The sequence below is a fragment of the Hemiscyllium ocellatum genome, chromosome 32 (genome assembly GCF_020745735.1).
Source record: "Hemiscyllium ocellatum isolate sHemOce1 chromosome 32, sHemOce1.pat.X.cur, whole genome shotgun sequence".
Taxonomy (NCBI): Eukaryota; Metazoa; Chordata; class Chondrichthyes; order Orectolobiformes; family Hemiscylliidae; genus Hemiscyllium; species Hemiscyllium ocellatum.
Genome location: NC_083432.1, coordinates 33566389 through 33710567, shown reverse-complemented (window position 1 = coordinate 33710567; position 144179 = coordinate 33566389). Strand labels below are relative to the sequence as shown.

The following is a 144179-nucleotide window of genomic DNA, read 5'->3' as shown; positions in this document are numbered from 1 at the left end:
TGGCATTAATCTGTTTGCAATGCGATCCACTAGCAGAATGCAGGTGTAAGACAGATGTATCTAGCATGTTCATGTTTTGATTGAAACTTTGCCACTTTTATGCTTCCAAAACAGCCAACAGAGTCAAAAGGTATAAATATGTGCGTATTAGTAAAGATCTAACAACTTTTGGAGAGAGACTTCACAAACAGGTTGTGCCATTACCAACCTTAACAATAATTTCCATAGTCTGCACAGCAATCCTGATATTTAGAACAGCTTGCAGTACAACTGCAAGGAAAATTAGGTGAATATGCACCACACCGTCCATCGCAGGATGTGAAATCTACACCTTTGCAGCTACATGGACCACCACTGATTCCACCATTGATACCAATACTTGTCCCAGTCTTGTATTTAGCATCAGCAGTGCTAGCTATGCAAAAAGAGAAAATGAGATAACTCAAAAGAAATCTTCAATGTATGCATGACAATTGCAAGAACCAGTAGACAAATAGGCAAAGTCTTTTCAAACAATATTCTTTAAAAATGAATCTAAATTTATAATGATATTGATACATAAATTAATTGGATATGCCATTGCTGTCTTTCTAATATTTGCTTTCTAATTTACTGCTCATATTCCCTCCAATGACTGTATTGCACATCACATTGCAAATTACGATTAAAATTATGAATCAGTTGTTTTAATTCAGCTGTATACCATACACGTACCTGAATATTATACACCCCACAGTCAAAAATTGAGTAAATGTTCTGGTTTTTGGAGGTCAGGGCTGGTGATAGAGGAACAGCAGAGATTGGGTGCTGGGTGAGCCTTGACTGGAGGAGATGTTAGTGGTGGGGATCAGCGGTGGGAGTCAGTGATCAAAGGTGGTGTCAGGTGAGACTGTGGAGTTGGGGGTGGGGTCAGATAAGTTTGTGATGTCCTGAGTAAACACTTCTCCTCCTAGCCCACAAGCAGTGCTATAAAACTGCTCACTGATAGATATAGCCATTTTAAACTGCTGGTTGCTTTAGACCTGTGAAACCTGGTTGACATTGGTTAAAAATAGAAGTATGCAGCCTCTTTAAAAGACTTTAACAACTAACCCACCTCCTGAGAGCAGATTGGCTGCCTCCTTCATTCTTTGCCCCTAATAAAAGTAGGAGCGCTCAGGTTTGTGGCTGGTTGGGGTCCCATTTCAGATTTTTATCTATTTCATTTCTCACTGAACCCTAACTTTTCCATTTTTGGCCTCCTAAAATCTCAGCAGTTTAAAAAGTCTTATTATGTTGTTAGAAAATATCAGGCTGGATCTGAGTACTTCTGCCAATGGTTCCAATTGCCTGAAATATGTCTGCTTTTGCCTTAAGGTACTTAACTGGTTGGAAGTAATGATGTCTTGCTGCCCACTTCCTGCTGCCAGAATGTCTGCAAATGGACTCTGGCCCTAATCATAGCAAAGCAACAACAAATTTGACTCATCTGAATAACACAGAAGTTCATTTCTCCAAGACTTCGCCTGATGAAGGAGCAGCGCTCTGAAATCTTGTGATTTCAAATAAACCTGTTGGACTATAACATGGTGTTGTTTGACTTCTGATTTTGTCCACCCCAGTGCAACGCAGTGTCTCCACATCTCAAGTCATTCAGCTATTCTACTAAAAATGTGGAAAAATGACAATACCATTGAAAATGAGAAAAATAGTAGTTTCATATTGGTAACCTAGTTACTGGATTAGTAGTCCAAAGATCCTGGGCCAATAACACAGCACATCAATTTAAATCCCACTGCAGCAGTTTGAGAATTTAAATTCAGTTAACCAAGTAAATCTAGAATTAAAAGATTGCATCAGCAATGATAGCCAAAAAAACCCCCACCAAACTGTTGTAAAATTCCATTTCATCTCCTGATGTCATTTAGAGAAGAAAATCTGCTGTCCTTACCCAACATGGCCTGTTTATGATTCCTGATGTGTGCCAATGTGTATGACTCTTAATTTCCCTGTGAACCGGTCTGAAATGTGATCTGTGAAGGGTAATGCTGACATTGCCAGCATTCCATGTATTGCCATAAAAATGTTGACTGTCCCTTTTTTTTACAATTTTAACATCACCATCATAGTGGTTAAACAACAAGGAAAACAGCCTGTATTTTGATTTCTGTATGTGGGCTATTGACAAAGCTGATAGCAAAATGCTGGCCTTCTTTCTTTATACCATTCATTAAACTTGACAATTCAGACATTTTAAAGATAAAAATGAAATATGAAATTAAACACCAGCTGAGCATATTAAATTTCATGGAATGTGTTTCTCTGGTATTAGAACTTGAGGGAATTATGCAACTATTTTGCACTTGTCATAAAGAGTGACAAATCTCCATTATGAATAAAAAAAATTTTAAAACGTTGTTCAAAAAGTACCTTCAATATTTGAAATCTTGACTGGCAATATTTTTTTAAAGCTGGTTATTATGTATTTTTAATCTGAAGTTAATCTAACTGAAGTTATCAAAGTTTAAGCTCCATTATGTTATTTTGCTTCACAATTGCATATTCTAACCATTTTAGTAAAGGGCAATGCTTATATACTTACGATCATCCTCCAGTTCAAGCTCAATAGGATAATGATCTGAGACTTCTTTCACCTGTAGTATAAAAACAAATCAAAAATGTACAATGTCAACAATTTATTTTTCATATATTTAAACAAAGAAGAAAAAAAGACACATACAATTTGACCTTCAAGGGTTCTATTAGTAAATGTTTTCTAACCTATTGTGAGAATTTTTTTACAGTTTAACAGTTGCGTACAAATGTTATGTTCTTACTGTATAATATGGGAGATGAAAAGCTTTTTGGAAATTGAAGGCCTTGACTGAGCCAGGAACTATTGTCTTAAGCAATCCTTCTGTGGTCACAACAAACCTAAGCATAAAAAGAGAGATTTGCATTTATATAGTACCTTTCATGATGTCCCAAATCGCTTTACAAGCAATTAAGTATTTTTGAAATGTAGTAACTGTGAGAATGTAGGACAGGAAGTGGCCAATTGGTACTCCGCACAGTCCCATCAACAGCAATGTGATAATGACCAAATAATAGTTTTTGTGACATGACTTGAGGGTGAAAAATTGGCAAAACGACTGGGGGTAACTCTCCTGCTGTTCTTCCAGAAATCACCTCAGGATCTTGTATGCTATCCAAGAGGGTAGACAATGCTTCACTAAAAGACAGCACATCTGACAGGGTGATACTGGAGCATGATTTGAACCAGCAACCTAACTCAGGCAAGAGAGCAACAGTTGAGCTATAACTGCTACCATGCAAAATGTTGTCAAAATTGGAAATATGGCTGGGTTGGAATAGTCAACATATATTTGAAGCATAAAATACATGCATTATAACTATTTACATCAATGTGCAGCAAGCATTACCTGTCATATGCACAATGTGTGTATTTACTGACAGTTGTGTCTACCTCATCACCAATCAGCCAATGAAATTTTTTATGTTGACGCAGTCGTATATGAGGCCAATCACTATCTGTGACATAGTTACAAGCTGCGTTGTAATCTCCAAGTATCAAGATGTTCTGTGTTGGAAACCAAGAGACAACAAATTGAATTAGTTTTGAAAGTGTCTATTTCTTTTAACAGTTGAGCCATATTAGCTAAAGCAACAATTTGGTAAGAGGTCTGGAAGAGAAATCCCCTCAGAGCAGAGAAGTAAATATGGACAGCAAACTAGGAGTTAATGTCACAAAAAAAATCACAAAAATGCATGCAATAATTGAATTGAACAGTTAGATGATCTTCACTGCTGATAAAACTGCTGAATACTCAAAAGAGATTTATTCAAACCACACCAGAACTGAGGTGTTACGCCTATCGGCAAAGTTAAACAGGATTAGTGTTTTCTTTCTCTAGGAGAGAGGAGACTGACCTTTTAAGAAATTCTGAGGTTTGAAAGAAATGTCAAAAATATTTGATAGAAACAGGGAATGTTATTTACACTTGAGACTCAAATGAGAGTCTCTAAGGATCTATATAGACTTCATAGAATCCTTACACTGTAGAAGCAGGCCAATCACACACTGACCCTCCGAAGAGTACCCCACACAGACCAACCCTCTAACCTATCCCTGTAACCCTGCATTTCTCATGGTTAATCCATCTAGCCTGCACATCCCTAGACACTATGGGCAATTTAGCATGGCCAATCCACCAAACCTGCACATCTTTGGACTGTAGGAGGAAACCAGAGCACCCGGAGGAAACCCACGCAGACACGGGGAGAATGTGCAAACTGCAAACAGGCAGTTGTCCAAGCGTGGAATCAAACCTGGGTCCCTGCCACTGTGAGTCAGCAGTGCTAACCACTGGGCCACCATAGCACATACAAAATTCATAAAGTGAGAGTGGTATAAATTTGTTTAAGGAGATGCTAGTCATGACGGAGAAAGGAAATGAAGGATATATTGAAAAGGAGATAAGTAAGGATTGGAGGAGGCTTGAGTAAACCATAAGCACCAGCTTATATCTATTATATCTTATATCCATCTTTTGGACCGAATGACCTGTCTCAGTGCTATACCTCAGTATTGAAGTGGTCCTTTGCATCAGCCCAAACATCATACAATCCATCAACCTCTCTGACTGCATAGCTTGGACTAGTGTGGATGGCTGCGAGTACAAAATCCTTGACAGCTGTTAAAACACATTGTAACAGATGTTAATATCAAAGAGTTTGTGATGGGTATTATTTCTTAGAACTCGCCCATTGAAGATTATTTTGAAGGCAAAAAAAGCAAGCACAATATTTCAATTTCCATTTAGGAAATATAAGATTCCATTTTACAGCATTGCCTTTGAGTCCTAGAAACAAGGGTGTGATTTTCCCTTCCAGGCGAAATAATGTCTTAACATAGTCGTGCAGAGAAACTTTCTTCTTTCTCGCCCTCTTACTAATTAAATCACAGGCAAGAAAGTCAAAGGGTGATTTTCTTGGCCTACCATCAATTAAGGCCCTGAAGTGGCCAACTAATGGCCATTCAAGGACCTCAACTTGCCATTTCTCTGATTACTCACCTATCTGGTGAATGAGTTGTGGTTAGTTACCTGAATGTGAAATAAATGCAGCATTCCTGTTGATTTGGCGGGGCCACTAATTGCCCTGGGGTCAATTTGAGGCACAGATTGGAAGAAAGAGATGGACTCTGCCCTCACTTCTGAACCCCCCGACCTCTGCTTCCCTGTGACCCACCCACTGCATGGCAAGAGCATAAAAGGTATTTATCTTCCCGATTATATAAACTATCAACCACTCAATGGTTGATAGTTTGAAGGCCTTGAGCAATGGACTTCTGAATGGTTGATAGTTTATGGTGAACCAGGATGTTAGTGTCAAAGAAACTCACTCACACTGCCTGTCAGCTCTTAATGAGCTGATGGATGGGCGATAGATTTAATTTTCTCAGTGGTAGGGGTAGCATGATTGTCACACAACTTTCACACCCCCATACTTTTAAAACAGAAGGGAAAATTCCACAAGTTACATCAAGAGACACAATCACCAAGAATTTTTACTTTGGGCACAACTGACCCAGACTTGTAAAAACCAAAACAACTGCAAATGCTGGAAATCAGAAAAGGAAACAGACGCTGCTGAAAAATGTCAGCAGGTCTGGCAGCATCGGGAGAGAGAAATCAGAGTTAACAATTCATATCCAGTGACTCTTCCTCAGAACTGACTCAAACTTGTGCTGCTTTTCAGATTTCCAGATTTACATAGTCTAAAATAGGCATTTTATTTTAAAATAAAAATGAGCCCATCTTTAGTCCCTCACCAAGAGAGAAAAATCATCAGAATTATTGAATGACTTGTGTGTCATTTTAAATAGAATACAGTAATGGGAAAAAAACTAGAAATGGCAGCTTGAGTTAGGAAAATAAAATAATAATGATTAAAAGAACTCTTATCATAAAATAATAGGTTTCCACAGTTTCAACCACAATAAATTGTTCTCTGCTACATGTCATTTGGCTTATGATGTAAAGGCATGTGGGGCTTGGACACTTTAGCTACTTAAACCTGTTCAATGTTTTTATGTTATTGAGTTTGTATAAGGCAAGATGTTGCTGACAGAATCCGGATGGTAGTTAATGTTATTAAAAATCTGCAGTTCAAATCAATTTTTCTAAGCAACATAATTCTTGGTCACAGCACAAGCCAGTGAAATGTGGCAATATATTATTTGTATTTCCAGCTGAGGTGCTAGTTACTAACAGCATTTTCCATCAGGATTAAAGCAGATCATCTTCCCACTCAGGTTTTCAACCTTGGTTTTTCATTTGTCAGCAGGCTCGCCAGAATAACTTATTCGTTTTAGTGGATCCCAGATTTTCTCAACAAAACAAAATAACTGTTTGAGATGACTGAAGGCATACTTGTAGTGAGGGAGTGGAAGTGCACTATAAAAGGTTCCCGGATGAAGGTGTCAGTTCCACACTGTTCACAGCCATCATCGAAGTGGTACCATTCCATGGGTTTGAGAATATTCTCGCTGTCAGAAACAAAACAACATGTAACAAAATCAGTCGCTCTGTTTGATTGTAAGGCAAGTTGTATATGAACAGGGAACTGTGAATCCTGGAAATCTGAAACAAAAACAGAAACTCAGCAGGTCTGACAGTATCTGTGGAGAGAAAGCAGAGTTAACACTTTGAATCCAGTGACCCTTCTTCAGCATCTGCAGTTCTTTATTTGAAGCTGTATTTTAATGCTATGAAAGGTATATCCAACAATTTTCCAAGTACATTATATATTGTATATATCTTTGTAGCTTTGGGAGGTGCTGTAAGCAGGCCAGTTCCAGGTTTTAAGTCCCCAGATTGGAACATAACAGTTCAATTGAAGTGATGTTGTAAATTGCACGTTTTGCAAAGTTTTAGTCAAAAACGAACAGCTGTTGAGCTCTGAGTATACTATGAATCAATTCTCCATGGATACCATTCACCTTGTGGCGCCACATCCTAGTGCCTGTCTTTTACTTGTGAGAATGAGAAGCAAACTGTTTTTTTTGTGGGATCATCCTGATTACCTGACAAGCACAGTTTATAGTGTCAAAAAGTGGTGCTGGAAAAGCACAGCTGGTCAGGCAGCATCCAAGGAGCAGGAGGGTCGACGTTTCGAGCATAAGCTCTTCATCAGGAATGCTCAAAACATTGACTCTCCTGCTCCTTGGATGCTGCTGGACCTGCTGTGCTTTTCCAGCACCACACTTTTTGACTCTGATCTCCAGCATCTGCAGTTCTCACTTTCTCCTGATGCATTTTACAGCCTATTGTTCAGGAGCAGTAAAGCTGCTGTGCTGTTGTTGCTCTTTCTTCACTCTATACAGGGACTAACTGTTTTGTTGTTCAGCTGTACATTTGTAAAAGACTTGTTACTTTGAGTCAACAAATTAGAAGTTGGAATAGAATACTGCTCCAAGTGGCACTGCTTGGAAAATAATTGGTCATCAGCCTGTGGCTTTGTGTGAAACGTTATAAGCAGATAGTTAGATATTTCAGATACAAAATCCTTTAATTTCAATCGCAAACAAAACCAGAAATTGCTGGAGAAACTCAGGTCTGACAGCATCTAAGGAGAGAAAACAGCATTAACACCAACATGGTTTTCTCTCCACAGATGCTGCCAGACCTGCTGTGTACACCCAGCAATTTCTATTTTTGTTTCAGATTTCCAGAATCCACAGTTCTTTGTTTCACAGTTTGTTTCATTTCAATGGTTGCCTGGATCATCCAAAAAATTCATAAAATTATTGGATTGCAGATCAGATACTAATTTCATGAAAACATCTTGCATTTTGTATCATTAAATGATATCAAAAAGAAATTAGAATATTACTAAGTTTAAGGTCTATGTTTATTAAATCAACAGGATGTTGAATCTATCAGATTGTCATTAGAGTCTAAAACCAGAGGCTTAAGATGAGAGGGAATGATTTATAAAGGGATCTGAGGGGTAACCTTTTCATGCGAAGGGGGTGAGTGTATGGAACAAGTTGCCAAAGGTGGAGGTGGGTACAATTACAAAATTTAAGAGGCATCTGGATGGGTACATGAATAGGGAGTGTTTAGAGGGATATAGTTCAAATGCTGGCAAATGGAGCTGGATACGTTAGGACATCTGGTCGACCTGGATGAGTTGGACTGAACGGTCTCTTACCACATTGTATACTTCTATATATTGGCTACATAAATTAAATATTGAAGTCACATACAACTTTGTTCAAAAATGATCAGATTTGGAAAAGCAATGGCGAAGTATGACAATCAGATCTTAGCTGATAAAATAGATTTTAGATTGAAAATGCCCTTTTAATTAATTTCTCACATCTGGATTTGTTAATTCAAAAATAAAATGTTCATCACAATAAATGCAAGTCTGTATGAAATGTTAGAAAGATAAGAAAGAGAAAGAAAGGTTAACATTTTCAACTAATTTCATTGGCCTTTTTATTTCCAAGATCCCAACAATTGTCATATTTCCTTCAGCAATAACATAGAAAATCGATGCAGGAGTAAGCCATTCAGTCCTTAGGTTCTGACAATTAGCCTTTAATTTAGAAAATAATTCATAGGCTACAGGCTTCATGGACTGGACCAATATTTATTGCTCATTACTAGTTGCCCTCGGCAAAGTGGTGGTGAGCTATCTTCTTGAACCACTGTGGCCCATTTGATGTGGGTACACCCACAATACTGACAGAGAGGGAGTTCTGGGATTATGGCCTAGTGACACTGAAGGATCCACAATATATTTTCAAGTTTGGATGTTTAGTGACTTGGATAGAAACCTGCAGCTGGTGGTTTGCCCATGTATATGCTTCATTTGTTCTTCTTGATGGTAGTGGTCTTAGGAATTATGGTGATTTTTTGCTGTGCATCTTATAGATTATGCATACTGCTGCTACTGTACATCAATGGTGGAAGGAATGAATGTTTGTGAATTTGGTGTCAATCAAATGGGCTACTTTGTCCTGAATGGTGTCAACCATCTCGAGCATTGTCGTGAGCTGTTTTCATCCAGGTAAGTGAGAGTATTCCATCACACCCTGGCTTGTGTCTTGTCAATGGTGGTCAGGATTTGGGGAGTCAGGAGGTGAATTACTCACTGTAGGATGTCTAGCATCTATCTTGTTCTTGGATCCATAGTATCTATATGGCTAGTCCAGTTCAGTTTCTGGTCAATTGTCCCCCCCACCGATGTTAGTTATGGAGCAATTCAGCAACGATAATATGATTGAATGTTAAGGTGCAGTGGTTAGGGTCTCTCTTATTGGACAAAGTCATTGCCTGGCATTTGTGGGACATGATTTACTTTCCATCTGTCTGTCCAATGCCATATATTGTGCAAGTCTAGCTGCACTTGGACATGGACAACTTCAGTTTCTGAGTTATTGTGAATGATGTTGAACATTGTGTAATCATCAGTGAATATCCTCATGATCATGATTGAGGGAAGGTACTTGATGAAACAACTGCAGATGGTTGTCATTGGACACTAACCTGACAAACCCCTACACAGCTGTCTTGGAGCTGAGATTGCTAACCTCTAAAAAATACAATCACCTTCCTTGTGCTAGGTAGGACTCAAACCAGTTTTCCCCTGATTCCTGTTGACTTACTTTTACAAAGGGTGCTTGATGTCACGCTTATTCAATTGCAGCCATGATGTCAGGATAGATATCAGGATGTTTCTTTTACAGTTGGATAATGTGGCCCTACAGGCACAATCTAGATTAAACGCACTTGCACCTCCATGGCAAAATATGTTGCAGTTCTTTCTTTTATATTTGTTTTACTTAAATATGTCTTTATCTGGGCTGGCAAATAGAGTCATACAACATGGAAACAGACCCTTTGATCCAGCCAGTCCATGCCAAACATAATCCCAAACTGAACTAGTCCCACCTGCTTGCTCCTGGCTGCTTCCTACAACAGGATGACCAGAACTGGACACAGTATTCCAGAAGAGGCCCCACCAATGTAATATGCAGCCTCAACATGACTTCCTAACTCCTATAATCAAAGGACCGAGCAATGAAGGCAAGCATGCTAAATGTTTTTTTAACCACCCTGTTTGTATGTGACACAAAAAGTATTATGATTTGTGTAAAATCCTCAGAATCCAGAAGATCAGGTCATTATGAGATGGGGAAACAAACATGTTAAGTAAATAGGGAAAATCTTTACAGAGAAGCAAAATGAATCAAGCTAACTTAACCCAAATCTCCATTTCTGCAAAGATGGGAGATTAATTGATGGACAACTTGTGTCAAAGTAGGAGACTTACTTATACACAAATGCATATTTTTCTTTGTATGAACTGCGACCAAGATGATCAGAGATGATGTAATTATAATGCAGTTTGGTCAATCTGAAAAATAATAAAAAAAATAATGTTGTCTATTTTAAACAATTCAAATCGGATGTATAAAATCATCAAATTATGATTCAATTTGAAAAAGATAAGCTGCCTTTAACATGCTGTAAGTTATGGAATGATTCCAAATTCCTGCCTCAGTAAGCAAGAAAGGGTGAGCTTTTTTTGTATCTTCAGTTAGTATATCGAATTCTATGGTCATTACTCAGAAAACTATACTGAACAGTAATTTAAATGCTTCAGATTTTACATCAGAGAGGAAAATCTATTGTTAACATGAATACAAGTTGTTCAAAATAGTATGTTTGGAACAGCACACTGTTGGTGTGATGTACAGATTCATGGATTAATAGGATTTCCCCACCTTCTTGTGATGATATTGACTCTTCCTAAAACCATCTGACAATTTAAGCTTTCAGAACTGTTCTTTTCAGAACTCCCTCCCAACATTCCTTTTCCAAGCACTAATCAGCTAATTATTCCTCTGGCTTTGGAGAGGGAAATGATGGAATTTGTGTGGATAATGCCTTGGAATTCATATCTCCCAGATCTCACTGAGACTAGGATATTTTAACATCTACCTTAGTCCTGACCCGAATAACTCCATCCCTAAGTTAAGGATAAGGCTAATGTGTCTAATTACTTACTGATTCAGTTTCATCACTAGTTCTGTTATTGCTGAATTGTCAGCGTCCATAACTTCTTCAATGGTGATAAGGTCATACCTTTGTAAAATCTAAGGGAAAATGAAAATAAGTCTATGCTCAATCTATAGGTGTTGCAGAATATTTGCTTTGATTGTGCTTACCTGGATGAGAATGTTAAGAGTTCTGTGATCACTGACTTTTGACTGATCAAATCTCTGGATGTTAAATGCTGCAATTTTAAGCCCTTGACTTCCCTGTATAAAGCAGCTAATCAGAACTATCATCACAATAAATGCCATTGTTGTGGACCTAGGATTAAAAGAGAAATGAACAGTTAAATGAGGTAATGGCTTTAAGACCCAAGTTGAAAATTAATTAGATATGTACCCTTGCACAACTCTACAAAGTACTGAACTGATCAATTTGACAGCATTTGTGACCTAGAACTAAAGCTATCAGATTTATTGGACTTTTGGGATAAGCAGTTTGCCCACATTCAATGGATGGCGCATGCACTGATACTTCAAATGACTCTTTTATGCTGGCAAGCTCTATAGGCGAATGCCCTATTCATGCCAACTTGAGAAAACAACATCCTCCTATCATATACTCTTACATGGCATGATGTGAACCAAAAATGCATAAGTTATAGTTTCTTCCCCCTTGCTGAGTTATCTTCTGATTATGAGTCATAGAATTATTATTTACTCATATTTATTCTTTTCAAGACTTTTGTTGAAATAGTCACCTCCCCTTTCTTCCTCCTGCAAGCATTATTAACCCTATGCTACACCAGTTAATCGCCAACTCCTTCATTTGCTTTATAGTTTCTCCTACTTTTTTCAATGTGTGCACATACTGCATCATGAGCCTTGGAATAACCTCTTGGAATAAAAAGATTGACTCAATCTGCATTTGGTTTTCTCCTCATGTTTCACTTCTTTCACAGAGACAATAAATTTTACTGGAATGCAAGTGACCTAAGTGGTCATTCTTTTGGAGTGAGTTTGGATAGTGAGTGCTGACAGACTATTTTGTTATGGTGGAGCTTCATGTGATGTCCATTCCAGGAAAGGTCAATTATTATTGGGCAAAAGGAAGTTCTTTGTCTATCTAGGAATGTAAATGCTACATTGATTGAAATGTGCCAGAACAAGATATTTAATCTAAGGTCTCCTTGAGGAGTAGAAATCCCTGAGGAGTACCTTAATTTCCAAAACCATCAAGATGTTCTTATTCTACTTCTAAGGTTGTCTTAAATTCAGTAATGTGCACCAATTTTCCTTCAAAACAGCACAAAGGAAGTTCACACTATTTTTGTCAACGTATTTCCATTTTGGAAACACAATTTCAAATAAATTTGATCAGTGACAGTGATCTCCTAGTTATATAATTCCACAGTAATTCTACAATCTATGCCTGAGCAAGTGTAGATATTTTCAAGCATAAAATATTTTACAATAAAAAAAATCACAGAATTGATCATCACAGATTATCCAAATGTAACGTTTCCTTGCAGTAAAATTCTTAAATTTATAACTGATCATTATTGAAGTTCTTTGGAAAATGCATTAAATTTCAGAGTTTACAAATATGTATCAACAATATCACACCTTTTATATTTTAAGAAAATTCACAGAATAATATTGAATTTCAATTTACAGTACCTGAAAACAAAACAATCTTCAGTCAAATGAATCTCAAGAAAATGAGACTACACTCGGTTTGTTTTTCCAGTTATTAATATATGGTGTGACTTGATAAGCATTATTAATATACATTATTAACTTTCAGACATGGGAAAATCTGTTTAGTGACATCTGCTCTCAGAATTCCAGATGTGTGAATGAACATTTATGTGTATCTAATAAAAGGGTAGGAGACATTTCCTGGGAAGGTACATATCTTCCAATGATTTGCTGATAAAGTAAGAGTACTTTACACTACACCACAGCTGTTACCTTCACATAAAAATCTACCATGTTCAGTTTCCTTTTCAGGGATTTAAATAGACTTGATTGTGCTCCTGCCTGGGGATATTTTGCTTTCCAGAATCTGAACAAAAAGCCCTTCTTCGTGTGCTAATTCAAGTACGCTCAGAGATCTGTTAACCACAAGAAAGCATCACGATCATGTCCAATTCTACCTTCATCTGGAAACAAACTCCCAATGAAATCAAAATACTCATGCAGAGGTAGATCACCCATATATCTGAGACTTTCATGGATTAATGGAGACTCGGATTAAGGGACATAGTTGATGACTAAGTGATCTCTCTTTTTAAGATGGAAGTGAGGAGAATTTATTTTCTCTTTGAAAACAGTTAACTCTGTTGAACTCTCTTCCAGAGAGCAGTGAATGCTGTCACTGAATGTATTCAAGGCTGACTTGTGTAGAGTTTGATGGGAGAAAGTGAGGACTGCAGATGCTGGAGATCAGAGTCAGGAGTGTTGTGCTGGAAAAGCACAGCAGGTCAGGCAGCATCCGAGGGGCAGGTGAATCAACGTTTCAGGCATAAACCCTTCACCAGTCGAGTTTGATGGACAAATTTCAAGACAAGGGTTATGGGGACAGACAGGAAGGTTCAGTTAAGAGCAGCCATGATCTTGTTGAATGGCACAGGAGGCTTGAAGTGCTGAGTGGCCTCCTCTTCGAAACATATTCTTAAGTATCATTGAAAAGTACTGCAGTCAAAACACATATCATTTGACTCAGTAAGGAAAGCAGATTATAGAACATAGAACAACACAGCACAGAATAGGCCCTTCAGCCCACAATGTTGTGCTGACCACTGATCCTCATGTATGCACCCTCAAATTTCTGTGACCATATGCATGTCCAGTAGTCTCTTAAATGTCCCCAATGACCTTGCTTCCACAACTGCTGCTGGCAATGCATTCCATGCTCTCACAACTCTCTGTGTAAAGAACCTGCCTCTGACATCCACTCTATACTTTCCTCCAACCAGCTTAAAACTATGACCCCTCGTGTTAGCCATTTCTGCCCTGGGAAATAGTCTCTGGCTATCGGCTCTATCTATGCCTCTCATTATCTTGTATACTTCAATTAGGTCCCCTTTCCTCCTCCTTTTCTCCAATGAAAAAAGTCTGAGCTCAGTCAACCTCTCTTCATAAGATAAGTCCTCCAGTCCAGGCAGCATCCTGGTAAACCTCCTTTGAACCCTCTCCCAAGCATCCACATCTTTCCTATTATAGGGCGACCAGAACTGGACGCAGTATTCCAAGTGCGGTCTAACCAAAGTTTTATAGAGCTGCAACAAGATCTCACGACTCTTAAACTCAATCTCTCTGTTAATGAAAGCCAAAACACCATATGCTTTCTTAACAACCCTGTCCACTTGGGTGGCCATTTTAAGGGATCTATGTACCTGCACACCAAGATCCTGCTGTTCCTCCACACTGCCAAGAATCCTATCCTTAATCCTGTACTCAGCTTTCAAATTCGACCTTCCAAAATGCATCACCTCACATTTATCCAGGTTGAACTCCATCTGCCACCTCTCAGCCCATCTCTGCATCCTGTCAATGTCCCGCTGCAGCCTACAACAGCCCCCTATACTGTCAACGACACCTCCAACCTTTGTGTCATCTGCAGACTTGCTGACCCGTCCTTCAATCCCCTCATCCAAGTCATTAATAAAAATTACAAACAGTAGACGCCCAAGGACAGAGCCTTGTGGAACACCACTCACCACAGACTTCTAGGCAGAATATTTTCCTTCTACTACTACTCACTGTCTTCTGTTGGCCAGCCAATTCTGTATCCAGACAGCTAAGTTCCCCTGAATCCCATTCCTCCTGAACTTCTGAATGAGCCTACCATGGGGAACCTTATCAAATGCCTTGCTGAAGTCCATATACCCCACATCCACAGCTTGACCCTCATCAACTTTTCTAGTCACATCCTCAAAGAACTCGATAAGGTTTGTGAGACATGACCTAACCCTCACAAAGCCGTGCTGACTGCACTTAATCAAGCCATGTTTTTTCTAACACCTTGCAGACAACAGACGTGAGACTTACTGGTCCGTAATTGCCAGGAATTTCCTTATTTCGTTGTGGTTCTGTTCGCCGAGCTGGGAATTTGTGTTGCAGACGTTTCGTCCCCTCAGTGCTTGGGAGCCTCCTGTGAAGCGCTTCTGTGATCTTTCCTCCTGCACAAAACACTACATAGGACAAACAGGAAGACAGCTAACGATCCGCATCCATGAACACAAACTAGCCACGGAACGACATGACCAGCTATCCTTAGTAGCCACACACGCAGATGACAAGCAACATGAGTTCGACTGGGACAACACTACTATTATAGGACAAGCCAAACAGAGAACAGCCAGGGAATTCCTAGAGGCATGGCACTCATCCACAGATTCAATCAATAAGTACATCGACCTGAACCCAATATACTGGCCACTGCAGCGGACAGCTGAAACTGACAACTGGAAGTGGCAGATTCAAACCACTACAAATGCTAGAGGAAAGATCACAGAAGTGCTTCAGAGGAGGCTCCCAATCACTGAGGATGTCACCTAGACAGGGGACGAAATGTCTGCAACACAAATTCCCAGCTCAGCGAACAGAAACACAACAACGAGCACCTGAGCTACAAATCTTCTCCCAAACTTTGAATTTCCCTATTTCCTTTCTTGAAGAGAGGAATTACATTTGCCTCTCTCCAGTCCTCAGGTATGATTCCAGTGGAGAGTGAGGATGCAAAGATCTTCGCAAGTGGCGAAGCAATTGCATTTCTCATTTCCCAAAGCAGCTGAGGACAAATCTGGTCCGGGCCTGGCGACTTGTCAATCTTAATGTTTGACAAAATTTTCAGCACATCAGCTTCCTCTATCTCTATCTATTCCAGCATGCACACCTGCTCTTCAAAGGTTTCATTCACTACAAACTTCGTTTCTTTCATAAAGACAGAAGCAGAAAACTCATTTAGGGCTTCCCCTACCTCCTCAGACTCCACACACAAATTCCCTATGCTATTCCCGATCTGCCCTACCCTTTCTTTGACCATTTTCTTATTCTTCACATAAGTGTAAAATGCCTTTGTGTTCTCCCTAATCCGTTCTGCCAAGCCTTTCTCGTGCCCCCTCCTGGCTCTCAGACCATTTTTGAGCTCCTTCCTCACCTGCCTGTAATCCTCTAGGGCTGAGCTTGACCCTAGATTTCTCCACCTTATGTAAGCTACCTTTTTCCTTTTGATGAGAAGCTCTTGTTATCCAAGGTTCCTTTATCTTACCCCTTCTTGCCTGTCTCAGTGGGACATATTTATTCATCACTTGCAACAAGGTATTCAAGAGCAAACCGAGAAGTTGTTTTCTCATAGGTTTATCTTGTTAAATATTTAAAGGCACTTATGTAACTGTGGTCAAGGAAGGCAGAGGAACAGATGAAATGCAAACATTGACCTTGTGATTTCCTCGTGTCTTCTCCCACTCTGCTACTGCAAATTTGAAGGAAGTATAACTGAAACCCATAGATTTTCAATACAGTTCCAGCAACATTTTGACATAGGAGCAAGATGAGTTTGTGAAAATTACAGGCCTACATTTGCAATAAAAATTTGAAGTAAACTAAGCCACCCACACAGAGGTTCACAAGAGAGTTAACGGCCAAACAAGGAAAGAGGATCTTTCAGCAGAAAATCAGGCTGTATAAAAGAAACAGTGTCTGAAAATCCTGAACAAACAGAATATTGATAGAAACATCACAAAAATGCAAAAGGGAGGGAAAATAAAACTTGAAAGAAATTTAAAGGTGGATAGACAAGGAAAAAGCATTCGTGAATGTGTTGAATCTGATTCAGAGAAAATGCTAGAAAACTCAGATATAACTTCAACTTACCTGAATTATCAACCGAACTAAGTCGAAAGTTGAAGTGCAGCCATGTTTTGAATATGAAGTCAATCCTACCTCACTCATAACAAATTTCCTGTTCTTTGAGGCTTGTAGCCAGTTGTTAAATACAGCGTGTGACACCATTGTACCACAACAGCTGCTCCTCACCCATATCAAAATGAAAAATGTAAGGCATGCTTTATTCACATTGCCAACAACATCTATTTAACAAAACTTCACTTAGTGTTTAAACTTCAAACCATGTAGAATTGGGCGTAATGTTTAGATCTTTTGAATAGTCACTATGGCAGCTTGTTAGAACTATAAGAAAACTGTACTTTGAACTAATAGCGCTTAATGTACAGAATAGGCATGATGTTACTACAACCATGTCATATAGAAATAAGTGGGTTAGAAACTTTTTTTGTGATTGATTAAGATAGAACAGAAAATGCAAGGAATACTGAACGGGTAAGCAGTACAGAGATGTTTATGTCTCCATCCACAGATGGTGCCTGATTTGCAGATTATTCTTACGCATTTTCCCTTATAGTTCTGGTAAATTTGCACCATTGAGCCATTATTTAAAAAAAAAGTTGACAATTTATTTGAGAAGAATGAGACAGAATCTTCAGCTTCTGATGATGGTGAGCTTGGAATTAAGAAAGGCATTTAATTAGGCAAATCCCACCAATTTCATACTTTTGCCAAAGGGGAATCTCTAATTAATCTCATTGTGGAGCTCATTGAGTAGGAGTTCCCTTGATCACAAGCAATGGCTGGAACTCATCACCTGAGCCCATTATAAAGCAGATCCAGGGATGGGCCTGCAGACTGTCTGTCCTGTGTTAGGATTGCCTATGTACGCCAGGAGTAGTGGCTCTATTTTGGTGTTTAACAATGAATGATGCTCCTTTTAATTGGGTTTCCTGAGTTGTAAATCTAAATTAATGTAAAGCTAAGTTACATTAGCTATGGGAGTCAAGAAAGGCTTTGCACAGCCTTGCCTTTCAATGCACTCTGTAACGGTTTGAGAGGAAGTATTAAAAATACTGTTTTTTGGCAAACTGGAACCTTATGATGCAGTTGTGGAGATTGCCCCCAGAACATCAAAAGAATTAGCTACTTTTTTAAGGAAAATGGGTTTGAAGGGGAACATCAACAAAAGGTTATTCTCCTGACTGCTTGTAGAGGTCCATCTTTCAGCGTCATAAAATTTTAACCTTCCCAGCAGTCCTGGAGTCAAAACCTTTTGAAGAACTGATCAAACCACCATGACCCCAAATCATCTGTTATATTGCAACATTACAGGTTTAACATAGCAAATAGACTTCCTGGGATCTAGTTACCGAATTCTTGATGAGATTGCAGAAATTTATGGAACACCGTGAGTCCAGGTCAGCACTTTGGGAAAAGTTAAGGGATTGCTTAGTTTGTGGAATTAATAATATTGCAACCCAAAGGAAGCTCCTGACTGAACTAGATCTGGACCTTGGGAAAGCCCTAGAAATGACTCTTTCTCATAATAAAGGGGCTTGTGCTTTTCAGAGGTGTATAGAAGGTTCAGTCCTGAACCTTGGGCAAAACCCATACTACACAACCAAGTCCCCAGCAAATAATACTCACAACTCCCAGTTGTTTCCAAGTAAGGGTAATTGGAGTCAGAGGTTGCAAGGTTCTAGAACTGGACAGGAGGTTTCTCCACAATACAATGAGGAACAAGAGCATCCATATTACACTTGTGGTCATAGAGTTCACTGCAGGCAAGGCTATCGCAATGGGCAAAACGCGTATCACCCCGGCTGAAGAGTGAAGCCACGTCAAATCAGGACTTCACAAATAAATCAGCCCAAGGATCAGGAATTCATAAATTGATAAAGTTAAATTATGTCACTGCTCCTAAAGTGGCCCCAATTAAAACAAAACTCCAGTTAAATGTTCACCCCCAGATATAGAGATAGACACAGGTGCTATTGTATCTATTGTTGGGAATAAAACTGTAAGGAAACCGATGGGCCATCTTGTCTGGGAAACACCATGGCTAGATTGGCCGGTGCACTGGGATCGATATTATTGAGACCACTATAACCCCAGTTACAGGGGGGCAGCAGGCAGTCAGACTCCCCTTACTGATGGTACAAAGGTCAGATCCCAATCTTTTGAGAAGGGCCTAAAATGCGATTGGATTGGCAACAAATCTTTAAAATAATTATTGGTGATCAATGCGAAGTCATTAAGTAGTATCCTGAAGTGTTCCAGGAGGACCTTGGGAGGGTAAAAGGCACCAGGGCCAAGATCTATGTGCACCCAGAAGCTTGACTTAAATATTTCAAGGCACAGCTAGTCTCCTTTACCCTACTTCCAAAATAGAGGCTGAATTGTAATATCTCAAAGATTTAGGCATCATATGCATAGTGAATGAGCTGTGCCAGTAGTCCCAGTTTTAGAATCTGACAATGTGGTCCTTCTAAATGGAAATTATAAGCTGATGGTCAGTAGAGCTTCCAAGCTTAGACAGATAGGCTATGCCAAGCATAGAGAGTGTATGAAAAGCTGGCTGGAGGTCACACATTTTCTGAAATGAATATGATACATCTACACATTTGGAGGATGTTTTAATCTAAGGAGTTACTGCAAAGCAACATTTGGAGAGTTTGGAGGAGGTTTCTGTTGCTGGTTTCATACAAAGAAAAAGAAAAATCTGTGTTCCACTTAAATAAGGTAACATACCTTGGGTAAAGGGTTGACAAGGATGGATTATACCCTGTTGAAGAGAAGGGGAAGGACATTAAAAGGGCTCTGACTCCAAAGAGGAGTCTTTTCTGGGTCTCATAAATTACTATGGGAAACCCTTTCCCAACCTGGTGACCCTGCTGGCACTCTCCATTTCCTGCTAAAACAAAGTTCAGGAATAGTGGATGGCAAATGCTGCAAAAGAAAGCCTTTGCAAATGTCACACAACAACTACTGTCGACAAATATATTAGCTTACTATGACCCCCGAGACCACTCACTTTAACCTGTGACATTATCCCAAGGGATAGGGGTGTTATTATCACAGTGTTAGGAGAACATCCAATCATATATGTAACTCGAACCCTGGCAGAGGCAGATAGGAAGTATGCCTAGATTAAGAAAGAAGATTGGGCATGATGATTGTGGTGTAAAAGTTCCACCTGTATGTCTGTGGTCAGCATTTCACCATAGTAACCGATCAAGAACTTCTGCTGGGCCTCTTCAAGGTAGACAAGGCAATTCTGTCCATCATGTCAGCTTGGATCCAAAACAGCACTGCTATTAGGTGTCTATGAAAATACCTTGGAACATCATCTAGGGAGACATATAGCCAATGTAAGTGTCTTGAGGTGGCTGTGGCAACCCACCAGCCTATCTTCATTTCTGAAGATGGCTGAAGTCATCATGACTGAACTTTATGGACACTCTATCAATTTCTGCCAAAGGCTTTGACCCAAAAGGACTCTATTGGCAAAACTACACCATATCATCCTAAATGGTGAACCACAAGGACATCTTATAGAAAAGCTAAAATCCTATATCTCAAAGTTTCAGAAGTTGAGCAAAGGAGATACCATTTTCCTGTTTGGAGCCTGACAAGCGACCAATATTCCAAGGATTGCACAATGGCCACTTAAGAATGACGAAAATGAAAATGGTCACAAGGAGCCAGTCCTGAGGACTATGAGGACTCAGGCTTGGAGATGGAGACAGCGGCAGTGGAAATTCAGTAGGAGGTCGCCACTGAGGATGAGCCCTCTAAAGTGGCTCTTCAATGGTCTTCATGGAAAAGATGTTTGCCTCCTTATTATATGCCCCCTCTGACCAGAACGGAAATGCAACAGGAATCAGGCAATGGGCAAAGCAATGCAAGAAGTCCCATTGTGACAGGAGTGAGGGGAAACATTCAGACTCGGTGGCACACAACGCCAGAGACCCAGGTTCAATTTCCGCCTCAGGCGACTGACTGTGTGGAGTTTGCACATTCTCCTCGTGTCTGTGTGGGTTTCCTCCGGATGCTCCGGTTTCCTCCCACAGTCCAAAAATGTGCAGGTTAGGTGAATTGGCCATGCTAAAATGCCCATAGTGTTGGGTGAAGGGGTAAATGTAGGGGAATGGGTCTGGGTGGGTTGCGCTTCGGCAGGTTGCTGTGGACTTGTTGGGTCGAAGGGCCTGTTTCCACACTGTAAGTAATCTAATGAGAGGAATGTGATAGCCCCTACAAGGCCAATGGGGATCACTAATTAGTTTCCCTGTGGAACTTGTTGAGTATGAATGTTCTTGGTAGCAAGCATGCTCACCTAGAACTCAGCACCTGAGCCCTTTGTAATGCAGATCCAGAGATGGGTCTGCAGAACTATCTGTCTGGGCCGGGTCTAGCCTACGTATGTAATGAGTAGTCACTCTATTCAATAATACAAGATACAACTTTCCAGTTGGAATCTCTGTGTTATTAGAACAGGAAAGCCAAGGATGCTCCTCTTTCCACCCTTCTCACTCCTCTTTTCACCAATTCAGAGTGGCAAATTAAGAACTACTTGAGGTTTTCAGCCCACCAAGTGGAGGAATATATTCAGCTACAATGTAGGCATGTACTATATGGCGTTCATGATAGTTGCTACCCAGTAGGCAGCTTGTCACCTTCCTCTGTTTGGTGGGGCCCACAATCAAAGCTAATCATTGCCTGGTCGAGAGACTAGACATTTATCTCTATTTATTTCTTATAAAACCTCCTCTGAACAAAGTTAAAAATTACACAACATCAGGTTATCGTCCAACAGGTTTATTTGGAAGCTTACGGAGCACTGTTCCTTCATCAGATGATTGTGGAGAATTGATGAAGGAGCAGCGTTCCAAAAGCTATTGCTTCCAAATAAACCTATTGGATTATAACCAGGTATTGTATGATTTTTAACTTTGTATACCCCAGTCCAACACTGACACCTCCAAATCATGATTTAACTTGAGGATTGATGGCACTACCATTCATAAAGTATCACGACAATTGTTTTAGTGGAGATGAATGATGTAGGTGACGCAGGAGGAATAGGAAATTGTACTTTATTTACTGATGTATATATATTGCATAAAATCAACATGCCACTGAAATATAAACAGAAAATGCTGGAAAATCTCAGCAGTCTGAATGTACTGGTGGAGAGAAAAACAGAATTAATGTTTGAATCAAAAGGCTGTTCTTCTGAACCACAGAATTTCTTCATACATTTATATAAATAACAAAGTACGTAGTAGAATAGTGCTGTGTCCCAAAAAATTCCTCTCAAAGCCTTTATCTTAGTTTGAATTTTCAAGGCCCTGGATTTACTTATTAAGCCAAAGTAAATATTGAATAAGCCTCAATGCTATGTTGAACACCTCTGATCATTTTGCAAACATGACTCTAAGCTTCTGGTGGACTGAATTTTAATTTTTCACCTTACTCTTATGTCAACTCTGTCTTTGGCCTGCTGCACAGTTTCAATGAAGCTGAATGTAAGCTTCAGGACCAGCACCTCATTGTAGCCTTCCATTCCGGTCTCAACACTAGTTCACAATTTCAGACCATGTACTTTGTTCCTTTTTTTACTTTGCTTTGCATGTTTCAGATACTTTCGCATATTCAATTTCAGATGTCAGCACACCTGCTTCAGGCACTAAATTTTTTTTTCTTGCCTCATCAGCGTTCCCTTTGAGGGCCCTGTAAGACTGACTCCTCTGACATTCTATCTCTCCCGTCTTCCATTGTATTTCAGACATTATTTTTGTTCTTGTTCTACCCACTCGTTGCTCAAAATGTACTGCATTTTTAATAATTCCTATTCTTGCTGAAAGGTTTATCACCCTAAACATTAGGCAGAAAATTACGAGGAGTGTGGATAGCTTGCCTTGTCCTCTTTAACGTAGAAGAGAAGTCAAAGGTAAGCCAACAGGTCATGAACACGTCTGCCCCACAACTATGATATATTACAGAAAGTGTTGGACTTCCATTCCTAGCTGCTTTTATTTTAGATTTTGTAGCTAGCATTTTATTTTCACTGCTTTTTTGTATACTTGTTCAAAACATAATTTTTGCAAATAGGAAAATGGATCGTTGCATGTCACCTGATGTAATCATTGGGAATGTATTACATGGAAAAAGAAGCCATATCTGTCTTTATATTATTCAATGGTAATATTTTCTGTTTGTAAATGTCATTCCACACACCAAAATGTCAAATTATTTCACCTTCACAGATCCAACTTTTTCTATTTTCAGTTTATAGTTCACCATCTGCAAAATTGTGTTTTTTCCCCACGTAATTAACTGGGGTAGCAATACATTTGGCAGCGCCCATGGGTTTCCTGTGAGAGGGGGCATCCACTGTCCATTGCTGTGCCTAAGAACTGTCATGACTGGCTGGCAACATTGTCTCAACATATTCCTGTGAGTTTTATCATCTCCGCCTCCTATAGCTCCATCCAGTAAACAATCTTCTTTTTTGCCTATCTCCAATGGACGTGTTCAAATAAAGTGAGAAACAAATTGTGTATAGGAATTGAGATGTCATGTTGTGGCTTTACAGGACATTGGTCAGGCCACGTTTAGAATACTGCATTCAATTCTGGTCTTGTTGTTACAGGAAATACGTTGTTGAACTTGAAAAGATTCAGAAAAAATGGACAAGGATGTTGCCTGGATTGGAGACCTAGAGGGAGTAGCTGAATTGGATGGGTCTTTTTCCTGTGGAGAATCAGAAGTTGTGCGGTGACCTCATAGAAGTTTATAAAATCGTGAGGGACATGGATAGGATGCAGAGCCAAGGTCATTTTCCTAGGGTAGGGGAGTCCAAAACCAGAAGGCATAGGCTTAAGGTGAGATGGGAAAGATATAAAAAGGGCAACTTTTTCATGCATGTATGGAATGAGTTGCCAAAAGAAGTGGTGGAGGCTGGTACAATTACACAATTTAAAAGGCATCTGGATGCTATGGGCCAAATGTTGGCAAGTGGAACTAGATCAGTTTAGGATACCTGGTCAGCAAGGATGATTTGCACCAAAGGGTCTGTTTCCTGGCTGTATAACTCTATGACTCTATAACATAATTAATTTATTCTTGCTTTGATTTTTGTCTCAGGTTGTTAGTAGCAGTTTCCTGGGGATTACTTTTTAAAATTTCCTGTGGAATTCAGGAGATCCTGGAGAGCTGGTAATCATAAGGGCAATCACAGGGAGACCTGAAACATTAACATGTCTTGTTTCTCTCTGCAGGTGCTGCCTGAACGGCTGAGTTTTCCCATCTTAATTTGTTTCTTTTTGATAAAGTATTGGGTAATAAAAGTCAGTGTTCATCATAATATTCTTTAAATTTATTTTGTCTCTGTAATGAAGTGTCCCTTTAAGACGCCTTGGTTTTTCCAGCCCGGGAGATAGCGACGCTAAAGCGCACGCGCACGTCATAGGGCGAGCCCGCCCACTGAAAGGGCGGGGAGAGGTAATGGGCAACTACTTTACCCAATCAACGTACAGATTGTATGACTGACAGAATACCGAGCCAATGGACGCGAAAGACTCCCCTGGCTGGCCGGTCCGGGCGGCTCGTACGGGGGCGGTCGTTTAAAATGGCGGAGAGTTTGAGTGAAGCGCAACTTGGAGCTCGAGTGACGCAAAAGTTGTTGGTAAGAAAACAAAAAGATAGGCGTTTGCATTGATGGCAAATATTGAATAGAAGCCGTTTCACTATATGGAAAGTGTTTTCCCTTCTACAGACACACACAAACAAAATTAAATCTGGTCTCCCTCCTTTGTGAAAGATGTTGTGAAACTTGAAAGGGTTCAGGAAAGATTGACAAGGATGTTGCCAGGGTTGGAGGATCTGAGCTACAGGGAGAGGCTGAACAGGCTGGGGCTGTTTTCCCTGGAGCGTCGGAGGCTGAGGGGTGACCTTATCGAGGTTTACAAAATCATGAGGGGCATGGATAGGATAAATAGACAAAGTCTTTTCCCTGGGGTCGGGGAGTCCAGAACTAGAGGGTGAGAGGGGAAAGATATAAAAGTGACCTAAGGGCACTGTTTGCACGCAAAGGATGGTGTATGTATGGAATGAGCTGCCAGTGCCAGTGGTGGAGACTCGTACAATTACAACATACGTAGGGCAGCTGAAAGTGTGCCGAACCTGCAGAAGGTCAGGTCACGTGGTGGCGGATTGTAAGGTGACCGTCTGTCGAAACTGAGGCCAAGAACTCTAATCTGTGTGGAGAGGCGGGCCACGTGTACAAGGCCTGCCCAAGATGAGGGGCTGCCGCCTATGCACAGATAGCCGGAGGTGGCAACACGAGCCGTGGAATGCTCAAGACCAGCAAGGTACCACAAAACAGCATGGGAATGGTGTCTGGTGGCACCCAGAAGAAAGGGCAGGCTGGAGCAGAGCAGATGGCAGACAGCGTGGAGGTGCAGCAGCTGATCCAAGCTCCTTCAAGACAGAAGAAGAGGAGGGAACAAAGGAGGCACAGGATTGGATTACTGTCAAAAACAGGAAGAGGAAACCTTGCCAGGCCCCCAAAGCCACCCTGGGGTACAGGCAACTGTTTGGGTGGTGAGGATGGGTGCAAGGAGGGTCGTCACCGGAGGAAGAGACAGAGCGCTACGGGGAAAAAGGAGGGCAGCACCGCCCAAGCAGGAAAAGACGATCCCTCTAAGGGGACGGTAAAACCACCCTCCCACCCGGTGAGAGCCAAGAGGTACCCATCGCCCCACAGCTCCAGGTAACTGGGAGCAGTGGTCCTGTGACAGCCCCGCTGTCAGACAGAGAACTGGACTGTGCAGACCCTGGGCCCAACCCAAAGACACCAGAGCGGGGAAATGGCCCCAGCGTGGAGCCAGACAGCTTCCTCAGCCCTGGGAGGGTCCAGCTGTTTGTCGTCACCACGGGGATGCACACAGCTACCCCAGAGAGGCAGGACCAGCAGCAAATGGACACTGGTAACCTGGTAAACTGTTAAAATGGAGATTAAAATTGCCAGTATCAATGTGCGTAACATAAATCGGCTACGTGATGTGTTTCTACGATGGCCTTCCTGGCCAACGTTAAAGCCGACATCCTGTTTCTGCAGGAGTGTGGGATACTGCACCTCAGCAGCTACAGGAGATGGTCAAGCTTGTGGGCCCATGGGCCGACAGTTTGGTTGAGGGGACAACGATAGCCGTGCCACCGGCCTGGGTATCCTGTTGCGAGGAGGCAACCTCACTATTTCCGAGGTTAAGGAGGTGGTGGGCGGGCGCCTCCTTGTCACCAACTTCCTGTACAGGAATGCTCCCTGAGACTGATTAATGTGTACGCCCCAGTGGGAAAGAGTGAACATTTGGCCGTCTTGCAGCAGCTTCCACTGTTGCTGGCTACGTCCAGGCCAGTCATTCTGGCCGGAGACTTCAACTGTATCATTGATGCAGATGGACGATCCGGCGGGGGGGGACAGTAAACTGGGTGCCACGTCCAGAGCCCTGATGGAAACTGTCAGAGATGCAAAGCTGCACAATGTCTTCACCCCTGCAGCCGGAGCGCAGCGCAGATACACCTTGTCATGGGCGGACGGGTCTCTCCGCTCAGGGATAGATTACCTGTTTGTGTCCTGAACGCTCTCGGTCAGATCACCGACGTCAAGCTGGTGTTCTTCTCTGACCACTGCCTCCTGCTGGCTGACTGTCACTTACAGGACGAGCAGCAGGCTGGTAAGGGAATGTGGAAGCTGAACACAAAGCTGTTGACCCCGGGAAACATTGAGGAGCTCAAGAGGGACCTCGCAGGTTGGAGAACCGTGAAGCCCCTCTTTGAGTCCCCAGTGGACTGGTGGGAAACAGTAAAAGGGAACATCAAGAGGTTCTTCATCCTCAAAGGTGTTCAGGAGGTGAGAGAGAGGCAGGGAAAACTGTCCCAGCTCCAGGGAAGTATGCAGAACCTGCCCCTGCTGCAGACAATGGGGATCGATGTCACGGAGGACCTCCAGGAGATGAAGGGCCAGCAAGCCTCGCTGTTTGCCTCGGAGGCCTCCAAGATAATCTTCCGGTCCAGGGTCCGCTCTATGGAGCAGGACAAGACGTGCTCACGTTTCTTCTTCTAGAAGGTGCACAAAGAGAGCTCTGTGCTCAGCAGCCTGAAGGAAGAAGACGGCTCAATAACGTCAACTCAGGCTGACATCATGAGAATCAGCAAATGCTTCAATGCCAGCCTGTATGACTCGAAGCCAACTGACAGCTCGTCCCCCATTTGTTCCTGTTCTCTATCACGGAGGTCTTAGATGACAGAACACGGAAGAGGCTGGACCAGCTGCTATTTCTGGACAAGCTGACCGAGGCCCTCGAGTCCTTTCGAAAAGAATAAAACTCCCGGAGACGATGGCTTACCGGTCGAGTTCTTTTCTGCTCTGTGGGACTTGATTGGCCAGGACCTGCTGGAGGTGTATATTAATATGCTTCTGGCAGATACCATGAGTGAATCAATGAGGAAAGACATCATCACCCTCATCTACAAGCAGAAGGAGGAGAGGGAGGAAATCAGAAATTGGAGACCAGTCTCACTATTGAATGCGGATTACAAAATTTTGTCAAAGGTTATCGTCAACCGGGTCAGGTCTGCTCTGGGGTCGGTGATTCACCCTGACCAAACCTGTGCTGTACTCGGCAGGAAGATTGCTGAGAGTCTCGCAATCCTCAGGGATACGATCGCCTACGTGCAGGACAGAGGGTTGGACACCTGCCTGATCAGCCTGGACCAGGAGAAAGCCTTTGACAGGATATCACACACGTATATGAGAGATGTTCTCTTCAAAATGGGCTTCGGGGAGGGAATCTGCAATTGGATCAAACTGCTCTACACCAACATTGTCAGTGCAGTCTCAATCAATGGGTGGAGATCAGATAGCTTCCCAGTCAGATCTGGAGTCAGGCAGGGCTGTCCTCTCTCTCCTGAAAATGTGTTCCTGGAAAAGTGCAGCAGGTCAGGCAGCATCCAAGGAACAGGAGATTCGACGTTTCGGGCATAAGCCCTTCTTCATTGCTGTTATACGTGGCACAGGTCTGGCCTATTTCCAGAACCTGTGCCGCTGCAGTCACCCAGGCCATCTTCCATTTTATATGGAGATTAAAGATGGACTGGGTCCGAAGGGACTCGATGTATAAAGATCTGGGCAAGGGGGGGAATAAACACACACAATGCCACACTCGCCCTGATGGCCACCTTCATGTGTGGCTGCATTAAACTGTGCTTGGATCCCCGGTACGCAAACACCAAGTGTCACTATGTTCTACCTGTCCCCGGTGTTGCGAAGGATTGGCCTGGCCTCCGAGAAGTTGGACCGTTCCTTATCACCTGTTCTTCGTGGACAAGTTTATGAAGAAAAGCACCTTTGACCACAAGTCCATCAGGAAGTGGTCAGCACATAGTGTCCTTGAGACCCCTCGGAAAAAGGAGAGGGTGGATCCTATCGAGCGGTTCTCTGAGCAGATTGTCAAAGTAATTCGGCAGAATGTCTCCGCCAGAACTTTCCAACAAGCACCAAGACATGGTGGTGGTGAGAAGGGCTCTGCCTGTGAGATCCTTTATGCACGCCCGGACTCTCTGCCGCTCCGCACGCTGCCCTCGAAGCGGCTGCGGGGGGGACGAGACTGTCACACACCTCCTTCTGAAATGTGCCGATGCAGAAGAAGTCTGGAGAGGAATACAGTGGTGTTTGTCGAGGTTTGTCCCAAGCAGTGCTGTGACGCGGGACTCCATGCTCTATGGTCTGTTCCCCGGGACACACCGAGACGAACATCAACTGTGCCTGGAGGATCGTCAACTTGGTGAAAGACGCCCTTTGGGTGATTCGAAATCTGTTGATCTTCCAGCTGAAAGAGTTGACCCCGACTGAGTGTTGCAGACTGGCACATTCCAAGGTCTAGGACTACGTGTTGAAGGACGCGCTGAAGCGGTGGGAAAAAATCATCGTGTAACATCTGCCTGCCTATGAAGAACAGGGGCCCACCCAGTCATTTGGGCTCCGCTGACGCCTCAGCAGAAGAGCTGTATAGTAAATGTACAGACTTGTATATAGGAAAAATAAATTTTGCTGTCTGTAAGTAAAGCAATGTAATGTGTGCAAAAGCATGGCATGACCGAATGTATAGAGATCCAAATAATTTTATGAATAAAGTATATTTTTGAAATAAAACAAAGCAACCAAATGCTAGAGACTTGACAGTTTGGTTGCAGGGTACTTGTTTACTTATTGGATGGTTGGTCCATTTGTTGGAACCTTTGGTGCAAAATCCATAGTTTAGAATGAATGATTAGCTGCCATTGGGTTCATAAACGCAGGAAGTGCTGTTTTTATTTCTGGTTTCTAGCATCTGCAGTATTATAATTTTAATTGAGTAGGATCTTGTTGAAGCCACTCACTGTGAAGGCATTGTGTCTGTTAAGCAAGACATTTTTTAGTTTGCTTTTCCCTTGAATGTACAACAGTAGTGGGAAAATTCAGTGGCTGTTTTGGAACTTTTATTTAGTACATGAAACAACTGAGAATTAATTTGACCAAAATGCAGAAGGACAAATGAAGAATGAAGTGTTTAAAATTGTATGATTAATCATTCAGATATTGATACATGGTATAATGGGCTTTTTGACTGAATGGTGCAGGTTGGTTGGGAAGAGCAAAGTGGTGCCTAAAATTGTATCATTTTACATTATTCTCTCTCCTTGGCACAGACTTGTAATTTCAAAAAAAAAAGAAATACTCATATTGTAAATATCCATGATTGTAGAGCAAATGTATCACATTCTTCAGTTTATTTTTATCGGGAAATCTTGTGTTTTATTATCCAGTTGTCGCCTTGTCATGTTTCAAAAGTGGGCAACAATCTTTTGTGTTAGGTAAATATAAAAATCTTTTAATTTGTTTCAGCAGATCGGTCAATAATTCTAGTTCACTCATAAATAACTTAATAAATTCTTGACATGTACAAAAAAAAGCAACATGAGAACAACAAGTAAGGTTTTGTGGATGGTGCATGCAACTATCATTTTTAAATAATATTGATATGCTTGGACCATGCCCTACTTTAGTTTTCATTTCTTTAAAACTCTGATCAGGTTCGGTGAATTGAATGGCCTCCTCATCCATCATTAGTTTCTGTTCCCTCCTGATAAAAGTCAGCCGTGATATGTAATGCTGTCTGTTGCTCATATGTTTATTTCTTTTTTATTGCTTTCATTTCCAACAATGTTTAAAATATACCACAATGACTACAGTACATTCTTTTTACAATATTTAATTCTAATTTTATCAAATGTACAATATGTTGAAAATACAATCAATATTCAAATGAATCCAATTAATTTCAATTAAATTCAATTTAAAAACTAAATTTTGCTTAATCAATACTGCTTACTGTGTCCATGTTACATGGGCTGTAGGTGATTGATTATAAGCATAATTTAGCAGATTTGTTTATTATTCATTATAAATGTAAGCCATATGACTAAGTAGCCCTAATACTGACACGAAAATTTCAATTCTGTTATTGTCTATGTGAAGATATATGAACTAGAATAGGCCATTCAGCCCTTTGATTCTGCTCTGCCATTCATGAAGTCTGGCTGATCCGGCAACAAGTGTTAAACTTTGTTGCAAGTTGAATGGGACTGAAGTATAATACTCCAGGCTCACTGTTGTGAAATTTGTAATTCTTTTATGACCTAAAATGAAATTTTGTCCAGGGGAAGAAAGGATTGTTACAATTTTCAGACAGTCAGTTATGTTTCTCATGCTTATGCTTGGATTATATGTCCAGGTTAAGCTAAACTAATAATTACAATGGTGGAATGCAGAACATTGTATGCTTTTGTAGTGAATTGGAACTGTTGCACAAAAATAGAGGAAAGCTGTTCAACATCTTCCAGCTGAATTTAAATTTCAAATGGGTTGAAGTTATGGATGAATCTAATATGGAATCTACCTGGTAATTTTAGTAAATGTTCAATATTAGGTTTTTCTAGCGCTTTCAGTGACTTTGCATAATGCAGGCTTTGTGTAAAAATATTATCAAGTTTCAATATATTATAATGTTGTTAATTGCTCTTTCAGAATCTGAAATGCCCATTTCTGGAAGGAGTCAATGTGAATGATTTGGATGCAGTTATTCAGTTGTTGTGCACGCCCAGTGTAGACAGACTTCAAATCTTAGAATGGTTATGCATCAGGTACTCAGTGATTTCATTTGTGCATTTCAATATTCTTCACTGTTTATGAACTGTTTGAATATTTTGCCTTTAAAGAATAGAGAGATTTCGGTCTGGAATCAAATGTGGAGCCTGTGCTTTGGCGATGATCGGACTAAAACTTTCTTAGTATTTTTGATCCCAGCCACATTTATTTATTTTCTGATTGCAGTTGGTAGTCTGCAGTTTGCAAAATGAAGGAACATAAAGAGATTATTTGTTCCCTGTAGACTATTTTGTAGCGTGTTTTCTTATTAAATAAGATATTAAATACTGGGTGTTCTAAGTATGTGAGCATGGATTTGTTGAAAGCATTTACACCTCTAAGTTATATATAATAGCCTCTAAAGCAAAGAGACCTCTACATAAATATGTTGCATTTCATATTTCATGGGCTGTGGAAGAGATTCTGTATTTGTTGGACAGGATGCTAATATTCCTGTTTATATATTTCAAGGAATTATTTATAATTATTAATCTCTGTCAGTACCATCTGAAAATTGTAAGGATTCTAAACGTAGAATCTAGGCCAACCTCTTGTGGCACAGTGCTAGTGTCTCTACTGTTCCACCAGGATTTAAGTCCCACCTGCTCCAGAGGTGTGTAACCCTCTGATGAGGTTTAGAAGAAAATAAGTTAGATTTTTTTAAAAATTGAAAATTAGAATCTAGGTCATGCCAGTTCTTCTCATATGTAGATGCAGCAGAATCCTTTTATAAATCAGGAAATGTTATCAATCTGCAGCCTATTGAATGGCTAATCAAGGATGTGAAAATATTATATTAACCCAATAAGAAAAGCTCCTATTTGAATCTAAACCATAACATTGGAGCCATGTGGAGGGAATTTGCTCTAATTAATGTTTTACCTGATATTAGAGCAGGAAAGTGACATTGGTTTCTATTTTAAGTCATGTGATTTTCCTCTCCGAAAGATGGAGGAAAATGAAAATAATTGAGCATGTTAACCTAGGAGAGAAAATCACACTCCTTTTGCCACTTCACTAATTAAGTTATGGCCAAGAAGGTCAATGAGCCATCTTGTCCACTCCACCAGTTAAGAGCATTAAATGGTTAATTATTGTCCACCTATGACCTCAACCCCAAACTCTTTGATCATATGTCTCCCTAATGGGCAAGAATGGTGGCTGGTTTCCAGGTTGAGAAACTATGCTTCTTCCTGCCGTGTTGAAGGGAATACTTTTTGGGGTTTCCTCAATCTGAGGCAGTTTACAGAATGAATGGGTGGCATTGGGGTGGTCCTTGAAAGCTAACCCTTTGCCCTTGTCTGACCCACCTGAGTCCTCACTCCCTACAACACTTTACCATGTGAGAAGGGTATTGAAGATCCATACCTTTGTGTATTTGGATCCCCTAAGAAGTAGGCCAGGACCAGTGGACTTCTGATTGGATGACAGCTTCAATGTTGAGGCCTGTGATTCACTTGCACTCACTAATTACAGGAAATTCCATTCAGGGTTCCCTTAGAAATGCTGAGCCATAGTTTCATTTTGACAGTTCTTTTGTCACTCAGGAGAGCCAGCGGAAAACAAACACACCCGTTTTTCATAGCAGCCAGCTGCTGTATTCTGCAGTTGAGGTCCTGACAGCCACGGTGACAGTTACTGTCAAACCACAAAGTACATAAGATAAGTGTGATGTTAGGGTGCCAGACAAGTAGGATGCCATCTGGGTGGGATGTCAGGTAAGTAGGGTTCCAGTTGGGTAGGATATCACGTGGGAAAAGAATGTGGTGCTAGGATACAAAATGGCAAGGTGAGTGAGTGATGCATTGTTTAGGATTAGTTCAAAGTGAGTGGCCAAAGTGTCAGATCAAGTTCATTGGATGGGTGTGGGAATGTCAGATTGGATCCTAGGTGGGGGTGTCCAGGCTGGGGATGATGTGGCTGTGTGTGTGTGGGGTAAGTGATGGATCAGTTTAAAAGTAACTTGGGAATTAGACCGCACATTTAATAGTCTAACTTTTCTTGAGTAACTATTTTGCTTAATTTCTTTGGAACATTTGAAATTTTTGATTTAAATAGAGACTTTTGGATAGTTCTAGGTGTGGAGCAATTGCCCAGGGGAAAATTCGATTTCTGAGTAATTCCTTCAGATTCCAAAAGATCCCCATATGCAACTCCCACCTACTCTGGAATAATGACTGTATGACCAGTGGGAAATCAGGCCATTGGTGCATAAATGCATCAAATTTTGGCATTTTCAACTTCTGATAGAAGCAAATTAATAGCAACATTAATTTTGAACTCTGTTTATGATCCATAAGACTTCATGGCATACTGCAAAAGACACAGACAAGATATTTGACCTTGACGTGCAGAATTTTAACACATATTGAAATATTGATTTGCAACTTTGTTTTTACTGTTCATTTACATAGACTTTCTGCAATTTAAGTGGTTGATGTAACTTGCTAATGTATTACGATACTGAAAGAATTAAAATGTTAAGTCATTTCTTTCTTGTTTTATAGCTGCTACCCACCACTTGAAAGAAAATTTGCAGAATTACGTTTTCATTCTATGCAAGACTATGGAACAGACCTCGTCATAAAAAGTTGGATATTTTCTTTTCTTTTAAAGACTTGATCTCGATCCAAATTTTACACTTTGCAGTGATCATGAGTTGGATTTTGCAGTGTCATTACAAGTTATCAGTTTTTTCCATAATTGCTACTTTTAGATTAGCTGCACCTTAAGTATGTCACTTTTGCAGAGATTGACACGAAATTCTCTGTCGCTGAGGTTTGGACACAGACTGCATTTTGAGATCCCTCTGCCCACCACCTAAGATTGAGTACTCATGAAATCCAAGGGTTTCAACTTTCTACCACTTGAAGCTGTTAACAAAATCTTGTTCATTCAGGTTTAATGTGATTAATAATGTTTGATGGGACGCCAGACCGGAAGTTTTTTCTGAATATATTAGCCTCTTCTTTTTTCTTGTATGTATGTCCCAACTTTTAACTTGCCATATGCAAAAAGATTTAAGTGATCACCATGAAAAGAAAACAAAACAGTTGCAATACCATTATGAGTGGCACGGTGGCTCTGCGGTTAGCACTGCTGCCTCACAGTGCCAGGGGCCTGGGTTCGATTCCATCATTGGGTGACTGTCTGTGTGGAGTTTGTACATTCTGCCTGTGTTACGTGAGCTTCCTTCAAGTGCTCCGATTTCCTTCCACAGTCCAAAGATACAGAGGTTAGGTGCGTTGGCCATGCTAGATTGCGCATAGTGTCTAAGCATATGCAGGCTAGGTGGATTAGCCATAGGAAATGTCGGGCTCCAAGGATAGGATTGGGTGGTGGGTCTGGGGGGATGTTCTTCAGATGGTTGATGTTGACTCGGACTGAATAACCTGCTTCCGGGCTGAATAACCTGCTTCCAGACTGTAGGGATTCTATGCTGAGACATTGGGGGTGAAAATCTTGGCAGAGAAATCTGGGATATTTCAGTGAAGTTTGCTTGGGCCACATCTTTGCATTGTTGTTGATTGCAAAATCTGGCTGATATTTTAGCTTTTTCGTTTTCCCTCTTTTTGTTTGATGTAGAAACAAATCTAATTCATTTATATCATGTACAAGCACATGTAAAGTGATTACATTAAATAATAAGTTTTAAGATGGGCACTTTTGTGTGACTAGTTTACACTATGCAGAAGGTTAAAATGGACACAGAACAGTTGGGCTCAGTGTTCTTATTGTAATTTCCATGTACTGTGTCTCTATTGGCAATCTTTCCTGAGAGCATTGTCTGTGGCACTAAGTACTGCTGGTGGTAGTAATTATATAGCCCTGGTAAATGGATGAATTAAAATGCATCCAAAGGGCACCGTCAGGTAGTATTTTGTTCGGTTAATCGAATGGTGGCTAACATAGTTTAGGCGAGCATCGGGACCTTGTGATCTTGCCAGATAATTGAATGCCGGATAATCAAGGTTCCTCTGTATAGTCTTGGGATGCAGTGCTAGTGTCCCTACCTGAGCTAGAAGGTCTTGGTTTAAGTTCCAACTAAATATGTAACAGAAGATCTTGTTATCTAGTTCCTCCTTAAAACAAGTAATACAACTTGAGCCAGAATGTTATGAATGAATTTGCCTAGGTGTCCCACAATGCCACAAAGTGATCAAATCAGTGTGAACACAAATCAGTTCCAACGCAAAACAGTCCCAACTTTGTTAGGAAATAAGTTAAAATAACCTTGAATAAAAAAACATACTACCTTTACTCCTACTTGGCCACTTAAGCTTATAATATTTCCTGAATATCTTGTAGATTTACACTGTTGCTCTCTCCATAGCTCTGTATGGGAGTGTGAAGCTGCTTTCTATCTTTCTTACTCTCTTTCACTCTCTCTCAATCTCAATCTCTCTCTCTCTCTCTCTCTCTCTCTGGATGGTCAGCTAGTCTCTGCCTCTTGCATGCTGGTCTCCTCAGAAGATTCAAGAGAGATTGATCTGCAGGTGATCCCTGTTTTTATTTGTTTTTGGATGGTTTTCTGGAACTTTTTATAATTCTGGCCAATCAGGGAGAGATACTTAATAGTTTGAAATATTTTCAGTCTTTCAGATGACTTGCTGCCATTTGTTTGTGTAGCAGGACCTAGGAGAAAGTGAGCACTGCAGATGCTGGAGATCAGAACTGAAAATGTGTAGCTGGAAAAGCGCAGCAGGACCTAGGCCTTTCTGTCTGGGTCTTTTGTTTGGTGGATAAGTTGTTAGTAGTAGGTCTGTCCAGGATAACTGTTGCATTTTACCCAATGCTAATGTCATTAGCACCTGGTTGCTGTGACCGAACTCTGTCTGATGTGTGGGTTTTGTAATTTCAGGTTTTACTTGGCCAGTGTATCCAGCATCCCTTGCAGTTTGGCCAAATTAGAAACCTATATGTTATGCAGCCAGGAGGCTGCTACAATAGGGTTAGGGTAGGGGAGAGTTAATGGAGGACATGGAGATGGTGCTCTGTCTGCGCTACTTGAACAACATCTTCCTAACCCACACCACTACCATCTAGAAGGTCAAATGTAGCAGATATATGGGAGCACACCAGTTGCAAATTCCACTCCAAATTACTCACTATCCTGACTTGGAAATATATTGGTGTTACTTCAGTGTTGATAGGTCAATATCCTCTCTCCCTGACAGGAATGTGGGTCTTACTGTATCAAATGGACTGCAGTCGTTCAAGGAGGCAGCTCAAACCTTCTCGAGGACAACTAAGGATGAATGATAAATGCTGGCCCAACCAGTGATGCTCACATCCCATGAACTAATGCAAAAGAAACTTTTATGATGTAATTTGGGCAGAAATGTTTCTTGTGTGATCATTGTTACACTGAAAGCCATAATACTAGAGTTTTATAATTAATCAAATATACAGTTTTGGCAAACTGTATATCTAGGGATATGAATTATAAATAAGTATAAGTAAGTAAATCAGAGTACCTTTGCACAATAGGTAAAATAATCCTTTATTTTAGCACCAGTAACTCAAACTCTTTCTAAAAATAGTAAACATTGCAAAACTTTGATCATGTTTATGGGAGAATTCATTCCAATCTGGAAAATGCTATCTGAGAAACATGACCATATCCTGAAGAATTCTGAGTGTGTCTAGCCAGTCAGTTCAACAAACACAGCTTTTAGGGAAAGAAAGTTCCAAATCCTGCTATCCTTAATGAGGAAGTAGTACTTTCTGATTTCTTTCGAATGATTTATCCCTAAAGTTAAGATGATCGCATCAAGGGCAAAACTTTATTTGCATCCACTTTATTAAGTCCTTTCATAATTATCAATACATAAATTCAATTAGTGCCTGGTCTTTTATACTTAAAGCAATACAGGGCAGTGTAGTTTTCTTTTGCACAATTGTGATCATATTTTAAAACATAATTGCTAAATTTGTGTGAAATTAAAATTGTGAATCTAATTGATATAAAATTGCTTCACTATTATAAATACTTTGATACTCTGTTTCACAGAAATGACATGGCTTGGTCATAGCTTGGGGGTCTGCAGTGCTGAAGATTATGATCTCTTTTTGGTAATGTATGATCTTGATTGTTTTTAAATTGACTAATTTCCCTCAATGTTTAGGCTATTCTAAAATTAGACTTCACATTCCCATTGGGTGCTGTACTAGCTTGGTATGGCTGATACATGTATTATATAATAGTCAATTGTACAAGAACCTCCTATACCCTTAGTCTGCATTTTGGTTTGTGAATTTCTCCAGTATTCTGCTGACATTACTAGACAATCATGTGAATTTTGCATCATAATGGCGCAATGCAGGACTTCTGTTATAATTAGCTTGAGTTTGGATGTTTTAGAAAAATAGCTCAATGTATCTATTTGAAGACGGCTTCATTGGATTATGATGACCTAATTTTTAAAAAATCTTCATGTAAGGTTAAATGCCTTTGAGAAGGTAGTAATGAACTGACTAGCTGCACATCTGACTAGCTGATCTGGTATAAGTAAGCTCAGTAGGAAAGTAGTCTTAGGATTTTGCCCCACAGCAGGGAAGGAACAATGATATAGTTCCAAGTTAGGATGCTGTGTTGCTTGAAAGGAAACTTGCAAGTAGTGATGCTAACGTTCATTTGCTTTCCTTGTCCTTTTTGGTAATAGATATTGGGGGGTGGGTTTGGAAGGGCTGTCAGAGGAGGATTGACAAACTGTTTCATTGCGCCATATATTATGCGCTGCTGCCGCTATGTGCCAATGGTCAAGGAGTAAATGCTTAAGGTGGGCAATGGGCTGCTTTTTCCTGAATGATATTCAGTTTTTGGAGTGCCATTGGAAGCACATTAATGCAGGCAAGTAGAGAGCATTCACAGTCTTGCTTGTGCCCTGTAATTGGTTCACAGACTTTGGGAGAGTTGAGTGTAAAGTTATTCATAGAATTCATCACCTCTAATGTGCTATGTTGTCACAGTATGTATTTAAATAGTTGGAACAGTTAAGTTTTTGATCGATGGTTATCCCCAAGATGTTGATGTTCGGGTTTTAGTGGTGATGATGTTTTTAAATGTTCAGGAGAGGTTGTTAGATTCCCACTTGTTAGAGATAGTCATTACTTGATGTTTGATGATGACTGCCCAGTGTTCTGTACCATTCATAATGCCCAGTGTTCTGTACCACAGTGTTTCTGTGGCATGAATGTTATTCGGCACTGATGAGCCGAAGCCTGAATGTTCTTCATGTCTTGCTGTGTGCAGTCGTAAACTGCTTCACTACCTTTATGAATGGTACAGAACACTGGGCAGTCATCATCAAACATCGCCACTTATGATTGAGGGAAGATAATTGATGAAGTAGTAGAATGAATTTCAGAGAAATTTCTGTAGCAATGCCTATGACTGAGAGGATTTGTTTCCAGTAATGAGAACCATTTTATTCTGTGCTAAATAGGATTCCAGCCAGTGGAGAATTTTCAGAAACAAAAACAGAAATTGCTGGAAAAGTTCAGCAGGTCTGGTAGCATCTGTGAAGAGAAATCAGAGTTAATGTTTCAGCTAACTTCTGCTGATTCTTCCTCAGAAAACCTTTGGCAATTTTCTGCTTTGGCAAGTGTGTTATGGACCAGGCCAGACCCCCTCAAAATGTTTGAAGCCCAGCCCCTAACTTTTCTAGTTGTTTTAAGCAGGTGCAGAGTGGATATTCCAAGAGTGATGCAGCTGGTCAAAACCCCTCGGTTTTAAACAGAACAAAATTTATTTACAGAGTACTGAATGACCACAGAAAAAGAAAACAGAATACCGAATATCTTAACCTATCCAAAAACCCACCAGACTATTCCAACTTAATGATGCTGTTCCAAATGCCTGCAATAGTTCCCATAAACACCCCCTTGGCAAAAAGGTAAAATCAAACACAGGTAATTACAGGAGAGATTGCAGAGAGATTTAACACATAACCTCCTTCCACTGTAGCTGTTTCTTGGGATTCCCCAGCTGTTACTGACCAGCAGCTCTGAACAGCCAGACTCTAAAACCAAAAGAAACCAAACAAAAGCAGAGCTGGGAGAACTGACCACCACCCTTTTATTGTAGCAAGTGTGTTTTTTTTAAACTTAAAAGCTTCTTCAAGTAGACAAACCCAGACGTCTTGGAACCTATGACTTTATGATCCCTCTGATTTAACAAAAAAACAAGCACTACATTCCCTTGTTAAAGGAACAGCAGCATCATCAGTGGATAACTGTCTTAGCTGAGCTGGATCAGCTTATTTAGAGTTGCAGCTAGTTCTGAAGCATCAATCGTCAATGCAACTGAAATGTTTCAGGATGCATCACTTTTCTTGCATCTGCTGCTTTCTGCTCTTTCTTGATCTTACATGGAATAGATCAAATTTATTGAAGAATATCTGAGACATTGGAGACCTGAAGTGAAGCTGAATCAGTTGTTTAATTATGCAACTGGATATGGCAGACTTCAAGTTTGATTTGATCTGTTGATTGTGGAATCACTTATTTCTGTCAATAACATGCTGTATCTGTTGTTTAGTTTGCATCTGTTTCACCAGTTTGACACCTCATTTTTAAATGTGGCTGCTGCTGCCCTCCTGCACTCTGCATCGAACCAAGCTTGAATCCTGTGGATTTACAATTGTGGTAGCATGAGGCATTTGTCAGGCCTAGAAATCACAGATTGTGGTTAGACACACTTCTTCATTTGCAGATGCACCTAATCAATGCCATATTTAAGCTGGTAGTTTTGTTTCTGTCAGGCATTAACAGCACACTCTTCTTTACCAATGTGTTGCCTGATGTGCTGTGTTGGAGCTCATTGACTGTTAATGAGCCTGACTTTCCGTCTATGCCTTCTACTTATAGCTTTGTGGCTGATGTCTTGTAATACCTCTGATGGAAACATACTTTTGTTGGCACTGCGTATTAAGCTGAAAGTGCCTAACAGGTTCTTCAAGATCTGATTTTAATGAATACAAAAAGACTTTGATTAAAACAAATTTATTAGTTAAATTCAGTTTAGATATATTCAAACTAATGAGCGAATGTATTCCTGTAAACTACTTTAGACATATTCAACAAGCAAGTCTCACTGCCTTTTGCCCACCTGGGACTCCTGGGTGATGGCAGGTACTTGCAACTCTGACTCAATTTCCATGGACCCAGTCTCATGAACCTCTGTCCGATGGGAAAGATCTTCCATTTTATTGCTGTTCTGAATCTGATATTACGTGCTGTATTGCCACCTCTGAGTACTTTCCCAAGTACTCCTTTGTGCTTGATAGTCACAAATCCAGGTGTCATGCAAAACAGCCTGTTCCCAATCCAAGGCATGGTCATTGCCAGCCAAAACAGGTTCCTTTCCTCTAATTGCTTATTGCTATGTCTAATTAACCCTTAGTGATTGGATTGAGATGCTTTTGAGCTGAACACTGCACACTGTTCATAAGTTTCACCATGCTTTGATAACTAGTCACTGGTTTACTGGGTGACCTCGATTACCTAAACATCAATTATCTGAATTTCAGATTATCTGAACATGATCTCAAAGTCCTGTAAAAATGCTATCTGTTATCTGAACTCTCAGTTATCCAAACAAAACACTGACCACCCGTCTCGTTTGGATAATTGAGTTTGTTCTGTGTATGGTATGGTACCGTGCAATTGTGACTATTTAGATTTCTTAACACTATAGAAATAGGCTGATTTAAATATATTGAATCTGACTGTTGCATTTATGATGATTCTGAGACCAATGAATTATAAAATTGTAATATTTTTCTTTGGATGTTAGGGTCAAGAAAGTCCTTGTAGACAGTTGTTGATGATGGATAAAATGCTGGGTGGCCTTCAGCAATATAAACAAATTACAACAGCATCAACAGATTTAGCATGCATTGAGTAAGTAATTTTCTTTTGTTCCCTTAATTCATATTTCTATAATTTATTTTAGTAAAAGGGGTTCATTCCCTGCTTGTCTGTCAGGACCTATATGCATCTGTCATAGACCCTACATCATTTTACAGGCTAATTCAAAAATTGATGTATCGTACATTATTTGATTTATCTGCAATACTATAATTATTTGTATCCTGGCTCTGAGTTAAACTCCGAGTATCTTCTGTTTGGGATAAAATACTGCATGTTCTATTAGAAGCATGCACCATAGAGTTATAATTTTGAATGTCAAATTGATTCATTGCAGTAACTCAATTTCAATGAAAAATACATTTCTAATCTGTTTTTTTATATATATACACAAAAAAATTCCTTCCTGAATGACATCAGACCATTTTTTTAACCTTCAATCTCCTCTCATCCTTCCTTGAAGTTATTGACTCCTAACCAGAGTATAATTTAGTTAAAATATCAGAACTTTTAAAACAGTATTTGTGAACCTAGGTACAGTGAAGAAAGTGATGGCTACTTAGAAGATCAGGAATTTCTTCAACCAGATGATAGTGAATCCGTAGTACTCATTGCTGCAGATGGCTGTGGGGACCAAGTCATTGAGTGTATTGAAAAGAGAGAGAGAGAGGTCTTTGATTAATAAGGGGATCAAGTGTTACATGGAGAAAGCAGGAGAATAGGATTGAGAGACTTATCAGCCATGATCGAATGGTTGAGCAGACTTGATGGGCCTAATGGCATAATTCTGCTCCTGCATCTTATATTCTTATTGTCTAATCCTGTCAGTGGTATTTTATATACATATATACACACACACACACATATATTTTCCTTCAGAGACCCCAATGCCATGAACAAAAACCTTAGATGATTTTCTGCCATAGGGACCTACTATGTTGGAGCACTTCTGCAGCTGTCCAACCTGAAACCAATTAGGCAGAGACTACATATTAAATTCAATGTCCTGATGGCTGTGTTGTACACCATTTCTGAGCAAATAACACTACTGAAGTTTTGTAATTTTGTTTGAAGTATAAGTTAAGTTGTTCATTTTGTGAAGTATATTTGCACTTTAATTATGCTTCAATTCTTAGTGCCCCAACTTATAAATTCCTGTGTGCTGAGGCGTCATAGCAAAATTTATGTTGCTTCAATTTTACATTTTCCATCTTGCTCTGTTGAAAAACTGCTATTCTTCATCAACTCTACTCCCACATCCAAATTGCTGCAAGTTTTGCTACATAAAGCTCAAAAGTATGAAATAAGAATATATAAAATGTATTATTTAAAATGGGTCCTGACTTAAGTCAATGCATGCTACCCTTACATAATGCAGTGTGCCAATAAACTGCAGTTGATTTTGACTATGCACAGATCCATAAGAAATCTATTAGTAATATAATGATAGTAAATCTACTAATTAACATGTTTAAAATAGATATTGCTGTGCAGTTTAATGTACATTTAGAAAATAAAATAAATTCTTAGATGGTATGCGTTTAACATTTTAAAATAAAGGTGCTTGTGTTAAGTTCCTTCCCTGGTATTTGGAAGATTTAAATAAAGCATAATGGTGAAAGCATGAAATATTAATACATCTATACTGAGGTCGAAAGATGGTTAAGTGAAATATTTGTTATACTTACGTGAACTATGACAAATACCAAATTATAGTATAGATTTATGCTTGCAGTGGAATTTTTGTACAAAGTCTTGTGGCAGGAGTTTCCATTCTTTGTTCTAAGTATGGTGACAGGGCTAAAAACAGGTGAGGCAGCCACCAAGATGGTGGTCTTAAGTGGTCACCCATTGGGCTTTCTGCAGGCTCACTTCCCAGGACAGTATTAGCCAGCAGCGACAATCTGTCCAGCACAACTGGAGACTGCCAGTCACTGTGAGCTGTAGCAAACGTCACTAGAATCCAGAAGCTGCAGTCGCACCAGTGGAGGAGGGCTTGTGGGACATGGGGTTTGGATTTGTAAGTGGTCAGATGTAGTGGCAGGAGTTTGTTTTTCAGCAACTGCCCTGCCTTGTGCCTCATATGGACCCTGATCATCATCAAATTCGAGCAGACTAGAGGCTTGCTCACCTTCTGATAGGCAGTCCACTCTGTTTTATAGGTAATGATAGTGGAGGAGTAAAGAAGCCTTTGTGATCTTTTAAACTTAATTCCTGTGGTGGCAGGAATCTCCTTGAAGTGAATCGGCTTGATTGTCATCCCCTCCTGCAACTTTCCCCTCTGCCTTTTGGGAGCAGAAGATTCTACTTTTGGAGATAAATTCTTGAATCTATAGATTCTTAACAGATCGAATATCTTGGTTGGAAAGACAGTTAGAAGCAATGAAGAATTTGCAACAACAACAGTATGTGATGGATGGCAGTTACAGGAAGGGGAAAAGTCGCAGATACAGCCACATAGAAGAGTTAACTCCAGGAAGGGTAAGAGAGGTAGGCAGCTAGTGCAGGAGTCTTTTGTGGCTATACCTATTTCAAACAAGTATGCTGTTTTGGAAAGTGGAGGTGGGGGGGTGGTGATGGATTCTCAGGGGAACGTAGCACGAACAGCCAAGTTTCTGGTATTGAGACTGGCTCTAATGCAACAAGCAGTATGTTGGGTTCCAAGAGATCAATTGTGTTAGGGGATTCTCTAGTCCGAGGTGCAGACAGATGTTTCTGTGGCCAGCAGCAAAAAATCGGAATGGTGTGTTGCTTCCCTGGTGCCATGATCAAGGATGTCTCAGAGAGGGTGCAGAATGTTCTCACAGGGTGAGAGGGGCCAGCAAGAGGTCATTGTCCACATTGGAACTAATGACATTGGAAGGGAAAAGGTTGAGAGTTTGAAGAGAGATTACAAAGAGTTAGGCAGGAATTTAAAAAGGAGGTCCTCGAGGATGGTAATATCTGGATTACTCCCGTTCTACGAGCTAGTGAGGGCAGGAATAGGAGGATAGAGCAGATGAATACGTGGCTGAGGAGCTGGTGTATGGGAGAAGGATTCATATTTTTGGATCATTGGAATCTCTTTTGGGGTAGAAGTGACCTATACAAGAAGGACGTATTGCACCTAAATTGGAAGGGGACTAATATACTGGCAGGGAGATTTGCTAGAACTGCTTGGGAGGATTTAAACTATTAGTAAGGTGGGGGGGGTGGGTGGGACCCAGGGAGATAGTGAGGAAAGAGGTCAATCTGAGACTGATACAGTTGAGAACAGAAGCGAGTCAAACAGTCAGGACAGGCAGGGACAAGGTAGGACTAATAAATTAAACCGCATTTATTTCAATGCAAGGGGCCTAACAAGGAAGGCAGATGAGCTCAGGGCATGGTTAGGAACATGGGACTGGGATATCATAGCAATTACAGAAACGTGGCTCATGGATGGACAGGACTGGCAGCTTAATGTTCCAGGATATAAATGTTACAGGAAGGATAGAAAGGGGGGCAAGAGAGGAGGGGGAGTGGCGTTTTTGATAAGGGATAACATTACAGCTGTGCTGAGGGAGGATTTAAACTGGAAATACATCCAGGGAGGTTATTTGGGTGGAACTGAGAAATAAGAAAGGTATGATCACCTTATTGGGATTGTATTATAGACCCCTCCTAATAGTCAGAGGGAAATTGAGAAACAAATTTGTGAGGAGACCTTGGCTATCGGTAAGAATAATAGGGTGATTATGGTAGGGGATGTTAACTTTCCAAACATAGACTGGGACTGCCATAATGTGAAGGGTTCAGATGGAGTGGAATTTGTTAAGTGTGTACAAGAAAAGTTTCTGATTCAGTATGTGGATGTAGCTACTAGAGAAGGTGCAAAATTTGACCTGCTGTTGGGAAATAAGGCAAGGCAGGTGATTGAGGTGTCAGTGGGGAAGCACTTTGGGGCCAGTGACCATAATTCTATTAGATTTAAAATAGTGATGGAAAAGGATAGACCAGATCTAAGAGTTGTAGTTCTAAATTGGAGAAAGGCCAATTTTTATGGTATAAGACAAGAACTTTCAAAAGCTGACTGGGGGCAGATGTTCGCAGGTAAAGGAACGGCTAGAAAATGGGAAGCCTTCAGAAATGAGAGAACGAGAATCCTGAGAAGGTAAAGACAGGATAGATCGAGTGAATCCTTAGAAGAGTATAAAGGAAGTAGGAGTATACTTAAGAGGGAAATCATGAGGGCAAAAAGGGGACATGAGATAGCTTTGGCAAACAGAATTAAGGAGAATCCAATGTTTTTTACAAATACGTTAAGGACAAAAGGGTAACTAGGGAGAAAGTAGGCCCCTCAAAGATCAGCAAGGCGACCTTTGTGTGGAGCTGCAGAAACTGGGGGAGATACTAAACGAATATTTTGCATTAGTATTTACTGTGTAAACGGATATGGAAGATATAGACTGTAGGGAAATAGATGGTGACACCTTGCAAAATGTCCAAATTACAGAGGAGCAAGTGCTGAATGTCTTGAAATGCATAAAGGTGGATAAATCCCCAGGACCTGATCAGATGTACCCTAGAACTCTGTAGGAAGCTAGAGAAATGATTACTGGGCCTCTTGCTGAGGTATTTGTATCATTGATAGTCACAGGTGAGGTGCCGGAAGACCGGAGATTGGCTAACATGGTGACACTGTTTAAGAAGGGCAAGGACGAGCCAGTGAACTATAGGCCAGTGAGCCTGACGTTGGTTATTGGAGGGAATCCTGAGGGACAGGATGTACATGTATTTGGAAAAGTAAAGTTTGATTAGGATAGTCAACATGGCTTTGTGTGTGGGAAATCATGACTCACAAACTTGATTGAGTTTTTTGAAGAAGTAACATGGAGGATTGATGAGGGCAGAGCGGTAGATGTGATCGATATGGACTTCAGTAAGGCGTTCGACAAGGTTCCCCATTAGAGACTGATTAGCAAGGTTAGATCTCATGGAATACAGGGAGAACTAGCCATTTGGATACAGAACTGGCTCAAAGGTAGAAGACAGAGGGTGGTGGTGGAGAGTTGTTTTTCAGACTGGAGGTCTGTGATCAGTGGAGTGCCACAAGGATTGGTGCTGGGTCCTCTACTTTTTTGTCATTTACATAAATGATTTGGATGCGAACATAAGAGGTACAGTTAGCAAGTTTGCAGATGACACCAAAATTGGAGGTGTAGTGGACAGCGAAGAGTGTTACCCCCAATTACAACAAGATCTTGACCAGATGGGTCAATGGGCTGAGAAGTGGCAGATGGAGTTTAATTCAGATAAATGCGAGGTGCTGCATTTTGGGAAAGCAAGTCTTAGCAGGACATGTACACTTAAGGGTAAGGTCCTAGGGAGTGTTGCTGAACAAAGATTCCTGGAGTGCAGATTCATAGCTCCTTGAAAGTGGAGTTGCAGGTAGATAGAATAGTGAAGAAGGCATTTAGTATGCTTTCTTTTATTGGTCAGAGTATTGAGTACAGGAGTTGGGAGGTCATGTTGCGACTGTACAAGACATTGGTTAGGCCACTGTTGGAATATTGCGTGCAATTCTGGTCTCCTTCCAATTGGAAAGATGTTGTGAAACTTGAAAGGGTTCAGAAAAGGTTTATAAGGATGTTGCCAGGCTTGGACGGATTCGACCAAAGGGTCTGTTTCCATGCTGTACATCTCTACGACTCTAATTAAATGCTGATGTGAGCAATTTGAAATTAATGAGAATATTCAACAAGAAATGTGCGAAATGTGTTTAAATAAATTCAGTGATTACATGATTACACCATTTCAAGAAGGCTGAAAATGTGTTGCTGGTTAAAGCACAGCAGGTTAGGCAGCATCCAAGGAATCGGAAATTCGATGTTTCGGGCATAAGCCCTTCATCAGGAATGAGGAGAGTGTGCCAAGCAGGCTAAGATAAAAGGTAGGGAGGAGGGGCGATGGAGATGTGATAGGTGGAAGGAGGTCAAGGTGAGGGTGATAGGCCGGAGTGGGGTGGGGGCGGAGAGGCCAGGAAGAAGATTGCAGGTTAGGAGGGCGGTGCTGAGTTGAGGGAACCGATTAGGAGGGCGGTGCTGAGTTGAGGGAACCGATTAGGAGGGCGGTGCACCCCACCCCACTCCGGCCTCTCCGCCCCCACCCCACTCCGGCCCCTGCAATCTTCTTCCTGACCTCTCCGCCCCCACCCTACTCCGGCCTATCACCCTCACCTTGACCTCCTTCCACCTATCACATCTCCATCGCCCCTCCCCCAAGTCCCTCCTCCCTACCTTTTATCTTAGCCTGCCTGGCACACTCTCCTCATTCCTGATGAAGGGCTTATGGCCGAAACGTCGAATTTCCTATTCCTTGGATGCTGCCTAACCTGCTGTGCTTTAACCAGCAACACATTTTCAGCTGTGATCTCCAGCATCTGCAGACCTCAGTTTTTACTCGAAGATTTTAACCTACTGCGAATCCTCTTGCAAGGATGCCTTCCTTGAAGAAGCTCTCTTCCTCCCTCAACAAGGATTTCAGTGAGTCTCTCTCTCTCACTGCACCCCCCAGGTCATCTCCTCTGCACAGAAGCTCTTCAGCCACGTTCTTAAACAGACTCGTTACCACAGCCACATCTCCTTCCTCAGCACCTGCCTACGGAACCGACTGATCCCGCACAGACTCCTCATTTCCCCTCCCCCCACCTTGTCTCAGTCTACCATTTTCAGCTCTACCATTTCAAGAAGACCTCACAATAGACCCTTAACATTTCATGCTGAGCAAAATTCACTGGTTCAAACACCAGTAGATTGAAAATTTTCCTTGATACATTAAAAGATGTTGATGAATTTTTATTTTATTTTCAGTTCTGTACATGCATGGAATTCCCAGTTACTCGCAGAAGTTCGAAATGACCCTCATCTTCGATCACCTGCAAAACTGGATTTCAACCTCTCTCTTGATGCACACAGACTTCTTAAAAGAGCTGAGGCCAATTTTGAATCACGAGGGAAAAAGCAAGTGGTTTTTTGATAGAATGTTATTGGAACATTTTAAGATGTATGAATGTTATATTGCCTAGACAGTAATGTTAGAAGGCTCAAATGTACAAACAATTGTTCATAAAGTTTGAAAAGCCACAGCTTGTTTATTGAGGTGAAAATCATTGGAGAAAAGTTATGTTAAATCTGCAAGTTTTCCTTGGAATTTTGCAGGCTTCTGAAATCTAACAACAAAATGAACATGAACTGGATATTGTTAGAAGCACGTTACTTAATTTTATGATTCATGTTTGTTGCCTTTATCGACAATATTCAGATCAGGTTATACTGCAGGAATGTATATTTCTTGTAAGTGAAGATTTAAACTTTGACTTGAACTAATGATTATATTTTATGACGTTTGTGTCCTTGGAGCATGCCAGAGTTTTGCGCAATCAATTTAAGTGTTTTCAAAATATAGTCAATGTTATGATGCAAGAAAACATGATTGCTAATGTATGCTCGGCAAGATTCCACAAACAGCAAAAAAAAGTGAGCAGATTAACTGATGTGGCAGTGTTGGATGAAAGAGAAGTGTCTTCTTTTTTTATTTCACTTATAACTTGGGGTATTAAGGCGGAAAGGTTGTATGTTCTTCAGTTAAAATCTAAAGATAGTGCATCCAAATGCAGCAGTCCATTGGTGATGCATTAATGTGTCAGTTTAGATTGTGCTTCGGTCTCCGGAGAGCTCTTGGACTGTTTTATTCAAAGGGTAAAATGATATGACAATGTTTAGCAATTATAGTTCTTTAATTTCCAAGGGTAGGTGCATGCACAGTGTCTTCAAAAAAGTGCGACTTGCATTAATTTCAGACTATTTTAGAGGCAAGCTATTATGTTTGCAACCATTTAATTTGTCTGAAAATAATTTCAGGAGATGTTCGCCACCTTCTACTCATTCTATGGAGAAAATGTTGGTGAAACTCTCTGAGGAATTAAAGGAAACAAATGGATACCTTGAAGAGATGAAGAAAACAGTAAGATTTACAGCATATTTCAAACTCCTTATATTTGATTTATCCTGAAAAGCTATTGCCTGTTATTTTTAAGAAGGTAGCTGTTATTGATTGCTGATTGGCAGTTGCTCTGAATCCCTTAATGGGAACTGTATAGATGCTTGTTGGTCTTTTTGAACAGTCAGAACTGTAAAGAGAATTAAGAAGTACAACTGATTGTATGAGTGTTTCTGTCAACTAGAGAGAGGAAGAATGCTCTGTGATCTTGGGTGAAACTGGAGAAAATCAACCTCTGCTTCTCAATTTAGGTGGTGGAAAGAGGCAACGTCTCCAAAAATAATGTGAAACCAGTCTCTGATTTGGGAGAGGGTGAGATGGGATTTATAATATTTTTGGTGAATATATTCTACAGGGCTACAGAATTTGCAGAAGTTATATACCAAAGGTGAATAATGATGTTGATGAATTGGAACATCTTCCCAATATAGTATCTAGCAATTCCAGATCAGGTGTAGGTTGATTTAGTGCAGAATAAAGCTCATGCAGTAACTTAAACCCATACTTCATAATGCACAAGCACGTTATCTACTATTTCTTTCACCAATTATTCTTTGGCCGTCTGAATGAAATTTCAGATAATGTCTGCTGATGATCAGTTCTGCATTGTTTCACATCTATTGGAAACCAGGTTTGGACTTTGCAAAGTAATTGTTGACAGCATTGTGGTGTGTTTATTCCACTTGGATGGATACAATCTAATCCCACACAGTTATTAGATATTGTGCCATCTAAGTTTCTACATAAAGTTCTAGACGTGCTCCGCAGGTCAGGCAAACACCTGTGAAGTCATAAATAATTACTGAAAGGGCTTGACTTGAAGTATTGGTTTTATTTTTTTCTGTCATGGTATTTTCTGTTTTTAGTTTCAGAAATTAAGCATCCACAGAATTTGATTCTGTATTTATTTCTGTTCATTTGCTCATTCTGAACGTGTAGCTGCCCTGGCAATGCTGGTAATTTCTGTTTTTAACTTCGTTTTTTAAATAAAATTTAGCTTGTTTTTCTGGGTCCCACTGAGAATAACGATACCACCTTTCAAACCTTGAAGCTCACGCTTTCAGACTTCCATCAGCTGATGACTGTGTTTTCTCTGACGTTTGAGCATGAATTTGGTATGCACTGTGACAAAGCACCACCTGAACTTTGCAACTTTGGATCACTCTGCAGAGCTGTCCATAAGCTTCTGACATCTTGTGTTGATGTAAGTCTTGCGCATGTTTGTGATTTTAAAGTTCAGCAATGAGATCCTTAACACTTGGTATTTTTTTTTCAAACTTTCGAAGCAGAATTATTTGTTTGAAATGGAGTCAGATTGAGCAAAATAACTTTTAGCTTGGAGGCAAAACAAATTTGTCGCAATGACAGATATGAATTCTCAATTTACAGGAAAATGTTCATGTTTTCCATGAACAAAGAATCCAGTTAATTCTGTTTTTAATCTTGAGAGACCAGGCTTGCAACTTTATTAGAGTAGAATAGCCTTTATAGTCATGTGCACTTGAATGAGTGCAGTGAAAAGTTTGTAATGTCGCCTCTTGGTGCCATCTTAGGTACAGGGTACCTTGGAACAGATACTTTTAAGTGTTGTCACAGAGCTGAAATAGTTTTAAAAAAGATTAGCATGGAAGTACAGAGTTTAAATGCCCAAATTGAAATTAAAAAGTGTCTATAAAGTACTCAAGTTTATAAAGTTATTGTCCTCAGAGTCCGTTTCTAACATGAGACGGGCCTGCTGGGCTTCAGAATATGAGGCCAGTCTGGCTCCACATGCTGTCCACTGTCCAGGTCTCACTGCACTGCTGCTGCTGCGGGACTCGCTGCAGCTCCGGACTTGGCCCGTGACGAGCTCTGCTCCAGCAGGGTAGGATAATTTATTTAAGAAGTGAGGTGTGAGGTGAGATTTGGTGGAAGCTGCTGCAAAGAGGGAAGAAACAAAAAGATAAGGAGCTGGTCAGCAGAGGTACTCTGACTGGTGCGTCTTATTCTGCACCGTCTTGATTACTTATATTATTTCCAGATTGATGCTATAAGAGTGAGTTAATATAGTTCTTTCACATTAAGAATCAGCTCACAGTATGTAAACCAATTAGATTAAGTTTGTCCAGCTTGCACAAAAATGAACCTATCGTCAAATTCTGTGCTTGTGTGTGCACATTTTGTGTCAATCCATTTGGTACAAATCTGTTCTTCTGCAAACTTAGTGTCTGCATGCTATGTGAATCCTAAAAATGCTTGTCATCTGGTTACATGCATGTACCCCTTTACAAAGGAGCTTGCAGCCTTGGCAGAAATAAGTGACACATGCAGGAAGTTGGAGACAATCGTGAATGGACTTCAACAAGATGTGATAAACTGGGAAGGTGGTGACGTTGCCACACTGCGTAAGTAAAGCAATCAGGCAGCTGTTGCCTACTTCTCTTAACAATCACTTGTATTGCACAATCTTTCCATTGCCAACAATTATCACTTAATTGTGAATTAAAATGCTCCAAAGGCATAATGCATTTTCAGAGTTTTGCAAAGTTACATGAACATGTATCTTGAATAAACATTCTTGTAATCAATTTAAATTATAATTTTGCCTAATATTTCTTCTAAATTAGTGTTTTTATTCACTCATGGGATGAGGTCATCGCTAACTATGCCAGCATATATTGGCCATCCCTAATTGTCCAGAGTGGGATGGTTAAGAACTACGTGGCTGCAGGTCAGGAGTCAAGTATAGGCCAGACCAGGATTGGATGGCAGTTTTCTTCCTGAGAGGATATTAGTGAACCAGATGGGGTTTTCCCGACAATTGATAATGGATTCATGCATCTGTTAATTCCAGATTTGTATTGGATTCAAATTCTTATCAACTGCTATGGGTCCCCAGAATATCACCTTGGTCTCTTGATTAACAGTCCAACGATAATATCACTAGGTCATCACCTTCCCATTCTACTATTTGATGTACTTTGTATTCAGATGCTGGTGCACAGCATTATCTTTTAAAGTCCTTCACTAATCTTACTTTCCTGAAGGATTATGCTTCTTATAGTGTGAATCAATTGCTCCATGTACTGAGCTAGTCATGTTTGGCCTCTTATTCATGTGACCTATGATGATGAACATTTTAACAAAATTCTGTTGTTGTGTACTTTGCAATTTCTTTTTGAGCAGGCACCATACTTAACATGGAACAAGGTACCTGTCAGGCTGTTGAGTGGCTGAACTTGCACACAAATTAGGGGGAATACTGGTCATTTGGCTGTTTGAATACTGGAAGCATCAGAATTGAGTTGATCTTTATCTGCACCTTTTCTAGCTGTTCTATTACCCTGATGTACATATGATTCGCCTGGATAGCAAACAAAGCAACACTTTTCACAGTATTTTAATACATGTGACAACAATCAATCAAATGAAGGCATGTAACTGTCACAATTATTATAATTAATCAAAGTCTTGTTAGTGGCCAGGTCCATGTAAGATTTTTTTAATAAACTTTGTTTTTGCATTGTGACATTGAGACAAAAGCTAGCTTTAAGAGCATGTTTCTAAATTTTTAATATGCAGGAATATTATATATTAAGGACATTAAATTTGTCAAAGAATATGATTGTTCACCTCTTCCTTTTTCTTCAGCGGTACAGGTTAAAGAGGTGAAGAAGAAATACACTGAATTTCTGGAAGTCTTTCGGGCCATGCATAATTAAATTGTAATTCTGTATATAGTGTACATAGTATGTTCTTTCAATGTTGACTCCTGCAAAGCTCTTTACACAAATTCTTCAAAAATAAAGCTCCTCAAAATGCTAGAGTGGAATGTTGATTCTAAAACTTACTGTACAGTGTAGTGATTTTGTTCAAAGTTGATGATAGGGTGCAACACCCCAATCAATTTTATGTCATTGTCTGTTTTTAATAACCATGTGAGGTAAATGGTGTTAAATGAGATTCCCCAGTGGAACTTTTTTTTAATAAAGCTTTTATTGACTAAATAGTTGATGCTTTACAAATTTTGCCTGAAGTATTGCTGTTTGTCATTTTGACTTTTTTTCTGAAAAGAGCTTATGAAATAAAAATATTTATATTCTATTTTGCAAGGACGTGATTTTGTCCATATTCTTCATTATACTTTGAGCAGCGTTTTCTATGCAACTAACCACAACTTGAAATAGAAAGTGTGCAAAGATTTTTTAAAAACCTGAAGTTTAAATCATATCCTTGCCCTTTTGGCATCACCATCTATTAAAGATTTTAAATTTCTGGAATTGTTTTGTATTTGTCTTATAGGTAGAATGCCTGTGAGATGCTCAATTTAATTGCATAAAATTATGTGCTATTTGCACAAGTATAATACATGCAAAGTACCTCTGATTAGCTGAAAAATTAGAAATCATTCCCTTGTATACAACTTCCTGCATTTGCATTTACAATCTACAAAATGCACTAATACATAAATTTTCCATCTGAAGTATTTTTACGAATCATGTAGTTTTGCTTTAAATTAATACTACAACATATTCCACTAAACTATGAATTGTATGAATGATAGATGAATGAAGATAGACTAGAACTCAGTTAGTCACTGCTTTCCAAGGAGGCTTCTATTTCTGATCAAGACCAGTTGATTATTATCTTGAAAAGAGGCAAAATACAAAAGATATTATTAAAGGGTAATACTGAGCGACATGTGGTATTTATCAAAGAGAATGTAGATAATTGCCGATAAATTAGAAAGCAAAAATGGTCAATCAAAATAAATTTGAAAGAGGGGGAATCTGTGTTTACAAGTTAAAGGGAAAAATAGAGAAAGGGGTAAATATCTTGACATTTTTGCAGGAAAAATAGGTTGTTGAAAATTGACTATTACCAAAACCAATTTATCTCAGAAACAAAAACAAAAATTGCTGGAGAAACTCAGCAGGTCTGGAAGCATCTGTGGAGAGAAAGAGAGTTAATGGTTCAGGTACTGTGACCAATTTGTTACTGAGCTCTAATGTGTTCTAAAGTGGCAAAGTGGCTCCGTGGTTAGCACTGCTGCCTCACAGCAACAGGGTCCCAGGTTCAATCCCAGCCTCGGGTGACTGTGTGGAGTTTGCACATTCTCCCTGTGTCTGCGTGGGTTTCCTCTGAGTGCTCCGGTTTCCTCCCATAGTCCAAAGACATGCAGATCAGGTAAACTGTGTAAGGTCAATTAGTCAGAGGGAGGTGGGTCTGGGTGAGTTGCTGTTCGGAGGGTTGGTGTGGACTGGTTGGGCTGAAGGGCCTGTTTCCACACTGTAGGGAATCTAATCTAAACTCATGCATCAGTTTAGCGATATGTGGGTATGCAAACTTTAAATTGTGTCCTTTTAGAAATTACTCAAGTGATGCTTGAATATGTTCTGCACAAAGTAAGATCACATAATATATTTTTGGTACTTGCCAAAATTGATGTGATTAGCAACTAATAGGGTATTTCAAGTCAGATCAATTAATTAAATGAAGGTATGCTTCACAAGAAAGTCTACCAAATGTGGCGAATCCCCTTTACGGTACTTTTCTATAGTACTAGTAAGTTGAAAGTACCTGTTTCAAAGAGTGATTTTCCAGTCTCCTGCTGCAGTGAGTTCTGAGATGTCATTTAATGAGAGGACATCACAATGGTGCCTAATCACTTCTTGTCCATACTCATGCAGCACCAGCACAAGATCATGCATAGTCATCAAGCATGTTTCCTCCCCATTCCTTCTTCCTCGTCTAGGGGTGCTGTAGTCATCTGCAGTCTTTGAAATCTGCTGACTAAAGGTAGACCTGACATTGTCCAGCTGGACTGTTTTCATAAGAGTTGTATTTTATTCTTTCATTTAGTTCTTTTATCTATTTTTAAAGCTGTTGTGGTGCAGTGGTAGTATCCCTACCTCTGGGTCAGAAGTCCATGTTCAAGATCCACCTGTTCAAGAGATGTGTCACACTATGTTTGAACAGGTTGATTAAAAGTATCAATATTTCAGAGGTAGACCATTGTTGAACTTTCACATAGCTGCTGATTCCAAACAGGTATCCATTACTGCAAGTGGTCTCCTTTTGTGATGTCACAGGTCACAGAGGATCAGGTAATAGATTATTGCATTACACAGTAAGTCCATTGGCAAGTGCAGCAACTGTATGATGTAATAATGGCAGTGTCCACAGCAACTACTTCAGGAAAGTTTTAATCGATGCCTATGATGGGGTTTTGTGACGTCTGTCTTTCATCAATCACCTATTATACAGAAAGATCAGATAAGCAGAGCCGCCATGGTTGGTACAGACCACGTTCCCTCAAATTTGAAATCTACAAAAATAGGAAGCGGTCAGTAAATTTTAGTAAAACTTTATGAATCTCCGAATGTCAAGTGATTTATGTTGTATATTTCCAGTGGCCTGATGCATAATGGCTATTGTATCTAGGACCATTGCATTAACTACAGCTATGGTGAAAAAGTGTGGTACTGGAAACGTGCAGCAGGTCAGGCAGCAAACAAGCATCAGGAAAGCATTTCCTGATTGAAGGCGACTTTCCTGCTCCTCGGATGCTGTCTGACCTGCTGTGCTTTTCCAGCGTCACAGTTCCTGATTTTGACTCTCCAGCGTCTGCAGTTCTCACTTTCTCCGAGTCCCTTAACTATATGTCCTTATTGGCTTTATTGAAATTGCATGTACCCATGCTTGCAATTTCCTATACTTAGTATGTGCTATTCAAATCGCCCATAATCTTAAGACTATCAGCAACAATATTGAGAGGCTAAGCAAGAGTGTTCTGCTTTCTGAATTTTGCACCATTTATCATTGGTATCTGTTCCATTAGTACGTCATGGTGTCAGCTACCTTTTGTTTTGTGATTTGGTTCTCTGTTAGCTTATGTATTTTTGTTTAATTTTCCTTGCTTTTATTTGATTTTTTTTTGCAAGATGTTGGTTCTTTCAACAAGTGCGATTTGAGTTTGTGATTCTCTTGGGAAGGGTACACTTGAAGGATAGGGCTTAGATCAGTCTTATACTGACAGATATGTATTCCCCGTGCAAAAATGTAATGGTTTTTTAATAACAAAGTAATTCTGTTTTACACACAAAATTACACCATGACACGAGGATGGTCATGACCTGGGTTTTCTGCTGGCCAGGTGATTATTTTTCTCTCTATCGTACTAAGGAATTCCTATGTAAATTGAATTTACCATAGGGGAATTCCTCTACACCTGGAATCCTCTGACTGTATCCATTTAAGTTGAAGACTTCAGAGTGTTCTGATGGTACTAAGTAAAACAGTCACCAAGGAAAAGTTACACAACGAAATGCATAGTACAACTCCTGAACAACTATTAAACTGACCCTATTAAGCAAAGATTCTATTAAACAAATCCAACCATATCTGCCCTAGATCCCTTGCATCCCCTGGTACAGACTGTCTAAACTTTACTGCTGCCCCTCAAACACCCCAACCAGAATTCACCAGATATCTTCACCCCCACTCACCACTATCCCCAGAATGGATTTCTCCAACCCATTCCAACAATAAACATTGCATTACTTGCTTAGCACCCTATCTCTTATCCAACTGGCATCCTCCCCTGAGCATCTTACCGCCTGCCAACCTGACCCTACAACTTCCCTATCTGGCACCCTAACATCACGCTCACCAACTGTACTTAAGATTTGACTAGCTTTCTCAAAGTGGCTATCGGGGCTCTTAAATTTCAGAATAGAGCAGCAGATGGGAAAAGGGGTGTGGTTTGACCCTGCTTTACATTCTGTGCTATGAATGAACTGCCATAATGAAAGTACAGTTCCGCATTTCTGCAGGAACTCTAAGCAGAATCTCCTCTCAAGTGTGGAGCTCCCTTTTGTAAAAAGGAAGAGCCTTTCTTCAAACCATGTGGGCCAATATACATGCAATATATAGAATGAAAGGTTCTCGCTTGTGCATGTGTGTGTGTGTGTGTGTGTGTGTGTATATATATAAACACACATGTACATATATATGTACAAAAGAGGATATAGAAAAAATATATAATCCACTTCACGTGCACTGGAACAAATGCTTTTTCAAGCTAAGGTCAGTTCTTTCCACTGCTGGAAATGTAGGACAGGATTGTATAATTGTTCAGTTATTCATAGATCAAAAATGGCTGCATATTTCATACACTAGTTAAATCAAACTGTTAAATTAGTTGGTTTAATCTATTACAAGACAGTCAAAGTCTCCTGGGGTAATTCCGATACTGCGTTTTCTGCTATGTTAAACGAATGAGAAAGTATTGTTGATACACTTGAGGTTAAATGCAATCAGTTGTTTGGAACAATCTACTCCATAGTTGCTCAATTCCATGAATAATGAAATCATTAGGTCTGTTTCACACAGCAAAAGCTGTTTGGAAATCGGAAACTCAAACTAAGGATAGCAGAAAATCAATTTGATAGTCCCTGAAAACTGATGCAGGAATGTGCAATTAAGCCATGTCCTCTGATTATGAGGCACATGATAGCAACTATGGGCTGTTTTCAATGATTTTGAAGTCCAGCAGCTCAAGTTTTAATGTTGAATGGTCACATTAACCACAATAGTCAGTAGCAATGGAATACTTGCCTTGCCTGAGACTGAGGCTATGGTGGTAGATTTCGTTGAGTATGTCCTTAATGAAGCACAGATACCTGATACAGTGTTTCTCACTGAAATGGGTGAATAATTTCCCTTAGATTCTGGATTAGCGTTCATCAGTTCCACCACCTCCTTCCAGCATGTTGTCCTGCTCAACGTGGCCATTGTTCATGCTCCAAATAATGCTTTATTCCAAGGTGAAGAGCCCAATAATACACCCATGTCTGGGAACAATTTATTTTGGAGCCTTGAAGCCAGCAAAGAGAGTCAGTCGTTACTTGTTGCATCACTCCTTGTAGAAATAGCAGCATTTCAACAACTAATAAAAGCTTGAAAAACTTCTCAATTTAAAGCAGAAACCAAAAGATATCAACCACAGCCTTACTTTTTGATATGTCTATTTCTTCAAATAGTACTGTTGGGTGGTCCTTCTTACTGATAACATTGTGCATTCGGCTTTGCAAATTTGAGAGGGTATTAGCTGATGCATTAATTTTCAACATGGTGCAGATATTTTCAAATTAACATTGCACTCTGATTGACTTTATAATGTGTCTGTTTTACATGCCTCCACCAGTCACTCAGTATGCATGTAGAAAGAACACCAAAAATACAGCTGTACAATACTTGCCTAAGCCTACCAAGGGCACTGATTCCCAGTGAAATGCTTCGAGCTGCAAAATAGAACTACAGTACATGCACACTCTTTTCAAGTGCATCATGCCAAACACCATTTTGGGCGGGCAAATATCATACCCAAGTAATGCGTATCACACTTGGAGTAAATCTTAAACTGCCATTCTATTCCCAAATTAATTATGTTCAACTCTGCACAGTCTTTCTGACCTACAAATTTCTGTACCAGTAAATTTAATACTTAAATGGTTTTCTGATCCATTTTTGTCTGATACTGTGAAATCAGTTTAGGTTAAAATTTAAGCTTCAGGGTCAATACCATTTCTGATTTTGCAGGGAATTATAAGTCTTTTGCTGATTCTTGGGTGTATTTTAGCTGTTGAGGACTGGTACACGGTTTTTATTGGGTTACTGTGTCAACAGTAGCATTTAGCTTGTGTGCGTTGTAATTGTGTCACTAGTAACAGGAATTTGGTCGTAGACGTTTTGGTCCTGGCATCTGATGGCCACCTAATAGTGGTAAGAATGATAGTCTTGGGTCTGTTGTACTATTTCAAAATGCTGGGAAACATTGTTGATGATTTCTGGTTTTCTTAAGGGATTTTGCAAATTGAGGAGAACCAGATAGCAATCTTGGTTTTTCATTTTACATGAGCATATTAACCAATGTGTTATGTTGGGGGTGAAATTGGCACTAAGTAGAAGGAAGCAATATGAATGGAATGGAGTTAAGGAAGTATTTAATACACTGTGAATGTAGTGTGGAAACTTAAAATAGGAAGATTAAGGAAGAAGCTTCAGGGTCAGGAGCACAGGGACAGATAACATAGTTACCTTGGATGGAGTTGTTGACATAAGGAAGGAATGTAGCCCTGAAGGAGGTCACTGAAGTTGGGCACAGCAATGTGCTGGAGGCCTGTCAACAGCTGAAGGCGGCTTAAAAAGGACCGAGGTTAAAGTATTGAGCAAGGGTCCAAGGGAATTGTAGCAACATTATGAAGTAGTTCTAGCGTGTTGGTGCTAGAAACAAAGATGTCAGCTAGGGGAAATGTTAAGAACTGAAATGGTGGAATTCTTCTTATTTGAGCCAGGTTCTGCACCTATCACTGGACCAGAGATGCGAGTGAGGAATTGGATTAAATTAAATTAACTTGAATATTTTTAGTCTTGTCTACTTCAAAATCAGTCAAAACTTTGACTTAACTGAAACTTAGTGTTAAACAGGAGTTAGGGAGTGGACTAACAATATTGGAATCAAGCAGGAAAAGAAAATGTAAAATTTTGTCTTATTGTGCATATGGAATTTGTACTTTCAGATACTGGCAAGGTTAGCATATGGATAGAAGAGAGGACCAGGGGAGAGTAAAAGCCAAGCAAAGAGTGAACAGTTCTCAGAAGGTGGCCTGCAAAGGAGAGACATTGTGGAAAATAGAATGACGAACAGGGTTTAAAAGACAGAGAGAAAGTCCAGGAGCACAAGAAGGAGCAGTGAGTATAGTCATTGATATAAGTGATGCCAAGAATATTGTGCTGTGTGGAACAGAAACTACCTTGATCTGGGAGTGATGTGTACATTGTGAACGCACTGCACGATTTGAAAGAGGAAGGGAAATTTGAAGACAATAACTAGAGAGTTGAGAGTTAAGGTGGAATTTGTGAGAAAGAAAGATGGACTGCTTTGAAGGAGGTAGACTTAAAACCAAAAGATAGGCCAGTACTGTATTGATCAGAGAAGTTTTGCTTGCACAGGTGAATATGTCAGCCAACAAGACAGATAAAAGAACCTTAAACTTTGGTCAATTAAAATTGTTTGAGTCACATTTTAATTTGAAGGCTACTTCAAAGCTGAATCCTTTACCCAGACTTAAACTGAGAGTGTGTTCATAGCAATTATCTTTAAGAATATATTCCAAACACAGTAACTTCCCAACTCTCCAGATAGTTTCCATTAGACTTGTCTACTGTGGTTCATTTAGCTATTTTGAAACTCTGTGTAATTAACTTTTTTAATCAATTGTTTTAAAAGTATTCTGAGGTGAATTAATTTGTAATTTTGTCAATACATATGTCCACCTTTCAGTACAAATGTATCTGGTTCATTAATTTTTACTTTTAAGTATAGTATTCAAAACTCAAATTGATTACCAATTGGTATTTTGTTGATGTAATAATAGAAATAAACGGTCCAGGACTTCCACCTTAAAACTGTTAACTGTGATTTCTGGGTTTAGTCTGACAACTTATTCATGGCATGTCAATTGTACCTTATTTGGAAATCAGTTATTCTACAAGATGCTTTATGTTCTGCTTTGTATGTTGCTACAATATTACTTTTACTTCTTCAGGTGACAGCATCGATGTTCAAGCCGATGAGGTAAAATTAGAATTCTGAGATGTATTTTCCTCTGCATTTGTTCACTTCGACAATTCTCTTCATTTTTACATGTTTAAGGAAGCTCTTACTATCTGTTTTTATATTACTTGGTAGTTTACCCTCAAAGTTTTATTTTCTCTCTGTTTTGCTTGTCATCTTTGTTCTATTTTTGTTCCCAATCGTCTGGCTGACTATTTTGCCACATGGGATATTTTTTCTTTCAATTTGATACTATGCTGAACTTAATTGATTCATCACCGTTACCCACCCTTTGCTAGAATCCTTCTTCCTTAGTGGTATATATCTTTCCTGGGTGTCAGTTAGGTCAGTTGGGTGGATAATGCAGGGTAGCATGAACAGTATGGCTTAATTACCTTACCAGTAAAGGATACCATTGAAGGTCCCTCTCTCAATCTCTCCCCTTGCCTGAGATGTGATGACCCTTGGGTTAAACCATTACTACCATTTCTCAAATGAAAGAACAACCCTATGGTTCTCTGGGACTATGGCTACTTTACTATATCTTTGTAAGTTTTCTTAAACCTGATCCCTAGATGTATATACAACATATTGTTTTAGGGACTTTCCCAACATATTATAAATTTTCCTACGTGGCAACCTCTGGCAATTTGAGGGTTACATATCTCTCCCCACTCCACTCTATTTAGTTCAAAGCACACCCTACTGCACTGTTTTGTTAAAAAGTGGAAATGTTGTATAACAGATTATATTTTTAATTAGATTACTTCCAGTGTGGAAACAGGCCCTTCGGCCCAACAAGTCCACACCGACCCGCAACCCACCCATACCCCTACATATACCCCTTACCTAACACTACGGGCAATTTAGCATGGCCAATTCACCTGACCCGCACATCTTTGGACTGTGGGAGGAAACCGGAGCACCCGGAGGAAACCCACGCAGACACGGGGAGAATGTGCAAACTCCACACAGTCAGTCGCCTGAGGCGGGAATTGAACCCAGGTCCCTGGCGCTGTGAGGCAGCAGTGCTAACCACTGTGCCACCGTGCCGCCCTTATGTTTTCCTAAGTTTTGGCTGAAAAGGTAACAATCTCTCTTTGGATTTAGGTAGTATCTAAATCCTCCCACAGTCCAACGATGTGCAAGTCAGGTGAATTGGCCGTGCTAAATTGCCTGCAATGTTAGGTTCTTTAGTCAGAGGGAAATGGGTCTGGGTGGTGACTCTTCAGAGGGTCGGTGTGGACTTGCTGGGCCAAATGGCATGTTTCCACACCAGAAATCGAATCTAAGTAGTAAAATGTACCAAGTTCTTTTTTCATTTAGTCTTCTTATTGACACTGGATAAAGTATTCAAAAAGTTTAAGTTTATTAGCAGTGGCTTTGCTCATATCTATTGTGCCCTTAAGTAAAGAGAACTGATTTTACTTTCTGCAATGACTACCTATTTCTTTTTAAAAATGTAGAGGGAAATGTATGAATCTGAAAATGGCAATACAGCCATGGTAGAAAGATCAACTTCAAAATCAAATTCTCAAGGAGGAATGTCCAACAAGAGTAACAATGTGGCAAAAAAGTAAGATATCTGTTTTGCATTATTTTTCCTTTTCAATAGATGCATTTAGCAAAAATTACTATGCACAACGCTGATAGAAAGGAAAAACTCACTGGTTTGTCCCATCTATCCCACACAACTGCAATATTGTATACACTTCAAACGTCACACCAAAGTCCTGTCTTTGTTGCTGAGAAGAAAAATCAAATAAAAGCGCTGCTTCAACAATGAAAATGTCTGGAATATCCATCTTTAACAATTTAGCAGTGATCTCAAAACTTGAATAGCATTGAAATTAATAGATCACATACAATGTTTAAATTTAGAGAGGGGCAGAGGTGCAATGATATCTCACTGGGCGAGTAATCCAGAACTCTAGGCTAATGTTCTGACAATATGGGTTCAATTCCTACCATGAGAGATGGTGAAATTTAAATTCAATTAAAACTTTGAATAAAAAAGCTAGTCTAATTTGACCACTATTGAATGTTCCCATTAAGGAAGAGAATTTATCATCATTACTTAGTTTGGTGTCCATATGACTTCAAATCCACAACAGTCATTTAAAATCTCACCTACGTCATCCAGGTCGCACACTGATTGGCAATTTGATCACTAATAAGCCCTGCTTTCTTCTGGTGATCCTTTTGTTTCTAAAATACTTATAAAATGCTTTTGGATTATCCATTGTTTTATCCAAAAGTGTATTTCCATGTCCTCCTTTTCCTTTCCTAAGTGACCCTCTGCACTTTCTATATTCATCTCAGGCCCTGCTATCTACCAGAAACTTTATTTTTAATCTAACTGTCTTGCTACCATGAGGGCATGCACTCAAGCATTTGTCTTTCTGTATCTTTAAAAACTTGGACTATATTGAAAAATAGATTTTAAAACCAGGATTTACCAGGATGGCTGCATAATTTTGATTTTGATATATATTGTGAACTGTTTCGTTTATGGCTGCAGGTAGTTGTGATGTACGGCACTGTGGTTAGCATTGCTGCTTCACAGCACCAGGGACCTGGGTCCAATTTCACCCTCGGGTGACAATGTAGAGTTTGCATGTTCTTACCGTGTCTGCGTGGGTTCCCTCTGGGTGCTCCAGGTCCCCCCCCCCACCCCACCCCCACCCCACCACTACCTCCTTTCCAAAGACGTGGAGGTTAGTGGATGAGCCATGCTAAATTGCCCATTGTGTCCAGGGATAGACAGGCTAAGTGGATTAGCCATGGTAAATGTGGGTTTATGGGGATAGGATAGGTGTCTGGATGGGATACTCTTTGGAGGGTAGGTGTGGACTTGGTGGGCCAAATGGCCTGCTTCCAGACTGTAGGCATTCTATGATTCTTTGTGTGGACAGTCATGAGCCAAGGAGATGTTTACAAGTGAAGCTGAATGATGCTCAGCTAACTGAGCAGGTTGGGACTGGAAACAAGTTGAAGAGACACAGACACATAGCAAGAGAAAGACACAGGTGCGCTATTGGTCTCCTCGTCAGAAGCAGACTGTTTTCTGCACTGAAAGAACTCAGTTTAAACTTGAATAAAACCAGTTACCTTTCCTGGTGTCATTGCCGTGACTTTTGAATTGATAATTCAGAGACATTTCCAAGTGAATCAATCATACCGTATTTCTTACACACCACTACAAGTTTCCAGAGAACAATCCCAATCTTAGCATATGAAAGCAAAGACCACTGAACTGACTTTACAGGTTTTTTTTCCTATGTAGAACAGTATAGCACAGTACAGGCCCTTCAACCCTTCATGTTGTGCTGACCTTTTATCCTGCTGTAAGATCAAACTAGCTGACATACCCTTCATTTTACTATCAACCTAGTTGCTTAAATGTCCCTACTCTATCTGACTCTACGACCACTGCTGACAGTGCATTCTACACACCCACCATACTCTGTGTAACCCTCTGACATCTCTGCTAAACTTTCCTTCAATCACCATAAAATATTGCCCCCCCACCACCACCATGATAGCCATTTTCACCCTGGCAATCAGTCTCTGGCTATCCACTCTATCTATGCTTCTCATCATCTTGGACACCTTTATCAAGTCACCTCTCATTCTTCTTTGCTCCCTCAACCTTCATTAGGCATGCCCTCCAGTCCAGGCAGCATCCTGGTAAATCTCCTCTGCACCAAGTCTAAAACTTCCACATCCTTCCTGTAATGAGGTGACCAGAACACAATATTCCAAGTGTTGTTTAACTAGGGATTTATTGAGCTGCAGCATAACCTTGCGGTTCTTAAACTCAACCCCCCGATAATGAAAGCCAACACACCATATGCCTTCTTGGTAACAGTATCACCTCTGTTCCTCCACATTGCCAAGAATTTTGCCTTTAACCCTGTATTCTGCATTCAAATTTGACCTTCCAAAATGAATCACTTCACACTCTTCCAGGTTGAACTCCATCTGCCACTTCTTAGCTCAGCTCTGCATCCTGTCAATTTCCCATTGCAACCTACACACTATCCACAATTCCACCAACCTTCATGACGTTGGCAAACTTACTAATCCATCCTTCCACTTCCTCATCCAAGTCATTTAGAAAAATCACAGAGAGCAGAGATCCCAGAACAGATCCCTGTAGAACACCACTGGTCATAGAGCTCCAGGCTGAATTACTTTCTATCTACTACCACCCTCTGTCTTCTATAGGCCAACCAATTCTGTATCCAGACAGACAAATTTCCTGTATCCCATGCCTCCTTACTTTCTGAATGAGCCTACCATGGGGAACCTTATCAAATGCCTTGCTAATATCCATATACACCACATCCACTGCTCAATCTTCATCAATGTGTTTTGTCACATCTTCAATTTAATAAGACTTGTGACCTGACCCTCTCAAAGCCATGCTGACTATCTCTAATCAAATTATGCTTTTCAAAACAATCATAAATCCTGTATCACAGAATCGTCTCCAATAATTTGCCTACCACCGACGGCAGACTGATTGGGCTATAATTCCCAGGATTACCCCTATTCTCTTTCTTGAACAAGGGAATAACATTTGCCACCCTCCAATCATCTGGTACGATTCCAGTGGACAGTGAGGACACAAAGATCATTGTCAAAGACGCAGCAATCTCTTCCCTAACTTCCTGTTCTAACCTCAGGTATACCCTGTCAGGGGCCCAGGGGACTTACCAATCCTTATGTTTTTCAAAATTTCCAGCACAACTTCCTTTTTAACATCAACCTATTTGAGCATATTAAACTGTTTTACGTTGTCCTCTCAAATGACAAGGTCACTCTCACTAGTGAATACTGAAGCAAAGAACCCATTAAGGACCTCTCCTACCCCCTGCACTATCCCTGATCAGTCCCACCCTCACTCCGACTATCCTCTTGTTCTTTACGTAAGTGTGGAATGCCTTGGGCTTTTCCTTAATCCTACCTGCCAAGGCTTTTTCATGCTCCCTTCTAGCTCTCCTAAGTCCATTCTTCAGTTCCTTCCTGGCTACCATGTAACCTTCTAAAGCCCTGTCTGATCTTTGCTTGCTCAACCTTAAGTAAGTTTCCTTCTTCCTCTTGGCGAGATATTCCACATCTCTTATCATCCAAGGTTCCTTCACCCTACCATCCCTTCCTTGCCTCAGTGGGACAAACCTGTCCAGCACTTGCAACAAGTGCTCCCTAAACAACCTCCATATTTCTGCCATGCATTTCCCTGAGAATATCTGTTCCCAATTTATGTTCCACAGTTCCTGCCTAAAAGCATTGTAATTCCCCTTCTCCCAATTAAATACTTTTCCATACCATCTGCTCCTTTCCCTCCATGACTATAGTAGAGGTCAGGGAGTTATGATTGCTCTCACTGAAATGCTCTCCCACTGAAAGATCTGACACCTGACCTGGTTCATTGCCAAACTCCAATATGGCCTCCCCTCTAGTTGCCCTATTGACATATTGAATCAGGAATCTTTCCTGGACACGCCTGACTAAATCAGCTTCATCCAAACTATTTGCACTAAGGAGGTTCCAATCAATATTAGGGAAGTTGAAGTTGCGCATTACAACAACCCTGTTACTTTAGATTAGATTCCCTACAGTGTGGGGAACCAGTCCACAGCGACCCTCCGAAGAGTAACCCACCCAGACCCATTTCTTTTTGACTAATGCACTTAACACTATGGGCAATTTAGCATGGCCAATCCACCTGACCTGCACATCTTTGAACTGTGGGGGGAAACTGGAACACACAGAGGAAACCCATGCAGACACGGGAAGAATGTGCAAACTCCACACAGATGGTCACCCAAGGCTGGAATCAAACCTGGGACTCAGGTCCTGTGAGGCAGCAGTGCTAACCACTGAGCCACCGTGCCGCCTCTGCACCTTTCCAAAATCTGCCTCCCAATCTGCTTCTCTGTGTCTCTGTTGCTACTAGGGAATCTGTAGAAAACTCCGAACAAGGTGAGTGCTCCTTTCCTGTTTCTGACTTCCACCACACCGAATCAGTAGAGAAACCCTCCTCAGTGACCTCCTTTCCTGCAGTTGTGATACTATCCCTGATCAACAATACCTCTTCCTCACCTCTTTTATCTCCCTTCCTATTCCTTTTGAAACACTTCACAACAATCATTCCTGTCTCTGTGATATCCAATTCTCCGCAATGGGCTCAACATTGTAGCTCCAAGTACTGATCCATGCTCTAAGTTCATCACCCTTATTCCTGACACTTCTTGCGTTAAAATAGACACACTTCAACCCATCATGTTGACTGCAACTTTGCCCTATCAGCTGTTTATCCTTCCTTACAGACTCTTTACACACAGTAGCTGCCTGTTCACCAGCTACCCTATCCTCTGACTGGTTCCCACCCCGCTGCCAAACTAGTTAAAATCCTCCTGAAGTGTTCCAGCAAACCTCCCGCCCAGGATATTGGTAGCTCTCCAGTTCAGGTGCAACCTGTCCTCCTTTTCCAGGTCCCACCTTCCCCAGAAGGTATCCCAATGATCCACATGTCTGAAGCCCACCTTCCTACACTAGCTGTGTAACGATGTGTTCAGCTGTACTAGCTCTCTGTTCCTAGCCTCAGTAGCCCGTGGCACCAGTAGCAGTCCTGAGATTATTACTCTGCTCATCCTGTCTTTTCACTTCCAACCTAACTCCCTATGTTCACTTTTCAGGTCCTCATCCCTTTCCCCAGCTATGTCATTGGTAGTGATGTGTACCACAACTTCTGACTGCTCCCCCTCCTCCTTAAGAGTCGTGTAGACTTGATCCGAGACATCCCTGACCTTGGCATCTGGAGGCAACAGACCATCTGAGAGTCTCATTCGCAACCACAGAATGTCCTGTCTGTTCCTCTAACCATTGAATTTCCTATCACTATCGCCAAAATGGGCTACTGCTGGTGGGGGAGGAGGGCAGTCCTATCGGGGAAAGCTACAGTGGCACTGAGCTTGGCTCTGTGGCTCAGAAGGGAAGTGGGGAGAATAGGAGAGCAATTGTATTGGGAGATTCAATGGTTCGAGGAACAGCTGGAAGATCTTTGAGGGGAACAGCCATAGGGGATCCCTGCACTATCTGCCTATTACCTCTGCGTGTGTGTGTGTGTGCTTATTACCTGCAGCCATAACCTAATAACTTATAATAAATAATTCTGGTTTAGTACAGAAGCCTGGTCCATGATCTGTTTCAGCCTGAAAAAGCAGGTGTCAATTTATGGCTTGCTACCCATTGGATTGTAACAATATGCTACCATTTATTGTGTGTTCACTTTTTTGTCCTACCCAAATGAATTAACTGGTGCTTCACCAAACTGAATTCCACTGCCACATTTCTGCTTTAATGAGCTATCCAGTGATGTTTTCCTGCCATCTTTAGCTTTTTTTCCAACTCCTCAACTGCACAGCTAATTTTTATACCATTTGCAACCAAATTCTGCATGTCCCTTACATTCAAGACTTTGGTATTGGTACCTATATTACAAAAGTCTACTGACTCCTGTGAATCCTCAACGAAGCAGCCTTCTCATCATTAATACACCTATTTGTCATTACCTTCTGTTTTCTGCCTTTTGAGCATACTTTTGTCTCCAAGTTGCCCTTAGATCCCACAGGCTCTTGCATTTTTGATCAATGTTCTAAGCAGAACCTTGTCAAGAAGCTGACTAAAAAATGGTAGGTTATTTCAAGTATGTTGCTGTCATTGACCTTCCTTGTAATATTCTCAACATATTCAATCAAATGTATAAAGCATACCTTCCCTTAAATCTATACTGACTGTCCTTGATTGATTTAAACTTTTCTACATAGTTATTTATACTTGTCCACTGGTTTGGCTATGCATCCTTTTGCACAACTATAAAATGGACCATGTCAGCATGTTTCCTGCAGGAACATCTAGGCCAAAAAGCCTATTGATGTTTACTTTGATTTTAGATCGAGTAACTTAACATCATGCCTAAGCTTTTTACACAGGTTTATTGATGATCTTCACTGACTAACGTTTGATAGTGCATTATTGCTGTTAAATAATATTTCTACAGAACTTCCTACAAGGATTTCTGCAACACAATGCAAGGAATCCTCAGTTTTGTTACTGTAATAACTGAACTTGCAAAGACATTTTATCATGCACATTTCAACAAGAAATGAATGCTACCAATTTAACCTGGCATTGCTGCTATTGATATATTTTAGCAAATCAATCTTGCCAAACTTATTAAATAATTGAAAGTTATTTAATTATCAAAGAAGAATGAACTTTGGCACAGAAATGCAGTATACAGTTTTGTTTGGGATAAGGGACAGGAAAAGATGACAAATGCAGATCTTATTAAAACTGAATGGCAAAGATAATTTATGTTCTTCTCGATCTGTTAGTATTAACTTTAAGGATGAATCTGGATGTAAGTTTGCTCACTGAGCTGGAAGGTTCATTTCCAGATGTTTCGTCACCCTACTAGGTAATATCTTCAGTGGGCCTCCGGATGAAGCACTGTTGATAATTCTATTAGAAGACCCAAAGACACATACACCAAACACCACCAACTTCATCAGCAAGGACAGTATCATCAAGCTAGTCGACCTATGCCTTACCACACACTTCACCTTCAACAACAACGCCTACAGACAAATCAACGGAACACCCGTGGGATCCCTGATATCAGGGTTCTTAGCAGAGGCAGTAATACAGAAACTCAAACAAACAGCTCTGCCAATCACCCAACCCAAACTTTAGGTCCGCTACATGGATGACATCTTTGTCATCACTAAACGAAACAAGTTAGAGGAAACGTTCAAGACCATCAATAATACCCTTACTGGCATAAAATTCACTAAAGAGGAGGAAAACAACAACAAACTGCTATTCCTAGATGTCACAGTAGAACGAACAGCCAATGGGGAACTTCAAACCAGCATCTACAGGAAAACAACACATTCGGACCAAATATTAAACTACAGAAACAATCACCCGAACATCCACAAACGAAGCTGCATCAGAACATTATTCCAATGAGCCACTACACACAGCATCACAGAGGAATGACGCAAAGGAAAAATCACCTATACAGTGTATTAAAAAAGAATGGGTACCCAATGAACACAGTCCGCAGATTTCTCAACAACAAACCCAAACAAGCAGACAAAACATGTCCGGAAACCCCAGCCACTTTCCCCTACATCAAAAGACATCTCGGAAATAACTGCCAGACTACTTAGACCCCTCAGTATCATGGTAGCCCACAAACCCACCAACACACTAAAACAGCAGCTAATGAACTTGAAAGACCCTATACAGACAACAAGCAAAACTAATGTTATTTACAAAATATTCTGCAAGGACTGTAACAACAGTACATGGACAAACAGGCAGAAAACTAGCCACCAGGATACACGAACATCAACTAGTCACAAAATGACATGACCCTCTCTCACTAGTATCCTTACATACAGATGAGGAAGGACACCACTTCGATTGGGACAACACATCCATCCTCGGACAAGCCAAACAGAGACATGCGCGAGAATTCCTAGAAGCATAGCATTCCAACCAGAACTCTATCAACAAACACATCAAGTTAGACCCCATCTACCACCCCTGAGAAAAAGAACAGGAAATGACATCTCCACAGGAAATGGCATCACCAACCCAAAGAAACCCAAACATATAAAAAGAAAGCAGGAATTATCAACAGTGCTTCGCCCAGAAGCCCACTGAAGATGTTACCTAGTAGGGTGACGAAACATCTGGGAATGAACCTTCCAGCTCATCGAGCAAACCTACATCCAGAACCTCAACCTGAGCTACAAATCTTCTCAAAACTCATTAAGGGTGAATTTAAAAGGTTAAGTTGACTTAAAATCATATTGGTTAAATACATAGCAGTCGAGCATTACACATCACTTTTACGAAACCTTTAAGAAATTCAGCTGTCTAGGTGTGTCATATAAGTAAGAATTCTCTTTATCCTTCCCTAATTCCTTCGGGCTCAAGAATTATTCTTAATAGATGGATGCTTTGGTTACCCCACATGTCTAACTGGCAGGCACAGCCACAATCCTTTTGGAGCATTCGGTGACATCCTGTCAATTTGTGTTGCTGGACCTGTGCAACCTTTGCTTCCCTTTTTGTAATGCCCTCTTAATCAATGAATAAAGATCAGATCATGGCTTCATACTTGAGTCCTGTCAACAATCACATTAATTATGAGACTGTACAGCATGGAAACAGACTGTTCAGTCCAACTTGTCCATGCTGACCAGATATCTTAAATGAATCTAGTCCCATTTGCCAGCACTTGGCCCACATCTCTCTAAACCCTTCCTATTCATGTAGCCATCCAGATGCCTTTTAAATGTAATTGTACCAGCCTCCACCACTCCCTGTTGCAGCCCATTCCATACATGCACCCCATTTGCGTGGAAAAGTTGCCCATTAGGTCCCTTTTATATCTTTCCCCTCTCACCCTAAACCTATACCCTCTAATTCTGGACTCCCCTGCCCCAGGGAAAAGATTTTGTCTATTTACCCTATCCATATCCCTCATGATTTTGTAAACCTCTATAAGTCACCCCTTAGCCTCCAACGCTCCAGGGAAAACAGCACCAGTCTATTCAGCCTCTCCCTATAGCTCAAATCATCCATCCCTGGCAACATCCTCGTAAATATTTTCTGAACCCTTTCAAGATTCACAACATCCTTCCTATAGGAGGGAGACCAAAAATGACCTAACCATTTTCTTGTACAGCTGCAACATGATCTCCCAACTCCTATACTCAATTCTCTGACCAATAAATGATGCATACCAAATGCTTTCTTCACTATCGTATCTACCTGCGACTCCACTTTCAAGGAAGTATGAACCTGCACTCCAAGGTCTCTTTATTCACAACACTCCAGGACCTTACCATCAAGTGTATAAGTCCTGCCCTGATTTGTCTTTCCAAAATATAGATCTCACATTTATCTAAATCAAACTCCACCTGCCATTTCTTGGCCCACCGGGCCATCTGATCAAGATCCTGTTGTACTCTGCGGTAACCTTCTTGGCTGTCCACTAATCCTCCAATTTTGGCATCATCTGCAAACTTACTAACTATACCTCTTACATTCACATCCAAATCATTTACATAAATGACGAAAAGTAGTGGATCAGCTCTGATTCTTGAAGGGTTGATACCATGGTTCACAGGCCTCAAGTCTGAAAAGCAACCCTCCACCACCACACTGATGCAAGATGCTCATTTAGTATCTCCCCCATCTCCTGATGTTCAACACATAGGCTGCCTTGCTGATTTTTGAGGCATCCTATTCTCTCCCTTTTGACCTTAATGTACTTATAAAATACTTGGGGATTCTCCTTAACTCTGTTTGCCAAAGCTATCTCATGTTCCTTTTTTGCCCTTCTGATTTCCCTCTTTAGTGTACTCCGACTACCTTTATACTCTTCTAAGGATTCATTTGATCTCTGTTGTCTATACCTGACATATACTTCCTTCTTTTTTCTTAACCAAAAATACTACTTCCTCTAGTCATCCGGCATTCCCTACACCTACCAGCCTTTCCTTTCATCCTAACAGGAACATACTGTCTCTAGGCTCTCGTTATTTCATTTTTGAAGGCTTCCCATTTTCCCGCCATCCCTTTATCTTCAAACATTCCCCCACAATCAGCTTTTGAAAGTTCTTCCCTAATACCATCAAAATTGGCCTACTTCCAATTTAGAACTTTAACTTTTTGATCTGGGCTGTCCTTTTCCATCACTATTTTAAGACTAATAGAATTAAGATTGTTGGCCCCAAGCTTGCTATATACTGTGATTTTAAAAAAACGTCTGTGGGCTATGTGTGGGGAAATCATGTGATTCTTTCAACAGTCTTACAACAGTCTTAGTAGTTATTCTACACAACGAACGAAAGGCATTTTCTCCCAAATGGCTTTCTCTTGCTCAGACTTTCATTGTATGTTCTGTCCCATCTACATTTATACACTTTATGGTATAAAATTCTGTGGAATAGACTGTCACAGTACTGTACTGTTATTTCTTGAATTGTTTGACCAGGTAACTCATTTCTTATAGTTCAAAAAGGGGCAAACAGCAGAACACCATTTCCAAGCGTTCTGAGTCTAATCAGATTGTACCCCAGAAAAGGTCCACAAACAGGAATAAAGCATCAACAATTAAGCAGCAGGTAGGATTCATTTTAACAGTAAACAAAATTATGACTTTTATGAATCGATGTATCTTCTTATCTGTAGATCTTAGTATGGATTTTTTTTGTTTTGTTTTGTTATAACCAGACTTCTTGTTATTCGAGAAATGAAAGATGTTATTGTAGTAGAATCAATTCAGTCATTATTATGGCCACTAGCTTGCAAAGAATGGATAAGTCAAATTGTATTTTTATTACATTGCATTTGAGATCTTGCCATTATATTTTGGAGGGCTGAGTAGGGATGGTGTTTCGGACGTGGTAGTGGTGGTGTTCACGTTTACAGATCTATCTATTAATTCATGCAGACTTCAAGCCTTAATCATTCTGTATGTATTTTTTTACAGCATCTGGTAACACATGAGGTGTTGTACTGGGTTTGCACTCAAAGATGGAGGCTTGGCCTTAAGCTGGCAGTTCGTGGAATTTAGTTTAAACAACCTGTTATTTTACTTTATGGGCTAAAACCCAAAATAAAACCCTAACTGAAAAGTTACACAATAAACTCAACTAATAAATCTCAGGGAAGGATTATTTGTCCTTGGTTGAAATGTGACTTCATGAACCCATGCAGCAAATCGTGCTGAGAACAACGAACCTTGGAATCATTACGGCACATAACAAAGGAGTGGGAGCTGGCATTCAGCCTGTCGAGTCTAATCTATGTTTCAGATAAATAGTAGGTGATCATCTACTTAAGTACCATTTTCCTATCCCCTTTCCATATCACTTGATGTCACTAATCAACAGAAATCCATTGATTTCTGTCTTGAACATGCCCATAATTGATCTTCCACAGCATTCTGAGTGGAGAATTCCAAAGATTCTCCACCCGAAAAGAAATTTCTCCTTGATACAGAATGCCGTGCAACCCATCACATTTGTAATGATGCTCCCAAGAACAATTCCTGTGCTGCTACTTACCCATCCTTCCCAACATCTCTGTACATTCCTTCTCTTCAAATATCTAGAAACTGTAGACGTCTACTATCGCTGTTGTGTTTTGGCCTAAGTAAACAGATTAGCAATTTTCAGAAGTGCTATTTACAGTAAGTCCTTGGTTCTCTTAAGTTGAGGCTTGAGTCTGGTAGGGTGTCTTTAGAGCAACAGGCTATGCTCTACGCTACCTTTGGCAAGAGTTCACCATGGCTCAATATTCAGGGATTTGGCTCATTCTAAAAACCTTTGAGAACTTTGAAAACACAGTGATTTAGATCACTAATTCTTTGCTCCTGACTTATCAACAATTTATTACAGAGGCTGATCAAGATGAAGAAGCACTGAGATTTTTCATCATTGCATGATCTTTGCAGTTTCAGGATATCATAAACATAGTTCTGCATGCTCCCCATCAGGAACCTAGTTTCTGAACTAGAAGGGTTCACTGTGCGACTTGTTCCTGTCAGGACCCCAAGCAGAGATGTTGCTCCAATTACAGTGTGACCAATTAACGTGTAAGCATCATTGAGAAAACCATTGCTGTTCTCAAACAATGGCTTTACTGTCTGGCCAAATCCACGGGGCATCCATCAGTACACTCCATAGCTGAAGAGCTCATTAGCTTTAATGCATAGCTCAATCCAGTGGAGTTCCATTATAGGTTCCTGGGGAGGAAAACGTGGAGCAGAAAGGTAAGAGCAAACGTCTAGAGGAAATAGGAACCTGTAATGCAGCAAATTGTTGAGAGACTTTCTTGACCAATCTCTTCTTGGCTCCTATCATTAGACACTTTGTATTTACATTTGACTTAATCTTGATGCTCTTCTTCATTTTGCGAATGAACTATCTTTGTATAAGAACTTGAGTCCCAGTCATCAGTGCTAATTTGTATTCTAGCTCATATGATGTGTTTCCCCAATGGATAGAGAAGTGTCATTCCTCTTGTCAACCACTTCCATATAAAACACTGAAGAAATGCCCAAAATCAGCTGTCTGCAGAAGGTGGGCTCCTTGTTGCTTTTCCCACCCATGTTATTTTTCACAGGATGATCCCTGCAAGCAAAATGTTGGTTTTGTAATGCAGGCTGTCTTTTCATAGCATCAAAAATGGACACATTTATTGCCCCCACACTCCCCCTCCAAGTTAATGATGGCAACACATTTTAATGAATGAATCACAGAAAAATGTGGCTGGCCTTTGTTGTTGAGCTGAAGTACAAGTTTCAAAGGTAATGTGCTTCAACAATTCCTAATCCTTGCCCTTCTGGGCTTGATTTACAGTGATGAGCTATCCACATACAACTAATGTTCAGTTGTCATTGATGTTGTTTCACCTTATCACAACGCTTTTGAATGTTCCTTTGTGTTTGTAACATGAGATTGAAATACATGGCCCAAAAGATAAGAAGCAGAGATTCCTCACTATTTACACCGGACCATTATAAACCTGGAGAGAAATGGAGATTAAATTAGAATGTATTTACATGGCATGAAGCTTATGGTTTACATTGGATTGAGGAGTCCTTTGTTTCCCTCCTCCTCCTTTCCATGAACCTTTCTTCCCCTGAAGGCACTTTTTTTTCATACTTATACCAAAGTGTGCTGAGCTGAAAAAGTCACCTCATGAGTCAATCTTGTAGCATTTTAAGACTAGTTTCTAGCAACCTAGACTGCTGCTTTAGTGGGAAGCTCCTATTATAACATGTTTGACATGTCCCAAACAGGCAATGTTGAATTGTTTGTAAGGAATGCTCACAGGTAATGAGACATACCAATTTTAATGATGATGTATAGGCTTATAAAATCTAATACTTTTTAAAAATCCCATGTATTTGCAGCTGGCTCATGTCTGATAGCTAATTAATTTTGACAAACGCTTTACTGCTCTCATTAGATGCATTCCACAAATTAGTAGGTTTTTTGGAATAATTTGGTTACAGTATTTACTGTGCAAAATCTACATGATTACGTAGAAGCCAGGTTGTACCACACATTCTGCAGTAACTGATTTGTGCTACACTGTATTGTAAAAGATGGAGCATAGACTGACTTGGTGATATCTACAGTTCCATCAAAGGCAGTGAAGTCAGAAATGTTTGAGAAATTGAAGAGACTTGTCATTTTTACTGATGTTCTCAATTATGAATTGATTTTTAACAGCAAGATTCAAGAGTACGCCGAGAAATTGAAAGAGACAATATCTGCTTACTGGAAAGGCTTGCCAAGATAATGAACCCTCCAAAAGGTGGAATTATTTCAAGTGCCTATAATTTGAAAAGGTAGAATGTTTGTTTTTTTTGTGCCCCAGCTTTTTTATTTAAGGATGCAACTCAAAGTTTCATGGATAAAAGCAATTATTTTTACTGTTGTAGCAGTAAGACTATGAATACTACAGGTAGGCAACCCTTTATCCGAAATCTGAAAAGCTCCAAAATCTGAAGACTTTTTTGGGATTTTTTTTCTCAATAACAAGGTTGTTTGGCGTGCAAAGAGTTAACCCAACTCCACACCTACTCGATGCGTGCCATTCAGATGCGGCGTGGGAGGAGCGTGGCTCAGCACTAGCAGGCCTCAATTCTTTCTCAGGGCCCGTAGTACTCACTGTGAGTCTGCTGTTTGGTAAGATTTTTAAAAATTTCACTGTCATTTATTCTGAAATTCGAAAGTTCCGAATTCCAAAAACCAGCTGGTCCCAAGCGTATCGGATAAAGGATTGTGTACTGTACTTGCCTTTAAGTGCTATATAGTCATGAGTGATATGTTTTTCCAGTTGCTGATAATTTTGTCAAATGCCTAAAAGTGTGCAAAAGCATCAGTGCCCGATGCAATGAGTTTGTTATCAGTTAGAAATGGTTTCCAGTTGCTGATGAATGTTCAAAATGACATCAGTATCTCTTTTGAGTTAATTAGAAAAACAATGAGTAGAGTTAGATAACAGTATTGTAGGGCTGCCTGTTATAAAGAATTAGGTGGGCTGTACACATCACCTACAATTTGAGCTCAAAGTTGTTCAACAGTTTACTAAATTCACAATGTAGTAATTTGACATTTCATCTTAATGTGGCTGCCATCGCCCTAAAAAGGAAAACACATAGGCAGTTGGAGAAATTAGGATTGCAAATTATTTAAGTCAGGGAACTTTCTACGCCATGAATGTCATTGACAACAGAGAACATGAACTGATCAAATTTTCCAATCCAGTATCCACAGAACATTTGCACATACTTGAATATAGTGATGGAAATGTAAAATTAAATGTTTATCATAACTTGTGTATCTTTAGGCATTACTTTCACTTACCATTTGCCTAATGAAAGTATTGTAATTGAAAGGATGGAGGACAAAATACTTTTAACAATGGGCACTGACAGCCAATGTTTTTGGAAAAGGCAAAATTTTCCCAATTTATTAAAACTGTGGGGGTGAGTATGATCAGTGCTACCTAACTCACCATGCCCAATGGTGATATATATGGCTCAACCATCTGTCAGTTAGCTCATTAAGAGCTGACAAGTATCTCGTCAATCAGAGGCCAGCAGGCTGTGCGTTCTGAAGTCTGTTGGTTGAGGCCTACTCCTCAGGGATTCCAGTTGCAAAAAGGGAACGATATTTTTCCTTCTTTTCAGTGGAGGTCAATGTTTGGGAGGCAAGGGCAAGGGATGTCCTTTAGAGGTGGCACCCTTTGGAGCAATTGGAGGATGCCACCCCCATTTGTCATATTGCCATGATTTCACCAGTGTGAAACTAGCCACCTTACATGTCTACTTGAGAGACAGCTGATGGGGGAGGTAGTGGGTTCACGTCCTTTTATGGCAATTAATTAACCACTTAAGGACTTTAATTGATGGCAAGTCAAGAAAGTTGCCCACTGCCCTTTTTGCCCAGTGCTTAATTGCTGAGGTAGTGAAAAGGGGTAATTTTCTCTTCAGGGCCAGGCTCAGTTTATTTCCCACCTAGAAAGAGGAGAAAATCACACTCGAAGTTTCTGACCTAATGTCAAAGTTGTCCATTTCAATAATTGACAGAATTTATTCGAACAGTTGGCTGATAAGCTCATTTGCGTGGCAATGTATGATGGAAGTGGGAACTATGAGACAGTATTAATTCCACTAGGTTCTAACTTTTCAGAAATACTCTGAATTTAATGTTTCTTACATTCACATTGTATGACAGAACATTACTTCTATGAACATGTTATGGTGACAAAGCCTTTTATATTATGAAGCAGTTATCAATTATAGACAAAGTGAAAGTTTGCAAAGTAGCATACTAGAACAGGCATATTTCACTCTTTTTTGCTAGCTCAAATATTATTGCTTAATAAAAATGTTATGATTACAAGTTGCTGCTTCACAGCTGTTGCTACAATTTCAGGTTTTTAACAAAGTGGTTTGTTCTAAATGGACTCAAAGTAGTTTTTGGATCCAGATGCTGCACCTTTTCAGAAACTTAGCCTTAGAGAGTGAGTGAATGTTTTAGTTAAGTACTGCACTATTGCAGCCACTTGAGAAATGATGGATACTCATTTTATTGGGAAAAATAAGCTAAACATCAAGGTAGCACCAAAGTTCTGAAAATATCAACATCTGAACTAAACTATGCAGAAAACCTAATCAGAAGAGATTTGATACACTGCTTCATTTGATACACTGTTATATTAATTATGAATTCCTATGCATAGATATGACATATATTTGCTTTGCAAATGGGTCAATCTGTAATTGTGCTTCTCTTTCAAATGATAGTATTGCACTATTTCAATTTTTTATGTACCATATCCTCACCCTGTACTGCAGGGACATTTCTACATTATAGAATCATAGAATTCCTACAGCGTGGAAGCAGACCATTCAGCCCATTGAGCCCACACTAATCCCTTGAAGAGCAACCCATCCTATCTCTGTAACCCTGCATATCCCATGGCTAATGTACCTAATCTATGCAACCCTGGACACTGGGAAATTTAGCATGGTCAAACCACCAAACCTGCACACTTTTGGACCATGTCCACTGCATCCACTTCTTTTTCTATGTTTCTCAAATTGCTGTGGATTTTAGTATTTACACTATAATGATGCTAGAAAATCAGTGGATGTAAAATAACAAAGTGGGCACTTCTGACTAATAAACTCTTCCCCTCTCAACACTTTTAAACTTGTACTTGGCTTTGATTCATGCTGTGCAATATCTGTAACATTGACTAGTTATTAAGGGCAATCTCTTCTGATTAGGTTTTCTGCATAGTTTAGTTCAGATGTTGATACTTTCAGAACTTTGGTGCTACCTTTATGTTTAGCTTATTTTTCCCAATAAAATGAGTATCCATCATTTCTAAAGTGGCTGCAATAGTGCAGTACTTAGCTAAAACATTCACTCACTCTCTAAGGCTCAGTTTCTGAAAAGGTGCAGCATCTGGATCCAAAAACTACTTTGAGTCCATTTAGAACAAACCACTTTGTTAAAAACCTGAAATTGTAGCAACAGCTGTGAAGCAGCAACTTGTAATCATAACATTTTTATTAAGCAATAATATTTGAGCTAGCAAAAAAGAGTGAAGTACGCCTGTTCTGGTATGCTACTTTGCAAACTTTCACTTTGTCTATAATTGATAACTGCTTCATTTTCCAGAGATTAATATTGGAGGCCACAATGGGAAAAAGCAATATTGTTTATCAACCCCAGTATACATTTTTAGAACACTCAATGCATCATACAAGGTTCCACATGGTAGACTAGTTAGCAAGGTTAGATTACATAGAATACAGAGAGAGAGCTAGCTATTTGGATACAGAATTGGCTCGAAGGCAGGAGACAGAGGGTGGTGGAGGAGGATTGCTTTTCAGACTGGAGGCCTGTGACCATTGGTGTGCCACAAGGATCAGTGCTATGTCCCCTGTTTTTTGTCATTTCTGTAAATGATTTGAATGTGAACATAGGAGGTATAGTTAGTAAGTTTGCAGATGACACTAAAAGTGGTGGTGTAGTGGAGAGTCAAGAAGGTTACCTCAGATTACAACAGGATGTTGATCAGATAGCTCAATGGGCTGAGGAGTGGCAGATGGAGTTTAGACAAATGTACATTTTGCAAAGGCAAATCACAGCAGGACTTATACACTGAATGGGAAGGTCCTGGGAAGTGTTGCTGAACAAAGAGACCTTGGAGATAGGTTCATAGTTTCAAATTGGAGTCACAGGTAGAAAGGATAGTAAAGAAAGCATTTGGCATGCTTGCTTTTATTGGTCAGGGTATTGAGTATACAAGTTGGGAGATCATGTTGTGGCTGTACAGAACAATGGTTAGGTCACTTTTGGAATTCTGCATGCATTCTGGTTTTCCTGTTTTTTGAAGGATGTTGTGAAACTTGAAAGGGTTCAGAAAAGATTTACAAGGATGTTGCCAGGAGTGGTGGTTTGAGCTGAGTGGGCTGAGGCAATTTTTCCTAGAGCATCGGAGGCATAGCCAAAGTCTTTGCCCAAGGCAGAGGATCTAAAGGGTATAGGTGAGAGGGGAAAGATTTAAAAGGGACTTAAGTGGCTTCGTTTTTGTGAAGAGGATGGTGCCTACATGGAATGAGCTGCCAGAGGAAGTGATGGAGGCTGGTACAATTACAACAATTAGAAATCACCTGGATATATGAATACGAAAGGTTTAGAGGGATATGGACCAAATACTGGTAAACGGAACTCGATCAATTTATGATATCTGATCGACATGGATGAGTTGGACTGAGGGGTTGTTTCTGTGCTGTACAACTCTATGACTCGAAGAGTTTCCCAGTTTCTCTTCACTCAAATAATATACAGCCATACTATTCCTCCTACCAAAGTGGGAATTTCCATCTCACCTGCCAAATCTTTGACCATTCTCTTAACCTATGTCAACCGTTGCAGACTCATTTATATCCTCATGACAACCGATTTTATTTTTCTGTCATCAAATTTAGCCACAATACATTTGGTCACTTCTTCCAAGTCATTGATGTAGATTGTAAATAGTTGATGCCCCAGAACTGATCCATGAGGCAATCCATTAGTAATGTCTTTCCAAACTGAAAATGACCCATTTATCTCTCGTGTTTGCTTCCTGTTAACTAGTCAACCCTCAGTTCAGTCTAATGTTGTCACCTAAACCATGAGTTCTTATTATATGCATTAGTCTTTGATGTGGCACTTTTCAAATCCATTTAATTCTTGTAGTGTGATCCCATATTGAATAATGGTTAGTGATTATTTCGGCAACCTTAATTAGGAAAACCTTTACAACCGCCTTTAGTATTTTTTAAAAATACTTTTTTCCTTTTCCCTGGGAAGATAACTAAAGGACATGGTTCTTGTGAATCAAGCTGCCAATCAAAGGCTCCCAGTTCCTGTGCAACTTTTCTTCTTTGCATGTCTCTGGATGTCTGGGTCTTTAGGATGTGCCCATAATTCTCTTAAAAGTTTTCTGGAAGGTGTCCTTAAGCACAGGATCCAAACTAATATAGATTTTATGCAATATGTAGTCATAATTCAGTGCTTGAATTCTTTATCATATTTCTTACATCTTTTCTTTTTAAGACCACCAAAACATGATCAAGAAAAAGCCAAGCTCAGGCAACAGGTAGGATACAAATAACTAAAACTTTTGAAAATGTTTTCACCAAGCCTTGACAGTAAGTCAGCTCCTTGGATGTGTCATGTCATCTGCATTCTGATGAAAGTCTCCTAGAGCTTTCTACTTTGAGTTTTAGCATTGCAAAAAATGGCAGATAGGAAACATTTCAAAGATGCCCTCATAGTCTCCTTGAAAAAATGCAACATTCCCACTGATTGGGAATATCTTACCATTGAGGCAGACAAACTGATGAGTCAGCATCTGCAAAGTTCTCAATCATTTCAGGAATCTTTGAGCTGAGGCTAATTACAAACAACAAAACAAATATGTGAAAACCTGAGTATCACACCCACTCACATCTTTAAGTATTTTAACACCACCTGCCATATTCGTGGCAGGGTGTGCAGTTCCATCCTGAGTCACCTCAGGACTCTCAACTGTGGGGTGGAAGAAATTCATCCTTAGTCCTGTGGAATTGTCTAAGAGAAAATGGTAAAACAACATTGATCCTGGACTACCTATAGCCACATAACTCTAATAGTAGACAGTTTTAGCCACTGAATTAAACTAGTTTGCTATTGTAGTAACGCACCAACATTTCAGCACAAAACCCAACGGTTAAAAGGTGTAAAATGCAGTTAACAACTAGGATGTCATCTCTTTGAACTAGTACAATAAACATAATTAACGAATGACCTTGAGTTGTTTTCCCCTATAATGGCTAAAGTTTTACTGGCACGTTGAATGAAAGAAATACTTTTTGCCAGTGCCTCATTACATTTCTCAGAAATTACTCCAATACTTCATAATCTCCAGTTCTGGGCACTGTGGTTTAGAAAGGATGTAAAAGCATTAGAGAGTGGACAGAAAAGATTCATGAGGATGGTTCCAGAGATGTTAAACTTCTGAGGATAGGTTGAAGAGACTAGGGCTACTTACTTTAAAAAGCCGAGAGGAGATTTAATAGAGATATTCAAAATAATGTGGGTGCTGAATAGAATTGATAAAGAGAAACTATTCTCATTCATGTACATATGAAGAACGAGAGGGAATAGGTTTAAAATAATAACTTAGTAAAGGCAACAAAAGCCACAAAAGAAGAAACTATTTCACTCTGTGAGTGATTTAGACTTGTAATGCACTGCCTGAAAATAGTGGACCATTTATTAACTGTAAAGGAAGAATGTGCAGCATTATTGGGAGAATGCAGAAGAATGAAATGCACATGCTGAGAGCAAATTCTGACACAATGGACAGAACGGCCTCCTTCAATACCGTAGCAATTGTGTGAATACCATGAATTACTTTCACGTGCAGTTACTGTGGTTATATAGTGATGCAATAAAATGCCACTATGTTCTCAACAGTGTTGAATGAGAGATTAGAGTGGCTAAAGAATGAGGAGACTTTCTTTTGCTCTCTTTTTGAATAGTGCCAAATGTTTAATAATGTTTGCCTGAATGCATTGAAATAGTCAAATGAAATTTCAGTGAATGTATCATTGGGAATATCTCTGACAGTATAACACTCCCTTATTATGATATTAAAGTGTTAGACTCTGTTATTAGGTCCACAAGTTCTTGCTCTAAGACTGGATTAGGACCAAACCAAACCGAAATTTGAGGTGAAGTGGACCAGAATAGAATTTGTAATGATAATCTTTTGGTAATGAGTGTATAACTTATCTTGTCAATTTCTGATACTTTGATTGCCAGGAAAACAAGAAACTCAAACTGATTTTGAGCAAATCATTATTCTATCACAGATCTGAGCAAATAATTGAAGAGGAAAACTTCAAAATTGTTGCTGTAAAAAATTATAAGAATGTAACATGATGCTCTTGGCATTGAAGGAGTTAGAATTTGTTTGAATGTCTGAAATTGTTCAGTCATGATCCCAAATGAGTTGGATAACATACAAAGGTAGTGGATAGAAATTTAATTTAGTTTGTCAATATATAATTTAAGAAGGTTTTTTCAATTTTAAGTTGTAGTATAACTTCAATTGTTCTTGTAGAAGCTTGAGTTCCAACGTGTACAGATTGAAAATGAAAATATCATAATGTTGGAGAGGTTGGCTGATATAATGGCTCCCCGCTCAGGAGGACCCAGCTGGAGTGACTACAAGAAAGGAAAGTAGGTCATTGTTTTTATGCTATTTCTGTTTTTTTTTCTGAATTATTTACATTACCCTTCTAAATACCAACTCCTCCTTGCCTACTTTCATTTATCAAGTTCTTGCTTGACTTTTAAATTACCCATTGCTTTTGAAATTCTCTCCGAAGCTTGATTATCAGTATGGATCCTAGAATGGCCTCACAAAGCTATTTATTTTTACATACATTTCTCACCTTCAGATCTCCATTATTTAAATTAAATTATTTCCCTTGGTTCTGGGTATCTTAAAAATGTTTGTGAAAATTTAGTTCTCTTTTCATTTTCAAATGATTTACTCAATAATATAGATTTGATTACACTTTGTAATGGATAGTAAAAGCAGAAAGTGCTGGAGAAACTCAGCAGGTCTGGAAGTATCTGTGGAGAGAGAACCAGCATTAATGTTTTAAATCCTAATTGACTCTTCTTCCGAATTGTTTGCAAGTGGGTCACAAAGTGGAGTCATTTTGGACTCAAAACATTAACTCTGTTTCTGTCTTCACCTGTGCTGTCAGACCTCTTCACATTTCCAGCATCTGCACTATTTTGCTTTGTTCTATGTTAATAATGTTTGCTTTCTTTCAGATAGTTTCACGCTTTGGTTAATGATTCATTTAGAGGTCTTATTAATTCACATATTATCCAAGGATTTGTCCTGTCTTTTTCCAGATAAGTGGTCACCTCTGTTCCAATATTACTCATTATCCTGATGACACTTCCTTTCTAAGGTTGTGAGTTCCTTCTGATTTTATGCCCTTATTTCTTGCTCTAGCTTAATGACTGACTGTTTTTACTAGTGCAATCTGGCCGGGAGCTGGTGCTTTGGCTATTGTAACTGTGGAATGAGATTTATTTTTACTTGTGGCAGCCTTTGAAGCTGCCTGAATTCCTGAAAGCCAGGAGCATATCCTGATGTATCTGTATTGATGCAGCAGGGGCAGCTACTATATAGGCTTAAAGAATGCTGTAACTGGCAGCAAGAAATAGGCAGTGGTATATTTCCCCAAAGTATCTGAAGTCCAATTTTAAATGACCCACAGCAAATTCCTTAAAGCAAAGTAGGGTTTATTACTGGATTCAGAACTTAGCAGAATGATTCACGACACACATTTAAACACACATCCATTCAAGAAGAAAGGAAAGGTATTTACAAATTATTTAAGATCAAAGATATTAGAATTAGTTCATATGAATTAAAAGTAAGTCATTGCCTAGTTGAGTTTCTTGCAGTTGGCTGTGCAAAGCAGTTTCTTTCAGAGGAGCTGTGATGCGATCACATTTCTGATAAAGGTATAGCAGTTATAAACAGGGAAATTTGTTAACTTTGCAGACTAAACAAGTTTTTTTGCTTGAAATCAGGTTTTGAGGGATATTGAGATCAAAGAAAAGTGTATCGCAAAGCCTGGGGCTGCCTTCACTTTTGGTGTTCCAAGCAGACTGATGAACGATGCACAAAGCTACTCTAGTTAAAAGTGATTCAAAAATAGCAACTGTTTCAGTCATGTGACAGGGTTGTCTTGCAAATGCACTCAGCTGACAACGTCGTTTTGATATTCCTTCATCAGAAACTTTTCTGACTGTTGAGACATTTGTACCAATCAAACAGTAATCTGTTTGGATGGTCTCCTTGGTTCAGAATTGGCTGAAGGCAGTGTCTTGTCAAAAAGACTATTGTCTTTTATGTTAGCTCGGGTTGGAATGTTCATCCAGTCAGTGACATTCGAGAATGAGGGAACCATTTATATTCTGGTTACTGCTAGTCAAAACTTTTGGTGAACTGACATTATGTAATCAGTAGCATCCAAGTTGTCAATTGAGAAAAGTATTAAGTTTTAAAAAAAGCTAAGCAAGAGAATATAGTTTTCATAAATCAATTTAGATCTCTCTCTTCTTACCCTGTGCGTATTAAAAGTTAACACAAGTAGCGTCCACCTGTTCTTCTTCAAGAAGCCTCAATTAAACTGAAGTGGATACCTGGTGTAATTGATTTGAAATAGTTTGTATTTCAAAGATACGGTTTCTTTGTTTTCTGCAACTCCACTATACACCTTCTAGGAGTGACGATCACCAACAGTCTGTCCTGAGCCATCCACGTTGATGCAATGCTCAAGAAGACATGTGAATGCCTCTTCTACCTCAGGAAGCATGTCATAAGGACTCTCTCTAACTTTTATAGATTCAGCATAGAAAGTATTTTATTTGGATGCGCCACAGCTTGATATAGCAACTACCTTTCCAGGATTGTAAGAAATTACAGAAAGTTGCAAACACAGCCCAGACCATCATGCAAACCAACCTTCCATCCATTGACTCCATCTATACTTTTCAATGCCTCTCAAAGGCAGCTAACACCACCAAAGACCCCTCCCACCTTGGTTATAATCTCATTCAATCTCTTCCATTAGGTAGAAGATACAAGAGCTTAAACACACATACGAACAGATTCAAGAACAGCTTCTTCCCTGCTGTTATTAGACTTCTGAATGGACCTCTCAAATTTCAAACCTAACGTTAATTTTGCATTTTGTACACCTTCTTTGCAGCTGTAATTTGTATTCCTTGCTCTGTTCAATAACTCTATGATCTTTGTATATTAAGAGCTGCAATTACTCCATGCAAAACAAAGCTTTTCTGTGTAATTAGGTACATGTGACAACAATAAATCAAATCAATCAAATTAATGGCTTGAAGTTAGTGGTGTGAAGGAGGGAAATTCATTGATGAAGCAGCTGAAAGTGGTTGGGCTTAGAACACTATCCTAAGGAGCTCCTGCAGAGATGTCCAGGAACTGAGATGACTGACCTCCAACATCCACAACCATTTTTCTCTGTGTCAACTATGACTCCAACCAGCACAAAGTCTATCCCCTGATTCTCATTGAGTACACTTTTGCTAGAACTCCTTGACTCCACACTTGGTAGAATGTGGCTTTGATGTCAAGGGCTATCTCTGTCACCTCACCTCTGGAATTCAGCTCTTTTGTCCATATTTGAACATGGTTGTAATGAGGTCAGGTCCTGGCAGAACCCAAACTGGGCAGTAAGCATGTTATTGCTAAGCAGGCCCTTGCTTTATAGCACTGTTGATGACAATATTCATCACTTTACTGATGATTAAAAGCACACTGTACACTTATGGGGTAGTCATTAGCCAGGTTGCATTTGTCCTGCTTCTTATGTACAGGACATACCTACTATGCATCAAAGATTCTTAGCATCTTCCAAACCCACAACTACTTTGATCTAGAAGGACAAGGTGTATTTCTGGCTTGGAAATATACCATCATTACTTCACTGTTGCTGGATCAAAATCCTGAGAGCCCTCCCTAAGAGCATTGTGGCTCCACATCAAGTACAGCACATGGACTGCAGCGGTTCAAGAAGACTGCTCACCACCACCTCAAGGGCAACTAAGGATAGACAATAAATGCTGGCCAGCCAACAACACCTGTGTCCCACAGGTGAATAAAGCAAAAAAAAAGTCATATTTTTGTAGAAATGGGTCAAGTATGGAATATACTTTTGAGGAATTGATGGATGTGGGTACAATTACAATGATTAAAAGATATTTTAATAAGAACATGAACAGGAAAGGTTTGGAGGGATATGGGCCAGGAGCAGACAGGTGGGGATTATGTTCAGCCAGGACTGGTTGGACTGAAGGGTCTGTTTCCATGGTGTATGAGTCTATGACTCCATGAGAATTAGAAAGTCTGTTTAAGTTATCTGGATATTTACTTTGAAAGGAGACAGTTTTGGTTTGGTATGGATTGAATCTCACAGGATTGTGAAAGCCAGCGGGAGTTGCTTTTTAGTGAGGCCTGCCCTTAAGTAGTGAAAATACTAACTTTATCATTCAGGGAATGTAGGCAGGACTCAAGATCAGTTTGGAATTAGTAAACAAATGAAAGATTAGAGACCTACGGAGCAACTTTTTCATGCAGAGGGTGGCATGTGTCTGGAATGACCTGCCAGAGGAAGTAGTGGAGGCTGGTACAATTGCAACATTTAAGAGGCATTTGGATGGGTATATGAATGGGAAGGTTTGGAAGGATATGAGCCAGGTGCTGGCAGGTGAGACTAGATTGGGTTGGGATATCTGGTTGGCATGGACAGGTTGGACCAAAGGGTCTGTTTCCATGCTGTACATCTCTATGACTCTATGCCTCTATAATTCTACAGTAATCCTCAGAGAGCCTTGAGGCAGAAAGCAGTCAGCAAAGTTAGCTTTGAAACTTTGAGAGTGCAGTTGTCTTTCTGTTGGTAACCAGATCAAGATGTTGAGGTATCCACGTTTGCAAGGTATGAAATAAATGTTGGAAGGTTTCCTAGTCAAAAAAAAACTAATAGAAGGATCTCCATAAAATCTTACACTGGAAAATACCTAGAAATCTGGGGAGAATAAATGTAAACACTGGGGCTGTGTCATGCCTTATGAGATGATCACTAAAGTTGTGACTAAATATTAGTTTAATGCATAATTTAATTCTTTGGGGGAGTGGGGGGAGCTGGAAAAAACCTTGAATTGAGTTCATCGCATAAATAATTATAAAGTGTGCGGTTTAGTTTATTGTGCTTGGTTTAATTTTTCCAGCAAAGTTTGCATTTGTTTAAAAATATGAAACCTTTTGGTGTAGTTCTGTTTGGATTTCTCTCTGAACTTAACAGCCCTTGACAATTCCAGCATATTTATGTTTGATTTCTCTCTATGAATATTAGATGATCCAAATCTTTGCTGATTGTGTTCTTACTCAAAACAAGTCCTGTTGCCTATCACTCCAGTGCTCATAACCTATATTAGCTGCTAGTCTAGAAATGACTTTATACTTAAATTCTCATCCTTTTATTTTGCATAGAATTATTACGGTGGAGAAAGAGATCATTTGGCTCATTGGGTTTGTATCAGCTCTCTGAATATTTTAACTTATGCCAAACTCCTGGCTTTCCCTTAACACTGCTCATTCTTCCTATTTAAATAACCCAAAATGCACTCTTGAATGCCTCAGTTTAACCTGCCTCCACCACATTTCTAGGCAATGTATTCAAAAACCAGACCACTCGATGTGAAAAGGTTTGCTCTCACCTTGCATTTGCTCCCCTTGCAAAACTGTGTCCTCTGGTTCTTGATTATCATACAACTGGGAACAGTTCCCTTCAATCTATTCTCCTAACTGACGTTCCTCATCCCTGGATCCTTTCTTCTAAACCTCTTCTGCATGTTCTCCAGTGCATTAACATTGTTCCTAGAATTGTATACAATACTCCAGCTGAGGTCCATCCTTTGTCTCCAGTAGGTTCGCCCTAGCCTACTTGTTATTGTACTCTGGGACTCTATTAATGAAGTAGGAGAAAGTGAGGACTGTAGATGCTGGAGATCAGAATTGAGAGTGTGATGCTGGAAAAGCACTGCCGGTCAGGCAGCATCCAATGAGCAAGAGAATCGATGTTTTGGGCATAAACCCTTCATCAGGAAGGGCTTATGCCCGAAGTGTTGATTCGCCTGCTCATTAGATGCTGCCTGACCTGCTGTGCTTTACCAGCACCACACTCTCACCTCTAGTAATGAAGCCTAGCATACTGTATGCTTTATAAATAGCTCTATTTGTCTGTCCTGACTTACGCACATGTATATCTGTATATCTCTGCTCCTACATACTTTTTGAAATAGTGCTCTCTATTTTGTGCTGTCACACTATGTTTTTTATACCAAACTGTGTCACCTCTCACTCCCCACTTCATCTGCCACTTATCTGCCCGCTCCACCAATTTGTCAGTGTTCTTGTGAAGTTCTACACTGTCCAACTCACAGTTCACCATTTTTTCAAGTTTGTGTTGTTTGTAAACTGTGAAATTGTCCCCTGCCTATCAAGATCTAGACAAAATAGAGTTTTAGTCCTTCCATGGACCTGTTCCTTCTATATTTGTAATCTTCTCCAGCTCCACGATCCTTTGAGATGTTTTTACTTTTTAAATTCTGGTTTCTTGAGCATTATCAATATTAATCCTTCCAACAATGGTGACTCCACCTTCAATTGTCCAAGTCCAATGTTCTAGAATACCTATTGTACAATATTCCACTTCTCTATTTTCCTTTCTGTCTTTAATTATTTTTTAAAGCCTACTGCTTTTCAACCTTACACAGAAGCTGAACCAGATGACTAAATGTGCCATATTTTGTTTCATAATGCTCCTGTAAAAGCACCACATTATGCTTTACTAGGTCAAAGGGGCTATGTAAATATAATTTGGTTTGGGGGAGCAGACTTGAGGGGCCAAATGGCTTATTCCTGTTCATTTCTTATGTCTTTTCTATAAGCAACTTTGGTAAATTATTCACAAATGTTGCCATTTTTGTTTATTGGTAATCCATTTACATGTAGTTAACACATTAGATATATTTAGTATAATTTCTAATTGCTTATTTTAAAATTTTTTTGTTTTTCTGTAAGATTTAGTTACTTTTTAAAATTCATTTGCGCATATAATACATGATAACTGAACACTTTTTTTCACTATTGACGTCACATTATATTCATGATGCAAGTTGATGAAATGTTGATCTGAAGATCTGGAAAAATGGTATACTGAGAACAACCGAGCTCTCAATGCCGGAAAACCAAGGAACTCATTATTGATTTTCAGCAGGCTGCTACTTATGCCCCCCCCCGCCCCCCCAACACATTAACAGCATAGAGGTGGAATGAGCGAAGAGTGTCAAGCTCCTGGGAGTGGTCATCCACAACAAGCTTTCTTGGACTCTTCATGTGGACACCTGGTTACAAAGGCCCAACAACGTCTCTTCTTCCTCAGACAGCTGAGGAAATTTGGCAAGACAGTGAATATGCTTGCCACCTTTTATAGGTGCGCCATCGAGAGCATTCTGCCTGGATGTATCACTACCTGGTATGATAATTGTACCATTCAAGATTGGAGACGGTTACAGAGAGTGGTGAACTCGGCCCGGACAATCACAAAGGCCAACCTCTCATCTATTGAATCCATCTACCAGGCCCGTTGTCAAGGAAAGGTTGCCAGCATTCTCAAAGATCCATTCCCCCCAGCAATGTTTTCCTACAACCTCTAACGTCAGCGAGAAGGTACAGAAGCCTGAACACCCGCACCATCCGGTTTCATAATAGTTTCTACCTTACTGTGTTAGAATACTGAATGGACTCACAAACTCTTAACATTCACCATACCTGTGTTTTTGTTTTTGCTGCTGTTTATCTATTATTTACTTATCTATGCTACTTAATTATGTGATCTGCCTGTATTGCTCGCAAGACAAAGCTTTTCAGTGTGCCTCAGTACAAGTGACAACAAATTCAATTCAATTCATTAAGGGTGCGTCTGGACCTTGTGAGCATAGTCCAATGGTTTTATCACCTTGAGCAATGAAAGAATGTAACAGAAAGACATACGTGAAACAGAAAATGGGATGGAGGAATGAGAACTGAATGAACCAGGAAAGGAAAGCAGAAAAAACAACAAAAAATGAAATAATAAAACAAAAGATTATGAGCTTGTTTTCTTTAGAAATTGTTGCATTTATAGAGATTATAAGTGAATGAAAGTGTATTGTATGACATTTCCCAATGTTTTTTGACCTTAGGTTAAAAAAAATCAAGATCCATTTAGCTTACCTTTTAACAGCTGATAATGGGCTAGTTGCTGAACAATTTTTATGCATTAATTTACAGCAGCCCTTGAAATAGCACAAAGAAAGCCCCAGTAGTGAAAGATGTGGGGTTGGTATTCAACATGTCGTTTCTCAAGCTATTAATATTTTGTGTCCTACCTAGAATGTTATTTCCTGAAAATAACTTATTTAGTTTCTATTTCTAAATACCGCAACAACTTTATCTTCCTAAATTGACATGAGTATGGATGGCAGCACCAAAGATTACCCCAGCGCAGTTAAAAAGAGAAAACATTCTTAGAATCTCACTATCTCATGAAGGCGCACTCTTTGACTTTATTGGTCTCTTTACAAACCTCCAGGTGAATGTCATGTGAGCACCTGAAGAACCAAGGTTCTTTAAGGCATTACTAGTTTTAAGTGGCTGTGGTAAAAATGATTTTTAATATTGTCAAAAATATCACAATTTTACAAAAGGTAATAGTGAGGTTAATTGTGGAGTGACCCAAATCACCCAGCAATCTGTGCAAAATCAGAATTTATGAAACAGCTGGATGAACAGTGTGTTGGATTAATATTTTCTAATGGTGTGATTTCTGGCCAATTATTTATTGGCCAAAACTTTGGACAATGATGTAAGTATAATTTCCTCTGTGCTGTTCTAAGAAAGACTGTTAATGTGTATGGATTGTATTCTATGGGTTTGAAAATGAAATAAACATATTCAATAACAATAGACCATTACAATCACCTTAATGTGGGATTTGACTGAAAAACCGATTTCTTACAGATGGAGTACAATATCAATGACACAAGAGAAGCTGCCAAAAATTTCCCAAGAACCAAGGAGTGTAATGTCCAGAAAACCAATGCCAAGACAACAGAAGGTAAACTGCAATCATTTTTAACTGAAACAAAAACTATTGGGTCAAATCGTCTGGTCTCTTGATTTTTAGAGACAGGAGCTACAACTGATGATGCATGCGTGGATTCTATGCAAGTCCTAATGATCAGACCCACATGGGAATTGCTTGGAAAGTTTAAACTTCTAAGTGATAATTCTCTTTTTCCCCACATGAGATATCCCTTTTAATATGTGATTATACTATGTGGTTATTCCATATAACTCTTGTGGAACGCAGCGATTAAAGGGCTACAGCTCATCACCACCTTCTCAAGGGTAGCTGACCAGCCAATGATGTCCACATCCCAAAAGTGAATAAAAAAATCTTAGAGTAAACATAAATCATATTTATGAAGCATAACAATTTTAAAAAGCTTAATTTTCATAAAAAGTAACTTGTTCATGTTTGAAGTGCCAAATAAGTAGCCACATGACTTGGCATCCAATTGGCATTTTCAGTGGAAAATGTTTGGAGTTTGTTTTTCTGAGCTGACATTGCACAAATCTGTCACTCCTCAATGCAAAGTTGCCAATCCTTTTTTGTCGTAAAATTATACAATGGACAACTTGCTGAAATTTTTAAAAAACTGTCTGCACTATTTTACAATCACCACATTCACCGTCACATTTCCATCTTGTGGAATCATAGAATCCCAACAGTATGGAAACAAACCCTTCGGCTTAGCAAGTCCACACCAATGCTCCGAAGAGTAACTCATGCTACATTCTAAAAATATGCTCTAAACTAACCAACATTTATCTACCCCTGGATTATATCTGCAGTTCTCTGTATGTCTTATTTAACTGTCATAGATCTGACCTTCAAACTATAGCCCTTGTTATCCAAAGAGAAACCTTGAAGTAATCATCCAAATAGAATTCATGACCTTGATCAATTATGGTCTTGTTTCATTGTGAAGTGTAGAAGTGTCTTCTCATCCATATCACATTCAAAAATCTTTTTATTTATTTAACAATGTGATGGGAACAGATTTCTATTTCTATGAATGGGTATGAAACTTCTGAATACTTAAGGTCATGAACCTGGCCTGGATCAAGAGAAGGCCTTTGACAGGATATCGTAAATGAGAGAGGTTCTCTCCAAAATGGGTTTTGGGGACGGAATCTGCAATTGAATCTGACTGCTCTACACCAACATTGTTAGTACAGTTTTAATCAATGGGAATCAGAAAGCTTTCCAATCAAATCTGGAGTCAGGCAGGGCTACCCACTCTCTCCTGCCTTGTTTGTGTGCTGTATAGAGCCATTGCTGACTCCATCAGGAAAGATGTGAGCCTGAGAGGGGTGACTATTCCTGCCAGTGGCGCCTACTGGTTAAGGTCTTCCTGTATATGGAGGATGTCGCCGCTTTCTGCTCAGATCCACTGTCAGTGCACAGCCTCGTGCATCTGTGACCAGTTTGAACAGGCCTTGGGGGTTTGAAGTAAATAAGGCAAGAGGGAGGTCATGCTGTTGAAAACTGGGCCAACCAATCCTCTATCGCCTTCACCGTCAGGACAGACCACCAGTGAGTGCTGGGTTTGGAGGGGCTCGGACATACGCCAAGTCTTAGAAGGAGCATGTCACTAAGGTGTGCCAGAAATTGAGCAGATGGGAGCACCGGTCTCTCTACATGGTGGGTAAAAACCTGGTGATCAGATGTGAGGTACTCTCAGTGTTATTGTACGTGGCACAGCTTTGGCCTATTCACCGAACCTGCGCCACCGCAGTCACCCAGGCCATCTTTCACGTCATGTGGAGATTGAAGATGGATCACGTCCAAAGGAACACCGTGCACAAAGATCTGGACAAAGGGGTAAAAAACATCCAACACTATCCTCACCCTGATGGCCACCTTTGTGTGTGGCTGCATCAAGCTGTGCATGGATCCCTGGTACCAAACACCAAGTGTCACTAAGTACTGAGGTTTGACCTATCCCTGGTGTTGTGAAGGATGGACCTGGCCTCACTGCCGTGGAACACTGCAAATAATTTGACTATTCCATATCATCTGTCCTTCGTGGAGAAATTTCTGAAGGCAAACACCTTTGACCACAAGTCCATCAGAAAGTGGTCAGCATGTAGCATCCTTGAGATCCTGCAGGAAAAAGAGAGGGCGGATCCTGTTGAACGGTTCCCTGGGCAGACTGTCAAAGCCATTTAGCAAAATGCCCCATCTCCAGAACTTTCAAACAAGCACCAGGTCATTGCTTGGCTGGTGGCGAGAAAGGCACTGCCTGTGAGATCCTTTCTGCAGGCCCACACCCTCTGTGCCAACGCCGCTGCCCTCGAAGCAGCTGTGGAGGGGATGTACTGCCACACTCCCTTCTGGAATGTGCCTGTGCAAAGAATGTCTGGTGAGGAATGCAGTGGTGTTTGTTGAGGTTCATCCTGAGCAGTTCTGTGACATGCAGTGATGTGCTGTACAGTCTATTCCCTTCGGACGTACACTGAGACAAACATTGACATTGCCTGGAGGACCATCAACGGGGTCTGCCTGAAACGTGTTAGTCTTCAAGTTGAAGGAGTTGGCCTTGACTGAGTGTTGCAGTCTGGCACATTCCAAGGCCCAGGGCTCTGTGCTGAGGGATGCACTGAAGCTTGGGGCAACTGCCGCCAAGTCACAGTGGGGAAAGACCACTGTGTAGGGTCCTTCTGCCAAGGAATAACAGGGTTCCCTTCAGTAATTGGGCCCTGCTGATGCCTCAGCTAAATGCCAAGAGGTTGACTGTCAATATTGAGAATGGTGAACATCAAAGACCTAATTGATTCCCTGTAAGTTAAGAGAGCATCGATATGAATGGCTCCATTAACTGTACGGTACCTAAGATTTCTTTCTATGAATAAAGTATGTTTTTGCAGTAAATTAGGAAATAAAAATAATTGATTCCAAGATTACATTTCTTAGCCAAATAGATATTTTAAGATGTTGTAAGATAACTGTGCTGTCTCCTTGGCTAACGCAAAGATCATAACCTGATTTAGAGTCATAGAGATGTACAGCATGGCAACAGACCCTTCAGTCCAACTTGTCCATGCCAATCATGTATTCTAAATTAATCCCGTCCCATTTACCAGCATTTGGTCCATATCTCTCTAAATCATTCCTATTCATGTACCCATTCGGAAGCCTTTTAAATATTGTAATCAAACAAGCTTCCATCACTTCCTCTGGCAGCTCATTCCATGTATGCACCACCCTCCATGTGAAAAACACTCCCCTTAGGTTCTTTTAAATAGTTTCCCCTCTCACCTTAAACCAATGCTCTCTAGTTTTGGACTCTGCTACCCTGGGGAAAATACCTTGGCTATTCACCCTTTCCATGCCTCTCATGATTTTTACAAACCTTTATAAGGTCACACCTCAGCCTCCAAAATTCCAGGGTAAATAGCTTGAATAATGTTTATCATAATAAACACAGTCAGCTGTGTGACTTCATCATAGCCAGGTGAAGGTGAAATAGTGATGGAGTTTGCAAAACTGAAAAAAAAACCCTTGAACAAGAGAGGTTGTTTTGGCCTTTGATGTTTGAAATAATGCAGCTTCACTGCATGAATCTATGTTTTTTGTGTGTGGATCTAAACAGGCAGCAAGGGATCTTGCCAAAATTGAGGCAGGAAATATTGCCATTCTAGAAAAGCTGGCTTCAATAATGACCCCACGTGTCGGTGGTGCCACATGGAGCAACTTTGACTTCAAGAGGTAGGGAGATTTGACCTTTATATTGCTCCTAATATGTAGGGACCTTGTAAGTGGAATTAATTTGTTATAGTATTTATAAAGTGTGATCTTTAACCATTCAATGAAAACAAATACCAGTTCTTAAGGGAATAACCTTTAGTTAAATTCCCATCAGTCTTGTCGTATGCATTGCTCACTACAAGTAGTTGGCCTTCATTTGAAATCAGGGGAGGTGATGTAATGATAATGGTACAGAACCAGGGTCCCTAGAGGATGAGTTCAAATCTCATAATAGCTGCTGATGGAATTTAAGTCCAATTTGTTGGTAAGTATGGAATTAAAAATTAGCCTTAGTACTGGTGATACTGAAACTGTTGGATTGACGTAAAAATTATCTGTTTCAATCATGTCCCATAGGGCAAGAAATCTACTGTGCTTGCATGATCAGTCCTACCCGTGACTCTAGACTCTCAAAATGTGGTTAACTCTTAATTGCTCTCTGAAATGGGTTAGCAAGCCATTCAGTTATGCCAAAATGATATAGAAACAGACCTCTACCCTCTACCAGAGGAATAAAACTAAATGAATCACTGGTATCATCCTAAGCACCAGAAATGAAAATGGCACAACTTGTCTGGTTGACCTTGTAAAGTATTCCCAACTGATACCTGAGAAGCTTGCATCAAAATTGGGAGAGCTGTCAAACAGATTCATTGAGCAACATCTTGACATAATCATACTCACCACAGTTAGCCATCATCATTCCTAAGTGTATGGTAGTCTGATGTGTTGGTTATGAAACTCCTTAACACTTATATATTGTGTTCTGCTACCATTGTTTGTCATGCATATAGTCAGGATGTAGTAGAAGGCGAGACTGCAGATCAGAATCGCGAGTGTGGTGCTGGGCAGATGCTGCCTGACCTGCTGTGCTTTTCCACTACTGCACTCTCGACATATAGTCAGGATGGACACAGCAGAGGTGGTAATGTACTTTAAAATTGAAGGAAGTTGTCTTGGGAGTCTTGGGCGGCACGGTGGCACAGTGGTTAGCACTGCTGCCTCACAGCGCCTGAAGACCCGGGTCAATTCCCGACTCAGGCGACTGACTGTGTGGAGTTTGCACGTTCTCCCCGTGTCTGCGTGGGTTTCCTCCGGGTGCTCCGGTTTCCTCCCACAGTCCAAAGATGTGCGGGTCAGGTGAATTGGCCATGCTAAATTGCCCGTAGTGTTAGGTAAGGGGTAATGTAGGGGTATGGGTGGGTTTCGCTTCGGCGGGTCGGTGTGGACTTGTTGGGCCGAAGGGCCTGTTTCCACACTGTAAGTCTAATCTAATCTAACATTGTTTCTGGATCCCATGAATTCTCATCGCATCAGGTCAAACATAGACAATAAAAGTTCCTGCTTGTCTTCCACAGCAGGTGAATTAGTGCTGCTCCATAATGGAAGATTTACTGAGGGCAGCAAGGGCAAGGAATGCCATCCCACAGGATGGTTCACCAGAACCATGGCTGATAATACTGGTCAAGTGCTGAAGGAAGTATTTACCATATTGGACTTATAGTAGATTGTGAGGGAACCAAGAAGAAGAAAAGTCCCACTTGGTCTTGCCAATGTACTGGTCACAGATGTATTTATTCATGACCACAATGGTAGGAGTAGCCACCTATTAGAGACAAAGTCCCAGCTTCACACTGAGGATACTGTACAATGCACTTTATGACACTACCCCATGCTAAATGACATAGATTTAGAACAAATCTAATGGCTCCAAGCTGATTATTGATAAGGCTCTTTTCGCCATCAGCAATAACAGAACCGTGATCAACCATAATCTAACCTTATGACCCAGTGTATCTCTCATTCTGCTCTTACAATCAAGCCACAGGTCAACTGTGACAATATTAGGTGTACCTAAAAATGTTATGAAGCTCTAAACCAGGACTGTATTCATAGAATTCCCACAGTATGGAAACAGGCCATTTGACCCAATAGGTCCACACCAACTCTCTGGAGAGCATCCCACCCAGACTCGCTCCTCTACCTTCTACCAGCAACCCTACATTTCCCATGGCTAATCCATCTAACCAATACATCCCTGGACATTATGAGCAATTTAGCATTGCCAATCCACCTGCATATCTTTGAACTATGGGAGGAAACTGGAACGCCCGACAGAAATCCACGCAGACACAAGGAGAATGTGAAAACTCCACAAAGACAGTTGTCCAAGGCTAGAATTGAACCTGGGTCCCTGCCACCATATGTATGCCAAACAATGGCTGTCAGATGCTAGATACAGCTAAGTTATCCCACAACCTACACATCAGAAATCTCTGCTATGGTGCCACATTGGTCATGAATGATGATGAAGAGTTGAAAAGCTGACTGAAAGAAGGGAATTCACAAATATCTCACCCTCATGGTGAGGGAGCCCAGCACCTCAGTGAAAAAGACAATGATTAATCACTTGCATCTAATTTCAGCCAGAAGTACTGAGTGAATAATCCATCTCAGCCTTCTCCTGAGATCCCATACATCACAGATGTAAGTCTCCAACTAATTTACTTTGATCTACACGGTAATATGCAATTGTATATTGCCAAGACTATGGGCATTGACCACATTCTACTCGTCTTGCTGAAAACCTGTGATCCAGAACCAGCTCACCCCTAACTCAAGCTGCCCCAGTATAGTTTCAGCACTGGCGTCTCTCCAACTATTGCCCAGGTGTGTCTTGTCCACAAAAGAAGGCAAGTCTGATCTGGCCAGTTACTACCCTCATCAGATCTACTTACAATTATCAACAAAGTAATGGAAGGAGCTTTTGACAGTGCTATCAAGTGGCACTTGAAAGGCAATAATCCTGCTGACTGATTGGGTCAGAGCTGAAAATGTGTTGCTGGTTAAAGCGCAGCAGGTCAGGCAGCATCTAAGGAACAGGAATCCTGATGAAGGGCTTATGCCCGAAATGTCGAATTTCCTGTTCCTTGGATGCTGCCTGACCTACTGAGCTTTAACCAGCAACACATTTTCAGCTCTGATCTCCAGCATCTGCAGACCTCACTTTTTACTCGACTGATTGGGTCAGTTTGGATTTCACTCAAGCCACTTGAGTTTCTGGCTACAGTACAGCCTTGATCCCAAGCTTGGATAAAAAAAGGTGAGGAAAGGTAAGGGTGACTGGCCAAGAGAACTTCAAGAAATTTGAACAAAATTGAAGTTATTGGGAGTCAGGTGGAAACATCCACTGGCTGGTTTCAAATTTCACACAAAGTAATATGGTTATGGTTGTTAAAGGTTAATTGTCTCAGTCATAGGACTGCAGTCTAGGAGTTTCTCAGTATAGCGTTGCAGCCACACTGTTTTCAGCTACTTCATCAATAATCTTCTCTTGATCATAGGATCAGAAGTGAGGACGTTCGGTCTTGATCACACAGTGTTCAGCGACATTTCTAAATTTAGAAGCAGTTTGTGTCAATAATTCACAAGGACAATATACAGCCTTGGGCAAACAATATTCATGCTACACAAGTGCCAAGCCATGACAATCTCCAAAAAATGGGAATCGAACCTCCTCCCTTTTGATATTCAAAAGAATTGCCATCACTGAATCCCTCCCTGTTAGCATCCTGAGATTTACTATTGACTAGCAGCTTAACTGGACTGGTCGTATATATGAAGGTACAGTGGATGTTGGGAGATCTGAAATAGACACAAGGTGCTGGAGAAAACTCAGCATGTCTGGCAGCATATGTTGAGAGAGCAACAGAATTAATGTTTTGAGTCCAATATGATTTCTTCGAAACTTTGGTGTTGTAAAAAAGTTATGTTGGACTTGCAAGGTTAACTTTCTTTCTTCCTCCACAGATATTACCAGACATGCAGTCATATAAATACCTTTGTTATAAAAATAAGTCAGAGGCCAGGAATTTTATGACAATTAACTCTCTTCCTGACTCCCCAAGCCTATTCACTATCTATAACATACAAGTCAGGATTGTAATGTAATACACAGCACTTACCTGGCTCCAACAACACTGATGAAACTTGACACCATCCAGAACAAAGCAGCCCACTTGCGTTCATCTATTCTTCACTCTCCCTTCGCAGCCAGTGTATAGAGGCAGCAGAGTGCATGGTCTGTAAGAAACACGGGAGCACTCACCAAGGGTTTCTTTGGCAGCATCTTTTAAATCCACAAGCTGTCCCATCCAGAAGGACAAGGGTGGTAGATGTAAAGGTCCACCTTCATGCTGTCCCACAAGACAGACTATATTGCAATTCCTTCACTATTAACCTGGAACTCCCTAACAGCACTGTGAATGTCCTAGCACCACATGAACAAAATAATGATACAAAAAGGTGGCTCACCAGTATCCTCAAGGGCTTTATGAATGGGTACAAAATCTTAACCTGCTCACCACCACCTCTCCAAGGGCATTTATGGTTAGGCATTAAGTGCTGGCAGGGACACCCACATAAGAATTTTAAAAACCTTCAGCTAATTTAACTTGAAATGGACTTGACTCCTTAAGGTAATTTGGAATGTTATGTATTTTACTTTGCACATCTTAACTACCTGGCACATATTCTGGCTATGCTGATGTTTACACTAATTAAGGCTTTTTTGTTTTGCACATTCCCAGCAGATCTAAATCGATATCTAATAGTTCTGTATTCTGGAGAGCAACTTTCTCTAAAATACCCATGTTTCTCAAAATGCTTGCGATTAGCAACAGGAAGTTTTATTTTCCTGCTGTGATGAAATTCTCCTCATAACGAAAGTAGAGGTGAAGTACCATTGTTTAAAGTGGTGACGTACAGACTCTGATCAAAATTATCATTGTTCCTCCTTGCAGAAGTCTATCTACCACCAACAAAGGGAAAGGTGTGCCAAATGGTAAAGGGCATCAAGGCAGGTCCCTCTAAGTACTATGAAAGGGCAATTACATATGCATGATCATAACAACAACTTACGTTTATGCAGCACCTTTAATATGATAGATTCTGAGGCACCTCACAGAAGCATTATCATTCAAAATCTAATGCCAAGCCATATAAAAAGATGTTCAGTGAGATGACAAAAGCTTAATCAAGGAGGTCGATTTTACATTGTGACCTAAAGGCGACAAAGAATTGGAAAGGTTACCACAAACTGTGAAGCGTTTAAAATTGGAGATGTTCAAATAGCAGGGTCATAGGGTGAAGGAGGTTACAGATGTGAGGCCATGGATGATTTCAAATATAAGAATGAGAATTTTAAAATGGATTTTCTGAAAAATTGGAAGCAAAGTTATATCTTCGCATGTAGGGGTGAAAAATGAATGAATTGGAATGTATTAGAATGCAGACAAAAGAAGTTTCCACAGGGTGGTCAGTGGGGGTTTAGTTTGTGGAGCATTGAAGTAATCAGTGGAGGGAACAAAGCATGAATTCAGGTTTAAGTGTCAGATGAGCTAGGGTAGTGGTGACCACTGGCAATTTTAAATCCCCAAAAGTAGACACAATGATGATGAACATGTGAAGTTAGAAACTCAGTTTGGGATCAGATAGGGTAGGAGAAAGTGAGGACTGCAGATGCTGGAGATCAGAGCTGAAAATGTGTTGCTGGAAAAGCGCAGCAGGTCAGGCAGCATCCAAGGAGCAGGACAATCGACGTTTCGGGCATAAGCCCTTCTTCAGGAATGAGGGTAGCACATTACAATTTGGGTCAGCCTCAGACTGTGGCTGAGGTGTGGAACAGAGTTCATGGGGGTGGGGGGGGGAAACCAAAATCAATGGCTTTAATCTTTTCAATATTTATTTGGACTGAGCTTCTACATGGACGGGATTCTTGCTATTCCATTGACAGCTGTCAAAGAGACTTGGGCTATGAACAGTAGATCAGTTCTTAGTGTGTGAACAATTGTATCGATAGTCTTTATGTATCAGGATGTTCTTTTGGAATTACTTGTATTGTGACTTGAGCAAAATATTATTTTCGAAATGATGTTACAACAAATACGTTTTTAATGTTTTTTATACACGTACCTTAATGTTTAATCCTGGAGGACCTCTTTTTTTGTCTCTCAGTCCTCTCCGCTTTATGGTGGACATCTTGTGCACACAGTAGGAATGTATTATTTTTGTCATGTTGTTGGACTGATAATTAAGAGTTTTGAGAAAGCTGTGGTGTGATAATTAAGATGAGGAAGCACGAAAGAACTCTAGATGGACCTGTTCAGGAAAGGGTCCACCAGAAGACTAGATGATGTATCTAAAAATATATATTTCTTCAAAAGATTTTTCCCTTCCTCTTTTCTCCTCAAGACACAATGGCTCTTTGCGGAGGCACATTTTCCCACATTGTTTGTTCTCTTGTCTTTGGAACATTATTCATGTGTAAACAATGATCACAGTTATTTATAGCTGAGTCCTGTTCTGACAAAGGGCCACTGAACCTGAAACGTTAACTTTGACTTCTCTCCACAGATGCTGCCAGACCTGCTGAACTTTTCTAGAAATTTCTGTTTTTGTTTTCAAATGTACGCTTTGGTACACATTCAGTGGACAATTGTAGTGCATTCTTAAGCTCCAAGGAAGTGATGTCATAATTAAAACCTCACCCTCAAACAGCAGACAGTGCTCAAAGGGATTTAGTTATTGAAAGGCAAAGTCTTAACAGAAAACTCAAATGTAATGGAGAAATTAAACAAGATTTCAAAATGATACCTGAAGGAAGAGGAAGAAATTTAAGCAAGAGCTAGAGAGATTTGGAGTGGATTGTAAAGGTTGCCTAAATGAGCCAGACATTTATCTAGACAGGCTGTTCATTATTAGAGTTCGTGCTTGCTATGCCAATGGGCTTCTTACAGCAACAAGGCCTATTAACGTTTTTACAGGGTAGCATTTCAAGAGTAACTCCTTTTGTAGAGAGAGCCTCATACCTAACCCTTGACTAAAATATTTAGATCAACGCCAGGCACTGTGGCCACACTGATGGAAAATCAGGACATGAGGACTGATTTGACAGGGCCCCACTACAGGTTGGAAAGAGCACTTCCCTCTTTCACTCTCTCCTAACTTTTCAGTATATTATGATAGTGGATGAAAGCAATTATCCTCATATTGAAAGTACCGTCATGCGATTACTTCCTATATTTTAGAGCTACCAGGTGTTGGCCAAGTATTTTTTAATATAATAATTACTTAGAAAATATATGTTAGAATTGTGATTTTGAGAAAACATTTTCATAAGTGGACAATTATTTGTGCTTTTAATATTTAAAAATATGTAAAATTATGTCATTGTAAGCATGAGATGAAAACTGAGCATTGTCTGGTTGAAGGAAAAAAATCACCCATTCCTGTGCTGCTCACAAGTCTCTTATGCCTGTAGAAAACAAAACTCTTGATCACTTGTCCCTTTCCTTATATTTCCATGTAAATGAATAATTAAAATATCCAGCAGCTAACTACATAAATGGAACTAATTTCAGTATTTTAATTGTTAACCACAAGATTGATTTCTTCTAGCCTGAGTGCACCTAAATACGCTACCAGGATGCCAAAACTTACACCGGCTAGGAATGTAGCAAATCAGAGTAGCAACCGCTCAAGGGACTTGAAGATGAAGGTAAGGCCTCTTCCATTATAACATGAACCAGAATTTTGGAATGGTACAAAGATATAACTCATATCTAATGCCCCAAATTTTAAAGGTAAAATTAGTCTGTTAAACCATCAGCATTTTTGGAGGGTATACACATGCTCAGAACAACTTGGAAATCCAAAGATTGCTGTCAGTAATGATGCATTAGTCCAGAGGATGTACTTTTGAGGCACCATCCCCTCCTCCTCCAGCCCGCAGAAACAAACCTATCTCCCTTTGTCGAACTGACAAGAAGTTCCAATTTTACATTTGTGCCTTTGATATCAAAGCCCTTCAGAAAGGTAAACCTTGCTAAATGTGGTGTAACTTAGTTTTATCAACATGTTGAGCCAACTTCACAATTACTGCAAAACATGTTTACAGCCCCGAGAAGATAATTTTGTATTGGAGAAATGCAGTGCTCCATTATGTTACAAAAGTTTGCACACTTGATTTTACCTTTATTTTGGCTTTAATCTTATCCTAATCATAAGATATAAAATCAAAATTGTAGAATATTAATTGCTTTTAATGTCCTTGTTTGCTGAATGTGAGTATTTCAATATGACAGGCTGCTTCACTGCTTGCTGATATCACTGTGATTGTACAAATCATTGACTTAGTGCCTGATTTTAAACTGCCGTTGGAGAAGGGAGATCTGTGCCACAGGGATTAGTAGGTCCTTTGTGAATGATTTTCTTCAAGGTCAATGGCAAGTGCCTTTGCATTGCCACTTACAGCAGAATCAGGGCCTATGTGCATTGGATTACCTGCTAGGTGTCACAGCCAATTATTAATGAGATCTTTTTTGCTATCATTAGTGAATGGAGGAAATAGGACTGATGTAATACTGTGTGCTTCCTGTTTTTGCCATCATAAATTGTTTCTACTTTTTCACACCTCTTATAATCTTCCATTTTGCTTGCTTTTGTGGGCCATTGTTGTACTCTGGTTTGTTTAGCTGTTGACATCATTTGGGTTCCAGATGTCTGTTCTATTCCTTCCTTTCTCACTCCCTAGAGAAAAGAAATGCAAAACAAACACACTGTTAGTTCTATTTATGCAAATCTGTGCTTCTGTTAGAGGAAATAACTCTTACCTATTTTTTTTTTCCTTTTATAATTGACCATGCTACATCCAGAAATTTTATATGAGTCTGGGAATAGTTTCTACCATATTTTACATACTGAATATGCACATAGCTTTGTGATCCCAAAGAACAGTTGGCCACAAATTAAAATGTAATAAAAGCAAATCCCATAGCTTTCAGATTTACACAAGATTTACTCAATAGTAAAAAATATCTTTTTGCAAATAATACTGATTGTGCAGCAGGGGCTGAGGGACTATCGTGACGTAGAAAGTGCTCATTCATTTCATGTATGACACCTGTTCCTGATTAGATAACAGGTTGGATGTGATGGTTTGACACGCTGTTCTGTTGGAATGGTGCTGTATCCAATATAAAACAAAGAACTGTAGATGCTGGAGTCTTGAATCCAATGAATACTAACAAGGCAGTGACTGACACACCCAAATTCTATGAAGTCAGCAAATTTAAAGAGAAAATACTTGCCTTCCCATTTGGTCTCAAGATTCTGACACTGGCAGAATAGACTGACTAGATTAGATGTAAAATTTAAAACAAAAATGAATTACAACTAGAGTCATTTATGGTTGATGAATTGTCACAACCTTTTAGAAAGGTTCATAGGTCAGTCTCGACCTCAAAACTGATCTATAGGTAGGCATACCTGGTATAACCTGTTCTGGGGTGATCTGAATTTTGAATGGATAGGTTTCTGTGGTTTCACTAATTTATTGTTAATGACTTACAAATACGATGACCAGCAGTCAATTAGAACATCATCAGCGCTATTTTTCATTCGCTTATTTATTTCTGCTTTTATTATCATGTGCACTCAAGTGCAGGAGTATAATAAAAGCATGTACAATGTTGGCACTCGCAGTACCATCTTAGGTACAAAGATACCTACATAGGTACAGGTAGTAGCATAAAGAAAAAGTTAAAATTAAGACATTACCATTGATCTTAGCGTCACGAAGTTAAAAGTTAACTTTACAGTCTTTCCTAATATGAAGTGGAAAATAAGCGGAATAAAGATAAAGGTTCATGCTGTTGATTTAATGATATGAGGTCCTTTACAGTCAACTTGAATGAGTTTACATTCCATCTTTCTCTTTGGTACATATGACTTACATTAAATAGTTGAACCACTTGCTCTTTGTGTTCATTTTAATCAATCATTTGAAGAACCTCTCAGTTGAAGTTTGTTTAGTTCAGTAAAACTGAGGCCCTGCTAGCTATATCCAGTGCTTGATTGAAGATGAATGATAACAGTATTGATTACATCGAGTTGGGTGAAATTTTCAATGAAATTTTACACTTTGGCTTATGAAAATTCGATAGAGTGGAAACTTTGTCCTTCTACGTGAGGTGAGTGTCACTGGCAAGACCAGATTTATCATTCTTAATTGCCCTTGGGCAGGTGGTGATGAGCTGCCTTTGTAAACGAGTGCACTCCACGTGCTGTACGTACACCCACAGTGCTGTCAGGAAACAAGTTCCAAGTTTTTAACCAAACAACAGTGAATAATTAGCAGTGGTTCCAAGTCAGGTGATTTTTGAGGCTAACTTCCAGATGTTGAAATTTCAAGGCATCTACTGCTGTTGTACTTTTGGTGGCAGACGTTGCATGTTTAAGATGCTTTTTAAAGAACATTGTGGAATTATTGCATTTTGTTGATGGAACATACAGCTGCAAACTGTGTTATTGGTGGAGGGACCGAGTGCTTAAGATGTAACATGAGGCGCTGACCAAGTAGGCTTCTTTATACTGGATGATGTTGAGCTTGACAGTTGTTGGAGTTGCATTCATTAAGGCAAATAGCGATGATTGCATCACACTCATGACTTGTGCCTTCCAGGTTGACAGTCTTTGGGGAATGTGGTGCTGGAAAAACACATAAGGGTCAGGCAGCATCCAAGGAACAGGAGAATCGATGTTTCGGGCATAAGCCCTTCATCACGAATTATTCAATTTCTGTTCATGGTGGGGGTTCAATTACGTAAATGTCACGAAATGTTAAGGAGGGCTGATTAGATGCTCTCTTGTTGGCTTTAACCATTGCCTTTTACATGTGTAGCATGAATGTTAATTGCCAGTTATCTGTCCAAGCTTGAATATAATCCAGACCTTCACCTGACGGTTTGCTTCAATATTTGAGGTATCTCAAATGGGACTGAACACTGTGAAATCATTTGTAAATATCCCCACTTCTGAATTTCAAATGAGTTACAGTCAATGTCATTGGGCTGTTACTTCACCTTGGCAAAACCCTTCACAGTTTCTGGACTATTTCAGAACATTTTCTTGTCTTTTTTTCCCGAGGCTAAGCGATTTATATAATGTTCAGAGTGCATAGCACATGATATCTTGAGAGAGTACTGAGATCAAGGGATAGTTATCAGGTCCAGGAGCTGTTAAGTGTTTGCTGACTGAGCTTAAAGTTTTGTCTGCATTTAGGGGCAGAATTGACCAATTTATCAGCTTGGATTTTACAAGCTACTCAATGCAAGACCATTCAATGAGTGTAGCAGTGTTTTGTGAAGAATGCAATCCAGCAGTTTCTTATCAGACTTCAAAAAGACAGTGAGAATTTAGATTGTACTTCAGGTACTCTTTGGAGTTATTTTTAAGAACATAAAATACAAGAATTTTATGAGTCTTGTGTGCTGTCTATGGAGAGGGTCTATCTCCCCACCATACCGTGTTGTCAATGATGTAAGAGGGATGGAGAGCAAATCTCGGATTTCCACACTTGATGATCTGAAGTATGTAAATGCTAACCCTCAAGTTTTGTCTTGCTCAGAATGATACTGAAAATCATTACCAGACACTAAAAGATCCAAGAAGCAGATATTTTATAGTAATGAAGAATCGAGTCAACTTAATAATGTTGTATGATTCCATACAAGAGGAGAAATTGGTTGAAAAAAGCAAGTGCTCTGCACCTCCATTCTTTGTTGACTAGACTGCTATTTTATCTGAAACGTGTTGGTGTTCACTTCGTGGGAAATGTGTGGGTTTTTTTTGTGTTTGGTTGACTGTCCTTTCTTGACCTATTCTTTTCACTTGGTCATCCAAAAGTGGCATTGCTTGTGAGTATCAAAGTGATAAAAGCTTCTGTCTGAGATTTTTCTGTTGCTGCTATACATTGTTTATTCTCTGGCTTTAATAATGTATTTGGGGTCAAAGTTTCTGCGCTTTGTATTTAGGTGCCTTAGAAAAGAATATAACAAACTAAATCTGACTCTTTTAATGTTTGTAATGTTTAAACAAACAGAATCAGGAAACAATAGAGAAGTAATTCATTCATGAAGTGTGGGTAATACTGGCAAAGCCAACGTTTATTGTTCAACCCTAATTGCCCTTTAGAAGATGGTGGTGAACTTCCTTCTTAAACTACTGCAGTCCTTGTAGTGAAAGGACTCTCACAGTGCTGCTAGCAGTAAAGGGAACACGGAACATTTCCAAAGAAATTGTTGTGTGACATGGAGGCGAATCTGAAGGTGATGGTGTTCCTTTCTGCCTTGACCTTTTACATGATAGAGGTTACAGGTATCATTACATCAAAGGGTTACTTAAAATTGATCACTATCTTGGCCAGGGCTTAATTGAGGTGAATTTCATTTTTCCACATAAAGTCCACAAATATAAAAAAGAATAGAGCATTGCAAATTAGCACATTGATAATTAGAGTCATTGTATTATTAGGATTCACAGTTTAGCAGTCATTTGAATTTACTCATTTTGTAGATGAGACACAACGTTGGTCTATTCTTAAATCTTGTTTTATATCTAACTCAGCTGTTCTGAATTCCATGTCTGATAGCCCTTCTAAGATCTATTTGTGGGTAGCAAGTCGTGACACTTAGAATTTGAGAGTGATCTCACCAAAGTAAGTGGATTTATCATCAGATTTTAGAGGAATCGCCAATGAAATTTTGATGAGTTGCTACCATGTTTTTTGTAAATACCACATATTGCAATTACATTGCAGTTCTGGTGAATGGGGTGCCAGTTATCCTGAACAATATTGATCTTCTTGATTTTTGATGGGATTGCATTTATCCAGGCAGTTAGAGAGTATTCCATCACATTTCTGACATGCGCTTTCTCTGTGGTGCAAATGTTTTGGGGAGACAGGGAATGAATCATTCAGCACAGAATATCCAGCCTCTGACCAGCTCTCGTAGCTACAGTATTTATTTGATAGGTCCAGTTATGTTACTGGTCCGTGATATCCCTGAGATATTGTTCAGTATATAAAAGTTGCTCTAGTTCAAATATGAAGATTATTCATGAATGCCAAATCTCTAACAAATGCAATGAAAATTCTCATTCCCTTCTTGTGTGTTTATTTCATGGAAACAATTATTTACCAAGTGCTCACTTGCTGATTTGACTACGTTTATTTTAACAGGACGTCCCCATGGGAAAGGATAGCATTGAAGCAGCCAATCTTCTCATGCTAGAAAGACTAGCTAAGGTAATGGCTCCTACTCCAGGTGGACCAAGTTGGAAGGACTATGAATCAAAAACGTAGGACATTGTTTTACATTGCTTCTCTCATATTAAATTAGCAGAACAATATTATTGTGTTCATTCTTTAATATTTAAAATCTTAGAGAAGTTAAATGGATTACTGGCTTTTTAAAAAAATCTGGCTTATCACCATATGAGTTGGTGGTAGTAAGAAAATGCAATAAAAAAACACTATTTATTTATAGAATGTAGGTATAACTAGCAAAGCCAGTATTTCTGATTATCTCTAATTGTCCTTACAATTGTGTTGTGCTGCATTCTGAAACTACTAAAGTCCCTGTGGAATAAGCGCACCCAAATTGCTACATTGGGGTGCACTGGGATTGTGACCTAGCAATGATGAAGGACAGTAACTTATTTCCAAGTCAGGATGATGAGTGGCTTAGAGTGCAGCTTGGAGGTGCTGGTATTTCCTTGATGGTACTGCTTCCTCCCTGTGGAGGTCAAAGTTGCAGATTTTGCAGGGCATAGAGCCAGAGAGTTGTGTTGTATGGACACAGACGCTTCAGTCCAACTTGCTCATGCCAACCAGATATCCTAAATTAATCTAGATGCACTTGCCAGTGTTTTGTTCATATCCCTCTAAACCCTTACTATTCATGTACCCATCCAGATGTCTTTTAAATGTTGTAGAGTCATAGAGATTACAGCATGAAAACAGACCCTTCGGTCCAACCTATCTATGCCGACCAGATATCCCAACCCAATCTAGTCCCACCTGCCAGCACCAGACCCATATCCCTCCAAACACTTCCTGTTCATATACCCATCCAAATGTCTTTTAAATGTTGCAAATGTACCAGCCTCCTCCACTTCCTCAGGCAGCACATTCCATACACATACCATCCTTTGCTTGAAAACGTTGCCCCTTAGGTATCTTTTATATCTTATCCCTCTCACCCTAAATCTATGCCCTCTAGTTCTGGACTCCCCCACCCCAAGATAAAGACTTTGTTCATTTACCTGTCCAGGCCCCTCATAATTTTGTAAACCTTAGTCTCTGATGCTCCAGGGAAAACAGCTCCAGCCTGTTGAACCTCTCCCTAGAGTTGAAATCCTCCAACCCTGGCAACATCCTTGTAAGTCTTTTCTGAACCCTTTCAAGTTTCACAACATCTTTACAGTAGGAAGGAGACCAGAATTGCACGCAATATTCCAACATGCCCTAACTAATGTCCTGTACAGCTGCAACATGACCTCCCAAATCCTTACTTAGTATTCTGACCAGTAAAGGAAAGCATACCAAATGCCTTCTTCACTATCCTAACTACCTGTGACTCCACTTTCAAGGAGCTATGAACCTGCATTCCAAGGTCTCTTCGTTCAGCAACATTCCCTAGGCCCTTGCCATTAAGTGTATAAGTCCCACTAAGATTTGCTTTCCCAAAATGCAGCACCTCACATTTATCTGAATTAAACTCCATCTGCCACTTCTCAGCCCATTGGCCCATCTGATCAAGATCCTGTTGTAATTTGAGTAACCCTCTTCGCTGTCCACTACACCTCCAATTTTGGTGTCATCTGCAAACTTTACTAACTAAACCTCTTATGCTCATATCCAAATCATTTATATAAATCACGAAAAGTAGAGGACCCAGCACCTATCCTTGTGGCACTCCACTGATCTCAGGCCTCCCGTCTGAAAAACAACCCTCCACCACCACCCTCTGTCTTCCACCTTGGAGCCAGTTCTGTAACCAAATGGCCAATTGTACCAGCCTCCATCACTTCCTCTGGCAGTCCATTCCATACACTCATCACCCTCTGCTTGGAAAAGTTGTCCTTTAGATCCCTTTTACATCTTTCCCCTCTCACCTTAAACCTATACCCTCTAGTTTTGGACTCCTTTACCTTGAGGCTTGGCTATTCATCTTATCCCTGCTCCTCATGATTTTATAAACTTCTATAAGGTCACCCCTCAGCCTCTGATACTCAAGGTAAAATAGCCGCAGCCTATTCAGCCTCTCTCCATAACTCAAACCCTCCAGCCCTGGCAATATCCTTGTAAGTCTGTTCTGCACCCTTTCAAGTTTCACAATATCCTTCCTATTGAAGGGAGATCAGAATTGCATGCAGTATTCCAACAGTGCCCTGACCAATATTCTGTGCAGCTGCAACATGACCTCCCAACTCCTCTACTCAATGCACTGACCAATAAGGCAAGCATACCAAATGCCTTTTTCACTACTCTGTCTACATGTGACTCCACTTTCAAGGAAGTATGAACCTACATGTTTTGGCAATGCTCCCCAAGGAACTTACCATTGTTAAGAAACATTTATTTGCTGCACTGTATATTGTAGATGATGCATACTACACCTCCATTCGGCACGTGGAGAGGGGAGTGAATGTGATGACAGTCAAACAATATTGTTTCACCTTTGAAGGTGTTGTGCTTCTTCATGTTAGGATTAGGCAAACTGTTAGCATACTGTCACACTCGGGACATGTATTTTATAAGTAATGAAAATTTTTGGGGGGGTCTGGCAGTAAGTCATTCTTCACAATATTGATGAGGCTAATCTCGTTCAAGTTCTGTTCAGTAGTAGTCCTAGAATATTGATAATGGGACACAATAATAATTTCCTTAAATGCCAAGGCAAAATGACCAGACTCTCCCTTCTTGGAAAAAAACATTGTCTGAAACTTATGTTATTTGTTACATCAGGCCAAATCTGGATATTGATGAAATCTCGCTACTTGTGGGCACAAACTGCTTCATTACCTGATAAATTATGAATGAAACTGAATAAGGTGCAATCCTTAATGAGCTTTCCACTTCTGACCTTATAAGCAGTAGGAACTTTAGTGGGTCTGCTCTGTCATTCATTAAGATCATGGTTAATCTACTTCAAACTATCAGGTCTTTAAGACTTGGCTTCCAAAGATTTGTAAAAATTTCACAACAGTCTACAACTTTTCACTTTGTAAATGTAGTTATCTTGCCAAATTGTTGACATTGATTTTCAACTGAGCCATCTTCTATCTCATTTTTTTTTCCATTTTTCATCATCTACCACCACCATCATACATCTGTGCCATACATTGGGTGTTCTGAGATTTAAAATAAGTCATCTGCTTTTAATCTCCTAGGGAAGAAAATTATATATATTAACCTGCTAAGATCCAGGGATAAAAATAATTCATTTTTTCTCGAGGGTCTTGTTAGAGAAAGATAACTGCTTAATTTTTTTTATTTTCAAGGGCTCTTTCTACATTATCACACAGGAGTTTGGAATATCATTCTTCCTTAATTCCTTGGTATTTCATCTCAAATTTACTTTTAAAGTACAATTCCCAATTTACAATAATAAACTAAAATCTGATTTAACTCAAGTTCCAACTGTTTGACATAATGAAACCCATCGTATATAGGCAAAAGCGGTTAGTGTACGTTAGTAACAGACCTGCATGGTTACATATGGTAATGTGTACTGCATCTCTGAAGGTACCAATGCGTTTTATGCAGCTTCATATCTCTCATGAATGATGGAATGAAGCAGTGGGGATTCAATCTAAAGCTGCAGAATACAGAATTCAGAATATGGAAGATGCAATCAGGAAAAAAATAAGCACAGGTGGTTTGAATAAAGTCAGTCGCAAGTGGCATAAATTACCTGTGGAGAAGCTTGCTCATTTAGTGACAGTGCAGACTACAATCCAAATATATTGAGGAACTTGTTCAGGGTTTTGAATTCTTTACTCACTTCCTGACTGTAGCATTCATTTATGGGTCTGCTGTAATATTCACAGTATTGGCTTCAGAGGTGTTTAAAGTTATGAAGTGTTTTGATAGAGCAAAAAAGCAGAAACTGTTTCCGGTGACAAAAAGGTTGGCCACCAGAAGAGAGATATTTAAGATGATTTGAAAAATAAGGAGAAATGGCTTGACGAAAATGACAAATGGAGAAAGTTGTTATATGGAAGGATGGTGAAGAGCCATTTCTTGGAAATGGATATTTTATAAATATTCTGAAAGGAAAAAGAAGAATGCCGACTGTAGAGAGATGCCAAGTCCTTCCATTTCTCTCCTCCTTTCCTGAGCTCTCAATAATTCAGCACATGTGAAGCAGAACTGTTTTATGAATTATAAAATAATTAGGGCTGGTCTGAAGAAAATGTTTTGTGATTTTTGAATGTTAGTATGCAAATCATTTTATGATTACAATCAAACCAACTGAATTTTGTGTATTGTGTTATGATCAGACCCCAGGTGAGGTTCCAAATGTTATGTCTCCAGATGCTATACACCAAATTGTTAAACTCCCAAACAAGAAAGAATTAACTGCCCCACGCCCCTTTATTCACGTGCCTCTTTGTTTAGTTGCAACGTTAATTTGAAAAAAACCCTTGTGAATGTCTTTCCCTCAGACCAATTGAATTTGTGTTGTAAAAGGAGCCAAGTAGGCTTTCTTGAGTTGAAGAGATAATAATGCAACACTTGTACACATACGAGAAATGAAAAGCAAGTCCAAAAGAAAGTTAAAATACATTCAGTCTCTCAACCTTTTGTAAAGAGTAGATAGTGGAATACTGATAATTGAGTAGGTGAATTCACGATTCTTAATTTTGTAGATTGATTGAAATTCTTTTGTCTTTTTCCTTTTGACTCTATAGATGGCTGCTAACACTGAATGAAAGATTCCTTTAACAGCAGGGTTGGCTAATGGGTAGTACTTTGACTGTGACCTTTTGCATCAGGTTAGCACTCAAACTCAGGCTAGTACACATGAGTACTCAGCCCGCTGGCATGTATCACCTCAGCTCCTAGCATACCTTCTTCCATGAACACACCCAGAGCAGGGTGGAGCTGGGGTTTATCCACTGGTTGTGTATTGTTGTGAAAACGCAAGGCACAAAACATGTCGCTCACCAGACTGCTGTTTTTTCCTTCCATCATGTTCCCAGTCAGATAATTTCTCAGAGATTACAACTCACTTTATAGTGCATTTATCCACTTTTAAGTCTATCCCTTGGAAGCTTTTCTGTCACTTCACAGTTGACATTTTAGGGTCAGTCTGTCCAGACAGCCACTGGATTTACATTTGAAGTCAACTTTGTTGTACTGTTGTTCTTTCAAAAACACATTGGAATTATAAGTTAGATATGCCCAAAGGTGATCGAAGTCTACAGTCTGTGGTTATGACAAAAATGACCACAAAACATATTCGAGGTTGAAGAGGGAGAAAAAAGCTAACATCTGTACAGTAAGTTACACAGTGCTCTGGACCACCAATCGCAGCTTTCTTCCATTTCTCACTTCTTGCTCTTTCAATTGTGGATACTATCTCTGGAGGAGCAGCAAGGGGAAAGGGAGGGAATCTGTGCTTGGAGGAGTGTCTCCTGACAGATTCTGTCTCCTGCATTCAGGCTTCTCGAATCAAATCTGCTTTATGTTCAGGGTGTCAAATGTTGAATCCTGTGCCCTGTCTTTAAGTGTTTCCGCGCTGTTTGTAAATTGTTCAAGGTGAATTTGTTTGCTGCCCCTGTTTTTTTGATCTCTGCTAAGAACATCAGCCTTTGCACTGTCAACTTTGCCAGACCCACTGCACTAAGAGCCAAACTTTGAACAATTCACGTCAGTATTTTTCATTTCTAATGGACAGCATTCTGGTTGAAAGTATTACATACTCCTGATGCTACCTGGCTTGCTGTGTTCTTCCAGCCTCCTCCTTGTATTCAATATAGATAAACCCATCTAGGCTTCTGGAAATGAACTGTGTGAAATAATATGAAGTGCTATAATTTCCATTCTTGTAAAAGATGGCCAATTCACATCATCACCCGCAGTGTTTGTCCAAGTGGTCAGCATTTCTCAATACCAATGATTAGCAGTTTACAATGAGCTGATGCATGCAAACAGTTTGATTAAAATGAAAGCAACTCATTGATATTAAGTTGTTATACATATCTGCCCGAGGAATTATGAACACAACAAGTTTTCATTTTCACCTGTTAAATACTTGGAAACTTTCTAAATGGCCGATTCAAATACCTGAAACTTTAGTGCAGAATAACAGAGTAAAAGTTTAATTGTCAGCCTTGTAATATGTTATTCTCATTCAACTCACAGATTAAAGTGCAAATGTCACTAGTCTCTGTGTAGGCCATGTTGTAGGTTCTGATGGAAGGTCATTGACATATGACATTAACTCTGTTTCTCTGTCCGCAGGCGCTGCAAGAGCTGCCCAGTATTTCCACCATCATCAACTTTATTTTATATTGCTTAACGTGTTGAAAAAAGCTGAATTGTAACATTGTTATCATGATACACCACAAAGACTGACAAAAGAAACTTAAATAATGGAGTTTTAGTTGATTTATTATTTTGAACAAATATACTAGAATCATAGAGTCATAGAGATGTACAGCATGGAAACAGATCCTTCGGTCCAACCCGTCCATGCCGACCAGATATCCCAACCCAAGCTAGTCCCATCTGCCAGCACCCGGCCCATATCCCTCCAAACCCTTCCTATTCATATACCCATCTAAATGCCTCTTAAACGTTGCAATTGTACCAGCCTCCACCATATCCTCGGGCAGCTCATTCCATACACGTACCATCCTCTGCGTGAAAAAGTTGCCCCTTAGATCTCTTTTATATCTTTCCCCTCTCACCCTAAACCTATGCCGTCTAGTTCTGGACTCCCCGATCCCAGGGAAAAGACTTGGTCTATTTATCCTATCCATGCCCCTCATAATTTTGTAAACCTCTATAAGGTCACCCCTCAGCCCCCGACGCTCCAGGGAAAACAGCCCCAGCCTGTTCAGCCTCTCCTTGTAGCTCAGGTCCTCCAACCCTCGCAACATCCTTGTCAATCTTTTCTGAACCCTTTCAAGTTTCACAACGCCTTTCCGATAGGAAGGAGACCAGAATTGCACGCAGTATTCCAACAGTGTCCTGTACAGCTGCAACATGACCTCCCAACTCCTGTACTCAATACTCTGACCAATAAAGGAAAGCATACCAAACACCTTCTTCACTATCCTATCTATCTGTGACTCCACTTTCAAGGAGCTATGAACCTGCACTCCAAGGTCTCTTTGTTCAGCAACACTCCCTAGGACCTTACCATTAAATGCATAAGTCCTGCTAAGATTTACTTTCCCAAAATGCAGCACCTCGCATTTATCTGAATTAAACTCCATCTGCCACTTCTCAGCCCATTGGCCCATATGGTCCAGATTCTGTTGGTATCATCTGCAAACTTACTAATTGTACCTCTTATGCTTGCATCCAAATCGTAGAGGGCCCAGCACCGCTCCTTGTGGCACTCCACTCGTCACCGACCTCCAGTCTGGAAAACAACCCTCCACCACCACCCTCTGAGCCAGTTCTGTATCCAGATGGCTAGTTCTCCCTGTATTCCATGAGATCAAACCTTGCTAATCAGTCTCCCATGGGAAACTTTGTCGAACGCCTTACTGAAGTCCATATAGATCACATCAACTGCTCTGCCCTCATCAATCTTCTTTGTTACTTCTTCAAAAACTCAATCAAGTCTGTGAGACATGATTTCCCACTCACAAAGCCATGTTGACTATCCCGAATCAGTCCTTGTCTTTCCAAATACATTTGCATCCTGTCCCTTAGGATTCCCTCCAACAAATTGCCTACCACCGAGTTCAGGCTCACTGGTCTATAGTTCACTGGCTTGTCTTTACCACCCTTCTTAAACAGTGGCACCATGTTTGCCAAACTCCAGTCTTCCGGCACCTCACCTGTGACTATCGATGATACAAATATTTCAGCAAGAGGCCCAGCAATCACTTCTCTAGCTTCCCACAGAGTTCTCAAGTACACCTGATCAGGTCCTGGGATTTATCCATCTTTAACCGTTTCAAGACATCCAGCACTTCCTCCTCTGTAATCTGGAGATTTTGGAAGATGTCACCATCTATTTCCCTACAGTCTATATCTTCCATATCCTTTTCCACAGTAAATACTGATGCAAGATATTCATTTAGTATCTCCCCCATTTTCTGTGGCTCCACACAAAGGCCGCCTTGCTGATCTTTGAGGGGCCCTATTCTCTCCCCACTTACCCTTTTGTCTTTAATATATTTGTAAAAACACTTTGGATTCTTCTTAATTCTATTTGCCAAAGCTATCTCATGTCCCCGTTTTGCCCTCCTGCTTTCCCTCTTAAGTATACTCCTACTTTCTTTATACTCTAAGGATTCACTCAATCTATCCTGTCTATACCTGACATGTGCTTCCTTCTTTTTCTTAATCAAACCCTCAATTTCTTTTGTTATCCAGCATTCCCTATACCTTCCAGCCTTCCCTTTCACCCTGACAGGAATATACTTTCTCTGGACTCTCATTATCTCATTTCTGAAGGTTTCCCATTTTCCAGCCATCCCTTTACCTGCGAACATCTGCCTCCAATCAGCTTTCGAAAGTTCTTGCCTAATACTGTCAAAATTGGCCTTTCTCCAGTTTAGAACAAGAACTTTTAGATCTGGTCTATCCTTTTCCATCACAATTTTACAACGAATAGAATTATGGTCGCTGGCCCCAAAGTGCTCTCCCACTGACACCTCAGTCATCTGCCCTGCCTTATTTCCCAAGACTAGGTCAAGTTTTGCACCTTCTTTAGTAGGTACATCCACATACTGAATCAGAAAATTGTCTTGTGCACACTTAAGAAATTCCTCTCCATCTAAACCTTTAACACTATGGCATCCCAGTCGATGTTTGGAAAGTTAAAATCTCCTACCATAACTACCCTATTGTTCTTACAGATAGCTGAGATCTCCTTACAAATTTGTTTCTCAATTTCCCTCTGACTATTGGGGGGTCTATATTACAATCCCAGTAAGGTGATCATCCCTTTCTTATTTCTCAGTTGCACCCAAATAACTTCCCTGGATGTATTTCTGGGAATATCCTCCCTCAGCACAGCTGTAATACTATCCCTTATCAAAAATGCAACTCCCCCTCCTCTCTTGCCTCCTCCCTTTCTATCCTTCCTGTCGCATTTGTATCCTGGAATATTAAGCTGCCAGTCCTGCCCATCTCTGAGCCATGTTTCTGTAATTGCTATGATATCCCAGTCCTATGTCCCTAACCATGCCCTGAGTTCATGTGCCTTCCCTGTTAGGCCCCTTGCATTGAAATAAATGCAGTTTAATTTATTAGTCCTACCTTGTTCTGCCTGCCCTGACTGTTTGACTCACTTCTGTTCTCAGCTGTACCCGTCTCTCTCCATGGTTCCCACCCTCCCACCTTGCTAGTTTAAATCCTCCCAGCAGTTCTAGCAAATTTCCCTGCCATTATATTAGTTCCCTTCCAATTTAGGTGCAATCCATATACAGGTCACTTCTACCCCAAAAGAGATTCCAATGATCCAAAAATGTGAATTCTTCTCCCATACACCAGCCCCTCAGCCATGCATTCATCTGCTCTATCTTCCTATTTCGTTCCTCACTAGCTCGTAGCACTGGGAGTAATCCAGATATTACTACCTTTGAGCAACTTCTTTTTAAATTTCTGCCTAACTCTCTGTAATCTCCCTTCAGAGTCTCAACCTTTTCCCTTCCAAAGTTGTTGGTTCCAATGTGGACAATGACCCCCTGCTGGCCCCTCTCCTCCGTGAGAACATTCTGCACCCTCTCTGAGACATCCTTGATCCTGGCACCAGGGAAACAACATACCATTCTGCTTTTACTCTGCTGGCCACAGAAACGTCTGTCTGTACCTCTGACTACAGAATCCCCTAACACAATTGATCTCTTGGAAGCCGACGTACTCCTCATTGCATTAGAGCCAGTCTCAATACCAGAAACTTGGCTGTTTGTGCTACGTTCCCCTGAGAATCCATCACCCCCTACATTTTCAAAAAAAGACTTTTCTGTTTGAAATGGATATATCCACAAAAGACTCCTGCCCTAGGTGCCAACCTCTCACCCTTCCTGGAGTTAATCCATCTATGTGACTGTATCTGAGACTTTCCCCCCTTCCTATAACTGCCATCCATCACATACTGTGGCCGTTGCAAATTCCTCATTGCTTCTGTCTCTCCAGCCGATCCACTCGATCTGATAAGATTCGCATCCAACAGCATTTATGGCAGATATAATCCGCAGTAACCCTTAAACTCCCACATCTGACAAGAAGTATATATCACTGCAAAGGCCATTTTTGCTCCTTCACAATCTACAGACTCAGAAAATAATACCATCCTATTCCTCTACAAACACTGCCCCAGGTTAAATTAATAGCTATGGCTTACATTTTAAGTTTAATCAAGAGACTCTCTCTCTCTCTCCTTTTTTTTACCCAAAGTTCCAAAACAATGCAACAGCATATAAAACAGTAATTGATCCTCCTGGAATTCCAGGAAATTTCCACCAACATCTAAAATACCTCAAAAAAGGAGCAGCTCTTACAGCCAGAAAGTTTTCCCGTCCTCCATCTTGAATTACCCAGAATCCCACCTCAAATGACTCATTAATACATTGAACTTCAAAAATTGAGTGAGATTTGATTTTATTAATGGCTATAGATAAACCAGGATTGTTTTTGATTTATGTGATATAATTCAGGATTCACAAGCATTGTACTTTGCAAAGTACAAAGCTTTCGAGTACGGTAATTGTAAGGTAGTCACGTTAATGTGTGACAATATATGCATCTGATTCACTTTGGTGGGAATATTAACAGTATTACTATGTGTCTGACCTCTAACAACAAAAGCACATACTCAGAAGTTTCTTTGATTGTGATTTTGATTGATGTCATACCATTTATTAATCAAATTGAATACTCAGACACATAGGATATTTGAAAAGTGACTATTTTAATAGATTGCCATGATTTGAACTAATTATAAGATCACTGAAAATTATTTGTTATATCTTGATACATTAAAACTATCAACAGATAAGATATTAAGCGAACATAAACTACCCATTATATGATTAACAACAGTATTATTCATAAATATTTTCGGTATAATATTTTTATTTTTTAAACGATGCAAGTTGATCAACAGAGTGCACCTAACAAGACTACATACCCCTGGTCTAACTGAGTTGTGTTAGTTAACCACAAAACTCATTTCCTTTAGTTATGGAGCGAGTCACCGATCAACAGGGCTTCCTAGCATTCCCAAGGACAAAGGTGGAATGAAACAGAAGAGACAGAAATATAGCACAAGTGACCAGAATGATAAATGGAAGGTAGGATCCACTTCTCAACATTTATTGCATGTGGTCTATTTGTTTTAATTTTTCCTCTCTTTAAATGAAGCCAGTAAGTAGGTGTAATTGCTTTTCCATCTAATGCCATTCAATTGTTTGCCTATTGGTTTGTGAGCCGATTGTTTCTGTGTCATCAGTGCATCAGCTTATCTTGTCTTTTCCAAATGTGTGCATTTTGTAACCATTATCTCTGAATCAGGAGCAAGAACTATAGAAAAGATCAAATAGTTTTTTAACTGAAGGGGAACAAAATAGTTTGAAACACAAATGGAAGTGCCATAGATACTTTACAATTGTGGTTCTTATCTAATGCCATCTACAATGTGTTATTCTCAGATCTAGTTTTTTTTAATTAATCAAGTCAAATGTTCTTTTACAGGATATAAACCAAAAGCTTCCTCCTGTTTCCTCAAACCATAAGAAAAATGAGAACTGAAAGATCACCATTAAGGATTTGATAAGAAGCTGGAGTGATAGTTCAGTGACAGCTGCTTTTTGAAGTGCTTTATTGATATTCTGTGTTGATCATTGTACTCTGTTTCTTTACGGGGTAAATAAACTGCAGTTAATAAAACTGTTCACTGACATGATTCAGTCATCTTTGGTTAAACTAGTGTTCCTTTTCCACTCCCTTCACCTGAAATTCAATTCAAATACAGTTGGACACAAGCAAATGCCATAGCTACTGGAAATTTGAAATACAAACAGAAACTGTGGAAAATACCCAGGTTGAGCAGCACTTTTGGAAATGAAACACTTAACACTACAGGTCCATGGAAAGTTAGAAATGCAGTAATTTTTTCTCAACTGTAAGTGGTGAGGGGAAGCAGGGAGGATGACCAAACAATAATTGGAAAAACAGGAGAGAATAATTGACAAAAGCATTGATGGTGAATGGCCAAAAGGCGGTGGTCATGTTTAAAACGTTTATTCTTAAGTCAATGATGGGTAAGTTGTTAGAAGAAATTTTAAGGGGTGGAATTTACATGCATTTGGAAAGGCAAGCACTGATTAGGGATAGTCAGCAGAGCTTTGTGCATGGGAAATCGTGTCTCACTGACGGGATTCAGTTTTTTGAAGGCGTGACAAGATTGACGAAAACAGAACAGTAGATGTTATCTACATGGACTTCAGCAAAGTGTTCAACCAAGTTCCGCAAGGTTAGTAAAGTTAGATCACATAGGATCAAGGGAAACTAGCCAATTGGATACAAAATTGGCTTGACTGTTGGAGACAGAGGGTGGTGGTAGAGGGTTGTTTTTCAGACTGGAGGCCTATGACCAGCGGTGTGTGACAAGAGTCAATGCTGGGCCCACTGCTTTTTGTAATTTATATAAATGATTTGGATGTGAATATAGGATGCATGTAAACTTGCAGATTGCACCAAAATAGGTGGTGCAGTGGATAGTGAAGAATGGGCCAATGGGCCGAAGATAGTCAGATAGAGTTTAATCTAGATAAATGTAAAATGTTGCTTTTTGGTAAAGCAAACCAGGGTAGGACCTATGCAGTTAAATGTAGGGCCCTGCAGAGTGTTACCGACCACAGAGACCTAGCATTGCAGGTGCATAGTTCCTTGAAAGTGGAGTCGCAGGTAGACAGGTGAAAAACGCATTTGGTAAGCTTGCTTCATTGATCAGAACATCGTATATATGAGTTGGGACATTATGTTGCAGCTGTACAGAATATTGGTGAGGCCACTTTTAGAATACTGTGTGCAATTCTAGTCCCCTTTTTAAAGGAAGGATGTAATTAAACTTGAGAGTATGCAGAAAAGATTTAGATGGATGTTGCCAGAACTATATAGTTGCAGGGAGTGGCTGACTAGGTTAGGACTTTTTTCTCTAAAGCATTGGAAGGGTGACCTTAAAGAGGGTCATGGATTGGATAAGTAGCCAAGGTCTTTTTCCTAGAGTAGTGGAGTCCCAAACTAGAGGATATAGGTTTAAGGTGAGAGGGAAAAGATTTAAAAAGAACCTGAAGGGGCAGGGATGCAGAGGATGCTGAGTGTATGGAACAAGTTGCCAGAGGTGATGGTAGGTACAAATACAACATTTAAAAGGATGGGTATATGAAGATGAAGGGATATGGGCCAAATGTTGGCAAATGGGACTAGGGTCAGATTGGGATGAAGGGCTTTTGCCCGAAACGTCGATTTCGCTGCTCGTTGGATGTTGCCTGAACTGCTGTGCTCTTCCAGCACCTCTGATCCAGAATCAGATTGGGATGTCTGGTCGGTCACTGACATGTCTGTTTCCCTGCTGTATGACCCGAGGACTCTATGACTTTCACAGGTTGACAATGTTATTGGCAGGACTCGCATGTGATTCCACTCCCTAACTGCTCTTCAGAACGTGACAGTGAGCCATCTTCTTGATCATGTGATGTTGGTGCACCCACAGTGCTGTTAGGAATGGAGCTACAGGATTTTGAATGAGTGACAGTGAAGAGACAGTAATATTGTTCCAGGTCAGATGATGTGTGGCATGTAGGGGAACTCAAGTCATTAGATTTGAGTCAGAGAGAGGGATGATATCAAGAGATATGATACTTCTTTGATACCCATGCTGAATATAAGGACCATAATGGTCTTTTCTAATTTGGATAGGAGACTAAATGCAAAAGAAAATTATTTCAGAAAAGGTAACATCAAAAGTTGCCAACAATGCTAAATTGGTAAACCATACTTGTCTCAATGTATAATATTTGAATTTCAAAATTCTAAGCCATATTGATTTACTAAGGAGTGGCAGTTGATTTACATTTTTAGCTGGCATGAGGACCAAGTAGAGAAGTTGAGTGGTCACCTGTTTAATCGAAGGAGAGTCAAGATATAGGAAAGTCATCTCATTAAAAAAAAAGTAAACTCGGAGATGGTGAAGGTGTGGGAATCAAAGTAACAGAAATATTTATGTCCATTGTTGGAAAAGCACTCAGGGTGTTCCATGGCAGTGAGGATAGAGAAAGGTAGCAATAGCAGAGACAATTGAATCCAGAGTAATTTAGCAGCAAAGAGGTGATCGTGAAAGGAACAAGAGTGAGAGATTTAAGGAAACATTTGGAATTAGAGAAATCTGTGGTTATTGTAGCGTTCATGGATATTCCTTGGGGTTGTTACTAAATTTGGCAGAGAAATACAGAGCTGGATATGGCCTAGCCAGTGTTAGTAATGGATGGCTAAATAAGTATTGAACCATTTATGCTCAAATCTGCACTACTTGGTTGTAATGGGGCAGAGGTGGAGCTCTACCAGGTTATCCACAGGTTGGAAAGAAAGCAAAAGTGGTAGATGAGAAGGTGGTAGAGCATGGTTGTAGCAGCAGATGTGAAGACAGGGTCAAAAAGTAAACACTTCTAAGTTTGAAAGTGCTGTTAAAAGCAATGGATGAGAGATTTGATACCTCCAAAATTGAAGAATAGAATTTTGAAGGAAATTGTGCTTGAGGAGAATTAGAAGAAAGTCTTCAGAGATTCCTGCCTCTGGTTAAGCTAGTCTAAATATATTGTAAATAGAAGAATCAAGAAGAAATACCAAGCATGAGGTTCTTGGAGGGCGAGATTACAAGAGGACAGTGAGCCCAGAGCACACAAGGTCACCTAGTGTTAAATGATGTCTCATATATAAGTCAACTAATATATTTGTTCCCATGTTAGTATGGTTGAAAACACATGGGATGTCATGATGGTTTTGTAGCAACCACTTTAAACTGAAACACTATTCAAATAATTGCTCCTGTAATGATAACAGTTCATTTATCCTTCAAAATGTTAGGATGTTAGGCAAATATCAGCATCCAAAAGACTGAAAAAAAGGACAGTAAACCTTCCGGAAATGTAAAAACTAGCTCTGTTTCTGTTTTTGAACAAATTGTTTAACATGTTTGGATGCATTTCTGTGTTGCAACTATTTCAGACTGTGAGCTCATGATCCACTTCACCATAAAAATAATCCTTGTGACATAATCTGACTTACATACATTCATCAGCCATTAAAATCCAGGACATCATAATAGACGCTAAAGGTTCCATTGGGTCTGGGGCAGTGACTGTGCATAGCTTAAGTACAGGGATCCCAGGTCAGGTCCAACATTGGGGTTTATAATTTTTATTCTTGTTCTTGCTGAAAACCTTTGTTTTTCTACAACTGTTCCAGTTCTTTTGTTACTTGTCTTCCAACACCATTCAAACAGGACATCATCCCAAACTCAGGCATCTGTATTCCTTCTGTACCAAATCCTGCCTCATTCGTCATTCCTTTCCTCACTGACCTATAATGGCTCCTGGTTGGCAATTTAAAATAGCCAAACATTTTTTAATGTCCCTTCAAGTCCTCCATCTTCTCAAGTTTTGTAGCTTTTCCCAAATTATAAATATACTTTCTAGTGTTTGTTCCCTTCCTTTGTTCTATGATTGCGATTGAGATAGGCATGTCAGCAAACACCATAACTCCCATATCCTGAAATTTATTTTCTAAACCCCTCAGATTTCTCATGTTCTTTCACTTGCTCCTTAAAATCTTCATCTTTGGCCAGACTTTGATCACTTCCTCGCCCTCACTTCCTAAAATCTCTGCAGTTGCTTCAGTGCTCACTTTTTTTAGTTACTTTATTTTGGCAAGTTTTTTATGTGAAAGTTCCTTTAAAAATGTGAGGGAGTCAGTTGACTCAATTGAGTGGATGGCTGATTTGTGATGGAGCAGCATTGATGCAACTCCCACATCGGCTGAGGTACCATGAAGGACTGTCCTACCTAACCTCTCCGCCCACCAGAGGCATGGTGACCCTCAGTCGTTTTTCTCTGTCTCTCTTTCTTTCTCTCTCTCTCTCTCTCTCTCTCTCATGCGAAAGCAACCCAATGATTTGGAAAGACGATGGCAACCTTGCATTTATATAAATGCATCCTACTCTTTCTCCACTTATATTTCTTTTTGCTCAGTCTCTGAATTTGAGTGTCTTCCACCATCCAGATCAAATATTGAGGAAAGGTCACTCAGGTAACATTAAGAGGAAAGAGACCAGGGTTGTTTTAGTTACTGTATGCACCATCTATTATTTTTAAATGTATAGTTTATCATGAATTTCTGATCACACCATGTAGAAGTTCATTCCTTGCAATTAATTGGAAGTGGTAACATTTAGATTCTGACACTTTGGGTCAGTGCAGGTTAGGAGGTGACCGTTGTTGATATATCAAGAAGTATTCTGATACTTTGAGGAAAGTGATTACAGAAGTTTTAAGAATTAGTTTACTTGCAGATTTGTTTTTTTTATGGTCTGGAAACAGCTTGAAAGTGCTTGTAGTAACTGTTTTAGACTCTAAACTTGAGTCACCTGCTGTTCTACAATTTTGGTTCTCTCTGTGCTGAGTAAAATAATCACATAAATAAATATATATTTAACCTGATGCTGAAGACTCTTTAAAATGCGTGCATCTCCAAGTCACCATCAAGAAATTGGTGAGCTGCTTAAGAGAGTCATCTTTTGCGTGGGTATTTCGCTGATCTAATGTTAATGAAAAAGTGACCCAGAAAGTCACATGTGCCCTTTGTTAATTTCTTGGGTGACTGCTGCCCTTAATAGTTCATGCCTTCAATATAAAATGTGCCATGGTAGGCAAATTGTTCTCTCCAGCATCTTAGAAATACATTAAGAAAACTCCTTCCTAGAATTCTTTAAAGGAGATCATTTGCTGCACCATAGCACAGTAGTACAGTCATGATATGTCTTTTATAACATATTGGTGGGGGTTACTTTGAAAATACTCCAATTATTGAAATTTAGATCTATTTGAAAGAAAGTATGCTGGAACAGTTGGCAGGTACCAGAGTCTGGATGCCTTTAATCATGATTTTGCCACCATATCGTTCAGGCAGTATTACACTAATATGACAATAATCAGTGGGAAGGAGTCACTTATTCATCTTTACCAGTTGCTGCAAGAACACACACAGCTAGCACAATATGTCAGCATGGAATGATCAGGAAGCTGGGGCTAAATATCAAGACAAAATAGTTTTATTCTTTCATTGCATGGAGGATATAATTTCTGAGTTACCCTCAAATTCAGTTCATTTTTTTGTATTCTGTAGTTTTTAAAGATAATTATGGACTGCATTCAGATGTTCTAAGTTAGCAAAACATTTTCACTCATTCATGCGCCCTGCCTTGAGTCCGTTCTTTGTGTAATGAAGTGACCATGCAGCTCGATAAGAAAAGATTATAATATTATTGCATTTGACTGCATTCTCAGGATATCCCAGAGTTCTTCACAACTAATTAATTAATTTTGAACTCGCTGTGAAGTAAGCAAATAAAGCAATTAACTTGCATGCTGTTGCTTCATGTAAAACATGTATGCCATAGAAGAACTATTAATTAGTTCTGATGGCCAGAGCAAAGTTAATACCTACTCATTGAATACTCCAGTGGGACAATTTACATATTTTGCAATAGATGTACATAACTTTTGATTATGTTGCAGTTTCTTTAGTCCTGTCCAGTAATGTTACATAAGTTCTGATGTGCAACTGGACTTGAGAGATAAAAGCATGAATGATATATTCCTGAGATATAAATAATCCGGTGTTTTTGTCATCAGATTTAATTTCATATGGCTAAAACCCACATGCCAAGGACACTTGTATGTTGTGTATTATTAATCTGCCTTGGCAGTGATTGGCAATCAGTTTATCTAAATATGTCTTAATTGTGTCACAGATATATTTATGACACTTTTGTTTCACGTTTAGGCAAACTGTGTGTTAGGCATATATATATTGTTTAACAAATTAAATACATGGACACAAGACAGCAAGCAGTAAGGGTAAGTACTTTTCCATGCAAAATAGCCAAGCCTAGATATTTGATAATAACTTCTTAACATTATAGAAATTGGCCCTTTTAATAAGCCCACAATAGAGCCATTTCATTTAACAGGTATAGACTCACGTTCTTCGGGCAGAATATATTCAACGAGTGTCTGTCTTAGTCTGCTATCAGTCAAGGTATTTCCAAATCAGTTCCTGAAGCTTTCCTGCCAGTTTTCTTTCTCAGCATCCTCCTCTCCAGCTGATGACTCCTTTGGTACCTTATTCCAAATAGACAATCTTCAGTCTGGCTGAGTTGAACTACTTGAGAACAACGGGTATGATTTACCTTTCCAGTTCTCACTTAACACCCCATTCACATTTCTAGGGGGAATTAATTGATGACTGCTTTCTGAGATCTGCAGAATCTCTGATGTCAATCTTCAGCTAATTTAATTCACTCATGCTTCACGACCTGCTGTACCCTTAAATGAAATAATCCAATACAGTACTAGCATCTACTTGATAAATTGGCAGATTGCCAGGCACTTCTTAGCCTAGGAACAACAGAACAAATCCAATCCAGCCAATTATAACCCATCAATCTGCTGTCAATTTAATCAACATGGTGCAAGGTGTCATTGACAACATTATCAAGTTGGCACTAAACAGTAACTACTCACCAACGCTCAGTTTGGGCTCCACATAACAACCATGATCCTTGCATGGACCAAAGTACTGAGCTCCAGACATAAGGTGAAGTTATTGTTCCTGATCTCAAAAGAGCACTTGACCAAGAGTGGCATTATGGGGCCCGAGTAAAATAGAAATTGATGGGAATCGAGGAGGAATCTCTGTGCTGGCTGGAGACAGACCGAATAGAAGAGAAGATTGTTGGTGGAACACAGTCGCCTTTGATCCAGTAATCACTGCAGGGTTGGTTCAGGTTGGTGTACTTGACCCAGCCATTTTCAAGTACTTTTGTTTTTATTCATTCATAGAATAGGAACATCCCATGGCTGGGGCAGCACTTATTATCCATCCCAGGTTGCTCTTTCTTCATTAATGAACTTCTCTCTATTGTCTGTGGCTCAGTGGGCAGAAGTCTTACCTCTGAGTCAGAATGCTGTGGGCACAAATCACGCTTCAGGGGCTTCAGTGCAAACTCTAGTCTGACATGCCATTGTAACATTAATGGAGTGCTGCACTGTCGCGAACTGTCATTAAGGATAAAATATTAGATTGAGGTAGATGGAAAATAACGAGTATGAAAGCATGAGAAGGGTTAAAGTGTGAAGACCACTGGCAATCTGTGATCTGTGAAAGGTAAGATGGAATAAGGATTCTGGAACATTCTTACACCAATTAGCAGAGTAAGGTTAAGGCTGAAAGGTCACTTTGGTGAGATGAGATAACACAAGTAATAAAGCAAGTTTCTCAGTTAAGTGTTATTATGACAGGATTGGGACAAATATTTGGGACATGACATTAAAATATCTAATTAATAGTTAGTAGAGTCAGCTTGAGACAGGAGAGTATTGTAATAGATGGAATAGCTAAATATCTATCATGATACATTAGCCTGCAATGGAAGATCACTGTAGCAGAAGTGATAATAAATATCTAATCATGACATTAGGAAAATATCAAGTAGGGTCTGGAATGAAAGACCATTGTAGCAGAGTTAACAATAAATATCTAAACGTGATATTAGAACAACATTAAGTAGAATGTACAACTAAAGAGATAATAGGAACTAACATCACTGGTTTATTGTGGAACTAGAGTGAGGTACTTTGATTAATATGAGTTAGACATGCTGATAAGCTAACAGAAACATGAGAAGAAAAATATAAAAATCCATGGACCCTGAGGTTTGTGGGCATTTGAGAATCTGCTTTCTCAGTGTCACAGTTTTTTTGTTTGCAAATAAAAGACCTACTTCTTGAAGAACTCTCTGTGTATCCTGGTGGTTCTCTATATTTTCTCCATAGCAGGCCCTGCCTATCCAGGGCACTGTGCAGTGAGCAGTAACAGGAGCATTCGGAGAGTAACAGTGGAGCTGAATGTTCTGGCACTGAACATGCTGAGCATAGACATTGTATAATCAGTGGACAAAAAGATTATTGGTAGTCCTACATGATAATAGGTACCTGATTGGTTGGTGAATATTGCTGATGTCTTTATTGGTTCATGAGAGGACAATAGATTAAATTAAATTTAGTTAATTTTGAATAGATTTTAAGTTTCCTAAATACAAGTTTTTTACAATTCATTAGGCTTAATTCTAAATAATTCTTGAATTGCATTGAATTAATTTGCTTAAAAATAAAGTCACAATTACACTAAGGGAAGCAGTTGATTAATGAGTCACTGGTAAGTATTTGTCTATATAAGTCTTAAGTTAATTTCTGACTATCTGGCTCACTTGGAACACAAGACCATTCTATTAGCTCACACTCAAGCTGTGGATGATCACATTGAGAACATGAAAAGCACATAATTGTCAAGCACACTGATGTAATTTCTGTAATAATGCAGATCAAGCATTGTTCAGGAAAATATTATGACACACTGGTCAAGCTTTGAAAACTGGAATTCGAACCTCTCCAGCTGATAATACTTCCTGCTCATTTGGCTATTCAGGTCAAGAGAAGCCTCCCAGAGTTCTCACATTGAACAGAATGCGCACTGAATGGAACTGAGTTACCCTGCCATCCCTTTAAATGTTGGAGTATTAACTTAAGCACAGATGGTACAGGGAAGCCAGAAGATGAGGAAAACTATAGTGGCAAGAGGGGAAGTAGGCAGGCTTTTCTGCAGCCACTAACAAGGAGCTGGATGGTATGTTGCCTCTCTGGTGTCAGGGTCAAAGATTTCACTGAGTAGCTGCAGACCACTTTGAGACGGTCAAGTGAGCAGCCAGTGGCTGTGGTCCATTTCAGTCCTAACATCCTCAGTGGAAAGGGCAACATGGTCCTGGCAGGCAGATCATAGGAAGCTAAGAAACCCACTGGCAAGCATGACATTAGAGGGAATAATATCTGGATTTCTCCCAGTGCGCCAAAACAAAGGGTGTAGAAATGGCAGTCTAGAGTTTATTAATATGTGCACACAGAAATGGTGCCAGAGGGAGGGATTGTTTTTGATTCCTGGGTCATTTGGACTAGTTCTGGTCTTGCAAATACATGCTAGATAGGTTGAACTTGAAAATGGCAAGAGGCAAGTCCTTGCCAGATGGTTTACTAATGCTGTTAGGGAAGGTTTAAAGTAACTTGACAAGCAAGTGGAAACCAGTATGTAATATTAGGGAGAAAATTGTATTAATAAGACATAGAAGCATAAGTAGCTAATTTGACCCATTGAGTCCTCTCCACCATACAATTAAATCATGACTGATCTGATCATTCTCAACTGCATTGTCTTGATGTTTCCCCATGCTGCTTAATGCCCTTACTTCAATATACATAATGAACCAACTTCAGCAACCTCCTCTTGTGAATAATTCAGATTCACTGCCCGTTAAGAGAAAAACATTTCTCCACATCTGTGTTTTAAAGTGGAGACTTGTTATTTTGAGATTACGGCCTTTGATCCCAGACTCTCCCACAAGGGGAAACAACTTATCTGCATTTACTCTGCATAAGTAACATCCTCTCTTATTCTCCTAAACTTCAATGAACACAAGACTAACCTACTCAAACTCTCCTCAAAGGAAAATCTCAATTTATCCTGGGTCAACAAGGGGAACCTTCTTTGGACTGTCTCTGATGTTGGAATATCTTTCCTTAGATAAGGAGACCAGGCATATTCCGACAATCAAACAAATTAACGAGATCCAACATTTGTAGAATTATAATGATAGGCTTAGGAAAGAGGATGTTTCCAGCCCAAGAAGGAAGGAGAAAATAGTCAGATTTTAAACAATAGGAAAAGGTTTTATTGGGGAAAATGTAGGAAAGTGGAGTGTAGGATGATCAGATCAACCATGATCTCATTGAATGGTGAAGCAGACTTGATAGGCTGAGTTGTCTTCCACATTTTATGGTCTAACACTGGATTTGTCTGGGGAAAGAGGTATTCTGAGAATCAAATTTCTGTAGAACATTTATATTAAAGTATTTCTGGCATTATACCATTTTGAATGCCATTAGGAGAGAACAAGGAGTAATATAGTGTATAAATAAATTACTAAGGAGAACTGATCAGCTTCATTTAAAGGGAAACTGTTCAAGCACATTTGATAATTCTAATTTTAATTGCATGGGCTCTGCCTGACTGGATGGATGTTATAAATCTCTAACTTGAAATTTAAAATGTCTTTTGTTGTCCCTAACAGAATTGCTCAACAACCCTTCAAAGGGATTTTACAACACCTTAACAACAAGGATATTCCAGAATCTTGGAAAGCTTGAGGTGATTGTTAATCTGGATCCAAGCCAGTCGATGAGACAGAAAACTAAGATGCCTTTCATTGTGGATAGTTTATTAATCGTTTATTCTTACAGCTCTTTCCACTCATCACTCCCATCTGTTCCCCCTTCATAACTAATTGCAATCACCTTAATTATTTATTGTATTAACAATCACTGTATTTTTAGTGTTTGGGTAACACATTCAATACAGGCGTTTATTACTAAAAAATTCAGATTGGCCACACTCCAATCCTAAAAATGTAGTGATTTAACCATCACTTTGACTTCATTGCAAGGAAAACATTTTTGTTGATGCTTCAGTGAAGGACAAGAGAGTATAATCTCAGAACAAGGAGTTGCTCATTTAAGACAAAGATAAAAAGCAATTTCTTGTCTTAGTGTTACTTTACCCTAAAGAGCTGGAATTCTTAGATTTAAGATGTAAAAGAAAGATGAGGAAGGAAAGAAAGAAGGGAAGGAAGGAGTATTGATTAAGGAAATCATTGCATATTGATGAAAGAGGGTGTCCTAGACAAATCTACTGAGGGCTACTGAGGCTGGGCCATTAAGTATATTCAAGGCTGTGATAGATTTTTAGTCAGTCAGGGTTATGGGGAAATGCAGCAAAATAGAGTTGGGGATTATCAAATCGGCTGTGATCTGTGTGGAGTTTGCACATTCTCCCTCAGTCTGCGTGGTTTCCTCCGGGTGCTCCAGTTTCCTCCCACAGTCTAAAGATGTGCAGGCTAAGTGAATTGGCCATGCTAAATTGTCTGTAGTGTGAGGTGCATTAGTCAGGGGTAAATATAGGGTAGGGGAATGGGTCTGGGTGGGTTGCTGTTTGGAGGGTTGGTGTGGACTTGTTGGGCTGAAGGGCCTGTTTTCACACTGTAGGGAATCTAATCAAATCTAAACTCATTGAATGATGGAGCAGACTCAATGGGTTGAATGGTCTTCTTCTGCTTCTACGACTTATGCCTTATTTATCATGATTATTTTCATGAGAGCTGGAATTTTCAACATCTCACTCAAATGAATTGCATGATACGATGGAGAGTCGAATTGTAACAGCATAGAATGTGGCCATTCATACCTCATTGGTTATGTGCAAGAAATATCCATGATCTCATTTCTCTTTCTCTATCAACTTTGAAATAGTTAACTTACAAATATTTTCAATGGAATCCCCTCCTATCCAATTGTTAATGGTGATTTTACATTTCTGCAGCTTTTGTTTTCCTCCTCACAGCTTGCATTCCCAACTACCTTTGTTATCATCACTGAATGTCACCCCGGTCTTTTCTGGAAGTCACTAATATAGATTATGTTGCAATCCCTGTTGAGGTGGATTGCAAACATCTAAAAAGAGGTAACTTCCCAGTGATGGAGGGAAATAACTCACAGACTTAACAGGCGACTAATACTTCAATTGAAAGAACAGCTACTTTCACATTAGCTGGTGCATTTGAAATACATTTTATGAAACATTGCAGTTTATGTTTTGATTCTGATTGATATGTAGAATTAAGGATCAGATACCTTGTTTCTCCCAGCTCTCTGGTAGACTGTCATTTCTTTGTCACACAGCGTCAGATACCCTAGGTTCCACCAACAATTGTTCCACTTAGCTTGAGTATTCCAGAACTAATTTCCACCAACAAGGCCCACCTCAATGATTCATTGTTTCTTAAAACTTCAAACATCCAGTCTGTTTTCTTCTCTTTGAACAGAGAACCAAATCACATCCATATCCTGCTTGGCAGCTAACACAAAAACAGTCATAGAGTCATCGATTCAAATAGCATGGAAACAGACCCTTTGGTTCAACCCCATGCCGACCCTAATCCCAAACTAATCTAATCCACATGGCTGCTCCTGGACTATATCCCTCCAAACCTTTCCTATTCACGTACTTATTCAAATATCTTTTAAACGTTGTAATTGTACCTGCATCTACCACCTCCTCAGGGAAGCTCATTCCACACATGAACCACCTTCTATGTAAAAAAAAAATTGACCCTCAAGTCTTTTTAAAATCTCTCTCCTCTGACCTTAAAAATGTGCTCCCTTATCTGGAAATCTCCCATCCTAGGAAAAAGACAATTGCCATTAACTCTATCTCTAACCTTCATTATTTTATAAACTTCTATAGGGCCACTTTTCAACCTCCTATACTTCAGTGAGAAAGGCCCCAGCATAGTCAGCCCTTTCAAGCTGTTTCAGGAGTAGCTGCATCTGTTTTTGTTTCCCCAGTCTCACGTACAGAAAGTTGTTGTTTCCTTTTTTTTAATCACATCAAGATGTGAAAACTCATTTCCTTTTCAATAAGTTTTGGTTTGGTTTTCTTTCCCAAAGACAACCTAGATCACATATGGGCTGAGGTTTAATATGAGTTCACCATTTCCCATTCGAGGAACAACAACTTCACTTTCAATTAGATTTTTTAAAAATCTTGTCATATCCGGCATTCATATTAATTAGGTGCACTGATACTTGTAGCATTCTGCTAGTTACTGACTGCCATCTGGAAAATGTCCTATATATCCCGACTCACCACTTCCTTTCTGTTAATCAATCCTGCACCTAGGTTAACATGTTACCTTCAGTACACAAGCCTTTAACCTGTGCATTAATCCTTTTTGTGCTGAAATGTCTTTTACCAAGTTTATCAAAACATCTGCCGAATTTATAAAGGTTATTTAGCCAATCCATATTTCAGTCAACATCTTTCTGATGTCAACAACAATCATTTTCATAGTTACATTCCACGTTTTTCACTGCCCTCAAACTTTGATACTGTGCCTTCTATGATCAATTCTAAATTATAGATGCAGTCCCAACTCTTAATCTGGGGAACAATAATTTTTACGTCTATTCCTGTGAAAAATAGTTAACTCTTGTTCCCTGTCCGCTATCTCATTTGGTAAACATTCTGCTGCGTTTCTTTTAATTTGATGTGATTTAATAATATCAAAAACCATCAAAGTAGCATCTTATCAAATGCCCTTTAAAAATGCTTGCATACAACTTGCACTGGTATTTCTTCGACTGCTGAATGGGCATCTTTAATATTAAACCTAATGTTGATCTTGCTTTGTGTGCCTTATGTGCAGCTGTAACCTTGTATGCCTCACTTTGTTTAAACACCCTATGATCTGAACATCCTTGTTTGCTGTGATCTTCTTGTACTTCTCGCAAAACAAAACTTTTCACTGGACTTAGGCACATATGACAACAATGAATGAGATCAAATCAAATCAATGCATTTCCATGTTTCCACAAAAAATTGATTGGTTGCCATTTTGAATCCGTGTCAAGATATTTAATGTAAATCCAGATTTGTTATTGAAGTGTTAGTACCATATACTATGTACAGATTTGTATCCATGTTACTTAATGAGTGTGCCATTATCAAATATTTCAACATTCCATTGATTGAATTCTTCATTTTAAAACTAAAGAAATGATTGACAACAAGCCAACAGCGTACGTTAAAGCACAAGGAAAATCTCGTCGGCTGCAGGAGGTAAATTTTAAACAACCATTTTAAGGGAAACTCTGAATTGTTATAGTAAAGTAAATCAGTAAATTAAGAGACAGGATGTTTTTCATGTAGTGAAAAATACGTTTAAAAGAAATATAAAAAAAATGCTGAAAAGGTGAAATAAGTTTGAAATAATTTGCAGGAACAACTTTATTATGCACATTTAATATTCAGCTGTTCTTCTTCAGTGAACTATAGGATTAATGCCTTTTGTGCTGTTATGTTAATATCCCTCTTAGTTTTTCAAAAATATTTTTTATATGTGGAGCATTACCTGCATTTGTAAAATTTAAGAAAAATTTGGAATATTTAATTGTAGCTAATTAGCATTAAAGTTTGCTTACAACAGATATTCTAACAAATCAGGTATGCATTTAATTATAGTCAATTGTTCCTGTTGTTATAGCTAGAACTACAGAAAGAAACCATTAGAAAAGAAAATCTGAAGATGATAAGCCGACTGGTCAAAATGATATTTAGTGCACCACACGTAGATTGCTGGAATAATCTAAAACGTAGAACGTATGTGATCTGTTCTTACTCATTTTTCTATCATTATTCCATAAAGTGCATTATTCCCAAGTTGAGTTTGTAAATGATGAGAGAAAGTGAGGTCTGCAGATGCTGGAGATCAGAGTCGAGCATGTGTTACTGAAAAAGCACAGCAGGTCAGGCAGCAGCTGAGGAGCAGGAGAATCAACATTTCAGGTTGGAACCCTTTATCAGGAACCTGTTGAAGGGCTCCGGCCCGAAACATCGATTCTCCTGCTCTCCAGATGCTGCTTGACCTGCTGTGCTTTTCCAGCAACACACTCTTGACTTTGTAAATGATGGACTAAGACAAGATTTAATGATGGATTATAAATAACTTAAACAATTCGAACATAATGGTCAGACACAAACATTTGATGGACCAGAAATTCTTATTGTAAATTTGGGTCATAATTGAATGGAAAATTGTGTACAGCACATGCTTGTGTTTGCAATATAGGTAAAGTGTTTTCACTGTACCTAGGGTCTTACAGTAGACATTCAAAGAATGGAATTAATATGAAGATCTCTGATTTCCTTTATTTATTCAAAAGTATACATTTTTGGGTTAATACATATCTTTAATAAGTACACACAAGTATTTACTGGTACTTTAAATTCTGAAATGTTTAATTTTTTTTACAGTTCGAACAAAGATGGAAGAACCCTTGAACTGCAAAAAATCGCAGAAGAAAACTTGAACTTTGCAAAACGTCTGCAAAGTATTGCAAAAGAACCGGGAAGATACTATTTTGATGTTGTGACACAAAAGGTAGCATCTTACATTCCAAAAGAAACATTGTTGTGCTTGATGTATTTTGTTTTTACTCACATATTTTAGATAGCTTGAGATGAACACAGTAGATCATTTCTAAAATTATCTTGAGTTATTATATTCAGAATATTTATTTAATTCTATGTGACCATGATTGCTTCAAACAGTTTGTAACCTCAGGGTGAAGGGGTTTGGTACTTTCAAAGTAACAAGGTGGCAAAATGATGAAAGTGAATTTTCACAGCTATTTGGCAACTTATGTGATCACCTGATTAAACAAATTATTGAGGATTTCTGAAAATGTAAGATTTTAAATAAGGCACACTGACATTATAGAAGGATATTGGTCAGTGGAAGTTTTAAGGCTGTATTTTGTGTAGTGAATCTGACAAAAATGCATAGGAACACTGAGTCATGTTCTGCTAACTGAAAAAAAATTGTATAAGGAGCTCAAAGGGCAGTCCTGATTTATAAGAGTCAGGTGCAACTCGTGTGAATCTTGTTGTATTATTAATTGTGAGGAGATTAGTGACCACACTAAAAATACCAGGTAAATGGGACACACCTTTTGTTGTGTTCACAAGCATTAATTGTGGAAATGTAGACTTTACTGCAGGAAGTAACTTGCTCCTCCATATGGTGTGCTGTAGTGAGCCTTACCAATTGATCACGAACTGAAATATGTCAGTTTGAGGCACTTAACTATCTCGACACCAAATACATCTGAAAATATTAGGGTTACTATATTTGAAAGTAAATGAATATTACAAGTAATATAATTAGCTTTAATTTTGCTTAAAACCTTTTTTGTCTGGAAATATCAACTCCAGTTATGTGGAATCTCACTCCAAGAAAATTAAAAATTACAGATTTAAAAATAGTGACATGCAAAAATAAATTATACATTACTATAAGTATTGCCATCTTTTTAAAAAAAAAGGTGAATTATTTAATGGTAATTTGTGTTTCCTGCTTTATATTTACATGTTTGTAATCTGTTAGTCTGATTTTAACTTTTTGCTGGGAAGTAAGGGGCGATGGAGGGTGAGATTTGAAAGACTTAAAATCTAACCCACACATATATTTTGGTGAGGATGCTTCAAACTGATTTGTTGAAGAACCACAGTTTTACCTGCATTTTTCACAGATCCTATGCATCCCTTGCTAAGGGTGCCAAGCTGAAAAAAGACCCTGAGTTAGTGAAAATCTCTACTTTTCAGTGTGTAAAAGATCAAGGTTAGCTGATAGCAAGGAGAATGTCAAAAATATTTATTTCTGAGTCTATAGATAAACATGAACAGATAGATGCATATCATGTCACCACTAAACATCATTGAAAGATGTATTAGAATCAGTTTCATCTGGATCTTGATTCTGGGAGTTGGAGGGTACACTTTGTTTAAAGAAATGTTTGCTAGGATTTGCATCCTTTAAAATAATGTGCAACTTAACTTTCCTACAAATAATGTATTCCTCTAGGTTTGTGCTATTTCAACAAATAATTATTTACCTTGGTCTGCATTTGCATGAAAATATTGGTTTCATATTGCTAGAGCTGTTGTAGCAACCACAATAACACAAAACTAGAGATTTCCTCACTATCTGGGTTTATTACTGTTCTTGAAAAGGAAGCTTCAGAAGTGGTGCTCTAAACAAAGAAACATAAATTAGGACATTGAATTTCCTGAGATAATTTCACAATTATGTTCTGAGCCACAACGCCTCTAAACACAGTCTGTATTCCTCACCCAACAAAAATCTATCGATCTCATCTCTTAAATGCAGTTTTCTTATAAATGTGAATTATATTTTGAAAATACTTCTAGAACTCCTTTTGAGGAAAATATTGTATTTTTACAGATGATTGAAAGATGAGCAATATCCTGGCAAGGTTGGTAAGATTTTGAATATGATTGTATACATTGATATTTTAAATTTTATTTTCATCCTGTTTTGAATTGTTGCTCTCAGCTGGTGCACAGCTTTAATTTGTGATGCATGGAAGCATCGACTGGGCCAATATAAAAATAATTTGACTGCGTTGATGACATTAAGACAATGAAGGTTAGAACAGGAATGAGATTGTATTGATAGGGTAAATCATGGAGAGGACACTTGAGAAAGTGGTAAAGATGGTGAGCAGCCACAGCATGCTATAGAATCTCTATGGTGACTTTTATCATAGAAATCTTGCTGATGTGCATGTGAGTTAAGTGAAAAAGAGATTGACTCTATGATGACCCCTCAGTAATTGAATAACTAGTCATAAGCAAGAAAGTATAACATTTGAGCCCTATAATGCATCAAAAATTAGGTTATATTGGGACACTTTGGAATGTCAATGACAGTAACATTGAACAATGCACGGGATCAGGAGAAAGTGAAGACTGCAGGTGCTGGAGATCAGAGTCAAAAGTGTGGTGCTGGAAAAGCACAGCAGGTCAGGCAGCATCCGAGGAGCAGGACAGTCAATGATTCGGGCATAAGCCCTTCATTAGGATCCAAATGGCCTTCATAAGTCCAATGAGAAGGGTTTATGCCCGAATGTCGATTCTCCTGCTCTTGGGATGCTGCCTGACCTACTGAGTTTTTCCAGCACCACACTCTCGACTAGTGCATGGGACCGTTTTTTCCAATCGATTTTCATTTCAAATGCATTTTGTAAATAACATTGTAGTTTTAGGACATCTTTAAAGCACTGTACTCAAGATCTCATTTGCATTCTCAAATCTTTGGCATCCCGTATTAATTTTCCAAAACCAAATGATGACCTTCAAAATCAGAGGCCAATGTAAATTAATTCACTCATTAACCAAATTATTTTTGTTTTGGGAGATATAGGTGTGTTCTTTTCTATTATCTTGTATTCACACTTCTCATATTGCAAATTACACTAATTAGCACTGAAAATCTAATTTAGTGAAAACATTGTATTTTCTACACTGGAATCAGTAGATACCAAATGTGGCAAAACTATGTTGTTTTCAATCCAAGTTTAAAGTAGAGAAATCAAATGGCATCTATCTCATAGTGGGTGAGAGATCACCTGGGAATTGGTGTATGCCTTCTCTGCCTACAAACAGACTAAGCTCAAATTAAGATAAATTAGCACAATGGTTAGACAAATGGATTGCATACAATTGACTTTTTGTTGCATTTCTGTTTACTTATTCCTGTGTAATAAACACTGTGTGTTCATCAAATTAGTTCTTATGTTAATTACTGTAAATTGCTGAATGAGCTGCTGTGTGGCTTTGATCCAAATTGCCTCCTCTTTGAATGTAATTTAACATATACGTACTCCCCTACTTCCTTTGCAAGGAAGTACTTGTTTAATACATAATAAATGGTTGACATAATTTGCATTGGCATCTGATTTTGATGGTCTTCAATTTGTTAGGATAACTTAATAAAGTTGAGTTTACTCCTGAATACTTAGCTGTCAGAACTTTAAAGAGGCAAAATTTTCATCTACTCCAAGCCTGTTGCATGCTCTATGTTCCATCTGATTTCCTGACTTTGGAAAATTTAAGCATGTTGAATGAGATTCCCATGTTTAGTTGATGAAAGTTCTTTGAGATTGTGGTGGAGTAAAAGTGAGAAAGTGAGCAGGCACAGTGATGACTTTCACTGGCAGTAATCATAGTTCGGAAGCAGTATGGTGGCTCAGTGGTTCACACTGCTGCCTTACAGTGCCAGGGATGTGGGTTCAATTCGAGCCTTGGGCAACATCTGTGTGGAGTTTACATGTTGTATCTGCATGGGTTTCCTCCGGGTGCTATAGTTTCATCCCACAGTTTAGGTGGATTGGCCATGCTAACTTGTCCTGCGTAGTGTCTAGGAATGTGTAATCTAGGTGGATTGCCATGGTATATGCAGGATTACATGAATGGGTTAGGTTTGGGTGGAGCCCTCTTCAGAGGGTTGGTGCAACCTCAGTGGGTGATTGGCCTTCTGGGGATTCTATGATTCTTCATGGTAGTCCTGCTGATATGCATGTGAGTAAAATGACGAAGAGACTGATTTGATGATGGCTTCTGAAGAACAGAACAGCTAGTTGTAAATAATGAAAGATAAATTTAGAGACCCTGTAATGCTTCATGTACTAATGTAAATAAGACCATAAGACCATAAGACATAGGAGTGGAAATAAGGCCATTCGGCCCATCGAGTCCACTCCATCATTCAATCATGGCTGATGGGCATTTCAACTCCACTTACCCGCATTGTCCCCTTAGCCCTTAATTCCTCGTGACAGCAAGAATCTATCAATCTCTGCCTTGAAGACATTTAGCGTCCCGGCCTCCACTGCACTCTGCGGCAATGAATTCCACAGGCACACCACTCTCTGGCTGAAGAAATGTCTCCGCATTTTTGTTCTGAATTGACCCCCTCTAATTCTAAGGCTGTATCCACGGGTCTTAGTCTCCTCGCCTAACGGAAACAATTTCCTAGCGTCCACTCTTTCCAAGCCATGTATTATCTTGTAAGTTTCTATTAAGTTTCCCCTTAATCTTCTAAACTCCAATGAATACAATCCCAGGATCCTCAGCCATTTCTCATATGTTAGACCAACCATTCCAGGGATCATCTGTGTGAATCTCTGCTGAGCACGTTCTAGTGCCAGTATGTCCTTCCTGAGGTGTGGGGACCAAAACTGGACACAGTACTCCAAATGGGGCCTAACCAGAGCTTTATAAAGTCTCAGTAGCACAACGGTGCTTTTATATTCCAACCCTCTTGAGATAAGTGACAACATTGCATTCGCTTTCTTAATCACGAACTCAACCTGCATGTTTACCTTTAGAGAATCCTCGACTAGCACTCCCAGATCCCTTTGTACTTTGGCTTTACGAATTTTCTCACCGTTTAGAAAGTAGTCTATGCTTTTATTCTTTTTGCCAAAGTGCAAGATCTCGCATTTGCTCACGTTGAATTCCATCAGCCATTTTCTGGACCACTCTCCCAAACTGTCTAGATCCTTCTGTAGCCTCCCCACTTCCTCAGTACTACCTGCCTGTCCACCTAACTTCGTATCATCAGCAAACGTCGCTCGAATGTCACCAGTCCCTTCATCCAGATCATTAATATATAATGTGAACAGCTGTGGCCCCAACACTGAACCTTGCGGGACACCGCTTGTCACCGGCTGCCATTCCAAAAGAACCTTTTATCCCAACTCTTTGCCTTCTGTCAGACAGCCAATCCTCAATCCACCTCGAACACCATGGGCCCTCACCTTGCTCAGCAGCCTCCCGTGTGGCACCTTATCAAAGGCCTTTTGGAAGTCTAGATAGACCACATCCACTGGGTTTCCCTGGTCTAACCTACTTGTCACCTCTTCAAAGAATTCCAATAGGTTTGTCAGGCATGACCTCCCCTTACTAAATCCATGTTGACTTGTTCTAATCAGACTCTGCTCTTCCAAGAATTTAGAAACCTCATCCTTAATGATGGATTCTAGAATTTTACCAACAACCGAGGTTAGGCTAATTGGCCTATAATTTGATAATGAAGTTGATTCATTATCAAAATAGTATGAAGTTGATTCATTTTTCCCAGAAACATTCTGATCTTGATGTTGTCAACCTTTATACAAGAAAAGAAATGAAACATCTTATGGACACTTTGGAATTTAATTGCCAATACTTATTATTCTTGTAAAGAGCATTCAAATTTTTTAATTACATTTTTGTGCATATAAACTACATAACAGTACATCTGGAAACAAAAACAAAACCACACACTCTTATACACATTTCTTTTAAAAACATGCCATTTTTAAAATATTGTTCTTGTATAAAACAATGTGCAGGTTATAATTAAGAAGAAAAATGCTTGGTTTCGATTCAAGCATTCAATGTCTAGTCCCAATTTAGTCATTTGCACAATGCCATCTGTATTACTATACCCATTGAATAAAATTGATTGTACTTTTCACTTCTGCTTTGGTTATATTTACATGATTAATAACTTCTATTATTATAGGTCATCACTGACTGCATTGAAGATACAGCAGCAACTGGAACACAACAGGGGAGATACAATGTTGCACACTTCAATGAAAAACAAATCTATGTAATAAATAGAACATCTCTCCACTGGCACTTTTCAGTTATTCTTTGTACCAGTGGAATACTGTTTCAGTTGTGACGGTTGTGAACTGTGGTTTTATTTTTGCATGCTTATAAAACTAACCTCTGCAAAGCACTATTTACACACTAACTGTGGGTAATTCTAACTTACGGCAAAAATGTAGACAATATCCTGTCATTAGAATCATCTTATAAGCTGATACCTGTCGGTCATTCAATACAATTGCTCAAATTCAAACCCAACCTCATTGTCTGATTATAATTTCTGCACTTGGTTAAATAATAACTCTACAGGAAAAGACAGTAGTCTACTACAGATATCATTGCTTGGCCTGTATCCAGGGGTACATTTCCATGTCGCTATGAAAACAATTATCTGTGGAAAAATAGTGTCAGATGGCAGAGTTACTCTAATGATGATTACTTTGTGATTAGTAATTAATATTAGTGTAAGAATTCTTGAACTTATGCTTTCTCAAAGATCTAGATTGAAAGTGCTTACCATGAAGTTTGAATAGTCATAGTCAATTAACACTGCAAGATTTCACTGATAGTATGCTACCTCTGGGAGCATGTGTATATCAATCAAAAATATTGCAGATCTTACCACAGTGGGATTATCTGCGTGGGATTTGGCTCAAGTAACATGTCATCACTGCTGCAATACATTTATTTCAATGACTGGCTATAGTAATTAGTCACACCTATGCAACGAGACTGTTAAAGCTTACTCCCACAAGCCCAAATCATTTATTTTGAGAACATTTATAAATGGATTTACTTGCATGCAATGTGCAGAATAAATGGGAACTGCATGATCCAAGCCAATGAAGAAATGTTCATCTTCACACCAGATTGTCCTGTGCATTAACAATCTTCTATCTACATGTTGAACCTCTGTGTAGAAAATCATGCATGAACCACATGCTTCTTCAACAAAACTTTTTGTGCTCATTATCAACTTGAGGATCAGACTTGAATTCTGATTCAAATTCAATTAGGGCAATCTGGATCTATTTAATTTTGTTCGACTTGGTCAGATGATTACGCTATAGTATAGTCTTATTTAAAGAAAAACTCTTTTATTTACCATTGGGCATAGTGTTACTTTTCTTGGATTGCTAATAATAACACGACATAGCTCTTGGTTTCAACTCTCAAAGAACGTCCCACGTAAAGAATGTATGATATGGACTATTTCAACATTTATGTTGACTTTCCCAGATTTCACTGTTGGTTAATGGATAATCCATCAACCTTGGTTAGTAGGCTTTTAAAGTAATTCATTAATGGTAGGAGAGAAGGTGAAACAAAAATCACAAAATAATGTCACACTACATATTCTGAAAAGGACCGGATTTGATTCCAACTGCAGGCGACTGTCTGTGTGGAATTTGCACATCTGTGTGGGTTTCCTCCAGACACTCAGGTTTCCTCCTACAGTCCAAAGATGTGCAGGTTAGGTGGAATGGCAATGTTAAATTGCTTATGGTATCCAGGGATGTGTAGGTTAGGTGGTTTAGCCATGGGAAATGCAGGGTTATGGGAATAGGGTAGGGTAGTGGGGTGGGCCTGAGTTGAATGCTCTTCAGAAGATCAGTGCAGACTCAATGGGCTGAATGGCTTGCATCCACACTCTAGGATTCTATAATTCTATGATAATCCATCTTAGGTGCCGTGGTGGCTCAGTGATTAGCACTGCTATCTCACAGCGCC

At 39.6% G+C, this 144179-nt stretch overlaps 3 protein-coding genes across 4 annotated transcripts in view; 2 read left to right on the top strand and 1 right to left on the bottom strand.

Moving 5' to 3' along the window:
• LOC132830922 (deoxyribonuclease-1-like) overlaps window positions 1-15155 on the bottom strand; it is a 17591-nt gene extending 2436 nt beyond the window's left edge. The window contains exons 1-10 of the mRNA XM_060848872.1: window positions 15128-15155; window positions 11246-11393; window positions 11085-11173; window positions 10348-10431; window positions 6435-6550; window positions 4582-4694; window positions 3423-3580; window positions 2817-2913; window positions 2582-2633; window positions 209-415 (exon numbers count right to left, since the gene is read on the bottom strand). Of these exons, the coding sequence (XP_060704855.1) occupies window positions 210-415; window positions 2582-2633; window positions 2817-2913; window positions 3423-3580; window positions 4582-4694; window positions 6435-6550; window positions 10348-10431; window positions 11085-11173; window positions 11246-11383 (1053 nt within the window). The 5' untranslated portion in view covers window positions 11384-11393; window positions 15128-15155 and the 3' untranslated portion in view covers window position 209. The remainder of the gene's footprint in view (window positions 1-208; window positions 416-2581; window positions 2634-2816; window positions 2914-3422; window positions 3581-4581; window positions 4695-6434; window positions 6551-10347; window positions 10432-11084; window positions 11174-11245; window positions 11394-15127) is intronic.
• A 9387-nt stretch (window positions 15156-24542) lies between these two features.
• Window positions 24543-53153, top strand: haus7 (HAUS augmin-like complex, subunit 7). Its single transcript, XM_060848926.1, has 10 exons — window positions 24543-24617; window positions 31059-31174; window positions 33686-33768; window positions 37192-37253; window positions 40978-41084; window positions 47882-48031; window positions 48932-49034; window positions 50068-50274; window positions 51343-51454; window positions 52701-53153. Exons 1-10 carry the CDS (start codon window positions 24561-24563, stop codon window positions 52769-52771), a joined length of 1068 nt encoding a protein of 355 aa, XP_060704909.1. The 5' UTR covers window positions 24543-24560; the 3' UTR covers window positions 52772-53153.
• A 23271-nt stretch (window positions 53154-76424) lies between these two features.
• LOC132831027 (uncharacterized) lies at window positions 76425-120742 on the top strand. Of its 2 annotated transcripts, XM_060849060.1 has the most exons (9): window positions 76425-76469; window positions 81408-81450; window positions 83461-83579; window positions 92029-92125; window positions 95730-95845; window positions 103343-103442; window positions 108966-109084; window positions 120166-120277; window positions 120678-120742. In XM_060849060.1, exons 3-9 carry the CDS (start codon window positions 83506-83508, stop codon window positions 120732-120734), a joined length of 675 nt encoding a protein of 224 aa, XP_060705043.1. In that variant the 5' UTR covers window positions 76425-76469; window positions 81408-81450; window positions 83461-83505; the 3' UTR covers window positions 120735-120742. The 2 variants fall into 2 exon arrangements, with proteins under 2 accessions (XP_060705043.1, XP_060705044.1); XM_060849061.1 differs by lacking the exon at window positions 81408-81450 and having other exon boundaries at window positions 76447-76469.
• Window positions 120743-144179: the final 23437 nt, after the last annotated feature.

Bases quoted from the DNA above. Each gene is read 5' to 3' on its own strand.
- haus7 (XM_060848926.1), top strand. From the start codon at position 24,561: ATGGCGGAGAGTTTGAGTGAAGCGCAACTTGGAGCTCGAGTGACGCAA. The intron at 41,085-47,881 runs GTAAGTAATTTT...TTTTATTTTCAG, and splicing joins ACAGATTTAGCATGCATTGA to TTCTGTACATGCATGGAATT. The intron at 51,455-52,700 runs GTAAGTAAAGCA...CTTTTTCTTCAG, and splicing joins TGGTGACGTTGCCACACTGC to CGGTACAGGTTAAAGAGGTG.
- LOC132831027 (XM_060849060.1), top strand. From the start codon at position 83,506: ATGTTGGAGAGGTTGGCTGATATAATGGCTCCCCGCTCAGGAGGACCC. The intron at 83,580-92,028 runs GTAGGTCATTGT...GATTTCTTACAG, and splicing joins AGTGACTACAAGAAAGGAAA to ATGGAGTACAATATCAATGA. The intron at 95,846-103,342 runs GTAGGGAGATTT...GATTTCTTCTAG, and splicing joins AGCAACTTTGACTTCAAGAG to CCTGAGTGCACCTAAATACG.